Below are 144,179 nucleotides of genomic sequence, written 5' to 3' on the forward strand. Positions count from 1 at the left end.
TTCGGGACGGAGCGCAAAAAAAGTGAAATTTTCATACAAATGGCTCAAGTTTGACTCTCCAGAACTCTTATATTTCTCAACAAAATAACAATTATTGTTCCTCATTTAGAAGAACTACTCTTACACTTTCGATTTCTAGCTTTGACTGCCTTGATTAATAGGAAATAATATATATGCGACAGATAAAACTTTTTCATGTCTTATGGATTTTGTCCACTTTTTGTTTACCTTGTTGTGGTAAATCTCACATGCAACGTAAACAAAAGTTTGTTTTCACACATACAAGTATACATAATGGGTCAATTATTGAAACAGTTTACATTACATAAAACAAAGACTAAACAGATGGAAAAAAAATATGCAAAACAGCTATTGCTGTACAGCACAATTGTGCTGGTTCGTCACGAAAGGGATATACTCATTATGTTATAGCTCTGTTTGAAATCTTTGATGTTTATAAAATATCATTATAACACATTATGATACGGTTTCCTAACCTTCGTTTCGCGACCCCCAACTGCTTGCAGGCATGCTGCGATTGTTCTACGACAAGTGGGGTGACAACCGACTGGGGGGTCGCGAGAGCAAAGTTTGGGAATTCCCAGGTAACCAACAAGCATTTGAATAAGCCGTATTTTTGTTTTATATCTGCATTCGACCTGCTTACTGTCGTATCATAGCAGTTGGACTGCTAGACTGCCCTATATTAGCAATTGAATAGCTACTTAAAATCTGACAGCAGTTATGTAGCATTTCAAATGCATGGTATGTCTTGGATAACAAGCATCATAACTGCTACTTTATTGCCATAAAACTGCTAAGTGAGACGAGTGTTGCTAAACTCACAACACATTTCCACTTTCTAATTTACGTGCCCCGGCTGTAGAAACCATTACCATTCGATCATTTATAGGTAGCCACAAAAAAAACAATGGAAAACAACACAAATAAATATCATGATTAGTTTCCTAGTAGGATGTTCGGGTCAACATGACCCAGACAGGCACGCTGATCGTGCACTACGTTATCGAGGTGCGATAAACCTAACCACTTAAGAAAGTTAATTATCAGCACATGCCGGGCCTATAGCATATCTAACGAGGCAACTGTCGGTGTAATATTCAAGCCTCAAATAGATCAAAAAATCAACGCACATTATCCAATCATCTTTAGCTTACCCTGTAGCGCGGTTCTGCACCATCGTCAACCCAAGGATCGAGGGATCAAATCCCAATTTCGCCGAAATCAGCAAAAAAAAACAACAACATTTCAAAACGTGCCCCAAGCCTCAAAAGATGCACAGGGGAGAGAGGATAAAAATAGAAGAGAGTGGAACCGTAAAATGGACAGGAGAAATTATTTTTGTTTTTCTTTCTGATAATCTGGGGGATAGGAAATTAAGCATTAAATCAGCCGTATATTGGGCCAAAACCTGCATTTAATTAGCACTTATGGCGCATATACGGCAAATTAGCATTTAATGACCTGCTGTAAAGGCGCATATAGTGCCGAATTAATGCCATTTTAACTGCTTATTGGTTATCTGGGATTGATCTATAAGTTTTTCTAAAGGGCTTCCTCTATACAGCATTTCCAGCGCAAAGCACGAAAAAATAGCCATTTAAGGCTCGATATTTTTTAATATCAATGAGATTTTGTTCATGCACTGGATTTCGTGAATCATTTACTTTTGCATCATCACATAAACTTTTTTCCTCACCTAACTTTTGACAAGACCTTGTTCAAAAAATTATAGCTTTAAAATGGATTGTTGTATTAAAATGATGTCTTCGAAGATGTTTGAAGATATTTGAAGGGCATTGAGAAAAAAATACACTGAGACTAATATTCATCGCGAAACTTTGTTAGATGTCATATAGTTTCAATTTTCCTAAAACCTTGCTCTTCGATTTTTTTATTATTTTTCTGTAGAAAGTTGACTTCCAACGTCAAAGCAGCCCATGATGGACAAATGCCTTCAACAACTTTTGATTTTTCATAAATTTGAAAAAGAAGAAAAATGATTAAATTATCAAGATTTTCTATACCAAAAATAGATTCTACGTGAGTTACAAGTTTCAATGAAAAAACTATGCATAGTTTTCTTCCTAAATCCAACCATATGAACGTTACAGCAAATTCAAAATATCAAAGGCACTTTGTACAGCGACTGAAAGTATTCTGTTTTTATAGTCAAACTGTTTGAACTGCTGGGACTGGAACGGCCCAGATAGCAGCAGCATTAAATGCGAGTATTCAGCAAGAACATGCCGAGAGTGACGAATTCGTTTTAGGGTCAATCCAGGAAGTTTTTTTAATGGAAATTTCCTTGACTTCCATGCTAGACGGGCTTGGTGGGTGGGTGGCTACCGCTTCTGATTCGTATGCAGAAGGTTCTGGGTTCAATCTCCGGCCAGTCCATTTCATCCAACTTTGATTCTTTCTACGTACTTTCTCCCTCCACTTTGCATATACAAATAACATCTATATGTTCGTTCATGGCTATCGCTAGAACCAGAAACGGTTTGAAAAAGCCGTTTCCCTTGCTTCCAACTTTCACAGCACAGTGATCACCTACGGGAACGCCTACGCCTGCAGGAACTTTGTTGGACTGGACAGAAAATGTGGAAAAGCGGGCATCGAGCGGCTACCTTCTACCAAAGCTGTGGCACCACTAATGAACTGGGAACAGGATTTATAGTGTTGGGCAACATGCGACAACGTGTGATCGGGTGGCAGCCGATCAACGCAAGGATGTGCATGTTGAGAGTTAAGGGCCGTTTCTTCAACTACAGCATCATCAACGTCCACTGCCCACACGAAGGGAGACCCGATGACGAGAAGGAAGCGTTCTATGCGCAGTTAGAGCAAACATACGATGGTTGCTCGCCGCGTGACGTGAAAATCGTTGTAGGCGACATGAACGCGCAGGTAGGAAGGGAGGAAATGTGCAGACCGGTAATCGGGCAAAACAGCCTGCACGCCGTATCGAATGATAACGGCCAGTGATGCGTAAACTTTGCAGCCCCCCGTGGTATGGTAGTCCGAAGCACCTTCTTCCCCCGCAAAGATATCCACAAAGCCATCTGGAGATCACCCGACTACCAAACAGAAAACCAAATAGACCACGTTCTAATCGACGGTAAATTCTTCTCGGATATAACCAATGTCCGCACATACCGCAGTGCGAATATAGATTCGGATCACTACTTAGTCGCTGTATGCATGCGCTCAAAACTTTCGACAGTTATCACCACGCGTCGAAGTCGAACGCCGCGGCTCAACATCGAGCAGCTGCGTAACGTAGAAGTGGCTCAAGACCACTCGCAGCAGTTAGCAGTGGCCCTACCAACGGAAGAGCAGCTTGGCGCAGCTACACTTGAAGATGGCTGGAGGGACATCCGATCCGCCATAGGTAGTACCTCGGCTACAGCACTAGGCTTCACGACTCCGAATCACAGAAACGACTACTGGTACGACGGCGAATGTGAACAGTTGAAAAACGAGAAGAATGCAGCATGGGCGAGAGTGCTGCAACACCGTACGAGAGCGAATGAGGCACGTTACAGACAGGCGCGGAACAGACAGAACTCAGTCTTCCGGATGAAAAAGCGCCAGCAGGAAGAACGAGATCGCGAAGCGATGGAAGAGCTGTACCGCGCTAAGGACACGCGAAAGTTCTACGAGAAGCTAAACCGCTCGCGCAGAGGCTTTTTGCCACAAGCTGACATGTGCCGAGATAAACACGGGAATATTCTCACGAGCGAGCGTGAAGTGGTCGAGAGGTGGCGGCAGCATTACGATGAGCACCTCAAAGTCGACGTTGCAAGTACCGAAAGGTGGCGCGGTAACAGATCTAGGAGTATGTGCACAAGACGAAAGACTTCCGGCTCCTGACCTCCAAGAGATTGTGGAGGAGGTTGGCCGGTTGAAAAACAACAAAGCCGCTGGAGCAGGTCAACTACCAAGCGAGCTTCTAAAATACGGTGGAGAAGCACTGGTGAGAGCACTACACTGGGTCATTACCAAAAGATTTGGGAGGAGGAAGTATTACCGGAGGAATGGATGGAAGGTATCGTGTGTCCCATCTACAAAAAGGGCGACAAGTTGGATTGCGGGAACTACCGCGCGATCACACTACTGAGCGCTGCCTACAAGATACTCTCTCAAATTTTATGCCGCCGACTATCACCGATTGCAAGAGAGTTCATGGGGCAATATCAGGCTGGATTTATGGGTGAACGCGCTACAACCGACCAGATGTTCGCCATCCGCCAGGTGTTGCAGAAATGCCGCGAATACAACGTGCCCACGCATCACTTGTTCATCGATTTCAAATCGGCGTATGATACAATCGATCGAGAACAGCTATGGCAGATTATGCACGAATACGGATTCCCGGATAAACTGATACGATTGATCAAGGCGACGATGGATCGAGTGATGTTCGTAGTTCGAGTATCAGGGACACTCTCGAGTCCCTTCGAATCTCGCAGAGGGTTACGACAATGTGATGGTCTTTCGTGCTTGCTGTTCAACATTGCGTTAGAGGGTGTAATAAGAAGAGCGGGGATAAACACGAGTGGGACGATTTTCACGAAGTCCCTTCAGCTGCTTGGTTTCGCCGATGATATTGATATTATAGCTCGTAAATATGAGACGATGGCGGAAACGTACATCCGACTAAAGAGTGAAGCCAGGCGAATCGGATTAGTCATTAATGTGTCGAAGACAAAGTACATGATGGCAAAGGGCTCCAGGGAGAAATCAGCGCGCCCGCCACCCCGAATTTCTATCGGCGGTGATGAAATCGAGGCGGTTGAAGTTTCGTGTACTTGGGCTCACTGGTGTCCGCCGACAACGACACCAGCAGAGAAATTCAGAGGCGCATTGTGGCAGAAAATCATGCTTACTTTGGACTCCGCAGGACTCTACGATCGAATAAAGTTCGCCGTAATACGAAGTTGACTATCTACAAAACGCTGATTAGACCGGTCGTTCTCTATGAGCACGAAACATGGACCCTACGTGCAGAGGACCAACGCGCCCTTGGAGTTTTCGAACGGAAGGTGTTGCGTACCATCAACGGCGGAGTGCAGATGGAAGACGGGACTTGGAGAAGGCGAATGAACCACGAGCTGCATCAGCTGCTAAGAGAACCAACCATTGTCCATACCGCGAAAATCGGAAGGCTACGGTGGGCGGGTCACGTCATCAGGATGTCGGATAGCAAACCGACTAAAATGGTTCTCGAGAGTCATCCGACCGGTACAAGAAGACGTGGAGCGCAGCGAGCTAGGTGGGTCGACCAAGTGGAGGACGATCTGCGGACCCTACGCAGAGTGCGGAACTGGAGACAATCAGCCATGGACCGAGTGGAATGGAGGAGGCTACTATGTACAGCAGAGGCCACCCCGGCCTTAGCCTGATCGGTAAGTATATGTCTGGCATCCACGCACCAATGTGTGAACCCTCTGCCAACCATGTTCCACCAACATTCACATGAATTTGTGCAGACTCAGAGGTATTTTCGGTCTGCTGTGGATACAACCAATTGCAATCATCACTTCTTTACCCTTTTCCACATTGACCTGAAACCTGACGTTGCAGGCGCCATTTTCACCTAAAAATAGAAGATCTTCAACACTCATACACTGAAGAGATATCTTATTGGTTCATTGTGTGGTTTGGCCATGCTGGAGTAACATCTACGGGAGGTCAATCAAGTTTAAGCTGCAAGCTTCCTTGAATTCCGGGCATTTGAGTATCTTCGTGCCTAAAAAATGGCTTTCGGCAGAGGAAGCTTTCAGTAAATAAATGTGGAATTGCTCACAGAACACTGCCGTGTGCAGGACAAAAAACTATGCCGCCCACGGCAGAACAATAAGCTGAGAAGCACGAATCTGGGTCCGATGAAGCCATGAAAAGAGGCAGAGGGGAGAAGAGCAACTGAACCAAAAATTGTCGGAGCTGGGAATCAAACCCATGGCTATTCTCTCACTTATAAAGCAACCGGAGACCAACTATGCCACGAGCCCCGAAAGAGTGGGCATTTCATAATAATAGTTTTTATTCATGTATGTATGTCTTTAATCTGATTTACAAAATCACAATTATATGTTACCTACATTATCAACGGTACCCCATTTTACGATTTACTTTTTGCTACATTTAGCTCCATTAGTATCAAAGAAATAAGAACAGGTCTTCAGATTCTCCTTGTCTATGCAAACGTGGCCATATTCCACCATTATTACCAGATGACCCATGGGGTCATTGAGAAGACAACTATGTTGTTTCACAAGTCACACCACCACGTTCGTTATCTCATAACCATTAATTTATCCGAAAAGAAACAATATGAATGAAGTTTTTCATCTGAATTCAGATGGGAATCGAACTTTGTGTTACCATCAGATTAACAGTGTCACGTATCTGATCATTGGAATAAATTACGACCACTTTTGTACATGGATATGCGATGCAATTTTCACTATTTTCCACTACTGAATAATAATCTGCAGCAACAATTTTCAAGCATTATTTTATACCATTTTTCCACTTTTTGAAGCACTGGTCACACATTGATTTTTGTCGCCAATTCAGTAACAAATTTTGAAAACGACGTATAATCAATGGTGTAGCACGTGATTTTACGTCGTTTTCAAAATTTGTTACTGAATTGCTTCATCTAAGATTGTGACACAAGATAAATTTTCACTGGACTTCGTCCAATTAAACAATCTTCAGGCTCCGTTTAGATTATTCTTCTCATCACAGCATCCGACAATTTTCAATTTCAATCTTTCACAAACGCTAAGCTTTTTCACGCCATCACATCCACGTCCAAAAAATTGCCAACTGTCCAAACAAACATAAAATATGCAAAACCGTGTTAGCGATTGGAATTCCGCCAGCCCCACCATCGCTGCCCACTCAAAACACTGCACTACATCGAGATAAAGATCACACGTTGAATTCTTCTTGGTTTCCACCAGGTAACCGCCGGGCACTGCCAGAAAGCAAAAAAGAAACACCGCTGGAACAAAAATACCGGCGCGCTAACCTGCCAATCAATGATTATTTATTCACAAATCAATTACACTATTCTTCGATGCTGCTGTTGCAGCAGCAATGCTTCCGCTACGGACAACCACTGAATCTGGACCCTTTCCTCTGCCTCTTCCAACACTACACTTTCCTCTCTTTTTATCACACCTGTAATCAAACGAGCCAGAAATAAATTCTACGCGCTGCAACGCACACTCGAAACTAGATTCCCTCCAGCCAGTGCCAATCGAACATCATTCATCACAAACCGGCTGATTGGGAACAGCTACAGCATCAGCAGCAGCAGCAGCACTACCCGCGAAAAACGCATACAAAAATTACACAGAATTAGGTACATACACACAGCATCCAACAATTAACCGCCTCGAGAGCACACGCCAATCACCTTGCGATACGATACCGCGTCGAGTCACGCGCGCGCGAGATATTCCAGAACGGTGCGGATATTGACGACTGACTTCGATACGAAAGCAACGTACATATGTACCACGATACGCGTCACACGTCCACGTCGAATGCCGGTTAGGGTTCTACTGAATGCTGCTGCTGGCTGCTTGCCTGAACTTGTGAACGGAACCGTAGTCGGTTGTTTGTAGTTCGTCCGGTTAGAACGAACGTCCAACGCGAGAGAAATTCACACTGATAGTGCGACCTCGAGCAGAGCGACACTTTGCTGGACGTTGGCTGCTGCATTCCATGTGCAGCACAGCTCACGGCATGGGTGGATAAGGAGGATACGCTATACCTACGCCTCGACACTGGGGGTGCGACTTCACGCGCGCAATGTGCAAAACATATGTTTTAGTTCGGCCGTCGGTCGCTCACTGTATCGCGTGCGTGAGCGAAGCGAATGGTGGGAGAGAGAAATGCCACAGGCGTCGCTCACACGCTCGAATGGAACTAGACAGCGATGCAGCGGAAAACAGCAAACGTACGTCTAGCCAACTGTTAGGAAATTTATTAATTTGTATTCTAGCTCAAATTCTCACACTTATATTTTGAATTTGTTTGTACGTTCTTTCATATAACTAGTGTAACTGACTTTAATAGTTTACCCTTCTTTTTATATAATTTATTATAAGAGTGCCCGAAGCTGTGAGTTAAAGTGAGAATTTGCTCTCTCCTCTCAGAATAAACAAAGCGCGCAATTTTTCTGTGCTGTCGTCGACAACACCCTAAAATGAAACAACACAGGCTTGTGTACAATGTACACAGGCTTGTGTACAATGTACACAGATTTGTGTACTACTAGATCAGCCTCCACCCCTGTGTCAAATGTACACAGTCACTTTTCTGGCTCTAGCGCTGGTATGAGAGCAAAGTTCATAACTAATTTTCTCTGAACGATGACATGCATTATCAGAAATCGATCAGTGCAAAAATAATTGTTAATTTTGTTTTCATGCCAGCGCTGGAGCCGGAAAAGTATATGTGTACATTTGACACAGCGGTGAGGCTGATCTAGTAGTACACAAATCTGTGTAACTTCTGTAACCGTGAAGGATGCAGCAAGAGTTCAGACACATTCCACGAACTTATACACCACGGTTTTTGAACTTAAATGAACGATATGTCCATGCTCCTGCTGTCGATTTACATTCTTATAAGTGTACAAGGCTCAAGGTGGTGCAGAGGGAAGAATTGAAAGATCTCCATTCTAGGCGATTGCCCGCCATCGCCTTGACCTGTAGCTGCACCGCCACGAGCCTCTAGGTCTGCCTGTGCTGCGATGTCCTGCTAGGTTCCAATCGAACGCTTGCTTGACCCACCTCCACTTTCGCTCCCGAATTTCTCTCGCTATCGGCTTTTGATGACATCGACGATGGAGCTCCACGTTGGAGATCTAATTGTGAGGCCGCCATGCACGAATTATATACTGCAGGCATCTATTAATGAAGACCTGCGCAGCCGTTGAGTGTTCTGCGCTGATACACACCAAGTTTCACGGGCGTACAGCAGCACAGACTTCAGGATCGAGTTGAAAAATCGGATTTTGGTGCGTCGACTAACCTGATTGTTTTCCATGCATTCCTTACACTAGCAAAAGCAGCCTTCGCCTTTACTATATGCATCTATTTTAATATTGGTTCCACCATCGGCCGCCATCTGGCTAGTAAGATATTGGAAGCTTTCAACATTCTCCACCCAACTAACTTTTTCTTCTTCATCTTTGTGGCTCCACGTCCTCACTGGGACTTGGCCTGCCTCGCCTCAACCACAACTTGGTGTTCTTTGAGCACTTTCACAGTTATTAATTGAAGGGCTTGCTTTTCTTGCCATTGCATGAATTTATATATTGTGAGGCAAGTACAATGATACACTATGCTAAGGGAGTCGAGAAAATTTTCCCGACCGGAACGGAAATCGAACCCGCTGTCTCCGGATTGGCGATCCATAGCCTTATCCACTAGGTCACGCTCCACCTGGTCCGCCCATCGTGCTCCACGCCTTCTTGTGCCGAATCAGTTGCAAACACCAACTTTGCAGGGTTGTTGTCTGGCATTCTTGCAACGTGAACTGCCCATCGTATCCTTCCGGCTTTGGCCACTTTCTGGATGCTGGGTTCGCCGTAAAGTGCAGCGAGCTCGTGGTTCATCCTTCTCCGCCACACACCGTTCTCCTGCACGCCGCCGAAGATCGTCCTTAGCACCCGTCGCTCGAAAACTCCGAGTGCTTGCAGGTCCTCCTCGAGCATCGTCCATGTCTCGTCCCGTAGAGAACCACCGGTCTTATTAACGTCTTGTACATGGTACATTTGGTGCAGGGGTGGATCTTTTTTGACCGCAGTTTCTTCCGGAGCCCATAGTAGGCACGACTTCCACTGATGATGCGCCTTCGTATTTCACGGCTCACGTTATTGTCCGCCGTTATCAAGGAACCGAGGTAGACGAATTCTTCCACCACCTCGAAAGTATCTCCGTCTATCGTAACATTGCTGCCAAGGCTTGTCCTGTCTCGCTCAGTCCCACCTACCAGCATATACTTTGTCTTAGCCGCATTCACCACCAGTCCGACCTTTGCTGCTTCGCGTTTCAGGCGGGTGTGTACAGCTCTGCCACCGTTCCAAATGTTCTGGCGATAATGTCCATGTCATCCGCAAAGCACACAAATTGACCGGATTTTGTGAAAATCGTTCCCCGGCTGTTGAGCCCGGGTCGTCGCATCAAACCTTCCAGAGCGATGTTGAAGAGTAGGCATGAGAGTCTGTCACCTTGTCGCAGTCTCCGGCGAGATTCGAATGAACTGGATAGTTCACCAGAAACCCTTACTATTGGATACGAATGCCAACTTATTTGGTAGTGTCTTTAACAAAATATAATAATAACCAGAAACCCTTACGCAATTTTGCACACCGTCCATCGTTGCTATAATCAGTCTAGTCAGCTTCCCAGGAAAGCCGTTTTCGTCCATGATTCTCCATAGCTCTGCGCGTTCGATACTGTCGTATGCCGCTTTAAAGTCGATGAACAGGTGATGCATTGGCACCTGGTATTCACGGCATTTCTGAAGGATTTGCCGTACGGTAAAGATCTGGTCCTTTGTCGACCGGCCGTCGATGAAGCCGGCTTGATAACTTTCCACGAACTCATTCGTTTTAGGTGACAGACGACGGAAGATGTTCTGGGTTAGCACTTTGTAGTCAGCATTCAAAATAGTGATCGCCCTGAAGTTCTCACATTCCAAATGGTTACCTTTCTTGTAAATGGGGCAGATTACCCCTTCCTTCCACTCCTCCGGTAGCTGTTCGGTTGCCCAGATCTTGACTATCAGCCGATGCAGACAGGTGACCAACTTTTCTGGCCCATCTTGATGAGTTCAGCTGCGATACCATCCTTACCAGCTGATTTGTTGGTTTTAAGCTGGTGAATGGCATCCTTAACTTCCCTCAGCGTGGGAGCCGGTTCATTTCCGTCCTCCGCTGCACTGACGTCGTCGTTTCCTCCGTTGCCGTGGTCTTCCGTGCTTACGTTCTCTACGCCATTCAGGCGCTGATCGAAGTGCTGCTTCCACCTTTCGATCATCTCACGTCCGTCCGTCAACAGGCCTCCGTCTTTATCCCTGCATATTTCGGCACGCGGCACGAATCCGTTGCGGGATGCATTGAGCTTCTGATAGAACTTCCGTGTTTCATGGGAACGGCACAGCAGTTCCATTTCTTCGCACTCCGCTTCTTCCAGGCGGCGCTTTTTCTCCAGAAAGAGGCGGGTCTGCTGTTTCTGCTTCTGTTTGTAACGTTCCACGTTCTGTCGGGTTCCTTGCTACAGCATTACCGCCCTCGCTGCGTTCATCTCCTTCAAACCCGTTCTGCACTCTTCGTCGAACCATTCGTTCCGTCGATTCCGTTCCACGTACCCGGTGGTGCTCTCGGCTGCGTCGTTGATGGCTGCTTTCACTGTACTCCAGCAGTCCTCTAGAGGGGCCTGATCGAAGTCACCCTCGTCTGGCAACGCCTCTTCGAGATTCTGCGCGTATGCTGAGGCGACATCCTGTTGTTTCAGTCGCTCAAGGTTGTACCGCGGCGGTCGCCGGTACAGTGCATTGTTGATGACGGAGAATTTTGGGCACAGTTTGACCATCACCAGATAGTGGTCGGAGTCGATATAGGCGCCACGATAGGTCCTGACGCCGATTATGTCGGAGAAGTGCCGTCCGACAATCAGAACGTGGTCAATTTAAGATTTCGTCTTCTGTGGTGATCTCCAAGTGTAACGATAAGGGAGGCTGTGTTGGAAAAAGGTGCTATGTATGGCCATATTTTTGGAGGCGGCGAAATCAATGAGTTGAGTCGTAGGCCGTTTTCGATCGTCTGCTGGTGGGCGCTGATCTTACCAATCGTCGGTCTGAATTCCTCCTCCTGACCTACCTGAGCGTTTAAATCTCCTATGATGATCTTGACGTCATGGCTTGGGCAGCGATCGTACTCGCGTTAGAGCTGCGCGTAAAATGCGTCCTTGTCATCATCAGTGCTTCCGGAGTGTGGGCTGTGCACGTTTATTATGCTGAAGTTGAAGAATCGGCCCTTGATCCTCAACCTGCACATTCTTTCGTCGATCGGCCACCAACCGACCACTCTAGATGAATCTTCTCATTCTCGAAGGAGCGTTGAAAATCATCATAGAAACTTGTTTAAACACTTTGGAATTTCTGATAGTGGGTTTGAGCGCAGCTCTCCCACACTGACAGACCCTCGAGACAGCAAGCTTGTTCTTCTGCGACCAAAATGTCGGGGACATGTTAATTCTTCCAGTGAGCTATTCGCTCTTTGAAGGAAGCACGACACTAGACAACTGACAGCTGCGCCGTCAAGCAAGATGTTACATAAGCCAAGATAATCGTCGAAGTTGAACCATTCCCCGCTGATTCCCCAAGGATGATTTTACGATCCTCAGCCTGAACAAGTAGATACATGGGATTAGGAATACAAATCTACCAGATCTTAAGATAATCTGTCGAAACATTCAGGCTTCAATTTCAGAGAAGACGATATGGTGTTGATATAATATATATAGATAGATAGATATGTAGATGAAAAGAATGTATACTATCCTACAGATAATCTGCAGGAACCTGATGTGGAGCCAGGATTGTTTCACTAATTAACACCTACACACACTACATTCTGATCATCAACCAGTAGTAGGGTGGGGCGGGGCAAGATGGGTCGCGGGGCAAGATGGGTCAGTGCCATTTTCGGGCGCATTACTCATGTTTTGATTATGTTAATAATTTTGTTAGATGACCAGCATGAATATACAAAAGTTTGGGGCATTGATGGAAAAATTATTCACTTTCATTGGAAATAAAAAATAAAATGGTTTTTTGCCATTTTTCTTATGCGATACATTCCATATAATCTTCATATCAACGGCCGCGGGGCAAGATGGGTCACCTTCAATTTTGAACGTATTTTTGGAGCATTCAAAAGTTATTTATTTTTTATTACAAGACTATCTCATAAATGACTTCAATCAAGCGGAATGAACGCTCAAAATTATAACATAAAATTATGATATTGTTTTAGTGAAAACATCGATTTTCAAGTCGCCTTAGGACCACTCAAATCGTAAAGTTTTTTTATATTCCAAATAAATTTATAAAATGTTTATTAGTAGCTCTTGTTTACTCAGTATGGATATGGAGCATATATGAATGCGGAACAAATCTTATATTTTGACGATTCTCGTTGAGAAAATTTGGATTACTTAAAAGGTGACCCATCTTGCCCCGCACTTTTTTCACGGCGCAAAATCGATCACTTTTTAAAACTGCTTGTTTAACATCATATTTTGCATTTAATGAACTTTTTATCGTATTTTAGCATAGCTAACTAGTGTATCAAAGAGTAGCAGACGAATACAAACCAATACGATTTGTATTTCCAAAATTGTGGTGATCCATCCTTAGGTGACCCATCTTGCCCCGCCCCACCGTATTTTATTTGTAATTGATTAAAATCATAACTGTTGTTCAAAAAAAGCCAATCATTTATGATACGGAACTTTCGGATCTAGCAATAATAGAGACACTCCCATTCTATTCGTTAAATCTTACATTCTAGATTTTATTCCAACATTAACGCACACAATTCTTCCACGCTCGCTGCCCTGCAATATTTCGTTGATAACAGCAAATAACTCAAGTGCAGCGGTGACCACAAAACCATCCTTCATACTGGTTCCTAAATTTGCGCGTCGCGTCTTACACTCTCAAATTCCATTCGCATCATCAGTTAGGTAATTGTTAGTCGATTTCTTGATCCGATCATATCCAAGGCCCAATTTTGTTATTTTCTGATTCTACAACAATTATGTCTACGGGTTTCAAAGTTCGTGGAACAACTGGAAAAATCTAACTACGATGTTAAGCTATTGATAAAGAAAATACTTCAGTAAGGAGGCTACACTCCGAGCCGGCCAATTTACGAAGTATTTGAACCGATATCTGAACATCGAAGCTGGTGATTTTTTTTGTTTTGTTTTGATGGGATAAAGCGGGGTACGAGAAAAACATGTTTTAATTTACTTAAAAATATATATTTTTAGAACAATCGAATATTCGGTTTTGGTAAATTTATGGAATGGGAAAGAACCCATTTGCTATACATATATTTTCGCTTCCAAGGGCCACATGGTAATTATATTAAATAATTTACGAGATAACTAAAAGTGTAGACATCAAAACCAATCATCCCTCAAATTGGAATATAAATAGTGATGGTGATGTAGTATTCATAATAAAAAAAAATACCAACAGCTAAATTGGCGAATGCGCACCAGAATGGACGTGGGAGCTTACGAATCCGCTTGTCAGCGTCTAGTCAATGTAGTCAATGTGGTTTCGCTTCCCTTTCTTTCTTCGCTCGGACGAGAAGGAGGCAACATTCCGGGTAGTGACACCGAACAAACGTGCGGCGCTAAACTTTCTAGATCGACAGTCCGAACACCGACACGATGCAGTACATCGTCTTGTTCTCCCAGCGTACCGTGCAGGAACCGTCCGTTTCGTTGTTCCAGAAGCAGGAGCTGGCCGTGTGCAGTCCGGCACCGTTTTTCTGCATGATCATACAGGTGACTGTGGGGGTGGAAGAGAACCGAAAAGAACAGATAGAAGAGAAATAATTATATCGATAATGATTCGGGCATCCCCCGGAGGGGTTTCTGTTCGGACTGGGAAAGGTCGTCGTCGTATATCAATGCTGTTGTTATTACAAGCCCTGTAGCCGTGGGTAAGTGAAGGTGGAAAAAGTTTCTTTTTAATCTCAAATTTAATGAGTTTTGGAGCCACGCGCGGCTTCCATTATATCTCATCTGATGATAGTTTGTGGTTATATGGCTTCTGCGGTCTTGTACAGCATTTCATTGTACGAATGCATATGGTAAAGTTTTCGCGTATTTTTGTCATTTAATTGCAGGGTTGTTACGAGAAGGGTGGGAAAAAATCCGCGCCAAATCCGCGCGAGCTGAATTTGAATCCGCGCCAAATCCGCGCGATACTGGAAATAAATTCGCGCCAAATCCGCGAGAGCGTGAAGGTATTTTTGTTCTTTCTTCACATTATTGAAGAAATTTATTAAATCCATTAAACTGGAATGGACTGCTGGATGAAGAATAAACTTTTGATTCGTAAATCAACGCAACTCATGCTTTCTGAAAGTGAGTTTGAAGACGTTTCAGCAAAACTTTCGTTATTTTTTTTTCAAGAATATTTCTTAAAGATCCATTGGGCGATTTTTGAAAAGAATTTTCTAGACAAAATCTCAGGAGAAACATCCCAAGAACTAGGTAGTGTATTCGTGGGAAAATATTTAAAAAAAAACTGAAGAAATTTTTATAAGAAACTGAAAAAAAATCTTTGAAAAAAAAACAGAATGGAACTTTCTTGGCTTTCTTTAAGTATTACTGAATATTTTTGGAGACATTTTTTTTTAAAAGAATTTTTTGAAACCAGTATGAATTTGAGAAGGATACTCATGAAAAATTCTCATAACTGGAGCAACATTTGAAAAGGGCATACAACCATTGGTAAACAATGACTTCACACGTCTCTCCTGAGCCTCCATTAGCTTATTCACAAAAATATAGAGCAAACATCGATCTTTCGGATAACGGTGTTCATTTGCGTGGGCGGGCTGCTGTTATGCCCTACGGAGCGTTTTCGAAAAAAGACACAAGACCTCTTGGGCCCTTTTCAAATGTTGTTCCAGATAAGATCACTTCGAACATTTTTTGAGTAATGTCTTAGTAGTTCTTGAATGAATCTTCAGTGAGGAATTTTCCAAGGAGAATACTTGGCAAAACCTGAGAAAACGTCCCTTAAAATGAGTAATCTTATTTTATTTTATTGATGCACAAGGGGATCATGGGGCCAAGTCTCCACTGCAAGTCCAAGAACTCACATCGTCCATAATACACCGTGGAATTTGGGAGTAGGTATTGCAACCTCTTTAGTCATGTGGCTTTAAAGTTTTGCATGGCCTTAAGGATGAGGAAAGGGAGATTGATTTTGCGAATTGAGCTGTAAAAGAATGTGTTGTTAATTAAATTATCAACATTATTTACCTTTTTTTTATCTGTATTAACGAGATTTTTAGCCCTAGGCTAGTTCATCTCGGGACCCACGCTTTACTTCCCTTCCGAAGGAAGAACTCACATTTTTGCGAGTTTGTCGGGAGTGGGATTCGATCCCAGCAAATTATTTACCTTTGCGTATTTTCACACGAAATGAACAAATTTGACGATCAAGCACAATATTCAGTGAACTAGCATAAACAGCTCTTCTTGTGATTATTGATCTTGTGTCTTCAATATTGGAAGCCTGGTTAATAATAATTTTAAAAAAATAGAAGGATAAATTGTGTAACAACCTTCTTCCTTATGGAAATAGAAATCAAATATATCAAAAACAACAAAAAAGAGCCGTGACGCTTCTTCGTTTGATCACGAAAAGTATCGGTTCTTTTTGGCACCACGTGTGTGCATCTTTCTCTGTAGAATAAAGATACATTTAAGCCCCGAGACCTGACAGCAATCAAGCTGATCACAAGGTTGTGCCTCTGCCCAGAGGAAAACGTCCCTTAAAATGGATAATCACTGGAAAAATCCTAGAAGGACAATGTTGACAATTTTCAAGATTTACTTGCTGGAGTCCTTTGAAATTCCTACAGGGTTTTCCTGGATTTTTTAGGAGTTTCTCCAAGAATTCCTGCAGTAATATATCCAGAAATGCCGACAGAGATCCCCCAGAGTTTTTCGCCAAAGTTTTTACTAGCAGTTTCCTCTAGGATACCCTTCAAAAGATTTTTTCCCGAAATAATCTAGGAATTTATCTAGAAATCTCTTCAAAATATATAGCTGCCTTTCAAAATTGTACCAGTAACTCGGGCAGATTACTATTACCCTTTCGGCTTCCGATAAACGGATATCTTTCGGATATTACATTCAAAGGAACACCGCCGCCGGCGGCGCACGATATGTTACGTCTGGGACGAATGTGGACTATGCAGTGGGCTCATACTTACGATAATACAGAGCATAGTTAATTCCCAGAAAAGGCGCAATATAGCGACCGAAACGTCGGATGAAAGCTTAAGAATCCATTTTTGAGTTATTCCTCCAAAGACTGAACGCCATACCTCCCAACATAACCAACAGTCGAAATTCGAAGGAATTTGCTAGAAACAAATTTGATTTTTTTTTTAGAAACGAGAACTCGAAAGTTGAATAAAGATGCACATCATACCCGCAATGGAATTGGAAGAATCGTTACACAATTTCTTCAAAGAAATATTTTGAAGAGCTGATGAAATTCGTAAACGATTGCCGTAAACCAAAAGGAAAACTTGCTCCAAATTCTTCATTAGTAGGATGTTAAGGTCAACATGACCCAGTCAGATACGTACACTACGCTATCGTGGTGCAAAAATTCTAACATCTTAGGAGGGTTAAACAAATATTTACTTTTCATAATTTCTAATTCAAGTGCCGATAATCATTCAAATATTTCGCTGTACACACTACAAAAATCATTTCCGCGCCAAATCCGCGCGAGGGCCAAATTCCATGGGTAAATCCGCGCCAAATCCGCGAAAATCGCGAAATCCGCGGAATTCGCGAAATCCGCGCTGTTGTACAACCCTGTAATTGCAAAAAACACTCGGAACGAATCTATGGAAATAAGAAAACAATAAAAAATACATAAGAATCCCAAAAAATCAATATGGAACCCTACAAATGCTAGGGCCCCGCGTTGGGCGCCATGTTACAAAAATAAAAGAAAATAAATTATTAAAAAGGATTAACATATGTTATGACACATAGAATCTTACTAATACACAAATAAAGACAACACAAAACATAAATGTGCTCTGTTATCCAGATTGATAACACCTTCCAATCACAGGACGACGAGGTTTCATATTTGTTCTAGGTCCATCTGTCATCCTGGGATTAGTGTTTTGAATGGCATTTCGCCTTTTAGTTGCTTCTGCTTTCATAGCTGGTTTTTGTCTAGGAAAACTAGTCCTAATCGGGCATCCCGTCTCGGGGTTCGATACTTGAGCTCAATAACTTGAAGTCCGTGGCAAGGAAAGGTTTATATCTCTAGTAGGGTAAAAACACTAGACTTCGCCCCCTAAAATTCTGCTCTAATCATCGCCACTAACTCTTCATACATAAAAAATGGAATTTGTATGAAAGGGACGACGACTAGAGCAGTGGCGAAGTCTAGTGCTTTTACCCTACTTGACCGCTGCCCGAAATGGCCTGAAAGTTGGCAATCAAAGTGGGATTGCATTTCATGAGCCTCTACTTTTTCAGAACCCTATAAATGAGCATTAAAATTAAAATAATACATACATCACAAAGAACGCACGAATAATAAACTTATAACACATTAAACCAGTGGTCACCAAACTGCGGCCCGCGGGCCGTATGCGGCTCTCGACCAGGTTTTGTGCGGCCCGCGAACTGATTTTGAAATGTATTAGAAAGTGGCCCACTCATAGATTCCATAATTAAAATCAGAAATTTCACCATTTTTAAAAACTTTCATGAGAATGAATGTTAACTACTGAAATTTTGCCAATATCATGGAGAATTTTTAAAAGAAGTAAGATTTTTTAAAGTTTTACAAGCTGTAAAAGACAACTTTTCCGATTTTTTGTTCCGAAAATATTCGAAGCTGTTGTTGAGAACGGTGTGTTTTGCTTAAATAATGAGTTTCGGCCATGGATTTTAGACTTGTAGCAAAACTTGTTCCACTTTTTTTATAAAGGGTTCGATATACTTTTTTTTTAAGAAACCCCTAAGCTACAATAAGCAACTTCATTCGGAAATTTCCGTACTCGTCTCTAGAACTTCCATATTGAAGGGGCTAGTCAGCTCTAGCTCTAGCCACCATCGCTACTTGTTATTCTCAGTATGACTTTCAAGTAACTAAAGTCTGAAAAATTGCTCAACATTAGCAATACCAAGAACTACAAAACTTAAGGCTCAATTGAGAATGGCAAATGTTCCAAAACTAAAAATGCACATTTTCTTAAAATGATCCACAAGTTGAAGAAAATAAGAATGTCCGATTGTTTGTTTAGTCAATTATGAGAATCGTGTGAAGAATTATCCTAAGTTAAAATTCACAAATAAAAAGAAATTAAAAAAAATATGAGAACGGACACGTTGGTTTTGTTCGTTCTTTCGTCTTTCTGGAGAAAAGTGCATATTCAGTTTTGGAGAATATGCGATTCTCATTTGAGCCTTAAATATTACGGTCTTGAAAACCCTGTTTTTTAGGATTTTTCCAAGTGAAATAAAATATCCTGATAACTCCAAGTTGTGCAGTTCTTTGCTCTTGTGCAATATTTTCAAAAGATAAAAAAATAGGGGAAAAAATTTGTGTTGAATTTTGAAAATTGTTGAAAATAAACTCTTGAATGATTTGCGGCCCGCAGTCTCTTTTCAAAATCCAATTTTGGCCCGCAAATACAGTTAGGCTGAGGATCACTGCATTAAACAATCATTCGGTCTAATAATTGTAACGGGAAGTTTTTCTTGTAGATTTGAAGGACTTCATTATAGAATAGTTTGCACGAACCTGAATGTCCCAAAGGTTTATAATATGAAAGTAGACTTCAGATTGGTCCAGTAACCACGGATAAATACGCAACGTTCCCAGTATAGCAGATATGGCCGTTGTTACGAGTGTAGACCTGAAGTCCTGAGCTCCAAGTTAGTTTGGCTGACCTGGAATATCCCTTTAGGGTCTTTTAATGACATTTGAGATTTCAAAAACTTCGCGGATCCCAGATGATTATGCAATACTATTATTTATGGCAAAAGGACATAAAGTTGTTCTTGTAGATCTGAAGAACTTCATTATAGAATAATATGGACGAAACTGAATGTACCAACGGTTTATAATAAGCTAGTAGACTTCAGAATGCTCCAGTAACTCTTGTTGATTATGCAGCGGTACTCAGTATAACAGATATGTATGGATACTGTATTAGAGTAGACCTGAAGTTTTGAACTCCAATTTAGTTTGGCTGACCTGGAATATCCCTATAGTGTCCACAAATGACATTGTAGATGTCAAGAGCTTCACGGATCCCAGTAGGTTATGCAATGCTATTATTTGTGGCGTAAATACATGAAAGTATTCTTGTTGATTTGAAGGACTATATAGGACAGTTTGGAATCCCAGAATATGCCAGGGGGATTACAGATTACAGTTTGAAGTTTATTGTGGGAATAACTACTGTTACTATCAAGAGCTAAACTTCGGATAGTTTGGACGACCCTCAATGTCCCAAAAGTTTATAATATGGTCCAGTCACCGCGATTTATTATGAAACGTATGTCAGTATGTCAGATATAGCTGATGTAACGAGTGTAGACCTGAAGTTCTGAACTCAAAGACAGTTTGGCTGACCTGGAACATTTTCATAGTGTCTCTAAATGACATTTGAGATTTGCAGAGCTTCGCAGATCCCAGCAGATTATGCAATACTATTATTAATGGCGAAAACACATAAGAAAGACTTCAATATAAAATAGTTTGGACGAACCTGAATGTCACAAAGGTTTATAATAAAAAAGTAGATTTCAGATTGGTCTAGTTACCCTGGATAAATATGCAACGTTACTCAGTATAACAGATATGGCTGTTGTTACGAGTATAGACTTGAAGTACTGAACTCCAAGGTAGTTTGGATGAGCTGGAATTTTCCTGTAGTTTCTCTAAATGCCATTTGAGATTTCAAGAGCTTTGCGGATTCCAGCAGATTATGCAATACTATCATTTGTGACAAAAACACATATTTTTTTCTTGTAGGCTTGAAGGACTTCATTATAGAACAGTTTGGACGACTCTGAATGTCCCAAAGGTTTATAATAAGCTAGTAGACTTAAGATTGCTCCAGTAACTATGGTTGATTATGCAGCGGTTTCAGCGTTTCAGTATAACAGATATGGATACTGTTACGAGTGTAGACCTGAAGTCCTGAACTCCAAGGTAATTTGGCTGACCTGGAATATCCCTATAGCGTCCACAAATGACATGTCAAGAGCATCACGGATCCCAGTAGGATATGCAATGCTATTATTTGTGGCGAAAATACATACTTGTTGATTTAAAGAACTTTATTATAGAACAGTTTGGAACACCTAGAAAATCCCAGAATATAAAACACTATTTGATATTTTTGACGAAGGTTAAATTAATACATATAAACGTAACCCACATCCAAGTTCAGCTTTTACAACAACTGGTATGTCAATTATTTCGTTTTTCCAAATTTCATGGTGTTCAGGATGTGCTAGGTTATCAATGAGGGCTCAAATACAAATATTCCAATAGAGGACTCAATTTGCAACAACTTTGCCGAAGACACCATTCTGTTTAATTGAATGGGTGCAGTTATACAGCCGTTTCTATGTTGGGGTCATATATGACCCCTCCGGCTCCAAAGGGTTAAAGCTGCTTGCCGTTACTATGATTACAGTCCAACGGCTCAAAAGAAAACGTAAACCCAAAACAAAACCGTTACTGGAGGACCTTATGGTATCCGATGGATACTAGTAAACTATGGCGAAAACTTGTGATCTCAAGAACTCTTCTAGTGAGTATTACGTTTTTTAGATTTTTTAGTGATATGCTTTGAGGATTTCTTCCAAACTTCTACCCAGGATACTTCCTTGTATTCCTTACGGGATATCTTTCGCAATTCTTCCTTGAATTCCTGAAGATTTGTTGGAGTTTCTTTCTAGATTTTTCCAGGAGTTTTCCCAAGACTCCATTCGGGGGTTTTTCTCCATTTGCTTCCAGAGCTTTTTCTGGGATTTATCGTCGTGCTTCCCGGGATTTCTGAGAATTTTTCATGAGATTTTTACCATAGTTTCTTCGAGAATTTATCATGGTTTCTGCAAAAGCAGAATGTTTTCCAGAGTTTCTCGGGAAATTTCCTCCCGAAACACTATCAAAATTATCTTAAATTCCTTCACAGATTTATATTTGTGCTGTTCCGAGAAAAATTTCCATTTTTTTCCATAGATGTTTGCGATACTTCTGTATACAGCTGTATACAGCTATAGCACTTTCCTTTTCGAGATTATCTTAGAGTTTCTCGCCAGATTTCTCCAGTAGTTTCTCTTAAAAGTTTGCAAACTTCTTAGGGAGTCTTAAGAAAGAGCAACAGAGGGTCGCAGGTATTCAGGAGATTTCGGAGATTTCTTTTTCAAACGTTTTAGGGAATCCCATGAAACATTCATAAGTTTCTTGGAACAAGCCCATAGCATTTAGGGGGCTCAGGGTATTCTAGTGGACTTTCAAAGGAATTTCTGGGGAGTTTGAAGGAGGTTATGGATATAACGGGTTTCAGGTGTTGAGAATGTTTCAGGGACATTTGAGGGGATCTCGGGGTTTTATCGGGGAGTATCGGGGGCAGGGTTGTTAACGTTAATCAACGATTAACGCCGTTTCGTTAATTCGTTAACGTTAATTGTAACGATCAACGATTCTTCCGTTGATTTTTTGGAAGCGTTGATCAACGTTAACGTTAACGCGGAGCGTTGATTTAACGTTAACGACTCCGTTAATTTTTCGTTAATTGTAGTACATATTTAATTGATACTAGACTGTACATTTAAGTGAATCTACTTGGGTCCAACCAAAAATTTCAGTAAATTTGTCAAAAAGGTGTGCAAAATCGCATAATTCAGATTGTTCTCAATTCAATTCTCTTAGTAATCAGTATCCTGAGATATATGGGATGGAAATTTTGTCAGTGTTTCATCTGCTTGTCTAAGATATCACATAAATCACAGACCAATAGATGTGACACTAACGATATTTCAATCTCATATATCTCTTGATCCTGATTACTTAGAGAGTTGGTGTCTTCGGCAAAGTTGTATGGCTGGTCAAGGACTAACCGATAATAAGACTTATGTTTCAAAATTCCACCGCTAGGCGGTGCTAGTGAGCTAACAAATTTTTGTTTTTCATATATATCAGGAAAATTTGCAAAAAAATGCAACGAGCGCCGCCTAGCTGCAGAAACTTGAACCAAACGGTAATTATTCTGAAAGCCCTTGATCTACCAAACAATATTGCCGAAGACACCATCTTTCTACAAAATTAGGATACTGAGATATGCGAAATTTAAAATTTGTTTGCTCTCTAGCGCCGCCTAGCGGTGGAATTTTGAATCTTAAGTCTTATTATCGGTTAGTTCTTGATCAGCCAAACAACTTAGCCGAAGACACCAACTCTCTAAGTAATCAGGATCATGAGATAGATGAGATTGAAATATCGTTAGTGTCACATCTATTTGTCTGTGATTTATGTGATATCTTAGACAAGCAGATGCAACACTGACAAAATTTCCATCCCATATATCTCAGGATCCTGATTACTTAGAGAGTTGGTTTCTTCGGCTAAGTTGTTCAGCTGGTCAAGGGCTTTTAGAATACGGCCCGTATGATTCGTGATTTCACCGCTAGGCGGCGCTAGAGAGCGTACAAATTTTACATTTCACATATCTCAGCATTCTGATTTTTTAGAAAGATAGTGTCTTCGGCAAAATTGTTTGATAGATCAAGGGCTTTCAGAATAATTATCGTTTGGTTCGAGTTTCTGCAGCTAGGCGGCGCTAGTTGCAATTTTTTGCAAATTTTCCTGATATATATGGAAAACAAAATTTGTTAGCTCACTAGCACCGCCTAGCGGTGGAATTTGGAAACATAAGTCTTATTATCGATTAGTCCTTGACCAGCCATACAACTTTGCCGAAGACACCAACTCTCTAAGTAATCAGGATCATGAGATATATGAGATTGAAATTTTTGACATTTGCATGGATGGCTACTGTGATCAACTCAATGGATTACTGCAAGAATTTAGTCTGGCCTGCTTACTCTCACACGAAATTTGACGTTTGAGCGGTTACGGCACCTCTCAAACGTCAAATTTTCTGTGAAAGTAAGCAAGCCAGCATAATTTCGTGCAGTGGAAGACGAGCGCACCGCCCGCTGGAAGTTCACTCGGGCAGCGAATTTTGACACCACAGCGGGGTCGACTCTCAACAACTTCTGCCCAGCTAAATATTTGTTTAATTTATTGCAACTAGTTTTCGCGATGAAGTTGCAAAAATATGAGCTTGTGCATTAAGTAGGGGAAATTACCTATTCTCGACCATTTTGTTCTCTTCGTCTTTGGGGGTTTTTTGAAACCTATTGAACTCAGAGTTGGTCTCAAATCCTTCCCAACTAAGCTGAATTATATGGCCAAGTTTCAGGCAATTTGGCTGACAAAAACCCCCCATGACGAAGAGAACAAACCTGCCGATAATACCCATTGTCACCCTTTATGCATATGCATCACTTTAAATGGAAATTCATGTAAGAAATCAAAGAAAAAAAAATATCAGCGCATTTTGGTAATGCATCTCTGTCAAAAATTTTCAGGCTTAGTGAACTCAATGTTCATCAGTGCACTCGTCTATAGATTCAATTATGACACTGTTGGTCGAATGCCGGCGCACAAGTTCAAAAAAAAAAAAATCTTGCTAGTGAAAAAAAAATCTTGTCAAACACAAATAATAATCTACCCAAAAATTGAAAAAAAAACCTCAAGTGTCACACAGAACACAAAGCATATCACATCAATTAACGCCAAAATTAACGGCATTCGTTGACGTTAATTTAACGCATTCCGTTGACGTTAACGTTAACTGGCTAGAAAATTAACGCAACGCCGTTGACGTTGATTCGGACGAAAATTAACGTTAACGGCGTTAATCGTTGATTAACGTTAACAACCCTGATCGGGGGGTATCAAAGCTAGTCTCAGAGAGTTTCAGGGTTCTCAGATGGTTCCATGGGGTTTTTATGAGCGTTTCACGGGATTTTAAGGGATTTTAAGTGTCCTCAGGATGATTCAACTGGAATCATCCGAGCTTTCAGGGGGTTTCTAGGGTGTTTCAGGGGAATTTCAGAGGATTTCAGAGAGTCTCATGGGTATCTAAGGGGATCTCAGAGGCGTGCCAGGGGATCGCAAGGGGGCTCAGGAGATGTCATAGCATGCTCTAGGAGATTTCATGGGAGATTTAGGGGCATTTCAGGTTGTCTAAGCGGGTTGAAGGGGGTTCCACGGAGTGTCAGCGTTTCAAGGAGTCTCAGGTGGATTCAAGAGATTGCAGAAGGATTAAGGATGGTTTAGAGGATTTCAGGTGTATTTTAGCGTTTTAGGGGGTTTCAGTAGCAACGTGGAGGTTATGAAGTGCCCCTTAAATTTCTTGAAACACATCAAATCTCAGGTCGTAGATAATTGGATCTCTTACCCTTTCTATTGAGCACAAGTTGTGACGTTGATAATCACATGAGAATTTGTAAGGTCATACAAAATTTTGGATAAACTGTTTGTTTATTCTACATTTGCAACCTGCATTTTATTATGTACTTGTCTTTATACTGGAGGGTTAACCCCAGAGCAACTGCTTCTGGGAGTTAATCCCAGATCAAGTCACTTTTACATGAAAATCAAACAACCGAGATTCTCTCAGTAGTTGGCGCTCCAACTGAAAAGCATATAAGGCTTACATGGAAAGTAGGGTGGACAAATAGAAATCGATCATTGTTGAGACGCCCGTATACTAAGTGCGAGATATGTTTTCATGTATCGAACGTGAATATTTTTTCAAGGATTAAAATCTCATGTCCCATCCCAGGAAAAGGCATACCATTGGAGTGTATATTAAATTTCTTAGCTGCACCACTTCCAAAGATTATGTACCCATAACTCATTCCCCTTATTACGAAACGGTTGATACGGTTGTCCCCGTTTCTTCAATCATTTTTTTTTATACGATTTATTTGTCGATTGCTTAGTAAAACTATTTACATATAATTAATTAAACTCCGACTTCTGGAGTAAACCTTAAAGCATCTACATCTATCCTATTATTGGAATTATCAATGAAGGCGATGTAATCAACCAAAGTTTTTAATATTAACGATCTTGTTGCTGCTGATGTCCATTCAAGAGCGGGTCGCAGTAGTTCCTCATAAACAAAGGACCGCCGACCGGATATTGTCGACAGCTTGCGTTGCAGTACTCTCCATGCCCTATTTACTCTAGGGCACAAAAAGAACCTGTGTTGAAGAGTCTCGCTGGGCTCCGCACAGTGTAGGCATTGTTCTCCATCCGTCCTCCGCATTTTAAATAGCAGCCGTCGATGCGGTACTTTCTGATTTGCCCACATGTATAGAGCCGACTTCTGCTGAGACAATAGGCTACGAATCGAGATGTTTGTCCACACACGGGGCCAGTTGCAGTTTGGGTAGTCTGTTTCTACTTTGGGCCTGTCGGTTTGTTCCACGAAGAATCGATGGACGAGATCGGCGGATGGATAGTGGCGAATTTGGAAGGGTAAATTTGGTAGATTGGTGAGGATTACCTTAAGGCAGGGAAGATCTGCAATTAGATTGGCTTGGGGAGGATTTGCTCGGTTGATATAGGAACAATAGAAGGGAAGGGATTCGATCTCATTTAAGCACCTGTTTATCAGCAAAGACTTGCACTTGAAAGCAGGCAAATGCAGTTTTAGTCCACCGGCTTCCTTGGCACGCGCTAACTGATGCATCGGGATGGTCGTAGGTATTCCCCGGAACAGGTACCGCCGCATAGTAGCAGTCAATTTTGCCACGTGTGCCGCAGTTGGAGTCAGATGTGCAGCCATGTACCACATCCTCGACGACAAGAATGTATTCAGCAGGGTAACTTTTTGGTGTAGCGTTAGGCTACGCATTGAGTGGAGCCACACCTGCCTCACAAAGCTTGTTACGATTGCGTTCCAGTTTATCGTGACCATCTCCCTCACAGAGTTGGTGAAGTGTATACCCAGGATCTTGATTGAATGTTCTGTGCGCAGCCATGGCACAGTCAGAGGATTATCAATCAGGCCGACGTCGATTGCCGTCGTTTTATTTTCATTTAACACCGCCCCGGCCACACGCCCGAAGCGCAGAAAGAGATCACGCATCGCATCAAGCTTTTCCATGGTGGTTACAATTGCGCTGATATCGTCTGCGTAGGCAACGATCAAATCGCCACCACACACACGTTCGAGACGACGCAGAAGAGGGTGCAAATAGATGACAAACAAATGCATTGATAGGGGATCCCCTTGTCGGACCGAACGCTGGATCGGGATACTTGCAGAGAGATGTCCATTCACCAGTAATCTGGACGACGACGACGCTGATATGTGCGACAGGAGGTCCACCATCGTTGCGTTAAAGCCCAGTCCTCGCATAGTGCTGAACAAAAATCGTTGGTCGACTCGATCAAACGCATGATCCAGATCGAATCCAATTAATTTCGCCGTCTGCCGCCTTGCTTTCAGCTGGGCGATTCTATCTTTTATTGCGAGTGTAGCTTGGAAAATATTCTTTTTGCCGTTAGAACATTTCTGCGATTCTGTCAAAATGTTGTGCGAGCGCATCACATTTTCTAATCTCGCTTTAAGAATCCGCGCCAGCACTTTGTAATCAAAATTGATCAAGCTGATCGGTCTGTACGAATGAGCAGTATTCCCAGCATCACGTTTTTTGACCAACACTATCACCCCATCGACAAACCGTGCTGGAAAGTTTGAGTTGATCGCCTCATTTAAAACGAGATTCAGCTCACGATGAATCACATCGAAAGCCCGTAGGTAAAATTCTTTTGGTAGTCCGTCGGGACCTGGCGATTTTTTCGATGCACTTGTGCGGATTGCGGAGAGGATTTCCACAGTCGTGATTTCGCTCATACATGCTTCGTTGACGGGATCCTGCTCGGGAATCACTCTATCGCATTGGAATACCGTGCCTTCTGCTTCGTCTACATTTTCCCGCGCGTACAGGTTCGAGAAATATTGAACTAGATGATTCTGAATTGCACCGCAGTCATCGATGATTTCTCCTTCGTCGTTTTGGAGCTGCTCGATAGTCGTTCGTCGCCTCGTTCTTTCGCCCAGCTGGTAGGTTGATATCGGTTCCCCCGCCACATACGACTCATTGATGAACGTGAACATCTCGGTGAAGCGACGTTGATGGAGGAGCATTTCGGCTTTCACCTGATTGATCCTGATGAGCATGGTGCGATCATTATGGTATTCATCATACGCTTGTCGCAGTAGTTCGTAAAGGCGCTGTTGTTCACGGTGGAAAGTGTCAAAAGCGAGTTTTGATTTCCATCGGAAGAATGAACTGATTTTAGGTTTGGCGCATGCTAACCACCATTCCATCCAAGATGCGTAGTATCGGCGTTGGCGGGTCCAATATTGCCATCGTGTTTGGAGCTCCTCGATGTTTTCAACTGTCAGGAGGTGGGGACGGAGGGACCAGAAGCCACGGCCGGGTGCTCGGTCGGGGAGAGGAAGGCATAGTCTCGCTGTTACGGCTTTGTGGTCCGAGAAGCAAACAACATGCACAGCTGTGGCTCTCAGATGTTCTCGTAAGCCGGCACTGACATAAAGCCGATCGAGCCTGGACGAAGAATTGTGTGATATATATGTGTAACCCTATTCGCTAGGTCGGAGCTGTTGCCACACATCAAGCAAGCGGAGCTGCTGGACGGTGGATTGGAGAGCGGGGCTAGAATTGGATCCCGTCGCATCTCTCAGTCGGATTACTGAGTTAAAATCTCCGCCGACGACGATGTGATCGGTGCGATATCGTAGGTAGTAGGCTACCGTGCTGTTGAAAAAACGTTCTCGCTCGGCGCGAAGAACCGATCCCGACGGGGCATACACATTGCACAGGGTAGTATTGTGCACACGTAAAGCGATCAATCTACCGTCCAGGCTCTTCTCGACGTGCGAGAATTTTATATGTTGTTTGAGAGCGATAGCAGTTCCTCTCCGGCTTTGGTCGACGTTGCAGATGACGTTGAAGCCAGGTAGAGAAAGTTGTTCGTTTTCCACCTCCTGCAGGAAAACAATGTCCAAATCGGTGGCCCGAATGAACGTTCGTAGGGCATTTATTTTTGTTGCGTTGGTTATCGTGTTGATGTTTACGGTGCCGATGTTCACGCTGGTGTGCTCCATCACTGCTGCATGTCATCACCAGAGCCTCGGCCGTGTTCGTTTGAGTCGTTGCGTTGCATCTTCTTCCCAGGTGGCGATCGTTTGCTACGTAGCCGTCGGCTGCTGCTAGAGCCGAGGGATGCTTGCGAGATGTCCGTCTCGTTGCCATCGGATTTTTGAGCGATGAAGCTGCCGATCGTGATCGGGAGCGGTGTGATTTGGAGGATAGGTTGCACTCCAATACGCTTGTCCATGACGGCGGGAGGAGGCATTGTGTTTGTCTGCTGTGTAATCGTCGGTTGCGTCTCGTTCGGTTTAGCAATTGCTTGCCGTGACGGGTTTTGTTGTACCTGGAGCTGTGGTACTTTCGGTGGGATATTGTTCGGCTTTGCCGATTTTTGCAACGCTGGCTGCTTTGTCACATTAGCGTACGAACGGTCTGCTTCGAGCTTTTGCGCCAGCAGTTTTTTGTTTTGTACACACGGTATCCCAACGTGTACAAACTCTTGGCAGTGCATACATGTTTGCCGCTGCCCCTTGTAGCTCACCGCCGTGTCCTCACCCCGAATTGCTACGAGAGAAGGAATGTTTTTCTTTATTATCATTCGGGCGATGCGTACGCCAGTTTTTACGCCACCGAAAGCAGAGCGTTCGTCCCAAAGTAGATCGCGGACGTTAAGAACGTCACCGTACTCAGAGAGGAATTCGGCGATCTGTTCGTTGGTGATATCGCTGGATAGATCAAACAAGCGTACTTCCACGGCTCCGTCCTCCATCATGATACGAAGCTTGTAGGTCTTTCCGTCGAAAGCGAAATCGTGCTTGCTGTCGTGTTGTTGGACGATCGTCTCAGCGAACTGAAGGTTGTTGACCTCCACGAAGGTACATGCCAGCCGCCTGCTTGGCTGGAGAAGTAGCACATTTTCTCGAGTTAAACCGAGTTCTTTCGCGATGAATTTGTGGATTTCATCATGTGAAAGCTGCCTTGGAAACTGCGAGTAGTCGACGCGAAACGTATTTTCGCGGCGCGGCATCGCGAGAACACGATGGCACGGTATGCGCGAACCACTTTGTGTACTCGTAAGACCGTCAAAATTACAAAATCGTATAGAATAGTCTGTGAACGACTCCCGAAATTCGCTCCTTCGAAAATTCGACTGATCAACTCGGAAGTTGAGCGCTAACTGACAATCAATTCGAAAAATGTTGTCAGTCATGTTATTCATAAGTGGATATGGATAATCTAATTGCCTTAACTTTTTGAGTTATCTTTAAACCCATTAGTCTGGGCGTGGCCGTTTTAATATTTGTATCATATTATATCTGATATACTGCAAATATTAATGTTGATAAGAAAATATCGAAAGACATTTTGGTATTTCCAAGCACTAGAATAGAATAGAATATCGGACGTGAATATTTTTGAAAGTGTACATATCATCATCTACACTGTTGTCGCTTCGTAAAATGGCTCATGGAATGGAATTATCCCAAACAGGGTACCGTGGGGTGCCTAAATTTCGCACGAGTCTAAATTTCGCCAACTGATAAGATGTAGAGATCATAATCATAGAACTAATTGTTGAATTGTCCATAATTTACTTTATGTAAAAAAATACTTGATTGACCGCCCGCAGTTGCAACTCCAGTATCGCCAGATCAGCTACACTCACACAAGGAACCAATGAGATAGCTGCTTGGGACTAACAGGCATCTTCAGTGTGTGAGCGTTGATGGTGTTGTATTTTTAGGCGACAATGGCGCCTGCTGCGTCAGTTTGCAGGTCAATGTGGAGAAAGGGAGGGAAGTGATGATTGCAATCGCTTGTTGCCAACAGACCGTTGAGTCCTCTGCATCTGCACAAGCTCATGCGATTGTCGGTGTGCTGGTGGGAAATGATTTTATTTTTGGCACAAGGTTCATGCATTGGTCCATGGATGCCAGGCGTAAAGGGATAGATTGAGTGAACATTACTGTGAAGCGGCACAGTTCGCTAGGTTGCATAACTTTCAAATCCGTTTCTGGTTCTAGCACGTCTAGCGATCGCTACGAACATACTAATGTACATGTGATGTAGACGTGGGAGAAAGAGAGTGAAAGTAGATAGAAAAATACAAAGTATGAGAAAGGGACGAGCCAAGGATTGAACCCAGGACTTTCTGCATATGAATCAGAAGCGATAGCTAGACCACCAAGCTTGTCATGTCCATAATTTACTTTATGTAAATTTAAGTAAAATTTTGCAATTGGTATACACTGCCCCTACTCGCATAACAGTCCCATGTTTGCTGGGTTTCCTATTCACATGGGACTGTTGTGCGAATGGGGGCAGTACAACATTCAACTTCCCCAAACGTCGCACCAGAAGTGTTTAGTGTGGAACTGATAAAACTGACTTTACATATCCACTTCAACACTTCGCTCCGTCAGACACGAACTAATCCACTTTCACGACTGCGAGGGTGTTTTGCATGATATTCTACAAGGAATTTCCACAGGGATTTTTCTTTTTCGAGTTTTTCTAAAATTATGACCTTTCTCCAACAAGTCTTGATAGTTCCGTGAACAAAAAGTCTACACCTTGGAATCATTGAAACATTTGCGATTTTTTCTGGCATTGGAAATCTAGTTGATTCAAAATTTTACTTACCAATATACTTGTAAGGTTTCTGCAGTTTGGTTAGCACACTCAGGCAGGTTTCCACGACTGATCCGGTCCAGTTGTTCACCTTGTCGTGTTGGTACGCGTTGCCTCCGATGGTCGTTTCGATTGCTTCCTTGATAATTTTGCTCACATCATCCACGACGAATTGATGCTGATTGAGAATAAACATAACGTCGGTTAGTGTCGTCTGGCTACGCCGTTTTTGAATTAGTTCCTCTCTAGACTAGACAGAGGAAGAACAGACAGTTGGTTTGCCAGCCAGCTCGGAAATAAATCACCAATAGAGAAACGGTGGCGCTGCAATAATGTTGTCTATTATCCTAATCGCCTTAATCGCACAACCGACCCGGCCAGCTCTGCTACTACTGAAGCATTGCTCTTCTGCCACACGAATGAACATGCGACGGACGGATGGGAAATTCTTTGCCAGCACCCCCCAAGGAATGTGCTACCTTAACATAATTTCCGACTCGCCATCAGGGCGTATAAGGGAATCGGTCTGCGTGGTACAGACGTACTTCAATCAGTGCGAATTCTAGCAAAGCAAATGTACAATGGCCCCAAAGCCGTATCTTTCTGGATTTTTGTGGGAGTGAGTTCAGCAAATTTTGAACATTTTTTTTTTTTGCTGTTTTTGGAGAAAATGTTTTATGAAAAACATTTAACCCAAAACAACTTTGCTCAAGAATCCATATTGCTATCTCTTATGATAGAAATAAGGATTCTTTGGCAAAATTGTTTACAATAAAGTGTTTTGCAACTTTGTAGAACATTTTATTGGTATATATAGAAATTAAAAAAAAATGATATTGTGATCTTCAAAACCATTTGGAGCACCCCATATCCAAATATATGAAGAAACTTTCCCAAAAGATACTATGTAGTAGCTAAATCTATTTAATAGGTAGGTTAGGGACAAATATAAATGTCTAGCTAGATGCGACTCCGGGATCATTGTGCAAGCAATTTCAAACAAACGGATATGCGAAGGACGATTCGGTAAGCGCATGGGTATTCAGCACGACCATGCTGAGAGTAACAGGTTCGATTCCCGGTCGGTCTAGAAACTTTTGGTAAAGGAAATGACCTTAACTTTCTTGGACATAGAGTGTCTTCGTGCCATAAATTCGGCATAAATGCCGAATCGTGTTCTAACATCAACCAATTTTGAATTTGAGCACTAATTTTTGTTTTAGAGCGATTTTTAAATTTCATAGGATTTCCAATGAAACGTGACACTTATGCGTCCACTTTTCAGAATGTGACAAATCTGCGTTGCATTTTTTCAACAATTTTCGGAACAAACTACCGATTTTTATTTCCCTATATTATAATACACCATGATACATGGTCATGGGCTGCAAAATCTCAATATTGCCAAAAATGCACATGTGACAATTATGCTTCCACCGGCAAGTGCTCATAGAATACTAAGCTGAAAAGCGTTGGGTATGTGTGCCATCAGTAATCTCACGCTCCCATATTCATCCTATTCGAAAACAAGCGATCACGGCACCGATTGATTCCGTTCTTTTTGTTTTCATGGATGCTCACTTCTAACAAAAAAAATAGAAAAATAAGAAACAAAACAAACAGCGCTTCAATCCTTTGTTTTTCGTAGGATGAAAATGGGAGCCAATACCCTATGTAAGTAATTAATATGCCATGGTTTTTCGTTTTGCTTTTGCTGTCAACTAATTGGCAACCTTATTCAGACGCGCTATTGGGGGGTAAACTGTTCAACAGTATAATAATAGGCGACAAGAAGAGCTAGGATGGAAGTAGGTAAGCTAGACACGCGATCCATTTGCTCCTGGAAGATGTCAAGGAAAACGTATCCACTAATGTTTTCAATGTAGAAACGCTATCCAGGAAAACGTGCACATATTTCAACTATGAAGCATGACATGAATAAAAACACCCTTCCCATGGAAATTGAGCATCCCTAGAATAGTTACTTCGAAACTATGTTGTTCCCACACCTGACTACGGCCTGCAAACAGTAATGCAATGCAGGTTACTACTACTTCCTGGTTGTTAGTTCCTCCTCATAGCATTCAGCATTCGAAAAAGCAGAAAAAAGTGAAAAAGAATCCAACTAAGCACACAACCCCAGACACTAGGACTATAGGGAATGTTTGATCAATTTCATGAAGTGCTAACAGGCACCTTTCGTGTCCGCGTTCTGATGAAGGTTTATCCCTCTGCTCGCTTCTAGATAAATGATTGACTGGTAAGGTCATAAACTTTCTGGATGGCTACATTATCCACATTATCATGTCGTTAGAAAAAAATCTTGGTTTTATTGACGGCTTGCGGAAAACTTTGGAGACAATAAAAAAAACAATCAAACTTTTTTGTGTTTTTGAATTTTGTTGACTGTTCAAAGCTGCATCAGTATTAAAAGTGATTCAAGCAAAGTAGGATGTTCAGAGAATTTCTCAGATCACATTTAAGCTCTTCTGGCTAAACAGAAGCATTAGTTATTGTGTGATAGATGGTTTGGATCTTGGATGTGTTGGACGTGTTTTGGATGTGTGCAAAGTGTGGCCGATACACCTCTCCTTTTGCTACCGAATTTCTGTCGCTATCGGCTTGTGATGACATCAATCAACGATGGAGCTTCGCGTTTGTAATGCAATTGTGAGGCCACCATCCAATAAGTACATACCGCGTGAGTGTTTTCTACTGATACACACCAAGTTATACTAACGTACAGAAGCACAAATTTCACGTTTGAGTTAAAATTCGGATTATGCTGCGTCGAATAATGTGATTGTTCTTCCATACATTTCTTCAACTCTCGCCTTTTTGATCTGTGTATGAGAAATCTTACGCTCCATATAAAAATATTTGGGTTCTCATAAAAAAAAAATCTTACAAGGGAGGGGGGGGGGGGGGGGGGAGGTGTTGTAAAATCATAAAAATTCCCTTACGTAATAAATGGACAGCCCCTACGTTCCACTAAGGCGACAAGAAACATCGTAGAGGAGACGGATGTCGCTGGTGTTTGCTAGGGAGTCCTCGTGTTCCGTCTACATGAGCGCTTCACTTTCTTCTCGAGAGCCGAATATCGTTTCGCTCGCTCTATCGCGGCTTTGGCATTCCGTCTCTTCTCTATCTTCCTACAGGTATCATCTATGGTCCACTGCTTTTTACGGGTGCGTAGTTCACCCAAATTATTCTCGTCGGTGGCGATGAAAGCGCTCTTGATGGCGCTCTCTTGATCTTTTACGCTTTCACCTTCCGGAATATCCGCAGCATGATTATCTAGCTCCTCGACGAAGGATCTTTTCACCGCAGCGCTTTCCAGTCAGCGTGTGTTGAACCGGCGCCCGATTTTCTTCTCCTGTCGATGAATCCTAGCAATGCGTAGCCTGATCTCGTCAATCAGGAAATGATGGTCGATCGCAATATCGACGCTACGTTTGTTCCGCACATCAAGAAAACTGCGTCTCCATTTTCTGCCGATGCAGATGTGGTCGATTTGATTTTCCGTGACGCCATCACGGGAAATCCATGTCACTTTGTGCATTGGTCGATGGGGAAAGAGCGATCCCCCAATCACCATGTCATTATTGCCACAAAACTCTGCAAACATCTCGCCGTTCTCGCTCATTTCTCCGAGACCCATGGCGTCCCATGACGTGATCATAGTCCGAGTTGTCGGAACCAACCTACGCGTTGAAGTCGCCCATGAGGATCTTGATATCACCTTTTGGAATCTTATTCACGACATCATTCAGTTGGCTGTAAAAGTTTTGTTTGTCTTGCATTTCGGCAGCACCGGTTGGCGCGTAACATTGGATCATGGTATGGTTCCGAACCCGAGTACTGAATCTGGCTACAATTATCCTCTCATTAATAGGTTCCCACTTCATGACCGCAACGTGGGCGTAAGCGCTGAGCAGAAAACCTACTCCACGGTGGCGAGGAGCTTGTTCACCTCGTAGGCCAAAGTATAGCATAATTTGACCCGAAGCCGATCTGTGTTCGCCAAAGTTCCTAGGATCCCACGCTTCATACGGCATGCCTCATTGGCTAGTAGTTGTGCCAGTTTACCCTGCTGGGCTTAGGTTAATACATTTCAAGTTCCAATTCTTGTCCGTTGTTTCGCGCTAAAAGTCGCTGCCGTTGAATCAGTTCATAATCTTTCTTTTCGGTTTCAGTAATGGTTTTTGGGTTTCGGGAACGGTAGGTTGTTGGCCTAAGATCTTCTATCCACCGTGGTGGGGCTGCCACCTTAGGTTTAGCTTCTAGTGGAGGAGTATTTCATACTCAACAGCTGGATGCCGCTACAAACGCTGTTTGAGCCGCACCTCCTTCGTGAACGGATGCTCGGGACGTACATCCTTAATCTAGCTGAAGTCAGAAGGACAACAGTGCCCAGGCTGCACTACCAGCTAAGCACACAACTCTTAGCTGGCGGTCTTTGTCATCGCTTGACCCGTGGAAGCATGAGGTAGGAACTTGTTAGGACCATGTTATGTTGGACGCTCTTCTTTTCGACTCAAAAATATAATTCGCATTAGAAACGACATGGCACTGACATGCGAAGAGGGGCAGTTAACTACTGCAATTATAGAGGCTTACAATGAAAGCTGTCCATCAAAGGAACGCTCCAGTAGCAGAGATGTTCCCTGGTGGAATCAAAGATCGAAAAAACTAAGAAAATATGCTCGAAAACAGTTTAATCGGGCTGAGCTTACATTGAACTGGTCTCCCTACACCTACAGATAGGCCTTAACAAATTATAATAGAGAAATAAGAAGATCAAAGCGGAAAAATTGGAGACACATGTGCGAAGGCATAGAAAGTGCCCCTGAAACTGCAAGATTTCAAAAAGTTCTCTCGAAAGATCACTTAAAAGGACGAACGGTAAATACTCAAGACTTTGGAATCAATGATGGATTCCATCTGTGGAGACAAGATAAAATGGTGCCGAAATCATATAGGCCAATAAATCTTTCATCGATCTTCCTGAAACTAATGAAAAAACTTATAGATGAGTACATTAAATCGAACGTACTTAAAGATAAACCATTAAATGGAGCTCAATTTGCCTATCAGACTGGCAAATCGACTACATTAACTCTTCAATCATTAGCATGAGCATGAGCATAGATGACCGTACTATTCGTAGTTGCTACTCCGTGATTGACCAGAACAATCGAAGTTGCACAAGAAACCAACAGACGGAGCTTGGGAGTAGCTTACCGTCCTCAATGTGCATCTTCGAGAATTCCAAACTTTATTAGGTCAATAACGGCGCCGGCCACGTCCTTACGGTCATCGAGGAAGGAAAGGAATGTTATTATGACGTGCGTTGCTTACTAAAGACCGAGATCACCTCTGCGTCTCCACGTCTGTCATGGGAAGGACTTTTTGTTAGTGGGGAGGGGATAGAGCGCATGATATGAGTTCACTTTGGTAAGTGGAGTGATTCATGCAACCCTATTAATATCAAACCACTTATTTTCATTTGGACTAAAACAAAACACATGCCGACATCGAAGATGACGAACCATTCAGATAGTTTTCGAAGTGCGAAAATTAACGAAAGAGAAAATAAAGTGATTTGAACCAACGTGGCTTTGGAACTTGGGCCGACACTTGACGTGACGAACATTTCAATGTCTGTTGACTAAAATTGCAAAAAATGTTGTTTGTTGCATTTATCGTATCATAAATCGCCCCGTACGAAGATGAGCAGTCAAATAGACGACGACGACCGAATGAAAACGCGGCCTGTACACTTTGCTTCCAAAAACTCACTCTCGCAAAAATCTAGCAAAGCGAGCGCGCGAAACTTTGCTGCTGCCGAACTACCGCACACTACTGACTGCTTAGCGTCCCGTCGTCGGAGCCCCGCAGAGAGAAGGGGAAAGAAAATCGCAAAAATCTAGCAGGCGAGCGCGCGAAACTTTGCTGCTGCCGAACTACCGCACACTACTCTACATTAACTCTTCAATCATTAGTTACAAAAATTGAAAAAAACACTTGAACATACTAGAAATACTTTTGGCATCAGTACTCGGCGTAGAAGGCGCGTTCGACAACGCTAGCTTTGCGTCGATGAAAAGAGCCATAAGACAAAGGATTTTTTTTTTTCTAAAAATAGAATCGATTGGATTGAAATGATGCTTTCAAGAAGGGAAATATCAGCATTTCTTGGGAATTCAGTTGTAAAGGTAACAGCTGTTCGGGGCTGTCCTCAAGGAGGAATAATTTCTCCTCTCCTCTGGTCCCTGATTGTTGATGATCTTCTTGGAAAATTACAACATCAAGGATTCGAAGTAGGTAATTGGATTTGCGGATGACACTGTCATTATTGCCCTGGTAAATTCGATAAGATAATATCTGATCGAATGCAAGCTGCGTTAAAATTTCACTTTAACGTAGTGTAAAAATGAAGGGTTAAATATAAACCCTATAAATACAACAATTCAAGTCTAACTTTACCAGGGTGTCTACTCATAACTCAAAGAAAAACTTCCTGGTTTTTCCAGATGAAATTTTAAAAGTTTATAATTCAAAAAATAACCCAAATTTTCTAAAAATTATAAAGGGTGACTTAGGGTATCACCGGCAGGTTTGTTCTCTTCGTCATGAAGGGTTTATGTCGGCCAAATTGTCGGAAACTTGATCATATTCAGCTTGATTGGGAAGGATTTGATGTCATCTCTGAGTTCAACAGGTTTCAAAAAAATCCCATTACGAAGTGAACAAAACTCTCGAAAATACGTAAGTCCCCCTACTCTTCAAAAATTCTTTCAAGATTTCTGAGCGTGGTTCCTGGAATTTCTTCCAGAGTTTCTTCCTGGATTTCCGCAGGATTATTTCACGAGATATCTGTTTGAGTACGTTCCGATTTTTCTTGCAGAGGTTTTCCGACATACTTCTAAAGATTCTTGCTGGATTCCTCCTGAAGATCCATCCAAAACTATTCAAAGTTTCTTCAAGAATGTCATTGGTCGAGTCTCGTAGCCATGCGGCTAGAGTCCGGATGGGTGAGGGTTTGATTCCCGCTACGAGCGATGATTTTTTTCGCGAGAATAGCTTTCTTATCCTTAACCACTCCGTGTTAAGTTTCGTTCAGTCGGTCGGTACAGCCACTGGTTAAAGACAGTGTCCGTGTCTTTTCTAGTGGTTTTCCGGGATAGTTATCCAATAGTTATGTCGGGATTTGTACCGAAAGTTTTCCGATATTTCTCTTGTTTTACTCGCGGAATTTCGTCCGTATCTGCTTTCAGGATTCCATGAGGTTTTCAGAATTCCTTCTTGGATGTCCTTAATATTTCATTTCAGGATTACTATTATTCAAAAAAAAAAAACTTTGTGGAGTTTCTCGCAAGATTTTATTTAAATTTATAAGGTATTTCGTAAGTTATATCAGGAGACATTCGGAAGAAACCCCGTAGAAGAATTCCCGCAATAACTTAGTAAGAAATCCCTAAAGTAGTATCCAGAACCTCGGGACAATTTCTAGTAAAGATTCCGGAAAGAGTTAAGGTGAATATATAACGAAGCCACACCTTGAATTTTCAAGGGCACAAATCTGAAGAACCAAATGTCGGTTTGAGCTGAAAAGTTGATCGATTGGCCAACACCAGCGGATAACCAATCGATCAACTTTTCAGCTCGAACCGACATTCGGTTCTTTAGATTTGTGCTATTGAAAATTAGAGGTTTGGCTTCATCATATATTCACCTTAAGATGCGGAGAATATCTGTAAAAAAAATCTCAGGTTGATTACTGCAAGAAATCCGGTACAAACCAGAAGGAACAGCCTGGCTTTGAAAGAATTCAAGAAAAGAATTAAATGAGAAATATAAGCAAATAACTCCCGTGGAAATCCCAAAAGGCACTCTGGAAAAAAAATCTTTGAAGAAAGTCCAGAATAAATTCAGGAAAACTCTGAGAGACATCTCATGACCAACATAGGAAGGAATCTTCTGAGAGAAGTTCCAGGAGATACTACAAGAGAAATGTCAGGTAAAACTTCAAAACAAACCTCGCGAGAACTTTTAAGAAATATCCCAATTGAAATTCCTGTAGGAGACCAGGAAGGACAACTCGAAGAAAACCCACAGAAACTGTTTGAAGATATCACAGGAAATAAATAAATCTCTTGAGGAACTCTTGCAGAAAATTCGTGAAAACTCCTTCAGAAACCCTTGAAGGAACTTTAGTAGAATTCACAGGAATAACTCTTTTAGCAACTCTGAAAGAAATTCCGGGGAAGTCTCAAGAGGAACACCGGAAGGAATCGCGTAAAATCTCCATGAGTAATCCCGAAAGAAATTCCACGATTAATCTCAACAGAAATTCTCATAGAGAATTCGGGATAAATTCTGGTAGAAATCCTACGAAGATTTTTTTTTAGCAAAAACCTGGGGGAACTCCGGGAGCAACACCGGGAAGAAATAGCATCCCCGTGAAAAACTCCAGGAGAAATCGGTTGGGATTCAGGGATCCTGGAAGGAATCCGGAAGTATACCTTTCTGGGAAAAATTCAAAAAGGAATACCAAGAAAAATAGTTTTTCACGCTATTTTTTCGGAAGGAATTTTAAAATAAATCCTGGGAGAAATTTCTAAAGAAGTTCCAGAAAAAAACCCTGACGATTTTTGTGCAAAAAATCCTTGTAGCGAAATTTCTATACGGATTTTTACCATCAGGTTTTTATTCATGCAACCCAATGTTTTTTTTTATCGGAGTAAAATTTTCCTGGGTACTCAAGATATTCCCTGAGTATTCCAGGTTTTTCCCTGTTAAATAAAATTCCGCGGATTCTCGGTTTTCCAGGTAGTAGGCACCATGTTTACCAAACACCGTATGTAACAGAATCAACGAACGGAGAAAATCGAAGAGGAAGTTCGCTGTTTCCAATGTTTCCATAGCATGCATTGAGCATTTTAGAAAAGTTTAAAATCCAGGTATTTTTTCACAAATCATCCTCAAAGGTGAGTGATACAAGTAGTCCTTAACGAAATTCAGCGCCTCATGTAAAAATCTCTTTTGTTTACATAGGGTATGTGTTCCATCATTAATCTCACGCTCCCATATTCATCCTATTCGAAAACAAGCGATTACGGCACCGATTGATTCCGTTCTTTTTGTTTTCATGGGTGCTCACTTCTAACTAAAAATACAAAAATAAGAAACAAAACAAACAGCGTTTCAATCCTTTGTTTTTCGTAGGATGAAAATGGGAGCCACATGCTTAAGAAGGGAACCAATACCCTATGTTACATACGGTGTTTGGTAAAGTTAGGCTTTAATTGTACCGTTTACTAAAAGACGCAAAATCTCCATATCAAATTTAAAACTGGGAGATGTTAAGCTGTCTTTATTTAGAGATGTCAAATTTCTAGGAATTATATTGGATAGCAAGCTCTTTTGGAACAAAACAAATACATTGAACAATAGATAGAAAAAGCAAGAAATGCTTCCTGGGGCTACAAAAGAACTTTTGGTATGAAATGGGGTCTAAAACCACAGATGATACTATAGATTTATCTATTGTTTAGTGGAAAAAAAAACCAAACAAACTTCCACGCAAATGAAAGCTTCAAAGGCTTGCTACTGCATCAGTAACAGGGGCAATGCATAGTACCCCTTAGATACTTGAAACTTGATGGGCTACAACTCGTACCGGTGAGTCTACGCCGAATGAAGTACCCGCCTCCACTGGCCTCGGTCCTGGGCCAATCGCTTTCAGTCGCCCTGAACGTTTAGAGTCCTTAGGTCCTTCTCAACTGCAAAAAGCCAACGTGTGCGCGGCCTTCCACGAAGCCGGCGACCCCTTCCTGGTTCTCTGTTGAAAATAATTTTTGCTTGTCGTTCCTCCGGCTACATTCATCTCTTATGGTGTATAGAAAATTCCACATACTAAAGACACTGTATGCTAAAGACACGAAATCTGATGATTGTTGCTATTGATGATGATTGTCGCGTCATGACGATGATGATGTCGAGCAATGCTTTTAAAGCGCGTTTGACAGGTCTCCTGCTCGATTGGAAGGACATTGACAGCAAATTTGGAATTCCAATTGGAACATTTCGTGTCTTTGCATATAGTGTCTTTACCACATACCAATGAACATTTCTAGACAAACATGTGAAAAAGGCGGATTTCCAAAATCATGGATCCGAGAAAACTGCGACCAAACATTTCGCAACAAAAAACAAATCCCATTTCAAAAGCATTGCAATATTGTTTTATTTTATTTGCTCATATTGAAGGCAATTTGTGTACATGAATTTACCTGCTACAAAAATTTTGAATAGATTGATTATTTTAACCGTAAAATTGAGAAAAGTAAATTACACCCTATTTACTTTTGAAGTGTAATTTCGCCCATGATAGATTTCGCCCATAAAAATGACAGTCTGGAAATTCGCCGTGGAATTGTCCCGTATTGTTTACGTTGTTGTTGTTACGCCTTGGTGTTTACTCCTCACGAATGACGACTGCGGAATTACGCCCAGGTATTTTTGTGATTTATTTCGGTAATTGAAGAATAATTTATTTGCAAGGCGCTAAATTCATACGTAAGCAGTCATTACCATGCACAGTGATGCAGTGAAGAAGTATGGGAGCCGAGATGGAAGTGCTGCAACGGTAGGTAGTAACATAGTGCCTGCAGTGGTCGTGAGAAGTGCGGTGCAGTGCTAGTGATGCTTTTTGTTTTAAGAAAAAAAGTTTGTTCTGTGCACGAATTTGATTAATTTGCATCGTTTGCATTTCACGATAATGATAATATCATTGCCATTAGTGCTCGATTAGCATCTCAGGTTCATCAACGGGGTCCGGCAACGGGGGCGTAACAACAATCCAAGTGAAATGAAAACATAAATCCACGGCGGAACTCCACTTTATAGCATTCAAGGGCTGCACGGTGGGGCGGAATGGCGAAATATTCGTGATAATGGCATAAGTTTTATTCCATTAATTTATATCCGAATTCAATGTTTCAAGAGCAGAATCATGATAAGAATATTTTGAAATTGATTACAATCGAAATAAAATGAGTTATTTTATCAATATTTATCCAAAATTTGCCCGGATTTTCAGCATTTACTGCAAATTGGAGGGCGTAACAACAAAAGGCTTCGGACAGCGTGCTATTTGGAATTACGCCATTATTTAAATTTGAGTTTCTAGTTGTGTAAAATAATTTTTAACGAAACTGTCGAGTTTAATAAGTGGTTTTATATTAGATCTGATGAGACAGTCAATAAAACGAGTTGTTTACATTTTGGCTCTTCCGCCCTTTTCACATGTTAATCTAGATTTAAGCAACAAAAACACTATAAAACAAAACAAAGCTTTACATGTGTAAAGATACCTTATAGTTACCTGATATCTACTCATCTCTAACGGTATGCATATGATTGCTTTGATTGAAAAAAAAAAATACGTTGAAATATGCGTTTGCTCGTTGTAAACTTGTTATTTGCAACGCTTTGATAAGTTGTTGCATTTGAAGGGCACTCAAGTGCCATATATGTACTGTCAGTGCACTCCGATGCACGTTAGTGTCAAAGTTACGTTTCAATTAGCGTATGTCACTTGCTCGTTGCAAAGCAAATATGTTGCAACAGGTGAACGACCGCTGTTGTAGATGGCTTCCTATGAAAACATAGCGACTGGCCGTTGGTTTTTTGGCTATATCTTTAAGAGAGATTCCATCTTGGCGTCAAAGAACGAAAGGAAGAACATCAGTTTTTGCGCTAGGAAAAAAAATGTTTAAAATAATCTATGATACAAACGGTACTCTTATCAGCATTCTTAAAGGTTTTTTCTCTATGGGGAAAAATTTTCTAAGAGTTTTTTCTCAGTTATTTTTTTTTTTTTTTTGATTTGCTGAGGTAATTTGGCGTCGATTTTACTAAAAAAGTTTATGCTACGATGAATGAGATATGATTTTTTGAAGTTTGGAGTATTTTACAAAATTTTGGAAAATCGGAAAGCGTTTTTCGGGAAAATAATGCACTATGATTTTTTTTTGAATTCCATATTAGATCATATATCCACGACCTCTAGCTCTGGTGATATTTTCATTGAAATCGGAGACCTTTCGGCTCAAACCTGTTCGGTACTAAAAAAAATCCCCTTATGCCATACTAGTTTCTGACGTGTATCCATCCCTATTTAGCTACGGTTGCCTCTTCATCATTTCCTTTCTCGGTCCTTTGCAATCCGATAAGGTACTAGATTCAATCCAGTTTGCGACGGACTGCACGGTTGTCGCATCTAGTGTTGGTGTTTCTGTAAGCAGTTCACAGTTTGATGTTTGGGAGTGGAACATCTCGCCATGTTCATGTAGTTCTGTGAATACGTCTTCATCGTAGATATGCTGTGATATTTCACTTGACAGAAGCTTTTCGATAATTTGGTCTTTCTTGTCTATTTGTCCATTGGGAGAGATCGGACCATGGTGTTAGCGCAGCAACTTGACGCACTAATTCCGCTATGGTCCCGTGCTCTTTGACAGTCTCAAGGCGGTCACTAACGCCTGTAAAGGTTCTGTAACGCTCTTTCCATGTCATGGATTCTCTCGTCCTCTCCCTCGTCCTTCTTCTACACGGAAAGATCGATGTACACAGAGCAAGGAGTAACTTTCACGCAGCGATCGAAAAGACAAAAGATTTCATGCAAACTTGTGTGAAAATTCACGCAAATTTGTGTAACACCGGATCAGCACATTTTTTGTGCTGATCCAGTCCTACGCAAATATGAGTGAAAAATCCTTTGTCTTTTCGCAAGTTACTCATTCGCTGTGTACTTTTGTTTTAGGGTGTAGGAGTCGAGCTGGAGTTGAGCTACTACCGCCTATAGTTCCCCGAATTCGACAACCTCGCTAGCACTCACAACCTTCGAGTATGCACTGGTATGATGATTTCCACCATAGCGAGCTTCGTACTCACGACGGGCTTGGGGATATAAAATTGCGTGGTCGATACGAATACGCTGGATCTCGACATCCATTTTATAAATCGGACATTTACTACTGGAGGCGGAGTACTCTTTTACCTTACAATTTTCACAATAAAACGGATTCGACACAAGGCGGTCGATCAGTGGCTGGCCATATTTTTCGCAGCTCCTGCTTTAGTTGCTTGAAAGCGATCCTTTTCGTGCACATTATTGCACCGTTCACAGATGCGAAAGGGCTCGGTGCACCGTTTTCTCGTGTGTCAAAAGGACCAAGAGCGGTAGCATTGCATCGGGGACGAAGAAAAGTTTCTAGTTTTACAGCGGGGCCAGTCAAAGTGCACATGCGGTGGGATTACCGTGCCGCTAATTGTCAGGATAATTTGAGGGAAAGACTTTCGTAAGATCCATACGGTTTTCGACATCCGGAGTCTCAGTGTTTTTTGGATGGGTGGGATTTGGAATTACACACATACATACATTTATTTGTTCAACATCACATTTAAGACAAGACATAATCAACAATAGTACGCCACAATACTCGGTTTGTGGCTGCCGCTCTCCATCCTCGGTCGCGCCCAATGTTCGCCAGGTCACGCTCCACCTGGTCCGCCCATCGTGCTCTCTGCGCTCCACGCATTCTTCTACCAGCTTTGCATTGTTATCCGGCATTCTTGCAACATGCCCTGCCCACCGTATTCTTCCGGCTTTGGCCACCTTGTGGATGCTGGGTTCGCCGTAATGTGCAGCAAGCTCGTGGTTCATTCTTCTCCGCCACACACCGTTCTCCTGCACACCGTCGAAGATCGTCCTTAGCACGCGTCGCTCGAAAACTCCGAGTGCTTGCAGGTCCTCCTCGAGCATGGTCCATGTCTCGTGCCCGTAGAGGACCACCGGTCTTTTTAGCGTTTTGTACATGGTGCATTTGGTGCGTGGGTGAATCTTTTTCGACCGCAGTTTCTTCTGGAGCCCGTAGTAGGCCTGACTTCCCGTCAGTAAGGATCCGAGGTAGACGAATTCCTCCACCACCTCGAAAGTATCCTTGTCTATAGTAACATTACTACCCAGACGGATCCGGTCGTATTCGGTTCCGCCTACCAGCATGTACTTTGTTTTTGAGGCATTCATCACCAGTCCGACCTTTGCTGCTTCGCGTTTCAGGCGGGTGTACAGCTCTGTCACCGTTCTAAATGTTCTAGCGATAATGTCCATGTCGTCCGCAAAGCACACAAATTGACCGGATTTTGTGAAAATCGTTCCCCGGTTGTTGAGCCCGTCTCGTCGCATCACACCTTCCAGAGCGATGTTGAAAAGTAGGCATGAGAGTCCATCACCTTGTCTCAGTCCCCGGCGAGATTCGAATGAACTGGATAGTTCACCCAACACCCTTACGCAGTTTTGCACACCGTCCATCGTTGCTTTAATCAGTCTAGTCAGCTTCCCAGGAAAGCCGTTTTCGTCCATGATTCTCCATTCAAAATAGTGATCGCCCTGAAGTTCTCATATTCCAAATAGTCGCCTTTCTTGTGAATGGTGCAGATTTGGAATTGTATAATTCAAAACTCAATCCAAATCTAATAAAAATTTTATAGGAATCTGAGACTGTACCGAAATATCTATAATATTTGGAAATACCAATTTTCAACCAAGTATTATGGGGCAATGCGCAAAATTTATAAATTCCGCAAAAATCTCTAGAGATATTCTTCTAAGAACTTGTGTTGCAAATTACCCTATTTGACGACACCAAACTTTTGTTTGTTACAAGTTGTTATTTGTGTTTCAATAAAAATCGTGTGTATGACAATGCAATGACTGTCCAATCCTGAGGTGTTACGAATAGAATCAAAACGTCCAATCTAACTATTTTTGTGCGTACCTACTTCTCTCACCAGTGCCAGAAACTCTTCCAAGATTTCCTTGGGTGGCCCTGCAATCTACTCTACTATTTTTATATTCATCTATTTTTTCAATAAACCGAGAATTTGTAAAACAGTATAAATTTAACCAAAAACTTAATATTGAAAAATTAATTTGATTATTTTCAGGTTCTCGGTGTTAACACCGTAGATAAAATGCATTTCCCTCTCCCGGTGATAACCACTCAAAATAGGTGTAGTAGCCAGAGGCACCAAAGAAAAAAATCTAGGACAAGAAAAAATATCAGCAAAAGAAGCTACGGAATTAATCGCTTTGCCATAGATCAAATGTTCCGCCCCGGTATCGAGGGTGATGTGTTTATATGAATTCCGTTTCTTGTCAACCGAAGAAAACATTCATCCAACCGCAGTCAAAACAAGCCTGTTCTCGTTCTGTTTGGCAATGTTTCCTCCGAAAAAAAAAGGCGAGCAATATTTCTCGCCTTCTTTCGTCGCAACGCTTCAGAGAAATTTTCTGCAATTTGCACTTGCGGCGAATGCAAAGGAGCGCATCTCTGCCTGCAGCCCGGGCCGGACGACGAAGGCGGAATTTACATTGCGGATTTTCTAATCTGCGCCGCACCCGGAATGAATGATACAAAAATGACGCAAGCTTCATAGCTAGAGAGGAAGATTCCCATCCGCCACCGTTCCTCCGCCCCCGCCCGTTGCTTAGTCAATCATCAATCGGCCCGATTAAGGAAAGAAAAAAAAAACTCGACGTCAGCTGGCAAGCCAAACCATCGCGCTACTGGATGAAAGATGGAACAAACACTTACCTCTTCCCTGCCGTCATCCATTGTTGTTTGCTTGCTGAGTTCTCTAGCGGTTCCGCCGGACAAAAACACTGAACTTGTTGAATCGCCGGAAGACGATGATAGGGATTCACTTCACAAAAACACCGTAAAAGAGCAACGGACTGCCGCAGGAAAAGCCAGAATTTTCTGTTGAATCTCCGATGCGTCTTCAAAGAAACTGCAGCCGAAAAGTCTGCGAAAAAAACGGTGTTTGACGTTTCTGCGCGGAGTGTTCGAAAATGTCGAACATGAATGGCGGTGCGTAGGTAGAAAATGGGAGCAAAAGACGGTTAAAAAAGGTTCAGCAAACGAAGTGTTATGGTGTGTGTCTCGAATATCAGTTACACCGCATTGAGCGATCAAAACACGTTTCGATAAGTTTTCTCGAACCCTTTTCTTTAAAGCGCGCGAAATTTTCACGCACACAACCTCAAACCAGTGGTGTTGTTCGTACTCAGAACTATTTTTGAAATTCTTCCGTTTGATTCATATGGACAAAACAGTTACTGTGCAGCGAAGCTCCGCTGATAATATTCCCAACATTCCATCATTCTGCGAGCATTACGAGCCGCTTCTGGTTGAAGAGATAGCACTTGTTCGACACCCCACCTTGGTTCACCATGGCAAATGTGCCCTCATCGGATACCTACCGGAGCGAAGCAACGGGCTGGAATCGCTGACGATACCCAGTTTACCCGAGTGAGTAACGTTTTGTTTTAATCTATAGTCTATTTTACGAAACGACAACAGTGTTGATATTGATATTAACACTCACGGGCTTGGATGCGAGCTCCTGTCAAATTTTCATTCATGAAATGAGCGATCAGCTGATCCGAAACGTCTCGTAAAATGGCTCATAGGGTCTAGCTGTTATAATTCTCGCGTTACATTTGAAAGGGGCCTATCCCCAGAACGTAAACATCGAGAAAAATCGATGCAAACATTTTCCACCACATTTTCTATTCGTATTTCTCAGTTTGAGAATTTTTCAACATGCTTTCCGTTCTGATGACACAAGATTAGATGTATCTATGCATCAATAATCGAAATTGCATTAAAATTTATGAGAAAAGTATTAAAAATTATAGATAAACATGTTAAGCTAATTTGAAATATTTCACCCGGTGTCGGCCTTATTGTGAGTCTTTCTAAAATTTTCTTAGCGTGCTTCGGCCCCCCGAGTGAGTCCGTTATTGACATTGAATCAAGGCTCGGCCCTTTTTGAGAGAGAGAATTCTCTCTCTCGGCGCTCGGAAAATTTTCGGTTGTCGGCCCTTTAAACGAGAAGGCTTACCAATGTAAACAAAATTTTACCGTTACTGGTCCATTTGGAGCACGGGCTTATGAATGATTGGGAAAAAAGCAGGGATTGGCCGTTTTGAAGGTGGGGTTTATTCTGATAAGGTTAACGGTTAGGTGGGTGATCTTTGCACAGTAGGTTACTGTTGGGGGATGCTATGGAATGGTATCAAAATCGATTTGTTTACATTTTAGGGATAGGCCCTTTTCAAATGTAACGCGAGAATTGTGGACCAGTCTAATAGGTATGTTTATCATCATTGGGGACTTCGAAGGTAATGATTTTGTTTGCGATTCTCTGTAGAATAGTTTTTCCATAGCAAACAGACGTAATTCTTAGAGGAAAATCATCAAAAACTTTTGTCCGGTGTCTTTATGACCACACGACCACACTGTCACCACCCCAGCTGCCACCTGTTGGTAGAACCGCGCGCGACACTGTCGGCCATGATTTCAAGCATAACTTTTCAATCCGACGTAACTCGAGAATGTAAACAAATCCGGGTTTACTGCTGCATGCATGATTCATCAAGCAAATTGAAGACTCCACATCACTTTTGGATGATTTATTGCTTAATTTGTTGTAGCCCCTCGGCTGCTCAGTGGGAAAATAGTGGGTGGGAAGTATTCGAGCACGGGGTCGCTTATTTCTAATAGCACCGTTACATAAGCACGACTGGTTACTCACCTTTAGCAGGAGCAGGATTTTAGTGGTCAGCTGTCAAATCCGTATGAGGGGGAGGAAACCAACAACGTTATGCGATCAAAGTTAACCAAAACAAGGTAAAATCGTATTTCAACCAGCGGACTACCCAGAACGAGGTATGAAAGCCCCTTTTTTGGGCACGGGAAACGATCGATATTCAAAAAGGGCGTATATATGTTAAATGCGGGGTTTTCTAGTAGAAATCAACCACCAATTTTACAGTCTTACATCTACATTTATTCGGCCCATACTGGGACCCTAATGAGAGAAAGGTGACATTAGTAATAAGGTGTACTTGCGCTTTTACATCGGAACGGTGGACGGCGGTGATGCAGACGGTGGTGGCGTGGACAGCGGTGGTGCAGAAGGTGGTGGCGTAGACAGCAGCGGTGCGGATCGGTGGCTAGCTTGGTGGTTCACGGTGGCATGCATGCATCGGAGGGCCCTCGGCCGGTATTGTGGGGGGCTTCTAACGGTCCTTCACCCGTATGACCTTTACTCGGTCGACAGCGGGCAACTTTCTTCGGGGTTGGCAGGGCAATCTGCAATTCGAGGTGACCGCCGGGGTGCGATGGGACACTACGGCGAGCTTCTTGACTCCAGTAGGGTAGGTGGGCAACCAATCCCCAAAATGGCGTAGCCGAGGACGGTCTATTGTTCCACCCGGCGTCACAGTGAATAGGCTATTGTTGGATTCCTTTTGTCCGTGGCTTTCAAGATGGCGACGGCTTAGCGTGGGTCGTGACCTACGAACCAACGTAAAGCGACCTGATGTACGTGGACGGTCCTGCGAGAACACGAAATAGAGCCCTCCGGGTTTTACACCGAAGGTAGAGAAGAAAAGACCCAGAAGTGGACCTATTTCCGGGATTAGTACACCTAAATGTCACCGTCTCTCTTCCTGCATCACTTCACAAATTCTTTCACAGTCCTACCTTTTCTTGAGAATTCCTTTTGTTAAGGGCGAATTAACCTCTAGTTGAATGGTTCTATTGAAGTAACCTGTTTAACAAAAGCGCATTATTCACCTTTCTTCTTTTAAACCACATTTTCTTACTAACCGTACTACAAATCGTACTAATTCACAAAACCGTACTATTAGCCTTCTAAGTTTTAACTAGTTTTAAGTTTTAACTAGCTTTAAGATCTATAAAGAAAAAAAAACACATATTAACTATATACACCTTATACTTTTAAAACAAACACTTTACTTTTAACTACCCGACGCGCACTTCAACTATCGGGGATAGTCACGGACGGAATGAAATTGATAATTCCTTGATGATTAACGTTTAAGGCTAAATCGCAGAGAATATCCGAAGTTTGATAACTTTTACGAAGTTTGACAACTCGGTTTGCAATAGTTGGCAACCCTTCCTCGCAGGGATCTAATTAGGCCGACAATTTCTATAGAGACTATTTTTTATAGACTGGTAGCTCAAACCGCTGCAAATAAACGACACGGCCCAGTAACGTGTGTTATTATAATAACAACTTGGCTCAGTTTTGACAGCTAGGATTACGCCACCAGTGAGGCTGTCAGTTTTGGGATTTTATTTTGTTTTTTATATTTGGACAAGGCATTAGGTGCCCACTGGCAGGTGGGGTTCAAAGGCGAAGGATATTTGAGGAGGAGCCGAAAGTCTAAAAACTTGGAACATACGGTTACATTGTTTAACTAAGCATATTTTTCAAAACGACGTATCTAACTATTTTGATGTTTACAACTTTACTGATAGATACACCGTTTTGATATATGAGAAAACCAAACGACGTATCTAGCCAAAATCAAAAGTAACAGATACACCAAACTGGCACCATACAAAAGCGACGTATCAGGCATGACGTATCTCGAACCAACCCGGTGTATGTGCAGTTTTATCAAAATTCATTGTGAAAATGATATGAAATGAGTAGGTTTTGTTTCTTACCTAGTGCGTGATATATCCCTGGTGATGTTAAGCACGAAAAAACTTATGAAAAGTCTTTTTATAAAAAACTATTTTAGTGAAATGGTCGTCAACATTGACCATGAATTTACTCAGATCAGTGAAAAAAAAGTTGGAGGGGTTGTATACTAGACACGACCGCAAGTCTGACGTTGAATAACGTCCGGTTATGCATTAGTTTCAATTATTGAATGCTGTAATTAACATTGCTAAAGACTGTGATGCGACATTTTGATTTAATTTAGTTTTATTGTAGACGGCGATTGATAGTGCACCGCATAGCATCTCTAGGTTCCATACCTCACATTTCGAGTAAATGTCAAATCCTCTAATAATCCTCTTTGAGATGTTGCTTGAGCAGTGTTTGACGCCAGATTGATGCAGATTTCAGAAACTCTCCCACAATATCAATGCTTTTGCTGGTTTTTGAAATTTTGAATGGACGCGACAAGACTTGACCTGCGAAGTAGTTGGTTTTAACATATTTCCATAAACGAATTTGTCAAAACTATTTAATAATCTTTACCTATAACAGAATTGTCTTTGTAACCGTTCATTTTATAAGAATTTAAACTGATGCAATCCAACAGATCATTCAAAATGCAAATCATCAAGCTTTTGCTAATTGGTGAACTGGATTCACCATATAGCCGAGGCGGTAAACGCACGGGTATTCAGCATGACCATGCTGAGGGTGACGGGTTCGATTCCCGGTCGGTCCAGGATCTTTTCGTAAAGGAAATTTCCTTGACTTCCTTGGGCATAGAGTATCTTCGTGCCTGCCACACGATATACACATGCAAAATGGTCATTGGCAGAGGAAGCTCTCAGTTAATAACTGTGGAAGTGCTCATAGAACACTAAGCTGAGAAGCAGGCTTTGTCCCAGTGAGGACGTTACGCCAAGAAGAGGAGAGGAGGATTCACCAATAGTTAATTAAATAACTAAGAATTTTCAGATATCGTATACTGTATACAGTTTTCTTCTAGATTGTGTGGCAAAAATGGGCATAGAAGTGTTCAATTTTTGCGGAGACAACACACATTGAAATTTGGCTGGGAAATATCAAGGATGCTATAAGAATCATATATATTTCCACTACTCCGTTTGCAAAGTTTATGCTATTGTTTTAAGACTTAGCCGGTTTTGACATATTTGTGACCTGGCGCGTCGTTTAGGAAAATTATTCGGGTCATTCTTGTGGGGAACATTTTTGAAGCCCTTAGAATGGCTGTTTAATTTTATTTGTTGTACAATAATCGTTCAATTATTGCATGGAGTGAAAATTGGTAGTTATGCCAACCAAATCCAGAACGGCATCGGTGGCGTTGACTTCGATTGGGGTTTTGCGATGGCGATGCTGCGCAAACTCGGGGCAAAAGAAAGCCCTCGTTATGTTGCCGCGCACCAGTTTGAACTGGCTGATTGCTCCACTGGCGCCGCGTACAACGATACGAAGGAGAGCATTACAGCCGACAACCACCGCGCTCGGCTTGCCAAAGCATACTGATGGAAAACGCAATCGGAGAAACTGACTAGCTCTCCTTCGATGCAATCCCTTCGAGGGGTCAAGAAAGAATCATGGAAGATGACTTCTTCTTCTTCTTTTGTTGGGTTCGAGGGACTTTAACCCGAAGGTCATTCGTCCCGTATGGAAGATGAGAAGAAGCAGTTTGCTTTTATACGGCACAATGGCCTGGTTTCCCCTCTCGAACGTGATTGGTTAGATGTGAGGGGAGTAAAATTCAACGATGCCATACAAATTTATCTGCAATAATTTATTGTAGCGGAATAATAAAATATACTTAAATGATTATTATTAGCCATTGCCAAATCAGTAGGTAGGCTTAGGATTAACCAATATTATAATGTTTAGTAAGGAATGACAGTATATAGTACAAAAGTCATGTATTTTCGACCAAAATGTCTAAAGATTACAGATATTTGAAATTCTTATTGAAATTTGGCAACGCTGGTTAACAGTTTTCATTTTTCAGCAAACCTGCCATTTTTCAATGTTGTAGAAATTTCAAGCAGATTTATGATGCGCGCATAAGTTTATGCTTTTGGTACCGTATCTTGAATTTAGAATAGATTCTACATCAAGCGGTTAAAATATTCCCAGTTGTTGCCATGGCCATCCGCTACCGCACTGGGAAAATGCGAATGAGCCATCGCCGCGGCTGCTTCTAGATGGTTGCTGGCGGTGCTCTCGAAGTAGGTTTCAAAATGTTTGCAGGAATTCGAATCAACTCTTACGTGGAATTTAGAATTATAGCCCTAATAAGGGCTATTTAATTTTGATTTCACAAAACCAAACCGCGTTGCTGCCGTGTCGTCGGCGCCCATCCGCTTCCGTACTAGGAAAATGATAAATTATTCCCCCACCGCCGCTGCTGCTCGGTTGTCGTCGGTGCGTCCGTCTGTTCACCGCGCTGCCCATATTCGCATAGTCGATGTAAGCGCCACTGTATTTTTCAACATACTTTTGGAGTTTTAACAATGAATAAATATAAAGTTCAAGATTTTTTCCGCGTTGACATCTAACTAAGGGTTAGATCTTGTGATTTTTTTAATAAAACTGGTCACAAACATGCACACGTGTTAGATATTAGCTTTTGTACGGTGGCATTGCCAATGGTGGTTACATCGACTATGCGAATATGGGCAGCGCGGTCGACAGCGTGAGAATGTGCTGTGAGAAGAGAATGCTGAGCGAAAATGCAAATCGAGCTGTGCTCCTCCGTCTCTGATCCGGTAGACGAGCTGCCGTGCGCGGAGAGGCACCGACCACCGCGCTCGGCTTGTCAAAGAACACTGAAATGAAAACGCAAACGAAGCAAACTGCACAGCTCTCTGCCGATGCGTTCCCCTCGAGGTGTTGATGAAGAATGAAGGAAGAGGGGAAGAAGAAATAGCTTTTATACTGCCAGGCGCTCGACGGAAAAGTCCAAAACTGCGCTCGAACGTGATTGGCTGGATAAAACATGGGTTCACTTTTCCCAAATTTTCAATAGTTTGTTGTTGAAAATCAATAGTAACCTTGGATAGATTCGATGCGTAGATAAATTTGTGATCAATTCATGCAAAAATTTTGAAAATCCATCAAGAAATGGCAGAGTTATTAGCGGTCAAAATCTAACCACTTTTCGTTACATGCTCAAATTTTCGGTTTTCTGAAGTTACACCCCTATGTTGCCGAAGGACGTTATTCAACGTCAAAAGTTAGATACGTCGATTTGAAAAATTATGCTTGATTTATTTCGATTTGATGTTTGTCTAACACGCACACTACTACACAAATTGCCTGTAATTTTCGTTTGCATCATTCAGCAACGTGTACACTAACGCCTCTGGTGGAACGATCGCGCAAATCACATGTGTGGCTTCGTGGTCGTGCGGCTAGTGTCACCAAGCATTTAGTCGCATCGTGCTAGGAGCGCGGGTTCGATTCCCGCCGCAGCTGTCAGGAAAAGTTTTCGGCTGCACCACTGGGCGTTGCATGCTAGTCCGTTGTCTAGTGTCGTGCTTCTTTCATAGAGCGAATAGCTCACTGGAAGTACTAAACGTGTCCACACAGACAAACAACGTAACACCGTAACACTCTTCAAAACGGCTTGGCATATTCATTTAACGATCAATTCAAATTTCATTTGATTTGCGCGATGCTTCCACCAGAGGTGCTAGTGTGCGATCGCTTTGACGTTTGCCAGTGTACACGTTGCTGAATGATGCAAACGAAAATTACAGGCGATTTGTGTAGTAGTGTGTGTGTTAGACAAACGTCAAATCGAAATTCATCAGGGCCGACAGTGTCTCACGCGGTTCTATCAACAGGTGGCAGTTTGCTCATGAAAAAGACATCGGGCAAAATTGTTTGATGAATTTCCTCTAAGAGTTATGTCTGTTTGTCTGTGGTTAGCCTATTGGTTAAGGCTATGGATCGCCAATCCGGAGACGGCAGGTTCGATTCCCGTTCTGGTCGGGAAAATTTTCTCGACTCCCTGGGCATAGTGTATTCATTGTGCTTGCCTCACAATATACAAATCCATGCAATGGCAGGCAAAGAAAGCCCTTCAATTAATAACTGTGGAAGTGCTCTAAGACAAGAACACTAAGTTGAAGAGAGGCAGGCCAAGTCCCAGTGGGGACGTAGAGCCATAAAGAAGAGAAGAAGAACAGAGGACAGAAGTGAGAACATAGCAGCACTGAGAACAGAGAACAGAACATAGTACAGAATAGAACAGAGAACAGATCAAAACTAAGCAGAGAACCGAACAGAACAGAACGAAGCAGAGAACATAACAGAACAGAGAACAGACCAGAACAAAGAACAGAACAGAACGGAATACAGAACAGAGAACAGTGCAGAAAAGAGAACAGAAGAAAACAGAACAGAGAACAGAACGGAACACAGAAAAGAACAGAACAGAGAACATAACAAAACAGAGGACAGAACAGAGAACAGAACGGAACACAGAAAAGAACAGAACAGAGAACATAACAAAACAGAGGACAGAACAGAGAACAGAACACAACAGAGAACAGAATGGAGAACAGAACAAAGAACAGAACAAAACAGAGAACAGAGAACAACAAAACAGAAGAGAATAGAACAAAGAACAGAATAGAGAACAGAACAGAGACCATAACAAAACTGAGAACATAACAGAATAGAGAACAGAACAGAGAGCAGAACAGAATAAAGAATAGAACAGAGAACAAAATATAGAACAGGACAAAGCACATAACAGAGGACAGTGCAGAACAGAGAACAGAACAAAACAGAAAAGAACAGAACAGAGAACAACAAAACTGAACAGAACAGAACAGAGAACATAACAAAACAAAACAGAACGAAACAGAGAACATAACAGAACAGAGAACAAAACAAAGAACAGAATAAAAAAATAGAACAGAGAACATAATACAGAGCAGGATAAGGTACAGAACAGTACAGAAACGAAAACAGAACAGAAAAGAACAACATAACAGAAAATAGAGAACCAGAACAGAGAACAGAAAAGAACAGAACAAAGTAGAGAACAGAACAGAGAACAAAATAGAGAACAGAACAGAACAGGGAACAGAATACCCAAGTAACCACGGTGCTGAAGCCTTATTGCATGCAGATATACGGTGTATTTAGAGCATTCATTACTTTGCATGAACACTTAAGGTTGATTTAAAGTGGAAATGGCAATTATGCGACTGGTTCAAGATTATACCAGTATAAATCGTAATTTGATTCTATAATTGCCCATTTCCACTTTAAATCAACCTTAAGTTTGCATGTAAAGTAATGATAGCTCTAAATACACCGTATATCAGCATGCAATAAGGCTTCAGCATCGTGGTTACTTGGGTATAGAACAGGACAAAGCACAGAACAGTGAACAGTACGGAACAGATAACAGAACAAAACAGAGAAAAGAACAGAACAAAGAACAGAATAAAACAAAACAGAGAACAGAAAAAAAAACAACTGAACATAACAGAACAAAGCAGAGAACATAACAGAACAGAAAAGAGAACAGAGAACAAACCAGAACAGAACAGAACAGAGAACAAAACAGACCAGAACAGAGAGCAGAATAGAACAGAACAGAGAACAAAACAAAACAGAGGGCAGAACAGAGAACGGAACAGAACAGAGAACACAACAAAACAGATAACAGAACAGAACAGAAAAGAGAACAGGATAAAACAAAGAACAAAACAGAGAACAGAACATAACAGAATAGAGAACAGAACAGAGAACAGACCAGAACTAAAATGAAAAGTCGTGTTTCAAAAACCCTTTTTTTTCGAATTTATGTTTAAAAATGGATTTTGTAGAACGAAAAACATTTTCTACCAGGAAAATCATTTCTCCAAATGTGTATGAAAAAAACCGATTTTTAAAATATTGTTTCATTTTTTTTGTAAAAAAAAAATCAAAAACCTAAAAATGAGGACATGCGTCCAGTTTCGCCTTAAGGGATACTGTCGAAAAATTTATCCACACTCAGAAATAAAAGAATGCATATATTTCATGCAAAATATAGGTTCGACTGGGTTCATGCATTAGGTTACTAAATAGTGAAAAGTTACTGAAAACTTATTTTCATTTAGTATGCCAATGCGTACTTTTTAGTATATTTTTACTATTTTTGTGAAATTGATAGTTAAAACGAATGGGTGTTTTTTTTTATGCATGAAATGACTAATTTTAAGAAAAGAATTACAATATAATTATAAAATTTTGATTTATTTGCATTTATTAATTAATTTACATGCACATCACAATTAGTAATCTTATTAATGATATTGCATTACATTTACTTCGTTGAGCATGCTTCTGCGAAGTCCCTGCCAAAGCCCTTAGACCCGAAGTCCAGTCTCGATCACATAAGATGGAATGAACCACTCCAGAGCTCCAAACCTGTAGATTATAATGATTATATAAAGAAGATTATGTTCAACGATGGAAACATTCAATATTTACCACTGGAGTGTTTAATATGTTTTATTCTTAAAGAATGCACCAGCTCACTTAGCAATTTTCTCACTTAATCACTTGTTCAGTCATGCAGGACTGCTGATCTGAATTTTAGAAGTTACAACTAAACTATTTACGCATCGAAATTCTAAGTTCTATTTTAACAATGCGTAACTTTTAGCTATTTGTATGCATAAACTAAATTTAGTTATCAAGTGAATAAAATATAGTCATTTTATGATTTTCTTGTTTTCTGAGTGACGTTATTCCCTCTGAATTTTCTTCAGGTAGGGCGGCGAAGGGTATTATCGGCAGGTTTGTTCTCTTCGTCATGGGGGGTTTTTGTGGGCCGAATCGCCTGAAATTTGGGCATATAACTCAGCTTGGTTGGGAAGGATTTGAGGCCAACTTTGAGACCAACAGGTTTCAAAAAACCCTTCATGTCGAAGACAACAAAACTGCCGAGAATACGTAAGTTCCCCTATATCTTCAAAAACTCCATTTGCACTTTGAATATTTCTACAGGAATTCCAGCAAATGATTTCATCAATAGTTCTTCCAAAGTTTCGTTTTCAGGAATTCTTTTTAAAAATTCTTCGGGGATTTATGCAAAAAATCCTGCAAATATTTATTCAAAATTGCTCCTGTAATTCCGTTAGAAATATCTCCTGGGCCTCTTTCAGATATTCCCTCAGGGAATTCAGAAGTTCTTGCAAAAATTGCATCAAATAATTACAAAAAGAACAATTGAAGGAATTTGTGAAGAAATTCCTGTACAATTTTCTGAAGAAATTCCTGAAAGAACTCTATGAAATACATCTGAAGACTCCTAGAAGATTTTTTTTTAAATTTTCGTGAGCAATTTCTGGGCGAAATTTTTTGCAACAATATGAAATGAAATGAATTGCATGAGCAACTTCTGGAGGAACTCTATAAGTTTTTTCGGGATAAAAATCCTGAATAAATTTTTGAACTCCTGGAGAAACTAATAAGTTCCAGCTGCAGATTTCCTCCTGCAAAAAAAGGTAAGTTTTACAAAAAAAATCCTCCAAATCCCGTTGTTTTCGGGAGCGTGTGTTATTTATAGATGTATACATTATGTTGGAATTGGAAGGGTTACATATATGGTTACACGGAAGGTGGGTTTTTCCAGCGAAGGAAATGGCTTCATAAGTTTAAGAGCTGTTTGCAGTTCACAAGGAATTTCCGAGCCTATCTTGATGCATGGGAAATTCTTTGCCTGAATCGCTCAAGAAACCGTTTTTTCTTCGATCGCAGTACGCAGTTCCGAAGAAATAACAGTTCAAATGGCAGTCACTGTAGACAATTTCTGCCAGGAATCACTCAAGAAGTTTCTTGAGCGATTCCTTTTGAACACGAAACTGCGCTTTAATGAAAAAACTAGCAGGTCGGCCCTGCCACAAAAAAAAAACAAAAATTATTACATATTTTCTAACATAATATGTCAGAACATGCATGTTTGTTTCAAACATGGATTGCATTTGCTTCAAATGTGACGTTCGATTTGCTCCAAACAGTTTTATTTTTATGGCCTGAAACAATTTACAATTTATTTGAATTTACCTCAAATATTGTTGATTTTAACATAGTTTTCTTCTGCGTGAAGGTAGTGGAAGAATTCTGGAAGAAAATCCCTTAGGAATTTCTGAAGGGTTCTTCAGAATATTTTCAGAAGATATCTCTGGAAGAATTCTCATGGGTATCCGGTACTTGGAGAAACTCATGGAAATTTTTTGAAAGCTGCTGAAAACTCCAAGGGTGCGTTGGTCTTCTGCACGTATAGATGAGTCCATGTATCGTGCCCATAGAGGAATACCGACGGGCGTGGTAAATCCTCACAAGAGCCATCATGTCTCACATCATCATTCGACACAATTATGGTTAATCCAATTCGTCTGGCATCATGCCTTAGTTGGATATACGTCTTAAATTTGCGAGCTATAAGCATAAGGTCGACCTTCCAAGTCTCGATATCGAAGGGACCATCGAGATAGGCGAAAGATCGAATTGAAGAACCAATTTGTAATGCACACTAGATTGAAAAAAAAAACTGCGTAACTAGAAAACAAGACAAAAAATGTCGACATCAGCGTTAAATCAGACCGGACCATCTGTTTTTCATTGATTTCTAGAAGATGTCCTGTAAGTACTTGAAATTTCAAATCTCTGGTATTATTTTTGGAAATACCACAGACAAACAGACGTAACACCTAGAACAATTTTCGTGAAAATCATCGACCAGTTCACACTGCCATCACCTGGTGGAAATGTTTCACGAAACACTGCGTTGTGCAATATTGTTCGTACAGTTGAAAATCGGAATTTTTGACACGCGAAAATCGATTTTTCTCCTAAACCGTATGTCGGACGTACGTCGGGCACAGTGCGCTGGATAGAGGGCCAGTTCCGCTGTCCACCCAGTCAACCAGTGATCGTAAGAGATGTTGCATATGATGATAGAGTGGAGGCGATATGCGTACATTTCACATGCGCCTAAATGGAGGAATGTTCGCATATGGCCTCCACTTTATCATTTTATGCAACATCTTATACGATTACTGGTTGACTGGGCAGCGCACTATGTCCGACGTTAGATTTCACGTATGGATTATGAGAAAATTCGATTGGCGGGTGTGGGGAAACTTCGGGTTTCAACCGCGACGACAATATCGTCAACAGAAGCCGCTAGTGTTAAACGTCAAACGCAAAGAAAAACGATGTGCGTGCCTCTGGTTGTGAAAGCGACAACTATGAAGATATAAAATGATCGTTAAAAGCATGGTCGATGGAAATTTCACCAGTGTTACATCTGTTTGTCTGTGGAAATACTATTTATAATACTTTTATGTAATGACACATCTGCATCAAAATAACTTCGAAAAGTCCAAGTTTAACAAACTCCTCAGCTTATCTTTACCTGCCCGAAAAATCGCGTAGTCCACTCTGACTGAACGCCGACCATATAAGGGCTGTTTGCAGTTCAGAAGGAATTTTTCGGCCAATCTTGATGCGAAGAAATGACAAGTCAAATAGCAGTCACTGTAGAAAGTTCCTGCCAGGAATCGTTCAAGGATTTTCTTGAGCGATTCCTTTTGAACACGAAGCTGGGCTATAGAGAGAAAATTTTGAACTACGCACATCACTCGATCCATCGTCGCTATGATCAACATGTCAGTTTATCCCAACCTCCCAACCCAACCCAACTTAATGATATTGAGGAGCAGTATCTTTAGAAATAATGATTTTTGTTTAATTTAGCCTTTGATGTGCGATTCCCTTAACCGTTCAGGGTATGGGCACGTATGGGTACCACAGGGTACATAATATAGCTAGCTTCGTTCGATAGTCACATGGTGTTCCAAAATTTTCAGCTATAGCTGTATGGGCTCCTACCCGACTGTATGGGATAATACACCCTTCATTTATCCCACAGAAACATGCAGCTCCCTGACGCCACGTGCAGTGTGCAGTTAAACTTCGACAACTATCGAGGCTCAATTCCTCGCAACTGCACCGTTCGAGTCTACGGAACGATGACCTTGCAGGGCCCCAGCGATTCTGCGCTGAACAATTCACGAGAATTGATTTGCCACTTGGAGGATCTGAAGCACGACTTGGAACAACGGAGGTTGAGTTCCGACGAAAGGGGCATAATTTTGGAGAAGGAGAGGGAATCTATGGGGGAAACCTATCATCCGGTGTTGGATGTACATGGCTGTGAACGGGTGAGTAGAGCCAGGGAACTGATCGGTTGTAATTTGAGACTGAAACGCATCAATAGGCGGTTGACATCAAGAATCAGGGACATCGAGAACGGAATTTAGGAAATTTCGGAATTATTTATTGTATTGTTGTAATCCTGGTTGTAATAGAAATAGACAATTATCACTAAACTTGGGATAGTTGCGACTCCTCTAGGGATGCTCAATTTAAGTATATTTTTAAAGAGGAATGTAACGAATGTAAAACATGTGAGAATTCAAGTGAGAGTGTAGATTAAAAGAGAAGTAATTGTGAGATTGAAATGAAATAAAATGTATGGATAACATGTTTAAAAATGATTTTCTTATTTCAAGTGTAAAAACATGGGAAAATGTGTAACAAGAATGGTGAAATCTAGCACGTTTTCTCTTTTACTCTGTTCTAGCAATGCCACAAGCAGCGGATCATCAGGGTCAATGGCCTCGTACATCATCAAAGCCACCGAGCGAATCGTTTCTGGATACAAAGCCAGAAATCTGCTTTTTGACACATTTGACCTTAGCGCTTTAAGAATAGCAGCGAGTAGAGTTTGCGTTTTACCTGGGCAAATGGCATCTTGGCGGGCCAAGTGGAGGCTCACATGTTGAAACACTTCCGGAATTGTAATGAGAGTGACCACGCTGTTGAAGTTTTCGTTGTCCAGGAGTGCATCCGGGTCCGTTAGGTCGGAATTTAGGAGATTTTCAAGATTTTGGTTAATCGCATCCGGGTAGAATGCAATAATTTTAGCGGTCAGTTTCAGTTTCGATGATTCGACGCTAAAATTCCACAGTCGCTGCAAAAATGTCTTCCAGGTGTTTTCATTTTCGATCATCTCTATGAAGGGCTCCAGCTGATGGAGGGCTTCCAAAAGTCGTTGCTCGCATGGATCTCTGTTGCACTGCAGTTCGGCCAAACCCCAGTTCAGGACTATCGAGACGCGGTGCATCACTTCTCGACAATGACATGACTCCCCTGGATATTCATGTAGGCTGCTGAGAATTGAGTTGGCATTTTGTGTAGCTGGATTGTCCTTGAGAATGTCGCTTAAATCAGCTTCCGTGTGGGCATAATTACCTTTCTTCAGATTTCCTAGGAAGCACGCCTAGAATGGATCATATTAAGGGAAAGCGGCGTTAAGCATAAAGCATTTGGCATAAGGCTTGGCATGAGGTCGTCTAGCGGATTCGGATTGAGAAGGTCACTTGGCATAATGAACATTTTGCATGTGTTGGAGACATATAGTAGCTCTCTCAGAGTAGCTCCATTGGCTGTACATTGTGCACTGTTTAACCTAGCAATCATTGCAACCACAAAAAAACCTAACTACCTGACAATATACATATATGTACAGGGTTGGGTTCGTGAGTGCATAATTAAGAGGTGTTAGAGGACCATGAATAGCAAAAAAAAAGCTGTACGCATATGATCTAAACTCAATCATTACGTAGTTATTGCATTTTCCATGTTTTTTACTATGTTTGCAATAAACTAGATATACTGGAAAAACTTGTAATTAGAAGGCATAAAATGTTGCTAATTGACAAATTGAAAGATGAAATTTGTCAATTAGGGCCGATTTATACACCTCGGCTTAACCGGTAAGCCAGGCTTACCCATATAGTTAAACCTGGTTTAACGCTTAAGCCAAGGTGAAGAAATCGGTCCTTAGCTACATTTCGTGCCTTCTAATAACAAGTTTTTCCAGTATATGTTTCAGACATACCAGCAAATCTGGTAAAATGAAAATCAAATGAGCAATATGCTTCATTGTAAACTAGACACTGTGAAATCCGGAGCAACTCTGAGCAATCCTGAGTAACTCTTTTTGTTCGAATCCATTCAGAAACATCTCTACGAAGCGGGAAATCGGGCAAGATTGATCGATTTTTCACTGGTATCAGGCAACACTTCGGGAAAGTCTGAGTGATCCAGAGCAATCCAGAGGAATTCTAGGCAACACTTCGATAACAGAGTTACTCTTGCTATATCTGTCTTGCCCCTAGTTGAATTCCCCTATTCGTATGAAAAAAGGATCATCCTGTACGCTTGCTTGCAGTGATTGCGATGATACTTCTGCGTTGCTTTAGAATTATGTATCAGCTTTTTATCATTTCAAAAAATGCGAGGCAAACAATCACTGAAAAGCAAACATTCAATGATTGTCACCAGTTTTATTTTTCTGTTGAAGGTACGATTTTGACCTAATTTCCTAATTTTAATAAGCATTTATAGGGCTCTTCTATCGCGCAGTAGTAATACTGCCCTAACAACCGAACTGGTTGCATACTTTCAGATCATTTCTGGTGACAAATAACTGCAACATAGGCAAACCGTTCCCTATATAGCAGGGAGACATCAAAATACAGCCCCGGGTGGTCCAATGAGGGATTAGTATCATACTATCGTAGTAGTATGTTGTTGGTATTCCTAGACAAAACCAAGCCCCAGTTTCGACCGTCGTTTCAGCAGGGAGTACGTGGTACCTTGGCGAAATGGCCCTTAAATCTTGCCTTAAATAGCTACGAATTAGTTTTTATAAGACTGAATAATAATACTCACAAGCAACTGATCAGCTTCCTCGTCTCTATCGTCCCACGCCGAATCAATCAGCTGATCTAGGGCCTTGTCCAGTTTGGCGGTCTCCGATGGGTCATAGCTTCGAGACCCCCGGAGGACTGGGATACGATGGCGTCTCGACTTGGTACATCCGCATGAGTGCTTGAAGGAATCCATGAGCAAATGTGCCTGATGTGATGAATCAATTTCGCTAAGGACCCTAAAATCGAATCCTTAGACCTTAAAACTGTTGGTAAACAAAATCAATTTCCGACGGTGTAATTGAATCGCAAACAGAGATAAGACCTTGGGGTCGAACGAACAGAGCGTCGCACTCGCGAAAATGATGATACTAGCCTGGACATCAACCCCTAAATCTCACAAGGAAGTGGGTGTTAACGCGGCTGAACCTTATGTTCGAAACGTCTACAAGTGTCAAATTAATTTTTGTTTTGAAACCGCGACGAGTGAGCTTCCTCCGCGTACAGCTAGACATTTTCGGACCATTTTTGTCAGTATTTATTGATCAAATTCCGGATTTTTGCGGTAATTTTCGTACCACACAGTACAGTGAACCATGGCCAATTACAATCCAGTTGATCTCGTGGAAGAGGACGCCGCTGATCTGCAATTTCCCAAAGGTAGGTTGTCGATGGTCGACGTCGAATGCACGCGATGGCTTTACCGTAGACTGGGGTGAACTTGAAATTTTACTGTTTTTCAACCAGAATTCGAAAACGCCGAAACCCTTCTTATCAGCGAGGTTCACATGCTGCTGGAGCACCGCAAGAACCAGAACGAATCCTCCGAGGAGGAGCAGGAGTTTTCCGAAGTGTTCCTCAAAACCTACAACTACACCGGCATGTTCCGCAAGTTCAAGAACAAGGAAACCATCGCCAGCGTCCGGAGGTTAGTTCCTCAGCCGTTCTAGACATTCCGCATTGTCCTTTAATCGCGTTTTCCATGTTCTCAGCTTACTGATGTCCAAAAAGCTGCACAAATTCGAACTGGCTGCGTTGGGGAACCTCTGCCCGGAGGTACCCGAAGAGGCCAAGGCTCTCATCCCGTCGCTGGAGGGACGCTTCGAGGACGAAGAGCTGAGGCAAATTCTGGACGACATCGGTACAAAGCGAAGCTTGCAGTACTAGAAGGGGTGTTTCTCATATTTATATTCCTTAGGTAAATAAGCTAAATGAGGTATGTAATTGCATTTCTTAGCGATTCCATTGAATTGTGTGCTTAGCAGCGTATAAACTTGGTAAAAACATAATGGGATTGTTGCTCGAATGTATTGTGAAAGCCGGAAGTTTTACTGCCTTCTCAGTAGGGTACGTTGGAACTCAGAGCGTCCGCCAGGGCTGTAACTGTTGATAGAAAGATAAAAATTTAAATAACTAGTATACTATAGTAATTGTAGTAAAAGTAGGTAATACTTACGATGCACCTTCTGCTTCTTGTACACATCCCTGTTCAACTGTTCCGCCAGCTGGTGGTGACACTTGCAGTAGGTCTTCTCCAGCATGCCTACCTGCGCATTGCTGATGAAATCCCCGATCATGCTGTTGTCTTCAATGTCTCCGCGGGCGTCCATTTCCGTGTACAGCACGTTGCTGTTCCACTCATCCCGAACGATGTGCACCAGGTTGAGCAGCCGAATGACCCCCTCCCGGAACACCTGACTTTCCTCCGTCTGGAAGCTGTGCTCGTAAATGGTGCTGATGTACGACTGATGGACGGCGATCATGTCGTTCAGATTATCGGCCGCTTCCAACCGCTCGTCCAGCTGCATCCCCAGCGACTGCAGAACGTGGGTCATCAGGTGCGAGTGGATGCACTGCACGGTGAAGATCATCCAGAACTTCAGCATGGCCAGCCGTTTCAGGTTCAGATCCAGAACACACGGTTCCTCGTACGGAGGCCGCTTCTTGTAACACTCCGGATAGCGGAGTGATTCCAACGTGTGCAGGGCCCATTTCACTTTCAACAAAAACCGGAACACGCAGTTATAACTGGCCATCGTCTGCTCGTTGATCATGTTGCTCAAATCCTGACTAGGGTTGTATAGAATGCGGACCTTATCGATCGCATCCAGTACCACGGTGGTCGTTTCGCTTTTGTACTCCGTCAGGATCTCGATCGTGAACAGGGAAGTCATGTCGGTAAACCGCGACGCCAGTATGTCATTCAGCTGGATGGTCAGCAAATACGGATTAGCCCAATTGTCGCCGGCCTCGATCCGTCGGAACAGATCGCTGTAGAAGTAGTACATGAGATCACTTGCTTCCAGCAGCAGTACCTTCCGGATGTTCTTCAGATGATTCAAAACCAGGAACTCCTCCTTGTAGATGGTAGTCACGAAGTGGTTAGCCGCTTGCCGTTTCGTTTCCATGAGATTCTTGATGGCGCTAAATAGGACGTGTTCCAGGGGAAGCGTCAACTGTTCCGAGATCGAGTTCAGCCGTCGGTACAGTGCGTGGGCATTGGTTAAACAGTCTATGGGAGTCTCGGACGGAAGATCTGGTTCTTCATCTTCGTCGTCATCGGTGCAGGCCAGCTGTAAGGAGCTGCCCAACGCCAGCATCAGTACTTCATCGTCGCAGATTTCTTTGATTTGATTTTGGAGATTTTGCAGCTTTGAAGACGAAGCGGTGTCCTTTAACATGCTTTCAATGGCGTGCGTTTCCGACGCTTGATCCTGTTGTAGAAACAAAAATGCAATTTATAAGTATTCTTCATTTTCGTTTTGCAGCATTTGGTGGGACAATGAGAGCGCAAGTCAGTCCAAAATCGAAGATAAGGAAGGGTAATAGCTGAATAGTCTGCCATGAGACAAGAAATGGGTGCTTTAGTGTTGGAAGGACGAGGTCCTGATCGAACTTCTTAAGCACGGAAGCGAGCAGGTACATCAATCAATCCAACAGATTATTGTAAAGATTTGGGACGATGAAGAATTGCCTACCAGCTGGTTAGATGGCCTCATATGTCCAATATACGAGACTAGAGTGTGTCAAATACACAAGGATTATCCTCTTAAGTTCGGAATATAAGATACTGTCGCGTGTCCTGTTCATCACACTGAGACCTCTTGAGGAGTCCTCCGTCGGCGAATACCAGGCTTGTTTTCGTGAGGGCCGATCAACGACGGATCAAATGTTTAGCCTGCGGATGATCCTAGATACACTTCGGGAATATAACTTGCAGACACACTATCTGTGCATTGATTTTAAAACAGCGTACAATTTAGTGAATCATTGTACTTGCCTCACAATATACAAATTCGTGCAATGGCAGGCAAAAGAAGCCCTTCAATTAATAACTGTGGAAGTGCTAAAAGAACACTAATGTCGTTTTCGTTTTTGCGGCGGTGCTACACCGCTTCGTGCTACACTTTTCACTGAAAAAAACGAACATTTTCGGTGCAGTTACGTTGGTGTGCGTGAATAAAAACCAAAATATTGACAACTTTGCGAACGCTGATTGGTGGACACGGTGCGCACCTGCTACACTCTCGAATTTTTGAGTGCTGCACTATCTTGAGCGGTGCAGAAAAAGTGCTACACCGGTGTAGCACGAAAATCAAAAACGAACGTTTTCGGTGCAAAAGTGCTGCACCGGTGTAGCACCACCGCAAAAACGAAAACGACATAAGTTGAAGAGAGGCAGGCCAAGTTCCAGTAGGAACGTAGAGCCACATAGAAGAAGAAGAAGAAGACGATTCAGTGAAAAGAAATAAGCTTTGGCAGATAATGCCAGAACATGGCTTTCGAAACTAAATAATTAGGATGATATGCGCAACGCTGGATGGAACAAAATCAAGTATTCTGATCGCAGACGAATTGTCTACCTCCGTTTGTGACCTTGGATGGATTGAAGCAGGGCGATGCTCTTCCAAATTTGTTGTTCAACTTCGCATTTGAAGAAGCGATTAGAAGGTCTGGTGTGCAGAGGAATGGCACTATCATCAGTCACACGATCGCACATGCTCCTTGGCTTTGCGGATGATATCGATCTCATCGACATCGATCGTAGGGCAGTGGAGGAAGCTTATGTTCCTTGGAAGAGAGAGACAGCGAGGATAGGCTTGACGATTCACTCTACCAAGACGAAGTACATGATAGCGGGTAAAGACAAAGGCAGGCCTTGTTGTAGTTTTAGTGCTGAGGTAGTGATTGATGGGGATGTGTTTGAAGTTGTTGAAGAATTTGTTTATCTTGGAACCCTTGTGCCATGTGACAATGGCGTTGGCCGTGAAGTGAAAAGGCGTATTGCAGCTGCGACTAGGGCCTTTCACGGATTGCGTAACCAACTTAGATCCCGTAAGTTGCAGACGCAACCGAAGTAGACCGAAAAACTTTCGGAGTTTTTGAGCGCAAAATGCTGCGAATAATTCTGATCAGTGTGCAATGGGATTTCGTCCGGGTGCCGGTGTCGCGCGCTTTTGCTTCGGTCGTTCGATTTTTCTTTTTCCCTATTCGGAAATGAGCATTTCGTTATGGCGCGTCTTTTGTAGCCACACTGAACGATCACCTGACGTGGGTGATCAGTTGTTTGCTTCTCATATGAAGTGAACAATAGTGCGTCAGCTTGCATGTTCGGTCGTGTTATTTGCAGTTAAATATTTGGCGACTAGCTTCCGCGGTTCGATTCGAAATATTAAGTGACCATCTGACGTGGGTGATCGATTGTTTGCTTTCCGAGCGAATAATAGCGTGTTAGATTGCATATTTTGTCGCATCGTTTGCAGTAAATACAGGGTGCGGCAGGAAAAAATGCGAAAAATTCAAGGCACTATTACACGCTAAATATGGGGTTATGGACATCCCTAAGCTCTACCCACGATATACGGTCTCTACCATCGTGGACTAGATGCTGACCAGGCACTTGGCAAACCGCCATGAACACCAACCCTTGGCGACAACGAACTTTGGACGACGAGCATACAGTTGCTGACAACGCAGTCAGCAATCCACCATGAGGACCGACCGTTGGCAACATCGAAGCCCCGAGCGACGCGTGTCAATGCCCCTGGAACGGCAACGGTCACCAATACTTCGATCGACGCAATCCAGGCCAACATCATCCGATGGCCTTTCGCTGATGCCAGCAAGATTCTCATCGAGCCCCACCGGAGGACGCAGGTGCGCCCTCAGCCCAGGTGGTCGAGGCCAGTCAGTTAGTAGGAAACCTTGAGTGCGAGCAGTTAGAAGTTCTAAGTGAAGTCTGATAGAAAAATGTGGCCTTCAGCCGTAGGAAAAACTTATGTAACAAGTTCTAAGTGAAGTCTGATAGAAAAGTGTGGCCTTCAGCCGTAGGAAAGACTTATGTAGCAAGTGAAAAATGAATGATTAATAAAATTCGGGACTTAGTGTTCACAAGTGAAGAAAAAGATTTCTTTTTAAAAAGTCAGATGTGAAGTCCCGTACATTTGTATACATGACTATTTTTTTCATGACAGTGTATCAGTCAATGTCTACATTCTAGCACTGAAAAATAAAAGTGAATACATTTTATGTTTAACATGTGATAATGTAGGCCTAACAAACGGATATCGATAAACTGCGCGCCCAATGGTCATTAAACAAAATGACTATAACAGTAACAAAATTAGCTCAAATTCGATGAACAACCAGACCACACTGATCCAGAGCCATGTAGTTTCACATACCAGATGAAATAAGTACATATATTTGATGATATATTGTAGAGAAAATCAAAATTTTTGTTTTATCAGATGCGAAATTTAGCGACCTGGGCGATTTTCTGCGGTTTGAAAATTCTGGTTGTCTTCATCTTCAGGCGCCGCCCTGTAAAGGTTAGTGACCAAAATGGCAAAATGGGAAATGGGCGTCGAGTCGAGTCAAGTACAAGACACTGAAGACGACCTTACAGTTGAGGTCGAAATACGTATCTGTCAAAGGATGCAAATTCTTAGTGGAATTCAAAGGAACCGTACTTAACCCGATTTTTTTTATTTATGTTGCAGTTATCGAACGTCTACTGTATTAAGCGACCACCTGATGAGGGTGGTCGATTGTTTGCTTTCCGCGTAAAGCAAACAATAGCGCGGCAGCCAGCATGACACGAAGGTCATATTACTTATCAAAGTGAATCCAGACCCAACGATACCTTTCCTACTAACAAACACTCCTTCCTGCAGCCTTTGGTGGAGTCGCAGCGGTAAACGCGGGCCTTCACTTAACAAAGGTTGTTACTAATATTCCTTCCCTCTTCCAACCTGACTGCAAGGACGTGGTCGGCGCCGTTATTGTACTGTTAAAGAGAATCTCTGAAGCGTGCACAGTGAGAATATTGACCACTCCCAGTCAATTATTCAGTTGATTCATTGTGCAACTGTCATTGGTTCGGGTCAATCACGGAATAGCAACCATAGATGTGTGCAGTCAGTCTAAGCTAAGCTAAGCAAAATGCTGCAAATAATTCTCGGTGGGAAACAAGAAAATGGATTGTGACACAGACGCATGAATCACGAGTTGTACTAAGTGTACAAAGATACGAATATTGTAAAACATGTAAAATACGGCAGACTTTAGTGGGCTGGACACGTAGTGCGAATGTCGGAAGATAGAATTAGCGAAACTATATTCAGCAGGGAATCAGGTCAGCGACTTCGTGAGCTGCACGCGGTTGAAGAAGATCTACGATCCCTACACTTTCTAGCACATAAAACAGACGTCTACCTTCGCTTTCTGCTTTGTGTAAAACTTTGCAACGGTCATATCAGAGTATGTCGTTATGCTCCTGTTATGTTATCTAATGGTTAATCCGAACGATTTGTGGAGACGCTTTTGAAGATCGGCGAAGAAGACATTGAAGATGCATTGCAAATTTTCCTTCAGACCTATGATAGGTAGCTGTACCCCTAATCCATCCTTTCCGGATAACAGATCACCAGCGTTTTAAACAGAAGAACTCGTCCTGTTTTTTTTTTTTTTGTTATTAAGCAGAAAGTAAGTGTGGTCTACAATATTCTTCTATGCGACGAAAAACGACAAGGTTTGAGAAGATCACACACCTAACCAGTTACGAAAACGCTACCGTTACAAGTTCTGTTGGAGGATTTCAGCTGTCCTGATCGTGTTCCAACTGAAGATATCGAAAATCCTGGGTCCTCTCAAGTGGATATTCCCATAGCCTAGCCCGGAAGTTCACAAAGTAGTAATAAATACGTATCCTGAATTGATCATGTACCTACAATCTTATAGAAAATTCTACTGATGGACAATCGGAGATGCGGATCGTACTCAGGTCAGGTTCAACCAAGAAAACGTACTTTACCTTTTCCGGAAACCTTCAGGCAGAAAACGGAGACTCCCTTCATATTTTGAGTACAGTCGACTTTCGTTTGTTGGGCTACGTTTAGGTGGGCGCCCGTTAGGTAGGCTATAGCCCGATTAAAACGAAGTCAAATGTCACTTTTTGACACAAAGCACGATTTGTCGAGGTTGGTAGCCCTGAATTTCTATTGTTATAGATTTTTTGACGGCTGAAAACTCAACCTAGTTAGTGAAAGTCTTTCAGTAACTGGCCTAAGAGCTTAGTGCAACGAACAAAAGTTGACTGTACTACGAGTTTTTCTGGATACACACACAATACACGTATCTTCTATCGATCGGTCCATGGTTATCTTCCATTTTTCCTTATGTTTATTTGAAATAGCTTCTGCAATTAATAATAATTCTCGCTGAAACCAGGCCGCAATTTATGTACAGAAAGTCTGAGATTTCCAATTTACGAAGGGATTCCAATAGGAATTCCAGAAAAAAAAATCCTGGAGGAACCATCGAACGATGTCCAGAAGAAATCCTCGAAGGAATTTCAGGAGGAATCCCCGAAGAAATTCCAGAACGAATCCCTGAAGGAATTCCATCATGAATCCTCGAAGGGATTTTAGGAGGAATCTCCGAAGGAATTAAAGGACGAATTCTCAAAGGAATTCTAAGAAGAATCTTCGAAGGAATTCGAGGAAGAATCCTCGAAGGAATTCGAGGAAGAATCCTCGAAGGAATTCCAGGAGGAGGCATTTTTGAAGCAATTCCATGAATCTTCGTAGGAATTTCAGGAAAAATCCTTGAAGGAATTTCAGGACGAATTCGAAGGATATCCACATAGACTAATATCCAGGAGGAATCTTCAAAGGAATTCTAGGACGAATCCCCAAAGGAACTTCATGAGGAATCCTCGAAAAAATTCCAACAGGAAACCCCGAAGAATTTCCTGGAGGAATCATCGAAGGATGTCCAGGAGGAATCTCCTAAGGAATTTCAGGGAAAAATCCCGAATGAATTCTAGGACGAACCCCGGAATGATTTCCTGGATGAATCCTCGAAGAAATTCCTGAAGAAATCTTCGAAGGAATTTCATGAGGAATCGTTGAAACAATCCCATAGGAAATCCCCGAAGGATTTTCTGGAGGGATCATCGAAAAATGTCCAAGAGGGCCCAATCCTCGAGAAAATCTTAGAAGAAATTCCAGGATGAATCCCCGGAAGGATATCCTGGGTGAATCCTCGAAGGAAAATGATATTTGATTCAGAGATGCCTGTAGGAGTTTAATCATGGATTACTTCAGGATCTCTCTCAAGTATTCCGACAACAAGCTGTTGGAGAAAAAAGGGGTTCAGGTTTCTCCTGGAACTTCTTCAAGGATCCATCCCGAAATTCCTTTGGAGGTTCCTTTTGGAATTCCTTCGGAATGCCTCAAGGAGATTTTTCAGTGATTCTTTCAGGAGTTTTTAAGAGATTTTTCTATGAATTCGTTCAGGTATTATCCGATGGTCCCATTAGGCCAACGTGGGCTCTACTTTCCACCCCATAAGCATCTTAGAAGTGGGACAGTGTCAATAGTAATTTATGTTTTACTAAGTCTTTCGTGGCGGCTCGATCCTGCGTATATCCATCAGCGTACTAACTTCTAATTCTAATTCATATTCTAATTAAAATGCAGTGGCGATTCCCTAACCTCAACTCTACCTGTTCAACGAATGCAAATTCTTGGTTTTTCGCAATAAATTGGCGTGTAATTTGTAGAAAATGACGAGAATAGTTGTTTCCGCTCATTTTCAAATTGATTCGGATCCTTAATTCTCCGCAAATGCAACTTTCAGGGTTGTTGAACAGGTGAAAAGTGAGGTTACGAGACGCCACTGTTAAAATGTGCTCTAACAAAATCAATTTTTACAGAAGCTGCTCCAGTAATTATTCCATAAGTTTATCGCGGATTCCTGAAGTATAGTAGCTCTTTCAGGAATTGCTCCAGAAAATCCTCCAGGAATTTCCCCAATAGGTAGGACTCAGGGATGCCTCTGGGTGTTTCATCGAAGATTCCTTCAGAAGTTACTTTAGGTATTCTAACAGGAACTCCTTTAGGTATTTTTCTACACCGAGAAAATTTTCTACTCAGTGACTGAGTTGGCCTTACTCAGAAATCCAAAAATCCTTTGTATTCTTACTCAGTTTCCGTTAAAAGTGAGACAACCCATTGGCAATGGGTTGTCCCACTGTTAGTTGAAACTGAGTAAGAATACAAAGGATTTTTCGATTTCTGAGTTAGACCAACTCAGCCACTGAGTAGAAAGTTTTCTCTGTGTAGAAGTTCCTTCAGAGATTCTTTCAGGAGGATTCAGGGATGCCTCCAGGAGGTCATTTAGAGATTAGTCTAAGAGTTGCTCCACGGATTTCTTCAAAATTTCCTACATAAATTCTTACAGGAATCCCTACAGGGATTAGACCCGGAGTTCTTTCAGAGATTCCTTCAGGAGTTTTAGGAATTCGTGCAGATGTTTCTTGAGAGATTTCTCGTAGAATTTCTTCAGGGATTTCTTCAGAAGTTCCTTTAGAGATCTCTCCAGAATTACTTTCAGAGAATCTTACAGCAGGATCCAAGGATAGCTCCAGGAGAATTCAGGAATTCCCTCTGAAGTTTCTTCTCAGATTCCTATAGAACTTTCTTCAAGGATTAGTCCAGGAGTTCTATCCAAGATTACTCAAAGAGTTCCTTTAGGGATTACTCCCCAGAAGTTCATTTAGGGACTCCATCAAGAGTACTTCCAGGGATCGCTCCTGGAGTTTTTTCGGAGATTTATCTAGGAGGATTCAGAAATGCCTGCAGGAGTTACATAAGAGATTTCTCCAGGAGTCCAGGAGTTCCTTCAATGATTCTTCTAGAAGTTCCTTCAGATCAATAATCAAGCATATTTCCAAGGTTTCCTTAAAGCATCTTCATTGGAATTTCTACAAAAACTCCTTTAAGATTTCTTTCAGCAAACCCTCCAGGAATTTTTTTGAAGATTTCTTCTGAGAAAAATTTGCGAATTATCCTGGAATTTCTTCAGGAATTCCTAAAATTCCTTTGAGGATTCTCTTGGACATCTTTCGATGATTGCTCCAGAAAATCCTTCTAGAATTCTGTCTAGGATTCCTCCTGGAAATCCTTCGAGGATTCGTGCTTGAATTCCTTCGGGGATTCCTCGTAAAATTCATCATGGAATTCATTCGTCTTGGAATTTTCTTCTGGGGTTTCTCCTGAAATTCTTTCGAGGATTCCTGCTGAATCTTTTCCGAGGATTCCTCATGAAGTTTCTTTGGGGATTTTTCCTAGAATTTCTTCGAGGATTCCTCCTGGATATTCTTCGAATTCGTCCTTGAATTTCTTCGAGGATACGTCCTGAAATTCCTTCTGGGATTCTTCCTGAAATTGGCTTCTTAAGTGGTGTTGAGAAAATGCCATATTCTGAATCTGCATGCCAAACTGAGCCGAAATCCAAATTTTCATGAATTTTGGAGTCCGGGAACCTATCTAAAAATCAATTTGAAGTTTGTATGGGAGCGATTTGATGAATCACCCCTCGTCACACTTTGTACTGGGCGGAGCTGTCAAACAGTTGCCCAGCTGTCAAAAAGTGATTTCAAAAAATCTCTTTGAAATTAATCTTAGGTACCAAAACAAGGTTCTAAAAATCTGAAAAAAATCATAGTGACTCAGAAAAAGGTGCTCTTTCGAATAAAATCATAAAAATAATACATTTTTCTTAATTTAAAAACCCAATTTCTTCTAGGATTCATCTGGATTCATCGATTCGTCCTGAAATTCCTCCGAGAATTTCTTCTGGACATCGTTTGCTGGTTTCTCCAAGAAATTCTACTGGAATTCCTTCAGAGATTCCGAAGGAATTCCGTACCTTCAAGGATTTCTCCTGAAAATTCTTCGAAAATTCGTTCTGAAATTCCTCCGAAGATTCCTCATGGAATTCTTTTGGGGATTCCTTCTGGAAATCCTTCAAGGATTCTTCCTTGAATTCCTTCCAGGATTGCTGCTGGCATACATTCATTTGGGAATGGCTCCTGCATTCGCCGAAACGATGATCTTTCGTCACGAATCATAGTGGGTCAACAGAAGGTCGGAACCAAGGATTTCCTAGAACCGGTCGAAGGTCCAACTGAAATCATGTTTATTTCTCAAGCAGCTTGTCGAGCCGGAATCGCAGCGTGTGTATGTTAGGTACGAACTTCCTGTAATGCTGCAGATAGTGGATTTGGCTCATCACTGCTCTTACAAAAACTACACTTTTCCGCTCGTGGTGAAGCTGAACTCCTGGATCCACTGTAGCACCGCGCAACGATTTCTGTTGTGTTCTGTTGATTTGTACTACGAAGCTAAAAGAGATATGAGCACATTGGCTGATTACAGTACAAATGCAATAGCGCTCCCATTCCACTTATCCGTAACCCGTGGACGCGCCTTATTGAAATTCGAAAGCCTCACAGAACATTAGAAACCTTTAGTGGCATTTGTACCACCATTGATTGCTTCAAAAAATTGCATGCATACATAAATAAAGATGGGTAAAATTTAAAATAATCTAATATTCTCCTCAACGCCCTCCACAAGCCCTCAATCATACCTGCGCAGATCCGGCGTCCTCCGATTCGTCTTGCACCGTCCGAAAGCCTTCCAGCACCTCCACAATCGCTTCCAGAAATCCCACGTACACCATCGGTTCCTCCGACTCTTGCCCGCTTCTCAAGTCATTGATCCGATCCAGATCGTTCAGAATGTTCAACGTATATCCGGCCTCCAGCGAGTGGTGCATCAACAGCCGGATGATGGCATCGTTCTCAATCACTTCCGAAACGGCCGCACTCACGTAAAACGAGCGCTTCTTACACTTGGAAAACAGCCGCGCCCGATAACCGGTCATCTGGCCGCCTTCTTCCTCGGCGGCATAGGTTCGCTCCACCAGGAACTCCTCCCGCCAATCATCCAACCGGCCCTCGGTCCACCAGACGTCGATCATGTTCATGTAACCCTTCAAGGTGGACAGGAGCAGGGCAAATGCCAGGTTGGTCTTTTCCCGGCTGCCACTGAGTTTGACGCTTCGAAACAGTCCGGACAGAAGATGGGCCACCGCGATGTGCGCGGGGAATTTGGTCCAATCCAGCACCGAGAACCGGTGGATATCATTCAGGTTGGTCAGTAGACGGAACTCCGTTTCCAGATCGTGGAACAATGTTATGATGGTGACGATGCGATCCGGTTCCTGGGCAATGGCTTGTTTTTCAAGATGGACAATGGTGGCGTCCAAATGCTCTAGGAAGTCGCGAATTCCGGACGCGTAGCATTCGAAGCTGTAGGGAGCTGGAATCGGCTGGCTGGTTGCTTCCGATACTCGACGGCAAAAGTTCCGCAATCGGTATACGATTGTCATTTGCTGGGTGAAGTTTATGAGGAAGGTGTGGAGGCCGCGTTCTGTGGTGCTTGAGAGCGATACGTTCGGATTGATCCAGATCTGGTCGTCGTCTATGCGGAAGAATTTGCAATTGGTTGGAGTGGTAAACATCCAGAGAATCTCCCGGATTAAGCAGTATTCCGACACGGTTGAGACCGGATCCGGCTTGATGAAGCTATGGGAAGCCTTTAGAATAGTTTGGTTCCAGTAATCGCAAAAAGAAGCTCCCTCATGGGTACTGTTGACTTCCGCTTTGGCCTTCGAGTCTTTCCACCAGCCGTATTGGACGTGCTCCTTCAGCCACTTCTCCGACGATGATCCATCGAAACTCTCGTACCCCAGGTCTCGCTGAGGCGATAATACCCTAGTGTAAACTACAATCTCTTTTGCACCTTCCCCTTGGACTTCCTCCAGATGTTCCTTCCTCTCCATCATCTCATCTTCCTCCTCCTGTTCCGAATCAGACCACTCACTGAGCTCCGAATCGTCATCCCGCGAGCATTGAATGTTATCCGCCTTTAGTTCCTCCACCAGCGCCCTCATTTCTCCGTCGTCCGGCATCGATTCCTTCTTCACCAGCCCTCCAGCTTCCACCATTCGCACCGGCGAGCCTCTTCTTATCCGCTCCCGGATCGCTCCCAACGGGTTGTGAGCCACCGTCATCAGAAATAACAGCACCGACCACTGAATGTCGTGCACGTAATGATCCGCACAAACCGGATCCCCCAGAAATGCCTCGTATTCTCGACGGAATCGATCGGCGAACCGATCCAAATTCGATATCCGCAGATTTTCCATCAGTCCATCCGCTTTCCGACGGATCTCGTGGCTGTTCACCGAGAGGAACCGATGGTTCCGGATGGTGGCCTGCGCGAACTGGTGGCACAGGATGAAGTTTTCCTCGGATTCCTAGGACAATTCAATAAAATATTAGCATTTTTTCTGGCAGGTGGTGAATGTATGTGATTTTGGAACGTACATCGAAACCGGTTAGCACTTTTATCAGTTCGGATATACATTCCTGGATGATGGCTTCGCGCTGTTCCAGCGCCAATGACATGCTTAATTTCTAGCACTGCAATTATTTAGCAAATGTGTAAATAATTTATCAATTTTCTTCTCTTCTTCTTCTTCTTCACTCTGTTTGAAACTGTCAGCTGACAGTTTCAGCGATTTTGGCCCTGTGACTTTGACTATATGGCCAGAAACTCATCGATTCCGACGTTGTATGGGAGTGACGACTAGCCGTTTCCAGTTGCAGTTTTGCATTCTTGCAGTTTAGAGTTTTGTTTACAGTTTTAACTTAGCTTGTTTTACAAATTCAGTTACTTCTTGGTATGTCTCAATGCATTTCGATTTGTACAGGTCAGTAAGGCTCAGATATTTTTGCTCAAATTGAAACTTTAATCGTAGGAAACCGTGCTTCGGACAGTGAACAATGATGTGCTCTGACGTCTCGGGAACTTCGCACATATCGCAGTCCTCGTCTTCTGCTATCTTCATCTTTGCCAGCCAGTACTTTGAAAAGTCGTGGCCAGTCATCAGACGGTTTGTCAGGCGGACATCTCGACCTTCCATCTGGACTTTGTAGTACCACGGCTCGGTCGAAAATACAGGAAAAATCTCGCTGAAGCGTTTACCCTTTTCCATGGAGTAGTCCTGATACCATCGGTTGGCGTTGTCCTGGGTTTGTATTTTGAATCGATGCAGCGCATCATTCAAGCATAATCTATTACCGTAGGTTGGTGCTATGTCGGACAGTCCCAGTTTTGCCAGCTTATCCGCTATCTCGTTGCCTTCAACCTCCACGTGGCTCGGGATCCACTGGATTGCTGTTCCGAAACGATGAGCTATCCTCAGTATCTCCGCAACGATTGTTGAGCCGGCCTTCTCGTCCATCGAATCCTCCAGAATCATGCACGCTGATTTTGAGTCTGTGTATATCACGCAGTTGTGTAACTCCATCTGCTCGACGAAGGAAATAGCCACTTTGATCGCCGTCATTTCCGCCGCCGTGATGCTCGATTCCTGTTCCAGTCTATAGTAGTGTCTTCTTTTACAGCTTTCTAAGTATATTCCAACTCCGCATCTTTCTCCTTCTTTGGACGCATCCGTGAAAATTCTCCTTCTACCTCGATATTTGTTGTTCATCGTAAAAAGCACTAACTGTTTCATTTTGAACGGATTCGTCTCTTTTTTAGCTGTGTCCAATCCTTCCAAATAAGGATGAACTTCCACAGTTGTTGCATGCAGTTTCACAACTGGCATGATATCGTCGAAGATGTTTTTGTTCCTGATGTACATTTTCTCCAGGTAGCTGTATTTCTCCAAATTCAAATCATCCGGTATCTCTAATTCTCGAAGCTGAGTGGCCACCACGTTGTTTCTGCTAAAAGATCGGGCGATTTGTTTGTTGGCGACGTGTTCTTGCCTGAGATGCAATGGATATTGCCCAGCTAATGCGGTTAGAGCGTTGAGCGGCGTGCTTTTCGTGCAACCAGTCACTTTTCTTAAACACTGGTTATTCGCTACTTCTAACTTCCTTTTATTCGTGGCACTGGCGTTGTTCTGCACTGTGCATCCATACTCTAGAACACTTCTTATTAGAGCTTTATAGATGTTAGCCATGGTTTGAGGATGCGATCCCGTTTTAATCCCACTTATAACCTTCAGCATGTTGAGACGGTCTGTCACCTTTCTTGCTACCTCTCTGGTGTTGGCTCCAAAGCTTAAGAAACTGTCGATCTGGACTCCGAGATGCCGATGTACTCTTACTGTTTCTACTTGCGTTCCATTGATTTTCACCGTCAGTTTGTTGTCACTGTTATGGAAGAGTAATCCTTTTGTCTTCTCTGCGTTTATCCTAAAGTTCAGATTTTCTGCAGCCTCGATGAACTTGTCCATGTAGTTCTGTGCTGTGAGATTCAGTTGCTCTAACGATTTACCTTTTACCAGGATGCCGAAATCGTCGGCATACTGGACCAGTATGACGTCGTCGCCAACTCCAATGTCGTGTAGCTTCCGCGTATAGAGATTGAATAGCGTTGGGGACAGAATGTCGCCTTGGGGTAGTCCACTGTTGATTGTCCTTGTAATGGTCGCTCCACGAATTTGAAGACTCAACCTTCGGTTTTGTAGAAAACCAGCTATCCACAAAATTATTTCATCTGGAATTCTCAGTTCTACCAAGGTGTCGTTGAGGATGTCAGGCTTGACCGCGTTGAAAGCGTTGCTCAGATCGACGCAGATCAACGCAACCTTCATTTTCTGCCGCTTTAAGTTTTTTACTTCGTTGACAATAAATTCTAAGCATGTGTTTGTAGAGAGTCCTTTCCTGAAACCGAAGGATGTTGGTGGTAGAATGTTCCTCTCATCAATGACTGTTTGGAGTCGCTCTAAGACTGCTGTATTCACTACCTTTGTTATCGTGGGTACTAGACTGATTGGGCGCTTTCCTGATGGGGTTGTTTGGTCTCGACCGGGTTTCGGAATCGCCACAATCCGAATAGATCGCAGCGCATCTTCCGGGAATCCTCTCCTCCACATTCTGTTTAGGTCCATCAACAGATTTTCGACAACTTGCGGGTTTAGTTTCCTTAACATTTCATACGAAATGCGATCCTCTCCCGGGGCTGATGGTTTGGATTTCTTCGCCAGTATGCTATCCCACTTATTGTTGTCTATTACATCTCCTGTAGATCGTATCACAGGTTCCGTCCACGGTTGCGGGTCGTGTTTGCCGAAGTGTTCATCTAGGAAAGCCTCGGCAGCCTCTTTGTTGTCATACATCACGTTGTTTTCCTTTCTTCTACATCGTTTGCCTGTCAATCTTCCTATCTTTCCCCACAGCTCTTTCGAACTAGAAAATGGATTAACTTCCTTCGGAAACTCCTCTAGCTTTTTCCTACTCTCCTCTCTCTTCAGTCTCTGAAAGATGGCTGCCTTTTTCTTGAATTCTATTAGGTTGCATTGACTAGATACTCTATTGAACTGTCTTCTTGCTTCTGTTTTTTCTACCCAGGCCTGTTCTACCTCTTCTGTCCACCAATGTTTTGGAACGTATTTGTCTGTTTTCCTATTCGCTCTACAGGTTTTTTTAACTGCTGGTATCAAATCCTCTACACTTTTCACTACCATCGGATCGAGGTTAGTCATCGCCTCACAGATTTTATAGTTGTTATATATGTATTTCGTTGTTGCAATTTGATTGGAGTTTAGACTGCTCTCGATGGCCATGTGATGAGAACCTACACGCAGAAAAATAAATTGTAAACATAATTGAATTCTAGTTCAAATCAACCGATTTTTCAGTTTACTATAGCGACAAACTGATTTCTAGTTTAAACTGAACTGTTGCAACTGTTTGATAATACAAATGTTTTCATTTGACGAAATTTTTGACAGTTTGTCAGAACAAACAGAGATTTGGTAGTTTCAACATAAAATAACATATTGTTTTAAACGACTGCACTTTTGCGACTAACAAACCCGGAATGTGATTGTGTTGGTGACGGCAGCTCCTGCGGCAGCTCGGAAATCTATTTTTAGACCGTCGGTGAGCGGATGGGGAGGAGAACGACTAAAAAAAGACAAAAAAGGCGAAGCTGATCAACTTTTTGTGGATGCTGTCGAGAGTACCTGCGCGTTATCCATCACGACCAAAGCTGCACTTGGAAGTTGGCGTGATGGATTTGCTGCACCTTCTTCGTTGTGGCGATGTTGGGGTAAGCATTTTATAGGTGTGTGAGTGCTTTCGGACCAAGTTTCGGACCATGTTTATGGTTTTTATTTTGTTGAAACAAATGAAATTTTTGACATTATATGAAATGATGGTAATCGGTTGTTTTTATCGATAAACCCTTAATGAAAACAATTAAATATAACTTTGGAATAAGTAAATTCTCAGTTTGAAAATCAACCATGCGTTTTATTGTTTTAAACTAGCGCTATTTTTCTGCGTGTACACTGAAGTCGAGAACCTTCCACTGGATATCCGCGAAAAGTTTAGCCGTGCATAACGTTATATCGATTGACGTGGCCTTTTTGTTTAGCTGAATCGGAACGAATGTGCTGGATCCATCATTTGCTATCAGAAACCTGCTACTGTTGATTATATCTGCTAGGATATTCCCCTTTCTGTCGCACTTTTCATTCCCCCAAGCGTAATGATGTGCGTTCACATCTCCTGCTAATATCACTTTTCGGTGCCCATCCAAACTGCTAACGATTTTGGTGATATCATCTTCGAATGCATTCGCCGGTATATCAGGACTGATATACACCGACACTACTACGATGTCTAGGGAGCATATCTTTATTCCACAGACTTGGGTCCAATCTGACGTAGCCGGCAATGTGATCGCCAGGTAGTTGTACTCGTTTTGTAGCATAATTCCAACACCTCCATAGTTGTCGTTTCGGGATTGAGCGATGAAATGGTATCGAGGGATTTTGTAGCGGTTACTTTGTTCCAAATCACCTTTCGTCCATGTTTCGGATAGCAAAACAATTTCATAGCTTCCTTCGACAAGGACTCTATGTAATTCCGCCTTGTGTTTCTCTAAACTTTGTATGTTACACTGTAAAGCTTTTAACGGTTTGAATTTTGTTATTGAATACTACGATTTACCTATTTGAGCTAGAAATTTGTGTTTATCTGTATCTGACCTGTAATGTTGGTTTATTTCGAAATGTTTGTGCATTCTACTACTGAATTCGCTAAGTTAAAATATTTTTGTGTGCATTGCTTAAACTTACTCTTGATTTCCTCCTGGTTTCCCAACTGACTAAGAAAGTCAGTGTAGAACGTCATCATCGTCGTTTTTACTGCTTGGCTAGCCGTCTGCTCCGCTTGGTTGCGCGCTTCTCGCATCAGGTGCTCCCATTTCTCTTTCTCGCTGGTGGTTTGGTTGTTCAGTGCGACACCGTCCTTGGTGCTGCTCGATTCCTCTGCCAGTATTCGATCACGTTCGTTCGTTGCTTTCATTGCGTTTGTTGGTCCTGCCTTTTGGGTCTCCTCTTTCCGCGCTCTCTTGACTCCTTGTTTAGTTTGCTTTTTCGGTTGGTCGGGGTATGTTTTGACTGCTGCTTTGATCCTCTCTCGCTCTTGGTTTGTTCGCTGCCATTGCTGTCTCAGTGACTCTCCATGTTGGGTTGCTGCATACGATTCGCCTAGCACTGGAAAATCGTTGAGATCTTCCAGCGGTGCATAGGTGTTGTGGGTCCTTAGAGGGAAACACTCCTTAGCTTCTGCAAACGTTATTGCTGTTTTCGCCATCATCAGTTTGATGTTCTTTTGTCGAATTTTCTCCGGGCAATTTTCGTCCTGCATTGTATGGTCTTCTGATCTGCAGTGCGCACATTTCGGCTTATTTCGACAATGCTGGAATTCTTCCGCCGTGTCGTGTTGACCGGCACAGTTCCTACATCTTCGATTTCCTTTGCATCTGTCTTCGCGGTGGTTGAATCTGAGACACTTACCACATGCCGTTAGTTTTTGTCCAAAAGGCCTTACCCTGCTGCAGCAACAGAACAGGCGGATACGATCGGGTAGAACATTCGCTCTGAATCTCACACTGATTCGGTTCGCGGGTATCTTTTTGCCGTCCACCCAGCGGTGCAAACGCCTTACGCTGATGATTTGCACGTCACTTGCGATATCACCCATTATCTCTTCCTCGCTGATGTCTGCTGGAACGCCGTCGACTATTCCCGTCACGCTAACCAGATGTAGTGGTACGTATGCCTTGTAGCTGCTCGTTGTGCTGTTGTTTACTTCTTCCACCAGCGCGTTCGCTTTGGTGTAGCTGCTGATGAAGACCATAATTCGATTTCGTCCGACTTGCTTCATGTCCGTTATGCACTGCTTGAATTTTTCATTTTTTTCGCAGCGTGGATCCCACCGCGAACTTGTTGATCCTTTGTACTCCATCGTTGTTCCGTAGCTCGAAATACACTCGGTATGGGCCCGTGTCCGCTTCTGTGTACACTACGTTCGTGTATTCCCTCCTCTGTTGATATTGTCCTGCTTGCTGTGCCGATAGACTTGCTGCTCCTGCCCAGTCGGTAATATTCACGTCTTCATCTGTTTCCTCTGGTGGGTCCGGTGGTTTTTTCACTCCGTCCATTTTGGGGTTATATTCTCGTTGACCGGCCAAAATGGCGGCTCTCGCGATGCTGATTTTTCACTTTCTGATTTCCTTGTTTTTTTTTCGATTTCACCCTGGTTTTTTAGTTTTTTATTCTCAAAAGTCTTTTTCCTTTCACAATTCACGCAAAAAACTACGATAACTTGTTCAAAATTTCCGAAAACTGATTTTATTCACGCTCCGTTTGGTAAGCACGTTATCTTCGCGCAATGGCGGAACTCGAATGATCAATTTTCTTAATAAAATGTAACGAACTGGAACTGAAAGTGGGTTTGTTTCGGTCTGGAAGGGTGTTTTGGTTCGTTTTTGTTATGACATTTCGTTTTCGGGGGCTCTACACACTTGGTCGAAAAGTAACTATGATCGTCACATATAAAACCGGCACCGGCACATGGATTGATGAACACTGGGAAAAAAAATCTTCATCCCTTCTATGTGTCCGGGACATGGATTTTTGCAATGGGGGTAAACAAAATGGTTTCCATTAGTGCGACTCATACTTTTGATGAGGCACCATACAGCAGCGACTCATACAATTTGGAGCACATACTATTCATGTGCTAATTTGCCTGCGTAAGCGGGTATTAATAAAATAGGCAGAGCTACACGTGAACACGTCTTTACTGGGTGAGAACGTCGACAAAAGAGAAATAATTTTTTATTTGAAATTTTTTAGCCTACTTCGATTGATCTAATATATTCACAACTTATATCTAGTTAGGTTGCTAAGGGCAACGCGTGGTCGGTTGCACACTCAACACCTCCGCTCAACCGAAGAGCCCCAGCTTGTTCCGCAGCCGTTCGAACGATCCTCGTGCCAATCCTTTGGTAAAGATGTCCGCAACTTGCTCGGATGTTGGCTTATAGATGATCTTAAAAACGCCGTCCTGGATCTTCTCTCGGATAAAGTTGTACCGGATGTCAATATGCTTCATCCGCTTGTGCTCCCTTGGTTCCTCAGCGATGCGGATACAAGATTGATTGTCTTCGAATAACGGAATCGGGCGATGTAGAGCAACTCCAAGTTCGTCAAGCAGATTCTTGAGCCAAATCGCATCACAGGCAGCTTGACTCAAAGAGATGTATTCGGCCTCTGTTGATGAAAGTGATACTGTTGCTTGCTTTCGAGTCATCCACGAGACAGTAGCTCCATAAACTTGGAAAACGTTGCCGGATATTGATCGGCGGTCATCTTGGTCGTTGCCCCAGTCGGCATCGGCGTATCCAATTAGCGGCTCACCTTCTCCACGTTGGTTGTAAACCAGACCAAGATGCATGGTCCCCTTTAGGTATCGCAGTATGCGCTTCAGCTGGCACCAGTGGAGATCGGTTGGTGCGGCCTGGAATTTGCTGAAGAAACTCACCGCAGCACTGATGTCCGGTCTTGATGCCAGTGCCAGGTACGTCAAACATCCGATGAGCTCCCTGTACGACTTCGTAGTTAATCCTTCTTCTTGCTTCTTCTTTTCCAATTTCAGGTTCGGTTCCATCGGGGTTGCTACCGGCTTGCAGTCGACCATGCCGAATCTCTGTAGGAGGTCAGCGATATATTTGGGCTGGCTTATTTTCATGCTTCCTCCGCTCAAATCTCGATCCACTTTCAAACCAAGGAAGAGTTTTAACTCCCCCATATCGGACATCTCAAACTGGTGTGATAGTTGGTGTTTGATGCGATCCACCAGCTCCATCCGGTCCGAAACAATGACGATGTCGTCCACGTACAGTAGCAGGTAGACGACGGATCCATTCGACTTCAAATGGTACAGGCAACTGTCTACATTCGACCGCTTGAACCCTAGGTTCGTCACGAACGAATGGAATCGATCATTCCAGCTCCTCGGGGCCTGCTTAAGGCCGTACAACGCTTTTTGGAGACGGCACACTAGACCTGGGTTTGTGCTCTGGAGGCCCTCAGGTAGTCGCATGTATATCTCCTCCTTCAGTATGCCGTTGAGGAAGGCGGTCCTTACGTCCATCTGGTGAATATGGTACCCCTTCTTGTTCGCTACCGCCAGAAGCGTCCTAACAGTGGCAATTTTGGCCACCGGCGCGTACGTCTCGTCGAAGTCAAACCCCTTCCGTTGCGAGTAGCCTTTCGCAACCAGCCGCGCTTTGTAGCGATTCACGTTTCCAGCTACGTCTCGTTTCACCTTAAACACCCACTTGCAGTCCACAAGGTGTTTTCCCGCTGGTTTCGGTACTAGGTCCCACGTTTTGTTCTTCTCGAGCGACTCGAGCTCGCTGTTGATGGCGGCCTCCCAGTGGCGCCAATCGTCTCGCTTCCTCAGACCGTCGATGGTTGACGGTAGGTCCTCGACGAACGCCTCCGCATTCAGTGCGAAAGCTATCACCACGTTGTCAGTCTTCTCGGAGCTGCCATCGGAACCTGCGAAACATCCACTGCCAGTATTTGCTTTAAAGCCAGTAATAAAATCAAGAAACTTACCGGGGATTCTGCGCTCCCGTCCGCTGTGCCTCGTGGACGCCTCTGCAGGACAGTCTCCACTATTTGTTTGCGAAGGGAGCGCGCCGGTCGGATCTTCGTATTCCTCGTCGTCAGCAGAATCATTTTCGATCGGCTCGTGCGCTTCAGGAACTTCATTCACTGCTACAGGTTCATCCCCAACTAACAATCGCAAGCCGCAAACCAGCATGCATGCTGAATTGTTGCTTTATAATAGTAATGATTGCTGAACTAAAATTATGCTGTACACATAACTGTACAAATGTTTTTTTCAATTGAAAAAGTAGCCAATGTTCAACCTTTCGTATCGGTAACAACAATTATAAATTTAAACACTTTTCAAGCGTTTAATAATATTTTTGTTCGACTTTACAGTTATTTCTTTACAAAATAGTTTAACAAGACCTTTTTCTGCTTCTTGTCAAGTACATGCAAAAATTAGAATATGTATCTGTACAATGTGTTTTTCACAAGTCAAATAAGCGCTTTCGTTTCATCATACTTCGACTCAGTGTACAGGATGAAAAACACGTGTTTTTTTACTGAACATCAGCTGAATTAACGTGTTCTTCAGTTGTTAACCATAAACAGAACATTATTCACCACTGCTGAATAGGAGTCAAAGTGTAATCATTATACAACCACGGGAAGTTTATGTTTTGATTTGAGCGCGTTAATTCATCATCTCTAGGATGGCGCAGATAGGAAGGCAAGCGCCTGGCAATCGATGGGTCTCGAGTTCGAATCTTGATTTAGGTAAATGTATTTGTAGTTATTATTTCAAAATAGTTGTTCACAACATAAAATGTCAATCATAAACTCTCGTAGAAATTGAAAAATTTTGCATTTTATTTTTTTAAAATCATTTTTGCAGTAGCTGAATAACAGCTTTACTATCAGTTTGTAAAATGTTTTAAACAACAAACAGTTCAGTTGGTACAACACTATGCTTTATTGTTTCTCAAAATTTGTGTGAACAAAACCCGAACAAAGGTTGTGCCTGAAAATTATCCAAATGTTATTCAGCACCATGTTGAATTAATTCGTCGTAAAGGTGCTTGTAAAAAGAGTAATTGTTAGTTGGGTCATCGTCGTCGGATTCGTACATCAATCTCACCGGTTCTTGCCTCTGCGTCACCTTCTTGGTCTCATTGAAAACGATATCACGGGATGTGAAAATTGCCTTCTTCCTCGGATCCCAAATCCGATAGCCATTGGTGGTGTATCCGATCATGACGTTCTTCTCGCTTCTCGGGTCCAATTTTCCACGCTTTTGTTTCGGCACCCACGTGAAAGCAGTAGAACCAAACACTCGCATTTTGTCTATGTTCGGTTTTCTACCGTACCACATTTCATATGGCGTTTTTCTTTCTTCCAGAGCAGACGTCGGGCTTCTATTCAGGATGTAAGCAGCAGTGAGGACAGCTTCACCCCACATCGACTTTGGTAGGTCAGCGTCTTGCAGCATCGAACGAGATTTGTCCAGCAATGTGCGATTTAATCGTTCCGCTACCCCGTTCTGCTGCGGACTGTACGGGACGGTTGTCTCCATACGGATTCCTTCAGTGTGACAATATTTCTTGAACGATTGGCTAATATACTCCCCGCCGTTGTCGCACCGGAGCCTCGACACCCTTGTGCCGAAGAATGACGTCACCAGTGCACAGTACTGCTCGAACTTTTCCTGGACCTCATCTTTCGATGCGAGCAGATACACCGTCGTGAAGTGGCTATAATCGTCCATGAACGACACATAATAGCGCTTTCCGTTCCACGTGGTTGGAGTGAACGGCCCACACACATCGGAGTGAATAAGCTCCAACGGTCGGGAAGAACGGCGCTCCACAGCACTGTCGAACGGTTGTCTTGTTTGCTTAGGGAAGATTCAAAAATTACGTCCATCGTTTTTCGGGATTTCTGGACCCCCCCTCCCTCCTCTGTCACGCAATTTCCCTATACCCAATACACGTACTGTCACACTTTTCTAGACCCCCCCCCTCCCCCAAATGTTGGACGTAATTTTTGAACGTTCCCTTACCTGCCAAGCACACCTCGCACAAACATCGATCTGGCCAGTCCCGAATCTTCGCTGCCATCTTAATCATCCCATGCTTCCAGAGGTTCTTCAGGTTCGTGCCGCCAAGATGACCATACCTTCGATGCCACAGCTCAAAACTGTCATTTTTCGTTGTCATGGCACTCGCGCTCGCTGATTCCTCGTCACCACGACGGTAGATGTCGAGGGCGTATAGTTGACCTGTCCGTTGGCCAACGCACACAGTGTGCCCGTCCTTCTGGATGGCTACTTTTCCTCCTTTTCCTCCAGCAATCTTAACCGTCATCCCGATGTCTTCGAGCCTACGCACAGAGAACAAATTGCACTGCAACTCGGGCACGTACAAAACGTTTTTCACCACTGACGGATGCCTTCTGCCATCGATCACCATATCGACACGGATTGTGCCGGCAGATTCCGCCACGATGACTTGTCCTGACTTGGCCACCGAAATGGACACCTTTCGCTTGAGTGGATGCATCTCTTCAAACAGCAGCTTATCGCGGACCATGTGGTCCGTCGCACCCGAATCCAAAAACCACTCGATGCGCTCGCTCGACATCGCAGTAGGCGCCGAAAGGGCACCGTCGCCCGTGGTTGCAACGAACGAAATTTCATTTTCACGCGTGGTGTGCGCACCGCTGCTTTTGAATTTTCGATTCGTTTTCGCTGTCGGCTTGGTGCTTTTCTCGTGTCCCTTGCCACTTGCCGAACGGAAATCGGGGCATTCCGCACGCTTGTGCCCGAAGCGGCCACACTCGAAGCATTTGAACCCGCTTTTCTTCCCCGCAAAGGCCGACTCACCTGTGTGATCATCCGCGTGGCACGTTTGGTTCGCACGTTTTGCCGACTCATCCATCAGCCGTTTCTTGACGTACTCCAGAGTCAACTGGTCCGGTTGGATGGTTTCCAGCGCCGTGATTAGCGCATCGTACGATTTCGGCAACGAAAGCAAAAGCTGGCGTCCTCCTCGTCGATTTTCACTCCGGCGGCCTTCATTTCTCGGAGCACTTTCTCGAACTGCAGCAGGTATGCCTTCACATTTTCGCCTTCCTTTAGCCGCAACTCCTGGAACTGCTTTTTCAGGAACAGCTTCCCGGCGATTCCGACGCGCTCGAATGCGTTTTTCAAGGCGTCCCACGCATCTTTCGCCGTCCGTTTGTCCTTGACGTAATCCAGTTGGTCCTCTGCTATTCGGTGGATGAGCAAATTTTTGCACTTCCGGTCTCTGGCCATGCGCTCGTCGAGTTTCTTCTTCTTCTCCGCTCTGACAGCAGCTGTGTCCTCCGGGAGATCCTCCGCGTACTCCTCGTCCTCGATGGCGTTCTCCAGACAGTCGAGCAAATTTTTGTCCTCCATCAGAACCTCAATTCGGAATTTCCAGTTTCCGAAATTGGTTCCGTCGAACAGCCACAACTTTTCTTCACCCATTTCCGCGACCGCGTGCACTACTTTTCGGAACGAACTAGATTTTATTTCCGCGCTGGGCTCATAACCTAATAAAATAGGCAGAGCTACACGTGAACACGTCTTTACTGGGTGAGAACGTCGACAAAAGAGAAAGATTTTTTTATTTGAAATTTTTTAGCCTACTTCGATTGATCTAATATATTCACAACTTATATCTAGTTAGGTTGCTAAGGGCAACGCGTGGTCGGTTGCACACTCAACAGGTATTGGTTGCATATACTTTGGATGTGGTTTGGCACATGGATATTTGCCATTAAGTATGAGGCACAAGGATTTTGGCCTTTTTTGACTGCAAGCCATTAAGCATGGAAATATTTTTTTCTAACCAATCAAAGGATAAATTGGTCCATTAACATCTAAATTAACGACTCATGCAAAATATTTCGTTTTACCGAATCGAGTGTGATAGTTTTGAGCGATTTATGTTAAGTACGATATTTCCCATACAAGTCACCCTCCAAAAGTTGCATGCAAGTTGACATACTGACATAAAATGCTTAAATCTATCAAAATTGATTTGGTAAAACGAAATATTTTGCATGGATCATTAATTTAGATGTTAATTGACCAATTTATCCATAAATTGAGGTATAGCTCAAAATTGTGACGTGCTGGAGCAAATCTGAAGGTTCAGACGCTGTTTGAGCAGCACCTCCTTGGTGAACAGACACTCGAGACGTACCTCCTCAATCTGGCTGAAGTCAGAGGGACAACAGTGCCCAGGCTGCACTACCAGCTATAAGCACACAACTCTTAGCTGGCGGTCTTTGTCATCGTTTGACCCGTGGAAGCATGAGGTAGGAACTTGTGAGGACCAGATGCTGAACGCTCCCATTTCGCCTCACCGTTTCGCTGCCCCAAAAATGTGTAACGGTGTGGTGTAATCGGCTTTCGACCCCACCGACACTGCACCGAAAAACATAAACATCGTCACTTTTCTGCAGGGACAGTCCGGTCATGTTTGTCATTTTTTTTCCCCGTTCGTTAGCTGTTTCGCTCTGTCAGTTGCCGCCGCAAGTGAAAATATCGGAAAAATCACGAAAACTCCGGATTCGCATATTTTGAACCGCTTCGGAAAATCGGGAAAAAGGTGTGAAAAACTTTGGCCCCTTGTGTATCGTACGTGCGAAACGGTTACGCGAGTGATAAAGTGCATCCAGAGAGTGGAATTGAGTGGCGAACCTTGGTGCAGCCCGGAGAAATCGACGAAAAGAAATTGCGATTTTCACTCGCAGCGGACGGGCGGACGCAACGGAGCTGACGTAGCAAAATATCAGCTGTTGAAAATCGTGGAAATCCAGGCCAAAGGTAGGGAAATTTTGCTAAATTGCGAAAATAGGAGAAAGCCGCCGCAAGAAGTCGAACTTTCTGGTAAAAATTAGCAGCGCATATGCCTGTTCTTGAGAGCGGGTTCTAAATTCTGATTCGGTGTCCAAATGTAAACATTCGAGTGTTTGTTCTACATTTCAGTGTTTCCTAAACTTTAAGATACGGTACACGACTTGGATGCAATATTTTTAGATTATATTTTTTTGTTTATGAAGACGAACAGGGTATACACCTCGCCCTATTTTACGTTTACGATGTCGAAGCCCTCCATTTTTTTGCTCCCTGGACCACCACTCACTACACTACGGAGTAGAGTACGGAGCCGCCCCTTATTTTGCAAAAATTGGAAATGTTAAAAGTTCGTTGTTGGAAAATGATCGTTTTAGCACAGACAAATAGACGTAACACTCTTCAAAACGGTTTGATACATGCATTTAACGATCAATTCAAATTTGTTATTTGATTTGCGCGATCATTCCACCAGATGCGCTAGTGTTTGATCGCTTTGACGTTTGCCAGTGTACACGTTGCTGAATGATGCAAACGAAAATTACAGGCAATTTGTGAAGTAGTGTGCGTGTCAGCAAAACGTCAAATCGAAATCCTTCATGGCCGACAGTGTCGCGCGCGGTTCTACCAACAGGTGGCAGTGTGCTCATGAAAATGACACCGGGCACAACATTTCGATGAATTTCCTCTAAGAGTTACGTCTGTTTGTCTGTGACTGGAGACTCCTCGATTCTAAGTACCAGGTAGCTCTTTTCAAAGACTTAAGTTTTTCCAATCAAGCTCCAGCCAATTCTTTTCGCATTCGAAGGCTTGGGTAATAGGAGGGATTAGAAAAAGATTAAGCTTCTCAAAGTGCTTGGTAACGAAGGATTTCGAGTAGCGTTCTGGTGCTTGCGACGAACAAGGTAAAACTGCTACCGTCTTTATCGCCTTTTATACTCTCGTCCTGACATTATTCGCACCCTCTTTTTACATGTTTTTTTTTTCCTGATTCCTACGTAAAGCATAACAATTATATTTGTATCGTCCAGAAACAATGGTCACCCTCTTTACATCATTAAATAACTCATGATTCATCAAAATTCCAACTTGTGTGCATACAATCCTGCAATGAATCTTTCAAACAAGTTTTGCTACCAAATAATTAATCCTTGATCAAAACGTTTTCTGGTACTTTGACCATTACAATACATTGGGGTTGTGTTTTTGGCTTTACGTTAGTTGTGAGCATAGCAGCGATGGAAAATGATGAATATTGCAGCTGAGCAGTCACAAACCAAAACAAACCTACTCGTGAACAACAGGGGCCCGAGAATACTCGCACTTCTTTATTCGTGAGTAAACGAAGCTGGCAAGCACTCACATGTGATTCGCGAAGCTTCGCTGAGTTTTTTGCATTTTGACAAAAAACGCATTTTTACGACTAGCAGTACCTATTTGTTGACGACGGGGCACTTACCCTCCATGTGGTGTTTCTGTCAGCTGCCGCGACGTTCACTTGACGATGACAAAGACGACGATGATGGTAATCACACCACAGCAGATGCACGGTACCGTTGCGAAGGGGGACGGTATTCGATTCCGCGTGTGCCGATCAACAGGCAAGAGAAACGCACTGAATGAACTGTCGACGACCGAAACTATTTACTGATACTCGGAGGATTGAGTGGTAGATAATTAAAATCGATTGGTCCAAATCGAATGTGGGAGCAATCAATTGGACTTCCTAGATCCGGTCAAATTCTTTCGCATTCGAAGACGTGACTTAGTCGGATGAGGAAAAGTTGATCGCAATGCATTTATATTTTTTCTAGACTCATGCCAAAGTTACTCGCATTCGGAACCGTGGCGTACCAGAGTGAGAAAATAAATGCTTGCCCACACTTGAATCGGTGTCAAACTGGCCTTTTCAGACTCTTGCCAAAGTTACTCGCATTCGGAACCGAGCGTGCCAGAGTGGAAAAAGTTTGATCGATTCAGTGATGATTTGAGCACCGACAAACAGACGTAACACTCTTCAAAACGGCTTGGTACATGCATTTAACGATCAATTCAAATTTCATTTGATTTGCGCAATCATTCCACCAGATGCGCTAGTGTTCGATTGCTTTGACGTTTGCCAGTGTACACGTTGCTGAATGATGCAAACGAAAATTACAGGCAATTTGTGAAGTAGTGTGCGTGTCAGTAAAACGTCAAATCGAAATCCTTCATGGCCGACAGTGTCGCGCGCCAACAGGTGGCAGTGTGCTCATGAAAATGACACCGGGCACAACATTTCGATGAATTTCCTCTAAGAGTTACGTCTGTTTGTCTGTGATTTGAGACTCCTCGATTCTAAGTACCAGGTAGCTCTTTTCAAAGACTTAAGTTTTTCCAATCAAGCTCCAGCCAACTCTTTTCGCATTAGAAGGCTTGGGCAATATAATGCTTATGTAAGTGGTTAGTTCTATCCGATTGCGCAACACTAAATCCGATGGTGAAATTCCATACCGCGTTTGCGCATTTACGCTGTGAAACCGTGAACATACTTGAATATGATATCGTTTATAATACGAATTAGAACGATTCATCCCCATGTATGCTATGAGTATGCGTTCCGGGCTAATCGATTACTACGCACGCGTGGTTTGTTCCGTTCTTGATTAGCCATCCTGCGCTTTCATAGCATATCGTAGACAACGTTGTGTGAAAGGTTGCTCGTTTCCAATGCAAACTGATTGATTTTTTACATATTGCAGTTTACATTGGTTTTCATGAATATGTGACCAACACGATTCACATTATACACAATACATTTATTATACAAGCTTTTGTGTTAGATTATTACAAGCGATTTGCTTAAAGCTAAATGTAAGAAATGATTGGAATTCAGGTCGTCAAAAACGGTGAAATGACTCCGCATCGCCATTCCTTCTTTCATACACTCAGGCAAATAAACCTAAGATTATCATAAGGTCTAACTTATGAAATGGCCTTTAAACAATTCATAACGACTAGATTGAATTTCATAAGGTCGGTTTATGACGCAGCAAGACGATATTCTCAAGCGTCGATAGCCGCGTGGGTTGGGCACGAGCTCAGTGATCTCGACGTTCATGGATCGATTCCAGTCTGCATCATTTTACGATTTTTCTGCTCTTTTCATAAGTTTATCTTATGTAATTAGGTCATAATAAGCATGTTCAATTTTCATAAGGTATTCCTATGGCATCCATACTTTACAGTTATGGCTAAATTTCATAAGGTATTTTGATGAATTTCGGTAGTTTAATTCGCTGAGTGTGAACCTCCAATTTTCGAAGTTGGTTCCATCCAGCACCTTCGTTTACTGAGGAGCCCATAACCTAGTAAAGGAATTGGCCGACCGGATACCGAAAAAACAGTAAAACGCCGAATGAACTTAAACAGAGAAAAACGGTGTATTAAAACGAAAAATGCGAGTGGTCGCTTCGAGTGGTTGTTAAGTACTAATGTGAAAAAAATGACATGACGATCGTTTGAAAAACTCTCGGCCTTCTTCGTTTCTAGTTTCTAATGCTGGTTTTCTTTCATTTTTACAGCATATTCATTTTCAACACCGATCACGCTGAGCAGGCGAGCGAGCGCAAAAGCACCAGGACGATCGCCACGAAGCGATGGATGTGCATCCGTTGAGGCACTAAAGTAGCATGCCTCAGCAAAAGAATCAACTTTCCGCCGTTATAAAGGGCCGTGGCCAGGCCGGTTTTAGCGAGTACGAAGTGCTGAAAATTTTCTGCGATGTGTGCGAATCGTTGGCTCAGTTGCACTGCTGCCAGGCGCCAGTAGCCTATCGCGATTTGAAGGTGGAGAATGTGATTCAGAACGACATGGGACGGTTTATTCTGGCCGACACCGGTACGGCCACAACACGGTTCCTGAACCCGTCGGCGCACGGGAAGAAAGCCGTCGAGGAGGAAATTCAGAAGAACAGCACCCAAGCCTACCGGGCACCGGAGATGGTGGATCTGAATTCCGGCCACAGCATTACGACCAAGTGCGACATCTGGGCTTTGGGATGCCTGCTGTATCGTCTGTGTTTCGGGTCGCTGCCTTTCGGAGAAAGTTCCAAAGCCATCGTTCACTGTCAGTACAACATTCCAGAAAAGTGCAAATATTCACCGGACCTGTGTCAATTGATTCGCTTCCTGTTGGAACCGGACCCGGAGAAACGTCCCAGTATCTACCAAGTGTGTGAGTTTGCATTTAAAATCTCCGGGAAGGACAACCCACTCCGAATCGCCCGAGAGCGACAGAAATCCTTCAGCAACTGTTCCGATCACAATAACGATCACCGGAAGCACCATCAATCTGGATCATCTACGACGGTGCTACCGCCGCCTTCCTTAGCTGCTCCGATCAGTGTCAGCACCAGTGTCGCACCGCGGTCCCGTCCCAAGGGGCAGCATTCCGGCACCGGGAGTGGATTTGGCAACCTGGGACCCCCGCCTCTGAATCCATCGCCGAAGAATGTGGTGGTGTCACCGGTTCCCGGAGGAAACAGTGAAGTCATCGACGGCAGACAGAGTTCAACGATTCCGGAGAGGAGGACTGGCAGCACCACATTTGTGGCCAATTTTAGTGAAAATTTCCCGACAGCCCCGGTTAAGCATATAGCAAAGAGTCCAGCCGGGTTGAGCATCGATTTGCAGCTTCAGGTGGCTGGCGGCGGAGACACCCAGCGAGGTGATGGAAGTTTCAGGTAAGTTGATTCATTCTTATGACAGTGTTAGTAGTGAATCTTCTTTTTTTGGCAGTGATTTGGAAAGCATTTCAATACCAATTATAATTTATAAATTCGATTTAGTTGCTTTACCTACAAATTTATTTACAGACGTTTCTCATCAGATGCCAAACATCTTCTGGTACCGTCATCGGTGGATCCTTGCTCGCAGAAAGACAAACCAGCTGCCGTTTCGCCGTTATCTCTGTTGTCTCCTTTTGAGCCCGAACCACCATCCTCGTCCTCATCGTCGACGCGACCGCGTCCCACAACCCTTCAACCAGCTGGAGGTCATCTCAACTCCAAATCGTCCACTTCATCATCACAGCATCGCCATCACCACCATCACCGTCACCACGCGTTGAGCAACTCGAACAGTGAAAAATCCCTGGTGTCACCGGTCTCCAGTTCCACTTGGAATCCATTTGGCGATGCATCCCCCTTCAGTCCCAATTCGACTGTCCTGGAAGATCAGCTGTTCGGCGCCGAGTTCGACAAACTGCGTCTGGAAGGCGGTAGCCAGGCGACGTCGATCGTGACTTCACCGGAAGAGATGAAGTCCGAAAGCACCTGGTTGCGACGGCCGCAGCAGCAGCCACAACACCAAAGGTTCTCATTGCCAACCCTAACGCAAGCTCTGTCGACTGGAATGCTACCGACGGCAACGACTTCCTCTACGGTGATCGAAGTCGTACCGGAGGAGGATCCCTTCGGTTCGGCACCGTTCACTCTGCCGAAATCGTGCCGAGTGACCGGACGGTCTTCAAAGCTGACCTCGAAACTAAGCGAGGTCATAGCGGGAGCTGCGTGGCGGCACTCGGCGGGAGGCGGAGGAGGTAAGGAAAGCTTGATTTCGTCTGTTCCAGGGGAGACTTTGAATGGGGAAAATGGAAGAGAAGGCAAAAGGGACGAGGGAGTGGACAAGTCCGCGCTGTTGGGAATTAAGTTGGACGATTTGATCAGTGGAGGAGAGAAGGGGTCCCCGAATTTCATAAAACTTCCGTTGGACGATAGGAACAAGTATGAAAAGTTAAACTCGAACGATGTTACGTCGGATGATAGTGATTTGGATCTCTATCCGGATTCGACAGGGGGACAGAAGAAGCAGAGCTTCAAGCAGTTTGTGGAGAATAACATGCCGGAGAAGTTGCAAGCGGTTTACCACAAGGTCGACAAGGGGCAAATTAAGAACGTGCAGATTGTTAAGAAACTACGCGGAAAGGTTGTTAGCAAGGATGATGGAAAGAAGGGATCGAAGGCAGCTAGAACGAAAGACAAGCAACGTGGTAAGGATTCGGTAGGAGAAAACGAATGTAAGGAGGGAGAATCGGATGACTCAATCGGGTCGGCGAGTGATCTAAGAGCGAACGATGATTTCCCCGACGGAGAGGAAGGGGAAATCGGTAAAATGGTTGCAGGACAACCATCGAAGAAACTAAATCGGACGACGTTTGGCGATGGAAGCGTAGATGACTGTATTAGTGAGAGTATTAAGACGTGTGGATCAAGTGCCTATCATGCTGAATGTGAGAGTGTCACGACAAACGAGGACAACACTAGTCGAATCGTCACCAGGGTACGAATCAAGAAGCGCGAACATGATTCGAAACATAGCGTGATTGACGAGGATGATTCAGGCGAAGAAGATATGATTCAGGGAGATAAGCCACTCTTGTTGGATGACGAATTAGATTATGAATCTGCCCCGGAGAATAATACCAGCGGTGAAGAAGTTCTCATGGATCCATTCACTCCGGAGTCTTTGCCCGATGAGTCGGAAAAACTAACCGAAGAAGACGAAATCGATCTGGATCCATTCGCGATGGCTCCGTTCAAAAAACCTGCAGTTCCTAAGCGAAGCAGTATTAAGTATCAACCTAACGTTAACCCTATCCCGGAAAACTGTCCTACCATACCAGCACCGACGCTACCTCCAACTATAGACAACTTTTGCACATCTACGCCCATCAAACCTGTTAGATCTCAACCCGAGCCCAGTGATCCTCCACCGGTGCTACCACCTAAAGCGGTGGTAGCTCCAGAACCGGTAACCTTCAGCGAACGGTCTCCCAACACCCGAACCGATCTCTTCGGCTCGGAGCCATTTCCCTCGCTTATCCTGTCGCCCCCTCTAGTCGCTGTCCGTCCAATGCCGGACCCAGCACCAATTCCTACGGTTACCGTTCCATCGGGATCCGTCGCACTAACGCACATCATTCCCAATACGATGGCAGCTTTACCTATGGTCGTGCCTCCCTTGGAACCGGCAGTGCCGCCCCCTCTTCCTCCTAAGCAACCCCCTCAGTCTCAAACCTTGAATGCCCGGACATCCTACATCAACTTCAGCCAAATTCCGTCGCAAAGCGTCGGCAGCATCTCCCCGGACAACAACTACGTCGATTTCCAGGCAGATTACGAAGAAGACGACGACGTGCGGAAGCTGAAATCGGATGAGTACTACGACATCAGCAGCGACACGGTTGTGAAGAGTTCCTCCAAAGTGGGCAGCAGCGGTGGATTCCTCAGCAAGAAGGAGAAGTTCAAGTACAACTCCCTGAAAGATCACAAAATTTCCCCGGGCAAAGAGGAGTCCGGTTTCCAAGGTATCCTGCTAGCAGGATCTGCTGGAAACCACGCCTCAAAAATTCCAGTAAAGCTTAGCCAAAAAGTTAAAGTAAATGTAGGCAGCTACAAGAAGGTGTCCACCAAGGGAAGCAAGAAGGATAAATACAACGGAGCCGGTGGTGGTGCCGAGGCCATGGACAACGGCACCAAGACCAAGGCCAGCAAAAATATGGCCTTCAGCAACATGAGCTTCGAAGATTTTCCATCGGACGAAGCCCTCGAGGAGCAACAGCTGCAGCAGCAGCAGCATTTGCACCGTGGTGGGGGTCTCCATGCACCGTTCGAGGTTATCCGAAACGAGCGGACCCTGCTGGAAGCGGAGAAGAAGTTCGGATCGCTTAAACGGCGGAGCAATCCGTTCTCATGATTGTACGCCTTGGAGGCTCAGAAGCGGAAGAAGTGAGGGACGGCGGCTGCGGCGCGCTCAGGACTGTCGACTAGGGTTGGTGAGTGATATATTTATTTTGTAGTATTTTTAGTATTTTAGTAGGGACGTTTTTTTGTTGAAGAAAGTTGAACAGCGAGACTGAATCTCAGTTGTTTGAATGGTGAGATGTTAGGTATTGCAAAGTTACAATACTGGAATCGGTTTTATATAAAAGTATCTCAGTGAGGTTGAAGTTTTAGGTGCATACGAAAAAGGTCAACAGTAACATTTACGAATGAAACGATTTTTCATTTTTAGGATTTTTTTTTGCGATTTGACTATGCTTTTTAGAAGTGCATACCTACCGTGTGACATGATGGGTATTTAAATCGTGAAAGGATTCATTAAGATGCGAACAATGCTTTCATCATTCAGTTTCAATCAGCCGTACTCGGGTTCGTATATTTTATGTCTATGGCTGTGCCTGTGCCATTTGGGATAAAGTCATTTATTAGAAGACAGTCTGGAATAAGGTCATTTGGCATAATGGTGGTTTAGCACAATAAACATGGCAGCTGAGGATTCTAGCTGAGCCAGCTTGTGTTTCCACGAAGAAGTTGGAGATCGGGAGATTTATATTCAACTGTCCTACCGAAAAATGGAGTTGAATCAGATGTTACTGTCAAGACGGGGATTCCCAAATTGAAACTGAGAGTTCATCCAGAAACTCCATTGCAAGAACTTCTCCGGGAACTTCGCCAGAGATTATTTCTGGATTTCCTCTAGAGATTGCTCTTAGAATCCCCAGGACTTGTCGCAAAATTCTTTCCGTATTTGCCCCCGGAATTCCTCTTGACAAATCTTATTGAATTATTGTCCCAGTTTTTTATTCTAGATTCTTGCCGAGATTCCTTCGGTTATAATAGTTTTTAATAGAATCCTTACCATATTTTTGATACCTATACTTAAAAATTACTTTTCCCCCACTACAATTTTAGTTTACTTTATCATCTCACATAGTTAATTCTCAATGTCTCTTACTCTCAATCTTTTTTTTAATATAATACTAAGGTACTAATCTAATTTTGAGAGTGAGACAATTTAAGTGAGAGAGCGAGGAAGCTCTCTTCTCGAGTGTCTAATTGGAAGAAGGCTGTTTAGCATTCTGTTACGGTCGCCATGTCATAATGAGCGGAATGGTGGTGAAATGCGAAAAATGCATCCATCTCTAAAATTTCGATTTTGTCTTTTATGTCTACCATCCAATGTACTTTCTATTAGTGCATCGGTCTATTTTTCGTTCAAATCCAATTCCAATTCAAATCCTAGTTTATAGTATTCGCTTATTATTTCAGTTTCGTTTTATCCAGTTGTATCCAGTTTACAACTGGATAAAAAGAAACTGAAATAATAAGCGAATACATACTATAAGCTCCTAACTCTAAGGTATCCTGATACACCCAATCGCAAATCCACAGGCTGGATCCTTAGATCCAGAGGTTCCTGTTGAGGGCTGTCCCTGAACCTCAGAAACTCAGAGAGGGAAATCCTGAGGTATGCTACCTCACGTTCGTCCGGTCGTCGTCCGAGTTCCATTGTGGCCTATAGGATATGAATTAGTACATTTCCTGACGATTAAGTCAAAAAAAAAATACTTTATTAAACCTTAACCTAATTTGTTACACATGAATACTAATCTAACACAAGAATAATACTGACTCGATCACTGCAGAACGGTCCCTATTTAACCTAGAGATTGGAATGCATCCACCAGCTGTCTTCCTGGTACGGTGTCTGGCGATTAATTATGTTATGGCTTTCTAATGAAGGCGACGAAGGTCTTTCTGGGAAAGCGTCTGGTCTGCAGCTCCCAATGTTTGCAATTCCACTGATTGGGTTTATGACTCAGGCCGGCGGCAATGATCCATAGTGTGTTGATCTAAGAGTTTGTTCATGTGGCTGGGAAGCCTGGGCGTAACTCCTCCCCTCTTAAATCAGCTTTGTCCACAAAGTTGACTAAGTGTCTGGTTAACATTCCTGTATGGTGACGGCATGTTTACAAAACTTTCAATTTCTCGTTTCCTCTCGTCCGATAACTCGTCCGATGATTCACTGGTGACATCTTCTGGTGCTGATGCTAAATCCTTAAGTGGTATTCCCTGTTTAGGTAACTCCATCTTGATTCTGGTAAACGAGAATTTCGAAAAGAAAAGCATGACAAATACGATTATGATTACCATTGATATTGTCGATAGTCCAATTGATCCTAAAATGTTGAACTTCCATGATAATGATCGATTTTCAAATGTATTTTCTCCAATTTATCTCGATGTTCCAATGTTAAATTTCGTAGATATTCCGGTGGCGGTGCATCAATTATGTTGATTTCTTGAACTAATTGTCCAGTAGTAGGCCAATATGGTCGTCCTTCTATTGTGATCTCAAAATTTGAGTAGAGTTCTCCATTGATTCGTAGGCTACATTGCTCAAACTGAATTAAATATGTTCCATTCAGTATCTGATCCGAGTTGCTGCAATTTGAAGAAATTTCTACTACTGCGTTGTTTATTAGAATAGTTCCATCGTTGACTCTCTTTATGATTCCATTCGCATAAACTTTTTCAAAATCACAGTAAGAATGTTTTCCTCTGATTAGTAAATCAATACAATCTTCTGCTGGTGATAATGGTAATGTTTCACAGAGATAATAATTATCATGTTCATCGCAAGGTTGACTGGTTTCAAATATATGTGTTTCATTCTTTAAAATGTAGTTATTACGAAGAATGATACGTTTTCCATTCTTAATCATTGAATCAATGTAATCATATTCATAAATTTCTCGTGACAGTTGAGGAATTTTCAATATGTATGCAATATGTGTCGAATTAAGCACAACTTGTGCAGTTGATTTAGTAAGTAATTCCTCAAATGATGAAATATAGATATCATGCTGTTGTAGTACTGTTGCTATTTGACTGAAACTCTGCATTGACAACAACTTACTACTTGGTATTCCATGCTTTGCCAAAAGAATAGCGTCCTCCAAAGTTTCCAATTGATTCTGCAATAAATCCAAATTCGATAAGATAATCAGTTGACTTATCTCAATTGAATTATTATTGACTGCATCATGTTGTCCTGTAAGAAGTTGATTCGTAACATCCGTTATTCCCTGCATTTGCGCACTCAAAGCTTTGTTGATCATAATTTGGTTGTTGTTATTGTTGACCAACGAATTAATTGACGAATTGATAACTCGAAGATCCTCTGCATCTGGTGAACCTGCAATCCACTTCCATGTTGATCCTAATGCATCCCATCTCTTTACTCTTCTGATAAATGGTCTAATCTTTGAAAATGTTCCATAAAGTTTCTTGTTTTTGATTCTGATTAATTCCTGTAAACTGTTGCAGTGATCTCGAACCTGTATATCTCTATTAATTTTGAGAATAACTTCTTTAATATCGTCCAAATCAATAGGGTGTATTATTCTTATGAATCCAATATTCATTTTTGCTTCACCTAGTGGTATTATAGCTAATGATCCGTTAGTTAAGTCATGGATATGTAATAATGAATTAGTATGGGTAAATATGGTGATAAAGATCGTGAATCTGAAAAGAAAAGAATTTAAGGAAACTTTCTTAAATCGCATTTATGAATTTTTCTATTGGAGCTGTCTATAACGTAAGTGTCATGGTCTTCACTAATAATGATTTTCTTGTATCGACTCTTTTTCTTTGATAACTCATGCATCTTTTCATAAGCTACTGTTCCTGGATCAAAAGTTTGATATTTAAAATCTTGTCTAATCTTTTCATCTTTGGTCCTAAATATGTCTGCAATTTTATCATAACTCATGTTTCTTTGTCTATTTCTTTGCTCATATGTTAGATTTTGTTCATTCTCTCCTAAAAGAATATTGTGTGGTGTGTTCTGAATAAAAGAATGTATACTATTATTGTACTTATGTACTGCCAATTGTATAATGTCATTAATTGGTAATTCTGTATTTTCTGATTTAATACATCTAACGATTTCTCTGATTGTAGAATGACATCTTTCAATCTGTCCATTTGTTTCCGATCGATGAATGGGTGTTTTATAAATTTCGATACCTGAATTCCAAATTCTTTGTTCAACAACGTTCGAAACAAATGTACTCTCATTATCCATAATGATTTGTGATGGTACATCCCAATCAAATAATAATGATACGAGAACATCCTGTACGTCTTGAATTGATTTTGATTTAATTGGTCGGATTTTCAAATATTTTGAGAATTTATCTATTGATGAAATGTACAGATTATTCTGATCATAAATGAATATATCAATATGAACAATTTCTTCTGGATAATTTGGAATAGGGTTTTGACATGAATATACTTTTGAGGATTTCTTTCATACTTTTCCGTTTTGCAAATTTCGCATGTCTTTACAAACTGTTGAATAATTTTATTCATTCTTGGAAAGTAAAAACTTGTCAACATCTGTAAAGCATTTTCTTTAGCATTCCGATGAGCAAATAAATTAATATTTTTGATTTCTTCCAATTGTCTTTCTTCATTACTCAGGTCGATAACTTGTTTTTGGGAAAACCTAGCTTTAACATTTCTAGGATTGAAATGTTCATTGTAAATTTCTTGGATAGTTGCCATTATTGGTTCACTAGTATAAATTCCATTGAGTATACCTGGATTTAAGAAACTCTTCAATTTAGACTTTAAGAAATCTATCGAAAAGAATGGTTCAATGAAAATATGTCTTTTATAATTTGGAAAGGGTATTTCTAATTGGTAACTTGAATTTAAACCAATCTTAAAAATAAGTTGATTACGAAAAACATTGATAGGTGATTCGGTGGATGGAATATAACAATCATCATCATTCTCTGCCGAATTCCTAGTAGGTGTTAGTGAATTATATTGTATACGAGACAAAGCGTCTGCTACAACATTTGATTTCAATGGTTTATATAACATTTCATAATCATGCTCCTCAATATAAGCTTTCCATCGCTTCAACTTGGTTGTTGTTTTTTGGTGAAATGGTACAAGTCAAAGGTAAATGATCTGTATAAATCTTAACCTTTGCACCATAAATAAAATTTCTAAGAGAACCTAATGCCCAAACTACTGCTATCATTTCTTTTTCATTCGTAGCGTAGTTCTCTTCAGTCTTTGTTAATGTTCGTGAAATAAAAGTAATCGGTCTTTCACCATCATGAAAGTCTTGAGACAAAACTGCTCCAACCGCTTTATCAGAGGCGTCTGTCGTCAAAATAAAAGGTTTTTGGAAATCTGGAAATGCCAAAACATCTTTCGATGTTAAAATCTTTTTAAGTAGTTCAAAAGAATCTTTCGCTAAAGGATTCAGTTTCACTTTGAAAGTTTTCGAATTATGTTTTGTAATCATTTTATGGTTATCCTTAACCATTTCCTTCCCCCTTAAAAGGTTTGTCAATGGTTTTGCTATTTTAGCATAATCTTTGACAAAACGTCTATAATAACCTGAAAGTCCGAGAAATGCTAGCAATTCCTTCAGATTAGTAGGCTCTGGATATTTTTTAATTGCTTCAATCTTCTTCTCATTAGGTTTTAATCCTTTTGAGGATACAATAAATCCTAAAAATTCTACTGAGTTTTTCAAAAATTCTGATTAATCAGGCTGAATTTTGAAATTAGCTTTCCTTAATGTTTCAAGTATAATTCCTAAATTTTTCAAATGCTCTTCAAGTGTTTCACTGAAAATTATTATGTCATCAATGTAGACATAACAAATTTTACCAATGTGTTCTCTCAACACATCATCCATTACTCTCTGAAAAATTGAAGGTGCATTTTTCAATCCAAATGGTAATCTTACAAATTCATATTTACCATTGTTTACTGAAAAAGAAGTTTTTTCGATGTCTTTCCGACATTGGGATTTGATGGAATCCCGATGCAAGATTCAAAGTTGTGAAGTATTTACTTCTCCTTAAATTAGCTAAAACTGCGGCAGTATCAGGTATAGGATACCTATCACTAACCGTTTTGGAATTGATTTTTCTGTTTTTCTAAATTTTCTTTGACCTGAAGCATCTAGCTTCTTTGATACAATCCAAACAGGTGAATTATAAGGTGAGTGTGAAGGCCTTATAATTCCATCATTCAACAATTTTTCAATCTGTTTATTAACTTCTCCTTTTAGTGCTTGTGGGTATGGATAGCTTTTAATATAAACAGGTTTTTCATCAGTTGTTCTAATAGTTGCTTTTATTCTCGTTGTAAACGGTAATTTTTCATCAGGTGGTTGAAATAAATCTTGATAATTACTCAAGAAATTATTCAATAATTTCTTTTCATTATCTTTCAAATGATCATCCCTTATATGAATTTTATTTACTGCTTGAAATTTATGTTGAAGAAGAGGAATAACCTTTTTATTTGGTAAAATAAGCTTTTCCTTTGCAACATTTATTACTGCTTTTAATTCTTTCAACGTATCATGTCCTAGAACAGCATCAAAAGTTTTTAATTCTTCCATGTGATAAAATTTAATAACAAGATCTGAATAAGGTTTAAAAAATTTTCCTTGTGAATACCGTGTGATTTTAATGTCTCCTCCTACCAATGATACATTAAATGGTTTTTTAACTGAATGATATATTTTCGTGAATCGTGGATGAATGAAATTTTTATTAGAACCTGTATCTACTAGTACTTTTAATGGTTTTTTAACACTACCATAGAGAAAATATGGCAATGTGGAATTTATTCTAAAAAATTAAATTCAACATTCTCATCTTCCTCCGTATCGTTCACTAAGTCATTTTCATATATGCGAAGATAACGTTCGAATTGTTGTGGATCAAAGTTATCTTCAATTTCATCTTCAAATTCAATATTTTCATTCTCTTCAGGTTGTGAATCAGTTTGATTTTATAAAGTTGTGGCAAAGTACAATCTTGGCCGTTTCAATGGTGGTTGATTGGTACTCTGGGGTCTGTTTGAATAATTTATCTGTCTCGACTTCATCGACTGGTCTATCTCCATTGGTTCTGATCTTTCCCTTCTTTGTGGTACTGGTGGTGGTCTCGGTGTAAATGTTGGATTTCCGTTCATTATTGGTCTTTGAACTTGATATGGATTTTGTGGCTGAAAAGGTCTAAAAGTTTGTTGATGTTGATACCTCGGTTGCATTGGTTGATATTGCATTGGTTGATATTGCATTCTTTGTACCTGTGGCTGAAAAACACTAAAATTTCTTGGTGGAATTTTTGGTGGTAATCTATTCATGGTACTTACCGGAATTAAGTTTTTGGGTGCTGTACGATGTTCTTCCTTCCTGTGAATTTTTGTTGCATTTTTCCTGAACTAGACATTCTGAAAACTTATGCAATACGCATATGCTTGTGCTAAACATTCTGGGCGGAAATTTTTCAAAAATTGACCTAAAAATTCACCATCCAAGCCTCTCATAAAAGCATCCAATGCTTTTTCATTGTATATTTCTATGAGTGCTTTGATCGCTTCTGGGTGTGTATACTTTCCATTTGAATTAATTTGATTCGCAATTAGTGATAAAATTTTGTTGACTTCTTCAAAGTAATCCTCCAAAGAACGTCCCTTTTGCTGCGTTGCCATTAATTGATAGTCTAATGTATTGATGTCTCGTTTCTCACCACAGTAAGTTAACAAAACACGTTTAATTGCGATCAAATTTGTATTTACATTTGACGATACAAGCGCGTCATTTGCTTCACCCTTAATTTTTCTTCGAATAATTTTGCAAATAATGTGAAATTTATTCCTTTCATTCACCGTACTTGTTGATTTTGGTTTATAACTTTGAACAATTCCTTCAACATCACTTATCCAATTCGATACTTCGTTCGGGTCTCCTGTAAAAACTGGAAGGTCTCGAACATAATCCGGAATCTTCTCAATTGCATCAAATGATATCGGTTCACCATTTGGTCCAGATGAGAAAAATGGTGGATCACTTAAATCTTCTGTTGTTACAGCGTTAGCATTTTACAAGGCAGATATTCTATTCAAAATGTCATCAACAGTCGCGTCTTGAGCCATTTCTAGAGATAATTTATTGAATGAATCGATTAAATTTTCAATTGTAAATACTGATTAAATAATGAATATGTTAAATAATATAAGTTGGGGGAGTTAGCTTACCTACAGTGTCGGACGAAGCAGTAGGAACACTAGCCGGCTGGTGGTCTTGCTGTTTTGTTCGACACTGTATTCTTCCGGCCATCACATCTTGTAGTTTTTATACTCCTGTATATTAATGATCGTGATGTGACACCTGGTGCTGAAAGGGCACTGATTATCTGACAATCCAATTTGCCCGGATTGTGTGTCTCAGAAGATTACTCCAAATAATATTCCGTCAAAGTATCACAAAAGAATATAGTTGACAATTTGCCTTATTGACGGCATGGAGTTAATCCCTGAGCTTTAGATACAAGGCCAAGTTCCCCTGGCAAGGTGCCAAACTGGTAAGCTTGGATTATTGTTTATTGTCAGGCGGCGTAGTAAACTAATAATTAGAATAATGATTGAGAGGGTTAGTAGCAAACGGATGTAAATAATCTCACTTTCGAGTAAATGTAGTTTAAAGTTTTTCACCAATTTTTCATCCCATACAAAATGTATGGAGTCTCAAAATCGACCCAATTCTCAACGATTTATTGTAATTTTTCTATTCATCGTAAAAATAGTCTAATAAAAGTTCCTGACAGGTTGAATCTTGAAGAATTTTTTGAAATGCTCAGCTCAAAATCGACAAATGGTCACTTTACACCCCTTTGATTCTGGGCCCCTCAATTGAATAAATATTCGTCTCAAATATTTCCTTTTCTTATCTGGCTCCATCCTATCCAACGTGACCCTATCTGACTCCAAATAATCACACTGTTGTCTATTCACACGCTTGATTTTGCCATGCTTCCAGCATGAATTTAGGCACTGTCGCATGACCTAACAATAGTTGACTAAGTTCGTACACTTGAATTTCTAAAAAACGGTGGAAGGGAAAAAAACTGCATCTATCTTGTAGCATATAAAGTAGAACCTAGTAATTATTATTTATACTGAATAAGAAATTGCAAATTACATTGTTATAAACACTATACTAATATATGTGGGCCGCGGAGCTGTGCGGCCCAGCATTTCCTTTTATTTTTGTCTTTATTCCAGAAAACGCCATATTTTTGAAGACAACCTATACTGGCACACATACGAAGTTCCCCAATACAAACGGGAATTATCCGGAGCAATCAAGTTAAGTACTAACTTTTATAAACAGGCATGCAACTCTTTCTACTACTATGCAAATAGAATATTCATGTGTTTCCTTGTTCATGACTTTCGTGTCGGCGCGGAATATTTCCCTGCCGTATTTTACATTTCTTCAATTCACCTTTAAACAACTGATCTTTAAATTTTGTATAAAAACTTGTATTTCAATTATGTCCATCATATTAGTTTTCTGATATTTCAGAATTTTCAAAGCATTATGGTAGAAAGAGTTTGAGGTATGTCGGACTTCGGATACAGAGATATATCTTCACAACGCGACTACTCGGTGTGGAGTTACGAATAGGAATGAATTTTATTTTACTTGACACTTAAGAACTAAGTTTTGAGTACAGCAGAAAATAGGAAGTAGGTAGGTTAAACAAGAATGGCAGAACGACGCGCTAGAGTTGTTTGGTAAACTACTCGAGTCTTGCATATGCGTGTAATTTATTGCGCGCATATGGAAGCACTTTAAGAAGGTTATGGAAACAAGGAAAAGGTTTCGTTACTGACTGCATGTTTTGGTAGGCAAAGAATTTGGATGGAGGTTTCGGGTTTTTGTGTCACGCTGAGAAAGTGTTTAATTTATGACGGAAAGTTATATTGTTTTATGATGAAGTCCGAGAAATGTTGAAACGAGATTTATGAGATTTGTGGGAGAACTGTGCCACGACACCTCCCTCCTTAGGAAGAATGGTGTAACCATTCTAAATTTTGAGACAAATTATAGGCTTTATGCGGTCGTTTTAGCATTCTGTTATTCTTGATTTTTCAGGATTTTTGCTTAATTAATCTTGTTCGATGGACTTTCAAAATATTAGCAGTTGTTTGATGTTTTATAGTAGCATTTGATTCATCTAGATCTATTATTATATAGGGACCATCTTGTACAATATCTAATTTTCTTCTATTTTCCAATTTTAAATACACTTTATCTCCAATGCTCAATTTTGTTGGTGTTACATCTTTATTTGCTTCTTCTGTTCTTGATAGTTTGACATTCTCGATTTTTCTTAGGATTTCATTGTGTATAAACTGTAGTTTATATCTTATTTCATTTACGTATGAGTCGTGGTTATAAATAGGAGTGATTTGGTCTAGATTTATCTGATCAAATGTATTTACGGGCTTTCCAAATACTATTTCAAAAGGGCTGTAATTGTGTTCCGAGTTGGGAGTAGTATTATAACTAAAGCAGTAAAAAGATAACCATTCATCCCAATTATCTTTAAGATCGTTGACAAAGATTCTCAGATATTCGTTTAAACATCTGTGATTCCTTTCCAACGCTCCCAAAGTTTGTGGGTGATATGCTGTTGCTAGAATGCGATCGATATTGAGCAGTTTACAAACTGATTCAAAGATACCTTTGTACTCTGTACCTTGATCTGTTCGAATTGCTTTCATTGGTCCGTATATCAAAATACATCCTTCCACTACTGCTCTGGCAATCGTGTCAGCTGATTTATCCGGAACAGGTATAGCTATGACGTATTTACTCAGATCGCATTGTATAGTAACTGCGTATCTGTTTCCTTTGCTACTCATTGTGAATGGTCCAATCGTATCTATTGCAACTATGTCGAATGATTTGCATGGAGTTGAAGTTTTTATCATTTTACTTTGAACCGACGAAAAATGTTTGTTCCTTTTACAAATTTCGCAGGATTTGACATATTTAGTAACTAAATATTTCATATTTGACCAAATATATAAATTTTTCAATTTTTTGTACAATCGGTTAATACCAACATGACCTCCGATTGGTGTACTATGGTAATGTTGTAAAATAGCTTGAATTTCGTTTGGGTTGTTTATTTTTCTAGGAGGATGATAAATGATAATTTTAATATTTTTCAAAACTTGATTTCCTATTGTTTTGAAATCATTGATACTTATATAATTAAATATGGTATCGCTAGTCGAAATAGCAATACACTCATTTTCGATTTTATTTTGTTTCATTAATTGTAGGGTACCCTTTTCAATCAGCTTAAATATTTCTGGCAAGTTAACATTGTTAATTGTGAGACCTAACGCTAGAGTTAGACTCGTTTTGAAATTTTTTTCGAGAAGAATTGCCATAGTTGATTTATTTTTATTTTGATGTAATGAAAATTGCAATTTTTTTTTGTTTATGTATTTGTTCATTGCTAACTGCTTCATACACGTGGAGTTGATCAGGCTCCGGTAATCTGCTTTGTATGTTATTGTTGACTAAACAAGGTTTGCGTAGCATTGACCTGGTCTGTACTTGTAAAATGTTAATTGACTTTAATTTATCTGATGTAATATTAATTCTAGACAATGCGTCAGCCACAACGTTACTTTTACCTGGGACGAACTCTACTTCAAAGTCGAATTCTTCGAGATCAATCCTCATTCGCGTCAACTTTGAAGAAGGGTTCTTCATTCCAAAGAGGTAAACTAACGGTCGGTGATCAGTACGCACCAAAAATTTACGACCTAATAAGTAGGGTTGATAATGCATGATAGCCCAGTGAATAGCGGCTAATTCTTTCTCAATGATGTGCTTATTTGCTTCGCCTTTTGTAAACGCGCGACTGGCGAAAGAAACAGGTAGATCATTGCTTCCATGCATTTGGGACAAAACTGCCCCGCAAGCGAAATCTGATGCGTCTGTAGTCAATATAAATGGTTTTTGATAATCTGGATACTGTAATATTTGTGGTGAAAGTAGCATAGTCTTTAATGTTTCAAAGGCGGACTTGCATTGTTCTGACCACACAAAAACTGTATTTTTTCTTAATAATTTGTTCAAAGGACAACAAATATTTGCAAAACCAGGAATAAATCTCCTGTAATAATTACACATGGCTACAAAACTTCGAACTTGGTCTGCGTTTTGAGGTTGTGGGTAATTTTTTATTACATCAAATTTTGAATTATCAGGCAAGATACCTTTATCAGTGATTTTATGACCTAGAAATGTAACTTCTGCTTTGAAAAAATTACATTTTGAAGGGTTCAGTTTCAGGTTTCTTTGCCTGAAACATTCGAAAACATTCCTCAAGTTTTTCAGATGGTGTTCAATTGAACAACCTACGACAATAACATCGTCAATGTACAAGAATGCACACTCGGGACTCAAGCCACTGAGTGCTATTGACATCATTCGTTGGAAACTGTTTGGGCTTATATTTAGTCCAAACGGCAATCTTTTATACTGAAAATGTCCACGTTCCTGCAACGAGAACGCGGTGAACTCTCTGGAATTTTTTTCGATCTCAATCTGGTGAAAACCTGACATGAGATCAAGCGTCGAAAAATATTTGGCTCTGCCAAGTTGATCGAGAATATCGTCAATCCTTGGAAGAGGAAATTTATCCGCAAGCAATTTTTTGTTCAATTGACGAAAATCAACTACTAATCTCCATTTCTTTTCGGAAGTAGTTGACTTCTTGGGAACAAGTAATAATGGTGAGTTGTAACTAGACACCGAAGGTTCAATTATATCGTTTGCAATTAAATTATCTACTTGACGACAGATTTCTTCCTTGTGACACTGTGCATTCCGGTAGTTTTTAATGTATACCGGTGATTTATCTTTTAGGCTAATTTTTTGTTGATAAAAATTGTTACACGTTAATAAATCATCCTTTAAACTAAATATATCATTGTATTCGTGACATAATTGTTGTAAAGATTGTTTGGCGGATGCAGGTATATCGTTAAAATTTAGTTCTGCATTCAATTTTTCGATTCTATCTGTATTATTACAGTCAATTTTAGCTATGTAAAAGTCGTTAAGATTGGAAGTTTTTAAATTAAAATTTGCAAGTTGCACAGGATATTCATTAGTGTTTATAATTTTAGCATAAGGTGCGGAACTATTCACAATGGCGTTGGCACAAAACACGCCTGGTGCAAGCTCAGCGGAATTAATTATGACATCTCCATGAACATTAAAATTGTTTATCAATCTAAATACTTCAGATCTAGCTGGTATCCACGCAGACCCATTTAGATTATTGCAAATTGGGATTTCAAGTCGGATGTTATTTACGTATGCTGCTAAAATCCACGTATCGTAATTTATTTCACATCGGTATGTAGTAAGGAAATCTCTTCCCAGTATACCGTCAGTTGGTATCGGGAAATCGTCTTCTATCAGATGAAACAGGCTATTCACAGCTGTATTTTGTATATAAGAAAAACAATTGATTGTTCCTCTGCAAGTAGCTTCACCGGGTGTTATTCCGCGTAAAACGCAAGTATTATTTTGATTAATTGATATTGGACGTGAGATACATCGTGTTTTCAATAATGAAATGTCTGCTCCTGAATCTACCAGGAACGAACAGTTTTTATTAGATACGCTAATTGGCACATTAATGAAATTGGAGGCAGCTACATTGATTGTGTATACTGCCCTACTGTTCCAAAAAAAGGTTGATTTGGTTGAGTCATATTCGGTGGTTGTACTGTATTAGCGTTTGCGAAATGCTAACCTTGGCTTTGCACGCCCGGGGGCGGATTGGGAAAAACGTTTTGCATTGGTGAGCTCGATTGATTGTCAGCAAAATATATTCTGTTAAATTGTCGCGGATAACCGCGTGCATGACCACGGTTGTCTGTTCGGTAACGGTAGTTGTTGTTATTTGGGAACGGTCTACTTTGATTGTTATTAAAACGTATCGGGTATGATCCGTAACGCTGATTACTTTGATGGGAACCACGAGGAGCAACATTATAGTTCCCTCGGTTCTGAGTTTGTCGTTTTTGCATGATTCTTTTTGAATTTACGTGGAATACACGATTCATGCTGTTACTGGACTCGACACTATCCGGTAGCTCATTTACTTTCTGGATTGCCTCTTCGATTGTCGAAAATGTTCCTGCTTGCAGTATTATTTTTTCTGTCTCGTTAGATGTACTGTTAATCAAAGTTTCCAAACCTGCTTTGGTGGCTAACTTTTTAGCGGTCGCGTGAGGAACATTCTCTCTCACGTAAATATTGGTAAGCTTATTGCAAAGAATTTCCACTTCTTGACAATATTGTTGTTTTGACAATCCGCGTTTGACTGATTTAATTTTTGCCAATATCTGTTCTGCAGTAGTTTTACTTTCACAGGCAGATTTGATGAGATCAATCATCGCATCAATAGTAGTCTCTTGGATATTGTTAGGTAATGCATCTCGGGCTTTACCTGAAATTCTCGTTAAAAGGAATAGCTTTAACGTTCCGTGTTGTGCTTGGGTATACACCTTTTTCAAAAATTTTACACCGTCAATGAAAGCGGAAAGTTTTTCGGCATCGCCGTCGAATGGCATCAAGACCGATGCAGCTAGCTTGGCATCAAAAGGATTTTCGGTGGCCATTTCCACTTGTTTTAAATTATTAATTTTGGTTACTCTCCTAACTCGGACACTTTCTTTAATATATTCTATTGCGTTTCTTGATTGTCTAGTAAAAGTAAAAAATTCTTTATCTGGAATTTCGTCTTGGTTTTCTAAAAGAAGCTCATCTATTTCAGCGAATAAATTGATAGCCTTATTAAAATGTGTGTCAAGAGTATTACTGGAAATATTTTGATTTATAGATTTTCTAAAATGCTGTTCTATTTTTAGTAGAATTCCTACTTTTTCAATAATGACCCTTTTCGGCATAACATTAGGAGATTTATAAAGATTTGTTCTACTTATCGTTTACTGCCAGTGTCCATCGCCACCTGTTGTTTCGCTGCATGTGCTGGTTCTGGAAGAGCGGCGGTTTCAGCTGACATCGGCATATGTCTGCTCTTGGTCAATGCTACCTTTCCGATGCTTCTCGAGCGGTTTGACACACACGCATTGCACTATGTTCGGGTTCTGGTTGTGTAAATGTTCAACATCGTAAGATGTGAATGTCACTAAATTCTTCCTTTAGGAATACCCACAGAAGGTATCCCACTATTAATGATGTTAGCAAAATTGCTACGCTTAGCCAGATCTTCATCTTTTCACTCATTTCGTCTTATGTTGTCAGTTCACTTAAATCGTTCTTCTTCACTCTTCACTAATTTGACTCCCTCTATGTTTAGCGTCTAAATGTTCGCGTACTTTTGTCCACTGTCTGTTCTTGTTCTTCGATTAATGCGCTGGTGCCGTAGATGTGGTGACGTTATTTAGGCTTATTGCCCGATCAACGACCCTTTGATTTTTGATTCGCTCGTACTTGACGATGAGTCGATACACTAGGAACAAGGTGGCTACACATATCACCGTTAGTAGAATGTATGCGATTAATTCTACCGATTTGGCGGTTTTTTCACTATGCACTTTTTCTTTTACGTTGCTGGCGTTGATGATACTCACGATCTGCTCGTGAGTCACCGGTTTCGGGGTTGACGATTCGTTTCCCATAGCTTAAGCTGCACTTTGACGGTTATTATTTTTGGACGACTTTTGCACTTCTGTCGCATGGATTTTATACGAAGGCGCACTTTAATCACTTATCTCTCGTCACGGTCAGCCATGAGGCATGTCGGACTTCGGATACAGAGATATATCTTCACAACGCGACTACTCGGTGTGGAGTTACGAATAGGAATGAATTTTATTTTACTTGACACTTAAGAACTAAGTTTTGAGTACAGCAGAAAATAGGAAGTAGGTAGGTTAAACAAGAATGGCAGAACGACGCGCTAGAGTTGTTTGGTAAACTACTCGAGTCTTGCATATGCGTGTAATTTATTGCGCGCATATGGAAGCACTTTAAGAAGGTTATGGAAACAAGGAAAAGGTTTCGTTACTGACTGCATGTTTTGGTAGGCAAAGAATTTGGATGGAGGTTTCGGGTTTTTGTGTCACGCTGAGAAAGTGTTTAATTTATGACGGAAAGTTATATTGTTTTATGATGAAGTCCGAGAAATGTTGAAACGAGATTTATGAGATTTGTGGGAGAACTGTGCCACGACAAGTTGGTGTCATGATCTATGCAAAACTTGAAACTGAAAACTCCTTATTTCCCCCTAAGGGTTATAGGGAGGAGCGGGACATTCGAGCCTACTCATCAGTGGAAAGGACTTGCTATGCTAATCGGTTTAGCATAGGGCAGATACAAGTCTACTGGTAGACGTATCGCCCAGCGATTCAACGCAGATTGGCCACGGCTCGGGGGTGCGTTGATTATAACAGATTATAACAGATTATAACAGAATAACAGAATAACAGAATATGTTAAATAATATAAGTTGCTCTTTGCGTTCGTTTTGCTCTTTGCGTTCGTTGCTCTTTGCGTTCGTTTGTTGCTCGTGGCGTTCGTTGATTATTTTAATCTTTAATTTTTATGTTTAAACACTCTTTCTCGTAAATACAACGATTTTAATTTGAGTGGAAGGTTTAACACTTTTATTAATTGGTTGAATTATTTTAAATCTTTGTTTCACTTTTTAATAACTTTGATATTTGTATTCGTTATTTGCATTTATTTCTTCGTTTCTTGTAATAATACTTCTTGTATTTGTTTTCACTTTATTTATTTTTCACTTGTTTCAATATATAAAAAATGTTTAGTACTTACAATCTACTGCCGATCATTGTGAGGGACTCTCACAATTGCGGGATCCGTACCGATAATCACCAATCCTCTTACAGTGATGAATCTATCGGTTGTGGTCGCTGATCGAATGGTTATCGAATCCTATTACTTCCAGTAGGATGAGGCCGGTTTCCTCGTGATCAATCCTACTCGTGTCAATGTTGCGCTCCTAACCGTCTCGGTAGTAGTGGTGGAGTCCCGTTTCCTTAAGTACTTGGGAACCTCTACTACGGCTACAACACTAGTTGTGATATTGTTAGTTTCGGATCACTTCCCTGTCGTTTCACTACTCTAACGTATGAACTCGACCGCACTTTTTATTTTCCAGCAGGACACAAACCTCTAACAGTGTATCTCTGTGGTTGATCACAATGCCTTAGGGGACAATCTTACTAAACACAACACTTTCACTTTTATACGGGCGCCAATTAGTACATTTCCTGACGATTAAGTCAAAAAAAAAATACTTTATTAAACCTTAACCTAATTTGTTACACATGAATACTAATCTAACACAAGAATAATACTGACTCGATCACTGCAGAACGGTCCCTATTTAACCTAGAGATTGGAATGCATCCACCAGCTGTCTTCCTGGTACGGTGTCTGGCGATTAATTATGTTATGGCTTTCTAATGAAGGCGACGAAGGTCTTCCTGGGAAAGCGTCTGGTCTGCAGCTCCCAATGTTTGCAATTCCACTGATTGGGTTTATGACTCAGGCCGGCGGCTGGCACGTGTCGCAATGATCCATAGTGTGTTGATCTAAGAGTTTGTTCATGTGGCCGGGAAGCCTGGGCGTAACTTATGGCCGGCGCCTGGCCATGGCTGCCGGGTTCCGGCATTTCATTTCATTGCTGCTACATCCTCGTAGTTAGCAATCAACGTGTTGTGAATAAGTCGGAGGTTCGTTGTAGAATGAATCTTAATTCTTTTCGATCTTACTTGCTAGGTTACATCGACTGATTGGTTAATGGTAGAGATAATTGCTAACCCTATTAGAATACCGAGGCTGGATAGGCTGATCGAGGTGTATGATGTGTAGCTCTGTACTTTGACGAATTTTTCCAAATGGTGTCTGTTCTTTATAGTTAGCTTTTTGAAATCTATTACTGGTTCTATCGAGTTTGCTTCAATATTTAATCCATCTAGGGATCGAATTTGTGGTGATTCACTCTTGAGTGTTTCCTCGTTTGAGAATTTAGTACCATTAATCGTTATGGTGCAGTTATGATACTCGACTAGAAAGGATCCGGTCAGAGTTCGGTTTCGCATACCACATTTGGTTGTGATTTTTTCTTGAACTACTTGATTGAGCACCAAATAATTACTCAAAATCTGTTTAATGTTTGTTGTTTGGAGTACCTCTTTAAAATTGCAACTACCGGATGAGCCTCTTAAAAGTTTGGAGAAGCAATTATCTTGAGTGTAATTTCTCAAGTTTTCCACCTCACAGATGAAATATTCTTGGACGTGTTGGCAGTCGTTGTTAACGAAGAATGTTTCCTCGTCGTTTTTTATGGCGTAGGTAGCAGGCAGGTTTAGACTTTTATTCCCTATGATCAATAATTCTAGCAGGAAAAGATCGAATTTCTGAGAGCCAAGCTTTGGGATTTCTATTATAAATACAATTTGGCTGTTATCGATTTGAGGAATTGAAATTCCTTGATTCTTTAAAAGAGAGGCATCAAAGTCTAGTTCTTCCGGAGCGAGAATGTCTTTTGAAATGATCCCTAGTCTCGCCAAGTGCACGGCCTCTGACAATGATTCTAAGTGGTGACGAAATGTGATTTAAATGATTTCTTTTAAAAAGTTAAAGTTAGAACTCGACTCTGATCGGTTTTCAATGATGTTGTCTCTAATCTGAGAAATGGATTTTGTCATCGGTAACGGATTTTTAAAAAAATGTTATACTAGTCCTAAACACACACACTATATTCACTAATTGAACTATCAAAGCACTACTTGCACTATACCGTGGAGACTATCAAAGAACTACCTGCACTGTACCGTTGAACGAGAAAGAGGCCGAGCCGCGTGGCGTGAGTCCCTTTTATAATTTAAAACTGCTTATGCAGCAGTCCAGCGTGGCAAGTATGGCGTGATGCCAGCAGTGGTTCCTAACGCTGACTGTGTTGGTTTTCGAGTTCGGAAATGATACGGTTGATTCTATTCTGTAATTGAATATAGATTTTCGCTTGTTCGTTATTCTCGTTGGTAAAGATTTGACCGTGAATCTTTAAATTATCTAAGGTTTTCGAAATCTCTATCAAATCATTGTTGTCTAAGTTTCCTGTGATTTGCTTAAAAAAAATACTAGACCTCTCTTTTGCCTAGTATGGGGAACTAAATTTTGATATAACTTTTTAGTTGTTTCGAACTTATTTTCTAGGACGTTTACAACATCTATAGAATCAGTAAAGGTTCGCAGTCCCCTCAGGGTTAAGGAGAGTTTCATGAGCGGTTCGTAATTTTCGAGATCAATTTTGTGGATCATTTTATGGTTACCAACTCTGATGAAAGTATTTCCTACCTTTATAGTGATAAGCCCTGGATTCCGGATGAGATCTTTGATCTGGATCAAAGATACGATAGTAATGAAGACCGTGTCGGATGTCATTGTCTGCTCTGATTGGTTCTTCGGGGCCTAAAATATAAAGGGACTTTAGTGTGTATCGGAGGGTGAACAAAAGTTTTTAGGTGGGCTGAAAGAAGAGAACTGGTTAAGTCCGTGGTTTGCTTCGTGTGTCGGCTCGTCTTCAGGTTATGTCGATTGACTGGTTTACGAATTCCTACAAGAATGAAAAATATATTAGTTTTGTTGTTAAAATTTAAAAGAAAGAGGAAAAACGAAAGTTAGGCGAGCCCAGAGGTGTCATTCGGGTCTCCCTTAAGGAGCTGGGTGAGCTCCTCTACAACTCGAACTAGTGCTTGTATATGATTCTTTCTCATATTTCTAGTAACTGCGACTCCCGCTGCTAGTTCAAATAGTCTCTCGACTATTTGCAGCTGGGTGTAAGTCTCTTCTTTGGTCGGCCTGAAAGGTTTGCGGGCTATAAATTTGTTCCTTATGTCAAGTAGCTGATGATGACACAGGACCACCAACATTTCATCACTTAGTGTGGAGTTCATTGTTGAAGGATCAGTAATTAAAGAGATAGTGTTCAATCACTTCCGGATCCTACGCAATTTAGCTTTGTGAAACTTTCCAGTTTGTTCGGTATATGCTTGAATTCGATTGGTATCCACTTTTACTTCTTCGAATTGATTTCTGGTTTTTGATCTTATTCCTTGTACTCGATTCAAAACTGTTTCTCCGGGTTCAAGAACGGGCGGTTGTTCTCGATCCCGGTTATGAAAATCACGTTGTTTGGGTTTTAGCAATTTGCAGGGTAGTCTCTGTATAAAATTTGTCCCTGGCAGCTCGTATCGAATCTATATCGAGAGGGTTGTCAATGCTAAAAGGGTGAAACACTTCACGGGGTTTCAATTTCGTGGCAGAGTGGATGGTATTGTTGTAAAGTGTACAAGCCACGAGGAATTTTTCCTTGTGGGACAAATTTTCGTACTTGTCTCTGTTGGTTCGGAAGATTTAACTAATTGTCTAGTGATTGTCTTACTTCGTTAGAAATATTCTCGTTAGGTAGTCTAGATAACGCATCAGCCACGACATTTTGTTTGCCGGGTCGGTGTTTTATCTCAAAGTCGTATTCAAGGAGTTTCAGTCTCCATTTCACCAATTTTGAGTTCGGCGTTTTAAGGTTAAGCGCGTAAGTGAGAGGTTGATGATCTGTATAGAGAGTAAACTTACGGCCAAATAGATATGGTCGGAAGTATTTTGTGGCCCAAACTATCGCAAGAAGTTCCTTTTCTATAGCGGAGTAGTTTTCTTCGCTTTTCGTTAAAGTTCTTGATGCGAATGCAACGGGTCTATCCTTTCCAATTGTTCCTTGGGACAATACTGCTCCGATAGCGAAGTTACTAGCATCGGTAGTAAGTATAAATGGTGGTTCCAAGTCGGGGTATTGCAAGATATGACTTTGGATAAGTAGCTCTTTGCACTGTTCAAATGTTTTAATAAATAGAGATGTGTGCTCTATTTGGTCACCTTTGCGAAGTTGAGCAGTAAGAGGTTTCGTGATTTTAGCAAAGTCGCGTATAAATCTCCGATAATAACCCAAAATTCCTAGGAATCCTTTTAATTCTTTTTGATTTTTAGGTACCGGTCATTTCCGGATGGCGTCGATCTTGGTTGGATTACGCATTACTCCTTGGTCTGTGACAATATGCCCCAGGAAAGCGACTTCCTTTTTTAAAAACTCGCTTTTATCGAGTTGAATTTTTAAGTTTGCTTTTCGTAAAGTACTGAAAATTTTCCTTAGATTTTCCAAGTGTTCTTGTAATGAGGTAGAAAAGACGATTATGTCGTCCATGTAAACTAGGCAACATGTACCGATCAATCCTCGGAGGACGTGATCCATAACCCTTTGGAATGTCGCGGGTGCGTTTTTCAACCCGAACGGCATTCTTACAAACTCGTATAGTTCGTGTTCTATTGTAAAGGCGGTTTTGGAAGTATCTCTTGGATGTACCTCTTTTTGGTGGAAGCCAGAAGCAAGGTCCAGAGTGGAAAAGTATTGACATCGGCCTAGCTTATCTAAAATATCCGTTATATTGGGTAAAGGATATTTGTCGTCTACCGTCTTCTCGTTGAGTTTTCGGTAGTCGATTACTAATCGCCATTTCTGTCTTCCGGATGCATGCATCGGCTTTCTTTGGCACAATCCATATAGGAGAGCACCAAGGAGAGGTGCTGGGTCTAATGATCCCTTTGGATAATATGTCATTTATTTGTCGTTGCACTTCTTCTTTGTGCACAAACGGGTATCGATAGCTTTTACTATGGATAGGTATATTATCCTTTGTTTCTATCGTATGTTTTATTACGTTTGAAAAACTCAAATCTGAACCATCTCGATAGAAAACATCTTCAAATTCGTGAATAATTTCTAGGAGTTTTGGTTTCTCCTCGCTGTTAGGATGTGTGGTCCTAATTTCGTCAGATATGTTTGCGATGGGAAGCGATTGTTTAGGAAAATCGCCAATTTCTTCGAAGTTGTGTATTTGTGCAATAGGAATTTCAGTATCGAAGTATAGTTTTTTCATCCTTGGTATGGATAACAGGAAACAAATGCCATATGGTCTCTCGCAGAATGAAGAAGTCTCCTTCCTTTACGGAGACGGGCAGTTCCCTGCTAATGGTTTCATTGTTTTGAAAGTTTATTTCAGTATAGTCTGGAAACTTCTTTTTCATGGGGATAATCGTGTCTCCAATCTTAAGGGAACAGGATGCTGTGTCGATTATAGCGTTTAGTGATCTCAATGATTCAAAGCCTAGTAGACCATCAAAGAATTTGTGAAACTTGAAAAGATAGAATTTTTGAGGAGGAAGAGAAAGATAGTTTGCAAATATATTCGTTTCGAAATATTAGTTAAGCGTAAAAGATCCGTTGATATTTTTTATTCGGCTTGAGGGCCCGGTTTGCTTTGGGACTTTGTTTTCTCTTTTAATTTCAAGGTAAGGTAAAAAGTTGTTAGTTGCTATTTGTTTGTTACTTGATTTGGGTCCAATGGAAAATTTACTTCGTCATCGGTAGGGCAAACATCTTCTGGGGGTTCTTGGGAGTTTTGGTATTCAAACGCTTCGTCGGAAACTTCTTCGGTCTGTTGTTCGTATTCTTGAAAACGAACTTGATTTGTGGGGATGAATCTCCTGACGTTGGTTTGTGAAGGGGGTTCCTTTTCTATCTGAGGCTGGTTGTTCGGTGAATAGTTCTTGGATTGGAAGGCACTAGGATTTTGATTTTGGTGTTGAGAATTTGTTTGGTAGTAGTTAGGTCTTTGCACAGGGTTTGAATTTAACGGCATAGTACGTTGCCCAAAAGATTGATTTTGATAGAATCGATTTGATGATGGCGGAAATTGGTTCCATCTTCCATTCGGTGTGGTTTGCGATTAAAAGGGTACGGGTCTTTGAATTGTCCCTAATGGTTTCTGGTTAAATTGACGTCGTTCTATTTGCCTTTTGGCAGCACTATCTTGTTCTAGGGCGTGTTGGTAGGCGGAATAAAGGGTAGTCGACTTACTAGTTCTAGTGAGGGCTGATATCGGATCATGCAACCCGTCGATAAATGCGGTGGTAATCATGGTCTCGTACGTGTCAATAATATTATTGGCACAGGGTTTTAAATCATCGTCTACGATTACTTTAGCCCGAACGTCTGATAGTATCTCATCGCATTCGGCATAAAACTCTTCAACACTTCGAGTTTTTTGTTGAAGATAGGGAAGTTTGTTTAAAATTGTAGACAAATCACGCTTGTCTCCGAATCTGTTTTTTAGTAGACTTTTAATAGCTGCCCATTCACATGGCGTGCTATTTTGAAGTAACGCATCATTGGATTTATCCACAATTTTATCTCTTATAAACTGTAGAGCATCCGCTTCATCGGACAGAGTTGTTTTGAAAAATTAAGTTTACTCTCTACCGAGCTGATCCAACTAGAGAGTAGCTTTGGATTCCCATTGTATGGTACGATCATCTTGATCGCATCAGGCACTCGGGAAGGGTCAAATCGTGCACTCGTTACGGGTGGAGATGCTAATTGTAATTGTCTGTTGTTGTTGTTGTTGTTGGCCGATGCGATGTAAAGTTTGTCCCAAGGTTGAGGACAGGTCCTTAACTTATATACTTAAACATTACTTTTCCCCACTACAAATTTTACCTTACTATCTATTATCTCACATAGTTATTTCTCAAACTCTCTTGCTCTCAATCTTTTTTTTTTTTAATAATATAATGAATTGTTAGGCTTTACATGTGAGTTGGTTTGCAAATTTCTCTAGCTCTGTTTTATCTTGGTTGCCATTCATTTTTAATGCTTTAATTTTTGCAGCCATCGAATCCGGTGTTTCGGTGCAGGTGCAGTGTTGCTTCACTGCTTGTATTATTCCATCAAAAGTGTCAACGTTAGCAGGTAGAGCTGAACGAGCTCTACCACTAAGCCTTGTTTTGTTAAATTTAACAGCTACAGCGGTATGTGCCGCTGTTGTAAGTTCAGCTAACAAGGCCACTGAATCTACGAATGCATCCAGTGTTCCTGGTGAACCATCATATGGTTGGACCAGGGCTGTAGCGGTTTTTAAATCAAAAGTTGGTCCCGACGTCGCGGCTGACGCGTTTGTTGAATTTTGTATTTCAACTCAAAATAGTAATCATCAAGGTTATACACGGGTTGTACTCCTTTTTCGTATATTTCATGAGGCAAATTTTTCTCATAAATACTAACTCATATGGTGTAAAACCATGGTCAGTATGAGGAGTGGTATTATAAGAATAAGAATAAAATTTCATCCATTCATCCCAGCCATTTTTCTGATCATTAATGAAAGATCTCAGATACTCATTCAAGCACCTGTGATTTCTCTCCAATGATCCGATTATCTGTGGGTGATAGGCTGTAGCAAACGATTGTCTTATACCTAATAATTTACAAATTCGATCAAGCACTTCATTTTTATACTCCGTGCCTTGATCTGATCTTAATTCAAGAAATGTACCATAGATAAGTATAAAATGCTCTACTAAAGCTCTGGCAATGACCGTTGCTTCCTTAGATTGAATGGGTATTAAGATTATGTATTTACTAAGGTCACATTGTATGCTAATAGCATATCTATTTCCCTTGGCAGTTATCGGTAGAGGTCCTACCGTGTCTATTGAAATAATTTCAAATGGTGAGGATGGTGTGGTTGTTACCATCATTCTTTCTTTTGTATGTCTTATTGTTTTGTTCTTTTTGCACGATTCGCAGGCCTTGACAAATCGAGAAATCGAACCTTTCATGTCTTTCCAGGTGTATTTTTCACGAAGTTTAAGGTACAATCGATGTTGTCCTATGTGTCCTCCGGTTGGTGTAATCTGATAGTTTTCGAGTATTCTTTGGATTTCTTGTAAATCAGTAAGAAACTTTGGGGGTTGATAAATTATAACTTGCAAGTTTTTAGACGTTTCATTAACTACCTTCTTGAACAAATTCAATGGTATGTTTTTAAATATGTCATCTCTCAGCGATATCGCGATTTGTTTAATGTTTAAAGTTTTTGTTGCTTGTTCAACTTTTGGAAGTACAAACTCGAGTATTTGACTTTCATTTTCGCTTCCTTGTAGTAATTGCGCTATTAACTTTCCTGTTTTCTTATTTTTCAGTACAATTGTCCATACTTTGTTTTCAATATGTATGTGAAGCTTCCATAACTTGTTTGTCTCAATTGGGTTCTCAGTAACATAAGTCAAAAGGTGATCAATCTTTTGATTACGTTCTGGTATATTTTTGGATAATTTATTGTTATCATCTTGTTTTATCTCTGGGTTTTGTTTGTTTCGAGTCATTGACCTAGTGTTAATTACTAGTACATTTTCTCTTTTTAAATCATCGGATGTTAGTATAATACGTGATAATGCGTCTGCACCAGTATTATTTTTCCCTTTAATATATTCTATGACGAAGTTATATTCTTCTAGGTCTAATCGCATTCGAGTTAGTTTTGAATTTGGATCCTTCATACCGAATAGGTATACAAGGGGTCTATGGTCCGTTTTCACTTTGAATTTAACACCATACAAATAAGATCTAAAATGATTGATAGCCCAATGTGTGGCTGTCAACTCTTTAAGAATAGTCGGTTTGTTCCTTTCGCCTTGTGTGAAAGACTTGCTTGCAAAAGCTATAGGAAGGTCATTATTTTCAAATATTTGTGACAAGACCGCTCCACATCCCACATCGGATGCGTCTGTCGTAAGGATGAATTCTCGAGGGGTATTGAAGAATAATTGGAGACATCAAACACTCCTTTAAATTTTCGAACGCTGACTCACATTCTGAAGTCCATTTGAATTCAACGTTTTTTCTTAAAAGTTGATTCAGTGGGTGTGCTATTGTCACAAAGTTTGGAACAAATTTGCAATAAATTGCAAAACGCGACGAATCTTCGCACTTCGTCTGCATTACTTGGTTTATTGCATCAAATTTTGAACTGTCTGGCAAAATTCCACGATCAGTTATATTATGTCCTAAATAGGTAACCTCTGCTCTAAAAAACTTACTTTTTTTACATTGAGTAAGATTGTATTGTCTTAATCTGTTGAAAACACGTACTAGGTTTGACAAATGATGTTGTATCGAACAACCGATGACAACAATATCATCAATGTACACAAAAGCACATTCAGGGGACAATCCAGCCATAGCAATGGTCATCATACGTTGAAAACTGTTTGGACTTATATTTAATCCATAAGGTAACCTCGTAAACTGATAATGACCAGACTGAGTGGAAAAAGCAGTAAATTTTCTTGATTCTTTATCGAGAGGGATTTGATGGAAACCAGACATCAAATCCAGAGTTGAAAAATACTTTGCCCTGCCAAGTTGATCCAAAATTGCATCGATCCTTGGCAAAGGGAATTTATCAGCCATTACCTTCTTGTTGAGTTGCCTAAGGTCGACAACCGAACGCCATTTTTTATCTCCATTACAGGATTTTTTGGGTACAAGCAGTATCGACGAATTATACGGGGATACTGAAGGTTTAATTATTTTTTCATTAAGCATTTTACGAACTTGAGACTGAATTTCTTCATTATTATTTGGTTTGATTGGCTTTTATCGGTGTATTTAAATTACAATTCACCGATAAAAGCCAATCAAACCAAATAATAATAAAGGTCCACGGTGATTATCTTCAACCGATGGATGAATTTCTTCATGTTGAGAGTGTATCGTCTTATAATTGGGGATATAACTGGGAATTGGATCATTCAATACTATATTTTGAGAGTAAAAATTGTTTGTTGTTAAATTTTCGTTTGGCAAACAGAATATATCTGCATAGTCTGTTATGAGTTTGCTGAATTCTCTTCTTGCATACTCAGGCAAATTGCAAATATCTACTTCCTTTAAAATTTGCTGTACTCGTTCTGCTGAATTTTTACTATTGCTGTTAAATTTCATTATGCAATATTCCTTTAAAGGTTCTAAAGTTGGTGTGAATGTTGAGTTGGAAATGTAAACTGGGTCATTTGTTGTATTTATAAATTTTACGTATGGCATATCTGGAGATATGATTGTATTTCCACAAAAAAATCCTGGTAGAATTTCTTGAGAGTGTACCACCATATCTTCACAGATTTGCAAATTTGAAATTTTTCTTATCACTTCAATCGGTTTGGCACAATGAACCCATTGTTAATATTGTCCGTTATTGGAATTGATATTTGCACCTTTCCTAAATTGAAACTGAGTAACCATGTCTCATAATCGATAATGCATTTATGATTCGTTAAGAAATCACGCCCTAATATTCCATCAGTTGCTATTGGGAAATTACTAGGTACCAAGTGAAAAGTATGCCTTACAGACAAACCTGGTTCAAAATGCAAGTCGGTTATTGTCGTTGCTAGTGTATAAACCGTCCCGTTTGTTATACCCGTTAATCGAGTTTTATTTGCTGTGTCAACAATGTGCATGGGATTAATTTTGTCAACTTTAAAAAGCGATACATCTGCTCCACAATCAATAATAAAGGTACACTTGGTGTTCGCCATTTGAACGCCAGCTGTGATGAAATTTGAGGCGCTCAAATTAATGGTCAGCAAAGTCATTCGCTCAATATTCGTATTGACATCTGTATGCGCTGGTCTAAAAAATGTTGTTGCATTTGTTGGGGTTGCTGGGTTTGCACGACATGAGCAAACGTCGGAGAAGCTTGGGTTGGATAAATTAACTGGCTTGCAGCTTGGTTGGCTTGCGATCCGGGTGCGTTGCCTTGTTGGGGTGTTAAATTTCCAGCCAGTGGGTTTATACTTGCATAGTACACGCGACTATATCTGTTAGCGTTTTGGCTCTGAAAACGACCACGGCCAAAACCTCTATTACGGAAATTGTTATTTCCACGATAATTGTTTTGGTTATAATCTCGAGCTGGGGGTCTGTCATTGTAATTTCTGAAAGAACGGAATCGATCATATGAATTATTACGATTCGAATGTCCTCCTCTCGAGAAATTTCGTCTAAAATTTCTCGGCGTGTTTTCGTATCTACGATTTTGATGGCTGCCTGTTTGCAAAACTTGAGCCGTTGTGCTAGTAATGTTATCATTCTCGATCATAATGTTGCATGCCTCTTTTAGCGTTTCGAATTTTCCAATTCGTAACATCATTTTTGTTTCAGTTGACGATTACTGGTTTATCATTGCTTTAATAGCCGCTTTGAGTGCGAGTTTTCTTGCGACATCCGTAGGGATTTGTTCACTTATATATGCACGAGTCAATTTCTCGCACATTTTCTCTATGTCAGCGGTGTATTTTTGGGTTTCATTTCTTTGCCATTTAATGTTCTGTAGATTACTGAGTACTAAATCAGCACTCGTTCTATCCACACAGTTGTCTGTAATTTTGGTTACAATTGTAGTCAAATCAGCGGGTACATCCGTGAACAATTCTCTCGCTTTGCCCGTCAGTTTGGTCAATGCTAACTGAATTGTTCCGGGTTTCTGTTGTTCGGTAACAACACTATTCAAAAATGTTATCGCATCCGTGAAGGATTTTGCTCCCTCCGGGCTGCCATCATAAACCGGAATTAATTCCGCTATCTTAGATGCAGTTGCGATATCAAGTGCCATCTTGTTTAAACGGTTCTTTGCTATTATTGTATTAACTGCGTTTTTAAATTTAAATATGTAAAAACTTCCCGAATCCAGTTTTTGTTAATTATTGCTAAAGCACTTTGGTATGCATCTTTCGCAAGCTGTATCAAACAATCATGTTGCAAGTTTGAAATACTTGTGTCGGCTAAAATTAATTTTTGGATATGAATGTAAAGAGTTTGTATTTTTGATCTTTTTGCAACTAGCGTTTCTGGTTTATAAACCTTGTTTACAGATTTTTTAAAATTTGTAGCAATCCAATTCAGTTCATCAATCTTTTCTTCTATTACTTTAATCATCACTTTGTCGCAATAACATTTTCAAGTTTTAAAATTAACAAAATTCATTTAGGAAAAATAGTACTTTAACACATGATAAGAATGACTGTTTTAAGAAATACACAAAAAAAAAATGTAAAATGATCAGCTAGTACCTTGAGATGTCCGGGGCCATTTGGACTGCTTGTCGTTTCAGCTCGTTTCTGGTCCGCTTGCTCTGTACTCATGCACACTTTTTTTTTAACACTGTTTACCTCTTAACGGCGGGTAGATGCCTTATAGTTTTTGAGAACCACTTTCATTTTAGTTTAAATAATTATTGTCTCGCCCGCACAACCCTGGTCTAACTGTTTCCAGAGAAGCCTGTTTTTTTGCGATTATTGTCCACCAGTATGTAATAAAAATGAACTGGGTAAATATCGTTGTTACTGCGACGATTGCACACTTCAGAGTGTTCATTTTTGTCCACTTTTCATCATCGTCACTATTTCAACTGCTTCTTCACAAAAGCTTGTTTTTCACTGTTTTCTAACACAAAATACCACTTTAATTTTTTTTACTGATCACTAATGTCGTTCTTCAGATTGCAGGACCGACTAAGTCTGGTCGCCATGAAATATTAAGGATTTTCTTTAAATCCAAAAACCCGACTCGTTTTGTTGAATGCTGGAATCAATCTGTTTATTCAAAAAAAAAAAAAAACTTTTCATTACAATTCGACTTAAAATCTACACGAAGTCTTAACTCTACACAACATTAATTCTAGGGGAGGAGCTTGGATTTACTTCAGGATTGGCAATAGCCAATCCTCATAGAACAAGCTAACTTGGGTTCGGTATACGAACCACCAATACATGTGACATGTGTCTTTACTACGATTTTGATGATTCTCCATAACACAATGTAGGTCAGGCATATACCAACTGCCTACAGTGCAATGGACTGTAATCTGAGCCTTTGTTTTGAATTGTTCGAAAAGCGTTTCGGTGTTATGGTTTGGAAGTAAAGCGTATTTAAGCAAACAAGTGCAATCAATAAATTTGAATGAGGTTGACTATGAAATTTGGATGAGCATGCACTTGCGTGTTTCGACAGTCACAAGTGTCTTATTGCAATTTATGACTTGGCATATGGAATGTTCTTGTGAGGTCTGTTTCCTTGATAGAAGGGAACTAAAACTTGAACTGTTAATGATGTTATGAGAAAGATGAGTTTCTTATCGCGGATACATGTCTCATGTAGAAAGGATATTTTTTTAAGAAATATGATATTGGAATGCTACACTAGCATTTATAATGCTAACTATTTGTTCATGCGACATTTGTGGTTGAGCACTATTCTGTTCTTTGGTACTTTCATTACCCATTTTGAATCACTTATGGGGTTTTCACTTTGCACAGGAGAGTCTTCGCTTTTCAACTTATTTTCCGATCACACTAGTCACTTAGAAGTTTTCGAACTTCTAGCACTGTCACGGTCGCCATGTGGCATAGGTACCGGACTTCGGATATGAAAAGTACACGACTTAACTCATTGGATGACGGTTGAAGAATCGTCTTTGTTTTGGAGGAAGTGTGTTTGAAAACAAGGAAAAGGAAAGGTTTTATGCTGATTGTGTTCTTCTCGGGTCATGATGTTTTGTTGGAATGGAATGCAGTTTATGGTGTCAGGTTGTATTGAAATGTTTAACTTATGACTGACTATGAAAGAGAAATAATGTTTCGTAATGGGTGGTTTGAGAAATTGACATGATGGTTTTACAAAGGATCATATTACGAGAATGACATATTTAGAGAGGATGATAATATGAAGGATCATATTACTACAATGGCCTTCTGTGATAGCTTAACGATTTTTCTGATTTTCAGTAGGTTGAAGAAATAGCCTTTAAAGGCTATTCTTTTCTTATAGAATCGTTCTTCTAGTGTTGTCCAGGCATCTGGCTTTAAACGATAGCCACTCCGTGGCAGAACCATGGAACTTCGGTAGTTCCAGCCGATGAAGGTGATCGGAGCGATTGGCTGTTTGTGTTATGGTTTGATCAACGCTGGATCCATTACGTGCCTATTTGCGAGTGCTTGCCTCTCATTGAGTCGGCGCATCCAACGGCACGTTGATGTCTGCGCCGTCATAACTTTTGCTATAAGTGGGGCTTTCCGCTCGGAGGGACCACAGGCTCCTTCTATTCTGAGTAGCACACTTGTTGCTTGATCGAAGACCAGACTTAAAGTGTCTCTATTGACTGAAATTTCCTTCATGTCGGGACTTCGGCAGGGTCGTCGTCGTCTTGGGCGTTTACGAAGTTGGCAAGGTCGTTTACCGACCCTTCAAGGGCGGTAAGTGTCCGGCGCCATCCGCTTATGTCTTCGTCATCCACCGGCATTTTGTATGGTTAGTTTGACTTACTTGATATTTTCCGCAGATAGCGGGGTTAGAATGACTCGTCCGTCACTACTTATTCGATGATTGGATAACCAGCGGCGAGAGATTCACTGCTGGATGGACAAACTGCCGACGGGGGTTGAAATTGCTTGCACGATCAGTGGGGAGGAGCCCGAGTTTAACTCGCGAGTTTAACCTTCTTCGGGCATTAAAAAAAAGTTACGAATAATGCATTGGGGTCATTATGACCCAGAAAATCAAACTCTTATAGAATGATGATTTTTTCACCAATTCAAATGACCAAAGTCTTATTTGATAGATAATTACGTCAAGAATGTGTTGATATGTTGAAATAGTGGTTCCGGGATCATTGGCCACCGGGAATCTGCTACACAGGGCACCATGTCGGACATGTGGGATAGCACTACATTTTGCCAGTAGTTGTGGAATATCTCGCATTCTGGACCACTTAGAAGGATACTGTCTTCGGCAAAGTTGCTCAGAATACTAAGAGCTTTCACATAGAAAACAATTTAGTTCGAGAATCACTCACTGCGTGGCGCTAGTGTTCCTATAAGCTTAAAGTTCAGTCTGAATGTCGTATATCTCGCGTTCTGGACCACCTAGAAGGATACTGTCTTCGGCAAAGTTGCTCAAAAGACTAAGAGCTTTCACATAGAAAACAATTTAGTTCGAGAATCACTCACTGCGTGGCGCTAGTGTTCCTATAAGCTTAAAGTTCAGTCTGAATGTCGTATATCTCGCGTTCTGGACCACCTAGAAGGATACTGTCTTCGGCAAAGTTGCTCAGAATACTAAGAGCTTTCACATAGAAAACAATTTAGTTCGAGAATCACTCACTGCGTGGCGCTAGTGTTCTTAGCAGCTTCCAGTTCAGTCTGAACGTCGTATATCTCACATTTTGAACATCTTAGAAGGATACTGCCTTGCGAAAAGTTACTCGGCAGACTGAGAGCTTTCAAATAGAATACAATTTAGTTCGAGAATCACTCACTGCGTAGCGCTAGTGCTCTTGGTTGCTTCCAGTTTAGCCTGGGCGTCGTTTATCTTGCGATCTGGACCACTGTAATGAATTTTGGTGAAGCTCTCTACTAAGAATAGGCTAAAGGCAAGAACTGCTTTTAATCATTTTTTTATTTCATCTTCTAATTACACTTTTCTAGTCTCTAGAAGCGCATCCAGATCCCTCCATTCAACCTTCTTGGCTCTCCTAACATTCTTCTTCGTGGTTTCGCCAATTTCCCTATTTCCCGTATCTAACCGCGTGGTCACCACTTTGTCCAAGACCTTTCCTCGGGCAGCGACTGTCCGTTTGGCGAACGGGTTCTCGACGTCCCATTCCATCCTTCGGGGATTACGGCAAATCTCTTCAGCACACAATCTTCGATATTCGTAGCAACTACCGTGCGAGTGTCGTATGTCACGGGATTTTTCAAGTTAACTCTTGCCTTGTCCAGCTTGAACTGAACTCCCCAACGACATGCTCACTCGTTGGAGGCACCGAACTCCCTCCAAGTGATGATGATTAACCTGGGCTTGTTAGGGGAATATCTGTAAATAAAAGAAAATCGGGTTAAGTACGGTTCCTTTTAATTCCACTAAGAATTTGCATCCTTTGACAGATACGTATTTTGACCTCAACTGTAAGGTCGTCTTCAGTGTCTTGTACTTGACTCGACTGAAGAGATCCATCGCATTCTACACGTCTCATACATCATAGGTAAAAATAATAGGTAGCTTAATCTAGGTAGTTTTTTTTTTTTTTTTTTTTTTTTTTTTTTTTTTTTTTTTTTCCCGAGCATGCAAAAACTTATATCTATATTAACCTCCACCATAGAATAGGTAAAATTTCCCTCCACCACCGAATAGGTACATTTCCCTCCAGCACAGGATAGGTAAACAAAGTTCATGTATCACAGGTACATTATGAGACGCACGCCATACGAGAGTGCTTAGGGGGTAATAATTTGAAAAGCCACGAACTTCCATTGCCTTGATCCTTATTCAACAGCGTGTTAGGTACCTGTTTGTATATCTCTAGACTCTCAGCAACGTCCAATTTCCAAGGTGAAGTTACATTTCGCAAAATTTGAATATCCTCTGTAGTTACAGGGTGGCCCTCCTCAAAGACATGTTCAGCAACTTTCCCTCCAAGTGACGATCGCGATCGCCGAGCCCGGCTAGCACGTCGATGGTGCTCATGCTCTTTCTCCCTACTCCCAATTTAACGCGTTCCAACGTATAATTGCTATAACCGATGTTGTATCCGCCACACTAGGTGATCAGGTAGCAGGAGTCACTCATCTCTTGATCAATACAGGCTGATCTCGATCGGTGTTTGATCGTAGACGTCGTACCGCTGTGAGTGTGGTTGTATCCAGACCACGCGGCCGATCGGGCTGATGATAGAATGATGACAGGGGTTTTCCAATGGCGGCGCGCGGAACAAAATAAAACTTGTTTTTTTTTACAATTACGAGTACAATACTAGTTTTCATTACAATTGATGAGTAGTTCAACTGACACATAAATTAAAACGTAACACCACTTAGAAAAGTAACTTGGGAAAAGTTACTCAGAAGATTGAGAGCTTTCACATAGAATACAATTTAGTTCGAAAATCACTCGCTATGTGGCACTACTGCTCTTGGAAGATTCCAGTTTAGTCTGAACGTCGTATATCTCGCGATCTGAACCACTTAGAAGGATACTGTCTTGGGAAAAAAATATCGAAAGACTAAGAGCTTCCGCATAGAAAACAATTTAGTTCAAGACGGAATTTACTTCAGGATTCCCTTGTGAAATTTCAGTAGCAATTCTTTTGGAAAGTCATTCGGTAATTTCTTGAGGGTGCCTTCAGCTATTTCAACATTCAAACGTATTTGGAAATTGCTTCTTGAAATATTCTGAATTTTAATTTTTGATGGTCTTCTTGAAAATACCTTGATTTTTGGAAATTCTTAAGGTAATTCCGATGAGCTTTTCTCCGGCCATGCCATTGTGTTTTTTCATTTTGTGAGGAGTATCTAATTGAATTTCCAAAGTAATAACAAACGAAATTCTGTAAGGATTTTCTAAAGGAGTTTCCAATGCTGAAAGAATACTGAAGAAATTTTTAAAAATTCAATTTTGCAAAGAGCTGTCGAAAGAATAACAAAAGTTATTGTCAGCTAAATTTCCAAAGGGATTGCAGATAAAACTTCCAAAGAAAGCCGGTATGAACCTGCCTACGGCAGAAAATTCCCGAATAAAGAGATAAAAGAAAACTTCCAAAGAAATTGATAAAGGAAATCCCGTAAGAGTTGCCTGATAAATTTGCACACCTTCTTCAGCTAAAGACCACAGACTGTATATAACTTACACTAGACAACGGATTACATGTAAGACTGTAAGATATCCAGTGGCTCAATGAAGAATTTTCCGTTTGGCGAAAATTTTCGCCCGACCGGGATGGGAATCGAACCCACAATTCGTGGCTTACAATACGCCTAAAAGGCTGGCGTTACTAACAGTACAATCATGAACCCCACAGTTATGCTGTAGGTATTTTCAAATATAATAACTTCAATCAATTTCCAATATTACTGCTGAGAAATTTCCAAAAGATTTATCGAACAAAATTTCAAATAATTGCCGAAATAGAAAACCCAAAAAAACTTATATGAAGTTTTGGATCAAATCCACTAAATATTGGTAAAGGATTTTCAAAGAATTTACTGAAGAAATTCCGCCAAAAGGAAATTCGAAATATTTTCGCAGGGTTACTTTTACGGAATTCGCCAAAACGATTTGCAAAAGAAATACCGAATCAGTAAGAATTGGCACATATGTTTCCAAAAGAATGTTACAAATATTCCCAAAGTAATAAGCATAGGGTTTTCCAATTGAATTGTAAAAAAAACAAAAAGAACTTTCAGACGGGATTCCCAAAGAAATTTCCGTAGAAGAAATTTTTTGAAAAGTCCACAAAGCCATTGCCGAAGCATATGTTACATAAGTTCCTAAAAAATCTTGAAAACTTTCACCAAAGAATTTGTTTTATCTATTCGTATATTTGGAAGGCTCAAGCGCCACATGGGCATAACTGAGCCGAAATCTTTTGTTATTACATTGATTTTACATTTTTCAATTTATTACTGCCTCAAAACTATGTTAGTTTGGGAAGCCGAAGTACTCGCGACTGTTTCGAGGTTAAGGATAGAAAATAAAATAAAATAAAATAAAATTGGGAAGGATGGATTTATTGGTTTAAAACAAAAATTTTAGCTTACTTATTCTAAAAACATTGATGGGACAAATTGTCCATATCTGTAACGGAACCAAAAAGAAAGGACTTTATCGGAAGACAACGACAAGAAGGGGACAAACGGCAGGCGGGCGACGACAGACAGGGGCGAACAACAAAACCAAAAGGCGGACAACGAAAACAAGGTACATAATACATCAAACTCTGACAACAACACGTTGCAAAAGCTGGTAAATCAGGTTCATGTATTCCAAATCAAGTCCTGCCAACACTTCTCTAACGGGTTTCTGTTGTTTTCCTCGGACCCGGAAAATTTCATGCAGCTCAAATCTGACCTCAGGAATTGCTGCACAGATATCCAAAGTCGTAACTGAAAAAAAAATCCGAATAAACTGCATGACCCGAGATTAAACTGACAGCTCCAAAGAACACAAGTACCACGTTGTGAGAAAATTTTGAAATACACTTTCAATGAAAAAGCTTCTTTTCTTCTTGGAAGGTTTTACAAACATAGTAACACGGATACACAACGATTATATCAAGCTTTCAGCTACTAAGAACAATACACCCCAAAATTTTTTAACTAAAATTTGCCGAGTTAACAGTTTTAGCAAAATATTTGTGAAAATTCAGCAAGGTTTGCTGATTTGTTCAGTCAAATCTACTGATCACCATCAACGCTTTGCTGTAACTCAGCAAATTTTGCCGAAAGTTCAGCGAAAAAGCTTAATCTTTCAGCTCATCAAAATTTGGCTGAAAGCGTCTTGGTGTGTAGCATCACATCATGAAAACTCTTAGTCTTCTGAGTAACTTAGTCGAAGACAGTATCCTTCTAAGTGGTAGAGAGTGCGAGATATACGACGTTCAGACTGAACTGGAAGCTCCTAAGAACACTAGCACCACGCAGTGAGTAATTTTTGAACTATTTTTTTTTCCTATGTAAAAGCTCTTAGTCTTCTGAGCAACTTTGCCGAAGACAGTATCTTTCTAAGTGGTCCAGATCACGTGATATACGGCATGTAGACTGAATTGAAAACTCCTAAGAACAATATCGCCACGCAGTGAGTGATTCTCGAACTAAATTGTTTCCTATGTGAAAGCTCTTAGTCTTCTGATCAACTTTGCCGAAGACAGTATCCTTCTAGGTGGTCCAGAACACGAGATATACGACGTTCAGACTGAACTGGAAGCACCTAAGAACACTAGCGCCCCGCAGTGAGTGATTCTCGAACTAAATTGTTTTCTATGTAAAAGCTTTTAGTCCTCTGAGTTATTTTGCCGAAGACAGTATCCTTCTAAGTGGTCCAGATCACGAGATATACGACGTTCAGACTGAACTGGCAGCTTGTAGGAACACTAGCGAAACGCAGTTAGTGATTCTCGAACTAAATTGTTTCCTATGTGAAAGCTCTTAGTCTTCTGAGTAACTTTGCCGAAGACAGTATCTTTCTAGATGGTCCAGAACGCGAGATATACGACGTTCAGACTGAACAGGAAGCTCATAGGAACAATAGCACCATGCAGTGAGTGATTGTCGAACTAAATTGTGTTCTATGCGAAAGATTGTGTTGTTCTGAGAAACTTTGCCGAAGAAAGTATCCTTCTAAGTGGTTCAGAACACGAGATATACGACGTTCAGATTGAACTTAAAGCTCCTAAGAACACTAGCGCCACGCAGTGAGTGATTCTCGAACTAAATTGTTTTCCATGCGAAAGATTTTAGTCTTCTGAGCAATTTTGCCGAAGACAGTATCCTTCTAAGTGGTCCAGAACACGAGATATACGTAGTTAAGACTGAACTGAAAGCTCATAGGAACACTAACGCCATGCGGTGAATGATTCTCGAACTAAATTGTTTTCTTTGCGAAAGCTTTTAGTGTTCTGAGCAACTTTGTCGAAGACAGTATCCTTCTAGGTGGTCCAGAACGCGAGATATACGACGTTCAGACTGAACTGGAAGCTCATAGGAACACTAGCGCCACACAGTGAGTGATTCTCGAACTAAATTGTTTTCCATGCGAAAGATTTTAGTCTTCTGAGTGACTTTGCCGAAGACAGTATCCTTCTAATTGGTCCAGAACACGAGATATACGACGTTCAGACTGAACTGGAAACACCTAAGAATACTAGCGCCACGCAGTGAGTGATTCTCGAACTAAATTGTTTACTATATGAAAGCTCTTAGTCTTCTGAGGAACTTTGCCGAAGACAGTATCCTTTTAGGTGGTCCAGAACGCGAGATATACGACGTTCAGACTGAACTGGAAGCTTATAGAAACACTAGCGCCACGCAGTGAGTGATTCTCGAACTAAATTGTTTTCTATGTGAATGCTCTTTAGGCTTCTGAGCAACTTTGCCAAAGACAGTATCCTTCTAGGTGGTCCAGAACGCGAGATATACGACGTTCACACTGAACTGGAAGCTCATAGGAACACTAGCGCCACGCAGTGAGTGATTCTCGAACTAAATTGTTTCCTATGTGAAAGCTCTTAGTCTTCTGAGGAAGTTTGCCGAAGACAGTATCCTTCTAGGTGGTCCAGAACGCGAGATTTACGACGTTCAGACTGAACTGGAAGCTTATAGGAACACTAGCGCCACGCAGTGAGTGATTCTCGAACTAAATTATTTCCTATGTGAAAGCTCTTAGTATTCTGAGCAACTTTGCCGAAGACAGTATCCTTCTAGGTGGTCCAGAACGCGAGATATACGACGTTCAGACTGAACTGGAAGCTTATAGGAACACTAGCGCCACGCAGTGAGTGATTCTCGAACTAAATTGTTTCCTATGTGAAAGCTCTTAGTCTTCTGAGCAACTTTGCCGAAGACAGTATCCTTCTAGGTGGTCCAGAACGCGAGATTTACGACGTTCAGACTGAACTGGAAGCTTATAGGAACACTAGCGCCACGCAGTGAGTGATTCTCGAACTAAATTATTTCCTATGTGAAAGCTCTTAGTATTCAGAGCAACTTTGCCGAAGACAGTATCCTTCTAGGTGGTCCAGAACGCGAGATATACGAATTTCAGACTGAATTGGAAGCTTATAGGAACACTAGCGCCACGCAGTGAGTGATTCTCGAACTAAATTGTTTCCTATGTGAAAGCTCTTAGTATTCTGAGCAACTTTGCCGAAGACAGTATCCTTCTAGGTGGTTCAGAACGCGAGATATACGACATTCAGACTGAACTGGAAGCTTATAGGAACACTAGCGCCACGCAGTGAGTGATTCTCGAACTAAATTGTTTCCTATGTGAAAGCTCTTAGTCTTCTGAGCAACTTTGCCGAAGACAGTATCCTTCTAGGTGGTCCAGAACGCGAGATTTACGACGTTCAGACTGAACTGGAAGCTTATAGGAACACTAGCGCCACGCAGTGAGTGATTCTCGAACTAAATTATTTCCTATGTGAAAGCTCTTAGTATTCAGAGCAACTTTGCCGAAGACAGTATCCTTCTAGGTGGTCCAGAACGCGAGATATACGAATTTCAGACTGAATTGGAGGCTTATAGGAACACTAGCGCCACGCAGTGAGTGATTCTCGAACTAAATTGTTTCCTATGTGAAAGCTCTTAGTATTCTGAGCAACTTTGCCGAAGACAGTATCCTTCTAGGTGGTCCAGAACGCGAGATATACGACATTCAGACTGAACTGGAAGCTTATAGGAACACTAGCGCCACGCAGTGAGTGATTCTCGAACTAAATTGTTTCCTATGTGAAAGCTTTTAGTCTTCTGAGCAACTTTGCCGAAGACAGTATCCTTCTAGGTGGTCCAGAACGCGAGATATACGACATTCAGACTGAACTGGAAGCTTATAGGAACACTAGCGCCACGCAGTGAGTGATTCTCGAACTAAATTGTTTCCTATGTGAAAGCTCTTAGTATTCTGAGCAACTTTGCCGAAGACAGTATCCTTCTAAGTGGTCCAGAATGCGAGATATTCCACAACTACTGGCAAAATGTAGTGCTATCCCACATGTCCGACATGGTGCCCTGTGTAGTAGATTCCCGGTGGCCAATGATCCCGGAACCACTATTTCAACATATCAACACATTCTTGACGTAATTATCTATCAAATAAGACTTTGGTCATTTGAATTGGTGAAAAAATCATCATTCTATAAGAGTTTGATTTTCTGGGTCATAATGACCCCAATGCATTATTCGTAACTTTTTTTGTGGCGCCATTTTGGTTTCACCTTAAGAAAAAATTTTTTTTTCAAAAGACTCGTTTCTGCAAAATATTAAAAGTCAAGAAGTTTCATTACGATAAGTTAACTAACAAAAGAGATATTAATGCTTGAAATCGCGTTTTGGGTCATAATGACCCTAATGCACGACGAAGGTTAACATAATCCATTGTAATCGCACTAGTTAGCTTTCACGTGTTTGCAAGTTGTTCCTTCTTGTCGCCGCTTCCAGGGATTTTATGCGGCTCATGTTTCGCCGCCACTTCCACACGATGACGACCAATCTTGAATTTCGTTAGAGTTTCACGAAAACTCGAAACCTAAAAAAAACAAATTATGCTTAATAAGTTTCTACTTAATTGTACTTAGTAGATACTTCCCTTTTTTGTTTTCACCGGTTCAGGTAACGGCGTTGATACTCTCCAATGGCTATTCGAAGTTCTCAAAAATTAAAATTAAATGTGTCCATATGCTCTCTCTCTTTCCAGTACGCATGACAGCGGCGGTTCCCACATTAAATACGGCTTCGATGCTTTGCTCTAAATTCCTTCTCACTTATCTCTAAATACTCTCTTCGTCAGCAGCCGGTTCCAATGCGTTAGTTCTCTAGGAGTAGAACTCTGTACATTGTTTTATGGACTCTTCTTGCAGGTTCCTTTTCCCGCTCATTTTGGGTAATTATTGCCATGAATTGTCCTTTTCACAGTTACACTTTTCGATCGTTTCTCGTTAATTGTCCGGTTTTCGCAGTGCATATCACTTTGGTTTATTAATCATTACTGATTTTTCGCTCACTGCTCAAATTGATAATAATAATTTAAAGTTTTCAGGAGTCACTTTTGATCGATCAATAAATTTGTTACATGCTCTCTTTTTGCAACCTTAATTTGTTCACTTTGTCCTCTCACTCACGGAATTTTCCTCCTGGCAGGATCGCCATTGTTAGGATAATTGATTAATTACCCTTTTGTCTGGATGTGATATATAAGACCAAGACCAACTCGTCTCGTGGTTGACTTCAGAATGTATTGCTTTTCTTAACTCTATCGAATTGCGCGATACACACTTTCTGCTGTGTATGCATTTGGAAGTTTATCGCACTTCGACGGAGGGCTGTTATGCTTACAAAGCATAACAGTCATCGTTCGAGCTCAACTTCCAACGATTGCATCACAAGCGTAGTCAGGGGTGAATCCGCCACATAATACTAAGTTACTAACATTGCAGTCCAGTTTTGAGAGTGAGTGAATTTAGGTGAGAGAGCGAGAAAGCTCTCTTCTCGAGTGTCTAATTGGAAGAAGGCGAACGTCTGTTTAACATTTAGCACTCTGTTACGGTCGCCATGTCGTAATGAGCGGATTGGAGGTGAAACGCGAAAAATGCATCCATCTCTAAAATTTCGATTTTGTCTTTTATGTATACCATCCAATGTACTTTCTATTGGTGCATCGGTCTATTTTCCGTTCAAATCCAATTCCAATTCAAATCCTATGAAAAGTACATACATACAACTGGATAAAACGAAGCTGAAATAATAAGCGAATACTATAAGCTCCTAACTCTAAGGTATCCTGATACACCCAATTCCATGGGGCTGAAATGGGTTAATGCTTCCTGGTAGATTATGATGGTCATCACTCAATATGAACGAGGCAACTCGGTTGAAGTTCTACCTAAGCATGATTTATTCATATCTCGCCCTATTTAACAATTTTTAAATTTATACTACTAGTTATAAATTTAAAAGATATTTTGTATTTTGGATAAAATAAGTTTGCGTATAAATGTTTACCTTATAATCATTTGTGATTGATTCATCCACCACACGTCCTATTCTATTCATTAAATGGTTTAATCCTAGCTTTATGAACTATGTCTTGTTTTTTATTTAGTTCTATTATGATATTCGGTCCCTCATCACTCATTACACGATGAGGTCCCGTATATATATTTTCCATTTTGGTTCCAGTTTCATTTTTCAATAAAACTAGATCCCCCTTATTGTAACTTACGTCGGAAGTATTTTTATTGAATTTTTCAATTCTTTTTGTCTTCTCCCGGATTAGCTTTTCTCTAATCTCCTTCTGTGAAGTTTGTAACTTAAACTTCAGGAGTTTCGAGTAGCTCTCGTAGTCATAAATAGGTTCTATGTCAAGCTCAAAAGGAGTTTTGCCTGTGATGGTGTGCACTGTCGTATTGTAGTTAGTATGATAGATTCTTCGAAAACTTCAAGGTAATACAATAGTTCATCAAGTTTAAATACAAAGTTAAGAGAGTCAAAGCTTTTAAAAGTAACATTTTCTAAATTTTGTTGATTATCTGCAAAAAAAATGAAGGTTGGTGTAAGATTGTTCATTCGCTTTTCAAATACGTTGTTAATATGAATTTATTTGTTATTCTCAATAGTTAGGAAATAATCAACGAGTTGATAACCTTCAAATCATCTGCATCAGGACTACCTGATACATATTTCCAAGCCTTGCCGAGTGATTCCCATCTTTTGTATCGTCGTGAAGGAACGATCCTATTAAAAGACAAGTTAATTTTATCTATCTTTTTCTTGATTACGTGCTCGAACAATGAATCTTCTAAATCTGAATTATTAACAGCAAAATTAAACAACTCTATGGTTTCTTTAATGATCGTTAAGTTTATGGGGTGATTCACTCTAAAAAAAAACTGTTACTTATCCTTCCTTCGCCAAGATGTATGATCGCTATGGGGTCGTGTATCAGGTCGTAAATGCGGATGGCTGTCCAATCTGCTGGTGCCCAAAATAGGACACATAGTCTGAAATAAAGTCAATGTATTTCGTCAGTCACATTCGTTTTTGAATGTTTCTTGTGGATTTTGATGTCCGTGGTATCAGTTATGGTTTTGTCAGTTCGTTCTTTTATTTCAACCAATCTGTATCTGTATGGGGATGGCTTTGCTTTCGTTTTGGCTAGTATTTCTTGGTCACGAATGTCAGAGTAATCGTGGTTTGTTTGAATTAGTTTTGAGTTGAATGTCGTTTAGCTACGTAGGCAATGTTGTCTTTGGCTGTTTGTAGTATTTGTTGTTTTGTCATGTTGATATCTTTTAGATCAAGCGATGAACCAGAAGGCTGTACGTACTTGCTTTGCTGAACGTTTGTTCAACATTTAGTACTCTGTTACGGTCGCCATGTCATAACGAGCGGATTGAAGGTGAAACATGGACTGTTAATTATCTATTCACTGATTCTTCTTGTATTTTGATTAAGTAATTAATTATATTGTATACTGATGTGACACCAACGGTAACGAACGCGAAAAATGCATTCATCTCTAAAATTTTGTCTTTTAAGTCTACCATTCAATGTACTTTCTATTAGTGCATCGGTCTATTTTCCGTTCAAATCCAGTTCCAATTCAAATCCTATGAAAGGTACTCACGTACACTAGGTTACTTGTCGTACAGTATGTTATCGGAACAGCACTTGTACCTTACTTGAACGTTAGTACTCAATCACAGGACTTGTCATCGCATTGAATTTAGACTAAGCACTGTCTATCTGAGACTACTTAAGACTGACTGAGTCTACTGTCCTTTATTGAAATCCCTTAATTCTCCTGTTTGTCGAAGTGCATTTAATTTTGCTTCAATTTCAAGTTTGCTGTTATCGACAAATTCTGATTTGCATTTATCGAGAAATTCTGAATAATGTCATTCAGAGTAGCAAGGATTGCACCAATTGCTGCTCTTGCTTTGCTGCTGTACGATCATCGTCATTTATGGTTGGTCCTAGTGCTCGTATGGCTGATATTTATTTATTTATTTTTAACTTTTAATTTTGTAAGAGGGAAAAGCCACTTTGAGTGATTCCCAAATTTACAGTATGGCTGATATTGTTGCATCCAATTTATCAGCACTTCCATCAAAGTTTGGTATAAGGGCAGGAGCGGTTTTTATAATTTCCAAAACAGACCCATATTGTTATTTATTACTAGTTATGTGGACGGTTTTTCTGTATTTTCTAATGTTACATTTGTCAATTTCACTCTACAGTACATCCGAAGATAGCCGGAACGAGTCCTGTCACGGTCGCCATGTAGTAGTCGGCTTCCATATTGAACTCTATGGTAGCCGACTAGTACATGGCGACCGTGACAGGACCCGAACAGGTGTTTTATACCTAGGGAGTTTTTTGTTATTGTTGGTGTAATAGCGGATTACGGTTTACCTGATCCAACTATTAGCAACAAAACAAGTAGAACACACTGTTGAAAATGCTTTGACATCCATGTGCACAACAGAACATGTGCTCGATGAACAAATTGAGATTTGAAATTATGAAAAGAAATCCACGTACTCCGGTGAGACTCGAACTCACGACTCCCAATTCGCTAGACGGGCGCTTCTATTCCTTCAAGCTACGGAGTCACTCGACTATCTCCGTCGCCAGCAGGCCTAGAACTGAACTCGATTCCACAATCGCACATGGTTATCTTCTTTTCACAATCCAAACCCCCTTCGGATGGGATTAGATGAACATCTAACACATTGTCTGTTGTGCACATGTATGTCAAAGCGGGAGAGGAAGTTATTTTTAATTGTCGAGAGCTTCGGGCACTGCCTTCCAATCACTTATTGGTATGGCAATTAGTGTGCAGTCGGACTCTCGACGGGTCGGTCCTCGGCCGACCGAATACGGTAAGGGTGACCGTAGCACCTTACAAATGTCAATTTCTTGATTTTGCTTTGGCTGACCAAGCCATGTGGGAAATTACACTGTTGAAAATGCTTTGACATCCATGTGCACAACAGAACATGTGCTCGATGAACAAATTGAGATTTGAAATTATGAAAAGAAATCCACGTACTCCGGTGAGACTCGAACTCACGACTCCCAATTCGCTAGACGGGCGCTTCTATTCCTTCAAGCTACGGAGTCACTCGACTATCTCCGTCGCCAGCAGGCCTAGAACTGAACTCGATTCCACAATCGCACATGGTTATCTTCTTTTCACAATCCAAACCCCCTTCGGATGGGATTAGATGAACATCTAACACATTGTCTGTTGTGCACATGTATGTCAAAGCGGGAGAGGAAGTTATTTTTAATTGTCGAGAGCTTCGGGCACTGCCTTCCAATCACTTATTGGTATGGCAATTAGTGTGCAGTCGGACTCTCGACGGGTCGGTCCTCGGCCGACCGAATACGGTAAGGGTGACCGTAGCACCTTACAAATGTCAATTTCTTGATTTTGCTTTGGCTGACCAAGCCATGTGGGAAATTACACTGTTGAAAATGC

At 41.3% G+C, this 144,179-nt stretch overlaps 7 protein-coding genes and 2 long non-coding RNA genes across 10 annotated transcripts; 4 read left to right on the forward strand and 5 right to left on the reverse strand.

The window, feature by feature from the left end:
- Positions 1-13,603: 13,603 nt before the first annotated feature.
- LOC109431878 (dynein light chain Tctex-type) lies at positions 13,604-47,697 on the reverse strand. 2 transcript variants are annotated; one of them, XM_029872019.2, is made up of 3 exons: positions 47,441-47,697; positions 31,785-31,950; positions 13,604-14,643 (listed from the first exon to the last, which is right to left on the reverse strand). In XM_029872019.2, the coding sequence occupies exons 1-3, from the start codon at positions 47,459-47,461 to the stop codon at positions 14,495-14,497; spliced, it is 336 nt and encodes a 111-aa protein (XP_029727879.1). In that variant the 5' UTR covers positions 47,462-47,697; the 3' UTR covers positions 13,604-14,494. The 2 variants fall into 2 exon arrangements, with proteins under 2 accessions (XP_029727879.1, XP_029727880.2); XM_029872020.2 differs by lacking the exon at positions 47,441-47,697 and adding an exon at positions 32,098-32,214 and having other exon boundaries at positions 31,785-31,986.
- Positions 47,698-47,900: 203 nt separating this feature from the next.
- LOC109422755 (uncharacterized) lies at positions 47,901-61,806 on the forward strand. Its single transcript, XM_062859868.1, has 2 exons — positions 47,901-48,157; positions 61,348-61,806. Exons 1-2 carry the CDS (start codon positions 47,949-47,951, stop codon positions 61,736-61,738), a joined length of 600 nt encoding a protein of 199 aa, XP_062715852.1. The 5' UTR covers positions 47,901-47,948; the 3' UTR covers positions 61,739-61,806.
- On the reverse strand, positions 50,430-51,014 carry LOC134289508 (uncharacterized). The gene is made up of 2 exons (XR_009998546.1): positions 50,675-51,014; positions 50,430-50,610 (listed from the first exon to the last, which is right to left on the reverse strand). It is a non-coding gene; the product is annotated as an uncharacterized LOC134289508 (long non-coding RNA).
- A 147-nt stretch (positions 61,807-61,953) lies between the features above and the next one.
- LOC109422754 (uncharacterized) lies at positions 61,954-64,444 on the reverse strand. Its single transcript, XM_019697633.3, has 2 exons — positions 64,218-64,444; positions 61,954-62,760 (listed from the first exon to the last, which is right to left on the reverse strand). Exons 1-2 carry the CDS (start codon positions 64,389-64,391, stop codon positions 61,981-61,983), a joined length of 954 nt encoding a protein of 317 aa, XP_019553178.3. The 5' UTR covers positions 64,392-64,444; the 3' UTR covers positions 61,954-61,980.
- A 200-nt stretch (positions 64,445-64,644) lies between these two features.
- LOC109422753 (DNA-directed RNA polymerase II subunit Rpb4) lies at positions 64,645-65,484 on the forward strand. The gene is made up of 3 exons (XM_019697632.3): positions 64,645-64,855; positions 64,943-65,123; positions 65,188-65,484. The coding sequence occupies exons 1-3, from the start codon at positions 64,792-64,794 to the stop codon at positions 65,360-65,362; spliced, it is 420 nt and encodes a 139-aa protein (XP_019553177.1). The 5' UTR covers positions 64,645-64,791; the 3' UTR covers positions 65,363-65,484.
- LOC109431864 (gamma-tubulin complex component 5) lies at positions 65,408-84,382 on the reverse strand. The gene is made up of 5 exons (XM_062859867.1): positions 84,364-84,382; positions 77,940-78,035; positions 76,136-77,869; positions 65,652-66,909; positions 65,408-65,578 (listed from the first exon to the last, which is right to left on the reverse strand). Exons 2-5 carry the CDS (start codon positions 78,018-78,020, stop codon positions 65,535-65,537), a joined length of 3,117 nt encoding a protein of 1,038 aa, XP_062715851.1. The 5' UTR covers positions 78,021-78,035; positions 84,364-84,382; the 3' UTR covers positions 65,408-65,534.
- Positions 78,251-80,749, reverse strand: LOC115257002 (uncharacterized). Its single transcript, XM_029856234.2, has one exon. It carries the CDS (start codon positions 80,747-80,749, stop codon positions 78,251-78,253), a length of 2,499 nt encoding a protein of 832 aa, XP_029712094.2.
- A 6,664-nt stretch (positions 84,383-91,046) lies between the features above and the next one.
- On the forward strand, positions 91,047-101,084 carry LOC109431833 (uncharacterized). The gene is made up of 3 exons (XM_029872060.2): positions 91,047-91,406; positions 95,000-96,159; positions 96,292-101,084. Exons 2-3 carry the CDS (start codon positions 95,108-95,110, stop codon positions 99,170-99,172), a joined length of 3,933 nt encoding a protein of 1,310 aa, XP_029727920.2. The 5' UTR covers positions 91,047-91,406; positions 95,000-95,107; the 3' UTR covers positions 99,173-101,084.
- A 24,019-nt stretch (positions 101,085-125,103) lies between these two features.
- LOC134292260 (uncharacterized) lies at positions 125,104-129,569 on the forward strand. The gene is made up of 2 exons (XR_009999546.1): positions 125,104-129,169; positions 129,215-129,569. It is a non-coding gene; the product is annotated as an uncharacterized LOC134292260 (long non-coding RNA).
- The last annotated feature ends 14,610 nt before the right edge of the window (positions 129,570-144,179 follow it).

The sequence above is a fragment of the Aedes albopictus genome, chromosome 3 (genome assembly GCF_035046485.1).
Source record: "Aedes albopictus strain Foshan chromosome 3, AalbF5, whole genome shotgun sequence".
NCBI lineage: Eukaryota > Metazoa > Arthropoda > Insecta > Diptera > Culicidae > Aedes > Aedes albopictus.

Coding starts and splice junctions, on each gene's coding strand:
- LOC109422754 (XM_019697633.3), bottom strand. CDS start 64,391: ATGGATTCCTTCAAGCACTCATGCGGATGTACCAAGTCGAGACGCCAT. Junction 62,761..64,217: donor AGGAAGCTGATCAGTTGCTT/GTGAGTATTATT, acceptor GATCCATTCTAG/GCGTGCTTCCTAGGAAATCT.
- LOC109422753 (XM_019697632.3), top strand. CDS start 64,792: ATGGCCAATTACAATCCAGTTGATCTCGTGGAAGAGGACGCCGCTGAT. Junction 64,856..64,942: donor TGATCTGCAATTTCCCAAAG/GTAGGTTGTCGA, acceptor TTTTTCAACCAG/AATTCGAAAACGCCGAAACC. Junction 65,124..65,187: donor ACCATCGCCAGCGTCCGGAG/GTTAGTTCCTCA, acceptor CCATGTTCTCAG/CTTACTGATGTCCAAAAAGC.
- LOC109431864 (XM_062859867.1), bottom strand. CDS start 78,020: ATGTCATTGGCGCTGGAACAGCGCGAAGCCATCATCCAGGAATGTATA. Junction 77,870..77,939: donor AAGTGCTAACCGGTTTCGAT/GTACGTTCCAAA, acceptor GAATTGTCCTAG/GAATCCGAGGAAAACTTCAT. Junction 65,579..65,651: donor CAAGAAGCAGAAGGTGCATC/GTAAGTATTACC, acceptor TTCTATCAACAG/TTACAGCCCTGGCGGACGCT.
- LOC115257002 (XM_029856234.2), bottom strand. CDS start 80,749: ATGTATGACAACAAAGAGGCTGCCGAGGCTTTCCTAGATGAACACTTC.
- LOC109431833 (XM_029872060.2), top strand. CDS start 95,108: ATGCCTCAGCAAAAGAATCAACTTTCCGCCGTTATAAAGGGCCGTGGC. Junction 96,160..96,291: donor CGAGGTGATGGAAGTTTCAG/GTAAGTTGATTC, acceptor ATTTATTTACAG/ACGTTTCTCATCAGATGCCA.
- LOC109422755 (XM_062859868.1), top strand. CDS start 47,949: ATGGACAAAACAGTTACTGTGCAGCGAAGCTCCGCTGATAATATTCCC. Junction 48,158..61,347: donor ACGATACCCAGTTTACCCGA/GTGAGTAACGTT, acceptor TTTATCCCACAG/AAACATGCAGCTCCCTGACG.
- LOC109431878 (XM_029872020.2), bottom strand. CDS start 32,199: ATGTTCATTCGTGTGGCAGAAGAGCAATGCTTCAGTAGTAGCAGAGCT. Junction 31,987..32,097: donor TAATAGACAACATTATTGCA/GCGCCACCGTTT, acceptor CGGCGTAGCCAG/ACGACACTAACCGACGTTAT. Junction 14,644..31,784: donor GAAACCTTACAAGTATATTG/GTAAGTAAAATT, acceptor CCACCCCCACAG/TCACCTGTATGATCATGCAG.